Source organism: Cydia amplana, chromosome 2 (assembly GCF_948474715.1).
Source record: "Cydia amplana chromosome 2, ilCydAmpl1.1, whole genome shotgun sequence".
Lineage (NCBI taxonomy): Eukaryota > Metazoa > Arthropoda > Insecta > Lepidoptera > Tortricidae > Cydia > Cydia amplana.
In genome coordinates this window covers 8,204,310-8,348,488 of record NC_086070.1, presented here as the reverse complement: position 1 = coordinate 8,348,488, position 144,179 = coordinate 8,204,310, and the positions used below count along the sequence as shown (strand labels likewise).

The 144,179-nt window shown below is 36.3% G+C and overlaps 2 protein-coding genes and 2 long non-coding RNA genes across 7 annotated transcripts in view; 1 reads left to right on the top strand and 3 right to left on the bottom strand.

Moving 5' to 3' along the window:
* LOC134658790 (uncharacterized) overlaps positions 1–22,842 on the bottom strand; it is a 23,292-nt gene extending 450 nt beyond the window's left edge. The window contains exon 1 of the long non-coding RNA XR_010097735.1: positions 22,728–22,842. This is a non-coding gene — a long non-coding RNA (uncharacterized LOC134658790). The remainder of the gene's footprint in view (positions 1–22,727) is intronic.
* Positions 22,843–28,386: 5,544 nt separating this feature from the next.
* LOC134658283 (luciferin 4-monooxygenase-like) lies at positions 28,387–36,918 on the bottom strand. Of its 2 annotated transcripts, none has more exons than XM_063513885.1 (9): positions 36,752–36,918; positions 34,286–34,493; positions 33,575–33,890; positions 33,268–33,427; positions 32,431–32,576; positions 31,791–31,923; positions 30,654–30,875; positions 29,513–29,683; positions 28,387–28,521 (listed from the first exon to the last, which is right to left on the bottom strand). In XM_063513885.1, the coding sequence occupies exons 1-9, from the start codon at positions 36,872–36,874 to the stop codon at positions 28,405–28,407; spliced, it is 1,596 nt and encodes a 531-aa protein (XP_063369955.1). In that variant the 5' UTR covers positions 36,875–36,918; the 3' UTR covers positions 28,387–28,404. The 2 variants fall into 2 exon arrangements, with proteins under 2 accessions (XP_063369955.1, XP_063369965.1); XM_063513895.1 differs by lacking the exon at positions 36,752–36,918 and adding an exon at positions 34,938–35,123.
* LOC134658807 (uncharacterized) lies at positions 36,319–140,837 on the top strand. Its single transcript, XR_010097739.1, has 2 exons — positions 36,319–36,468; positions 140,626–140,837. It is a non-coding gene; the product is annotated as an uncharacterized LOC134658807 (long non-coding RNA).
* On the bottom strand, positions 66,599–93,820 carry LOC134657267 (lachesin-like). 3 transcript variants are annotated; one of them, XM_063512849.1, is made up of 11 exons: positions 93,503–93,819; positions 84,836–84,895; positions 81,401–81,504; positions 74,407–74,614; positions 71,389–71,544; positions 69,746–69,874; positions 69,321–69,458; positions 67,850–68,014; positions 67,696–67,770; positions 67,520–67,603; positions 66,599–66,878 (listed from the first exon to the last, which is right to left on the bottom strand). In XM_063512849.1, exons 1-11 carry the CDS (start codon positions 93,609–93,611, stop codon positions 66,763–66,765), a joined length of 1,344 nt encoding a protein of 447 aa, XP_063368919.1. In that variant the 5' UTR covers positions 93,612–93,819; the 3' UTR covers positions 66,599–66,762. The 3 variants fall into 3 exon arrangements, with proteins under 3 accessions (XP_063368919.1, XP_063368935.1, XP_063368927.1); XM_063512857.1 differs by having other exon boundaries at positions 66,601–66,878; positions 67,850–67,999; positions 93,503–93,816; XM_063512865.1 differs by lacking the exon at positions 84,836–84,895 and having other exon boundaries at positions 93,503–93,820.
* Positions 140,838–144,179: the final 3,342 nt, after the last annotated feature.

Below are 144,179 nucleotides of genomic sequence, written 5' to 3'. Positions count from 1 at the left end.
ATGCATCTTTCACTTCCACCCCTGGAGCATATAGCTCTTACGACTCCCCTCTGGACGGCCAATGAAGGCAAGCCAGAGCTGAGAGTTCTGCGGGTCCCCTTGGGGTCCACTCCGACCGAGGAAGACACGCCGGAGACGGAGACTGATCGACTCTCTGGAGCACTCGGGTCCGTGGGGTCGTCACTCCCCAACAGCTCGCCACAAGCTGCCCTGCGGATTTTAAGTAGTAATGGGCGATTCTCAGAGATGACGTTCGGTGCCTGACTTCGGTGCCGAATTTTATTTTTTACTTATTTGATACACAACTTTATTTCCTAAAATCTAGCCTTAATATAAAAAATATTGGTAGTGGAGGCCTCCATTAGAACCTTATAGTTTCTTTGATATTTGAGATTTAAAAAACACCGAAATCATGTGCAGGCACTGAAATCAATTTGCGTCACCGAATTCAAAAATGCTTACACAGAAATCACACTTCAATTTTATGTCTAAATTATATTATAATTTATTAATATTTTTAGGGTTCCGTAGCCAAATGGCAAAAAACGGAACCCTTATAGATTCGTCATGTCTGTCTGTCTGTCCGTCTGTCCGTCTGTCTGTCCGTCCGTATGTCACAGCCACTTTTCTCCGAAACTATAAGAACTATACTGTTGAAACTTGGTAAGTAGATGTATTCTGTGAACCGCATTAAGATTTTCACACAAAAATAGAAAAAAAACAATTAATTTTTGGGGTTCTCCATACTTCGAACTGAAACTCAAAAAATGTTTTTTCATCAAACCCATACGTGTGGGGTATCTATGGATAGGTCTTCAAAAATGATATTGAGGTTTCTAATATCATTTTTTCTAAACTGAATAGTTTGCGCGAGAGACACTTCCAAAGTGGTAAAATGTGTGCCCCCCCCCCTGTAACTTCTAAAATAAGAGAATGATAAAAACTAAAAAAAATATATGATGTACATTACCATGTAAACTTCCACCGAAAATTGGTTTGAACGAGATCTAGTAAGTAGTTTTTTTTTTATACGTCATAAATCGCCTAAATACGGAACCCTTCATGGGCGAGTCCGACTCGCACTTGGCCGCTTTTTATTCTTATTTGATGATAACTATGATAAGCGATGTAGCGAGGCTAATGATATAGCATAGCTTACATAAATTTAATAAATAGTACCTTTGTTTACTCAAGATTTTAAAATAATCAAGTTGCGGCTTATGAAACAACATCTCTAGAAGATATCCCACACTAATTGACTATCCTCATACAATAGGGCGATGTATGGTCCTGAAACGAGTTTCAGACATGTCGACCACAAATTCGCACATAAGTGCTATGAAGAAGAAAATGTTTGTTTCACACAATCCAACGGCACACTCATCAAAAAGAAACTTATGTTAATACCTACACCCGATAAACAAGATACTTTTGAGTGGTATTCAATGCTCAGAAATATTTAATGCACTTATAAAACATTGTAAACAATACGGAAAACAAGTATTTTGCTAGACTTATAAATAGGTATGTAGTATTTTTGAATGACAGAGGTTTAAAGTGTGAACTCCCTCAATTTAGAACTATTTGAAGTTGTTGACTAATGCTTAAAGATAAAATCACCTATTAATTATGATCTCCTGCACCCTCACACACTTGAGCTAAATTGTAACTCCGATATTTAAACATAAATACATCAGACATTGAGGATTGTTAAAACATTGGCTATGTTGAATTTGTGTTCATGGCTATGCTTTAGAAACATTGATCAGTAGGTACGTTCAGTGCCTTTGAAGCGATATCGACAATAGAAGGCCACTTTATTTGTAATCCCTTGTTTTGTGGGTGCACCTTGCATAGTATGTAAAACACAAGTTATTTTAAACGAAGTGGGATTAACTGCATTTATTTAATATGGCTGACACGTTTAAAGGTATCGTGGTGTAGGGTCTCAAGTGATACAGAGGACAAATTCACATAATATACTCAATTGGTTTGAAGATAAATCAAGACAACAGCGAAAAGAGAGAAAGAAACATTGGGTCTACGATTTTCAACATACGTCTCGTGAAGAAAAACACTACTCATTGTAAACTAGTGATTTTGTTTACTTATACTATGACTTAATTTACGTACAAGCATAGTTTTACGTTTATAAAGCGTATCTTGAACTTTTTAGGTGTGATAAGTTAGAAAATAAAGTACAACAAACTAGTTTACAAAGCAGGATTTGAATTCGGTGATCACTTTCTTGATATCGGTGGTCAAAAAATCCACCGAAACCAAGGAAATCAACACCAGTGATGTCAAAATTAATCGCTTTTTAGCAATTACAGAAATAGTATGAATGATACAGAGGAGACGTAATAATGACGGGTTTAGGTACTTTCGAGGATTTCTTAATCACTTGCATAACGATAAATGCACTAAAACTGTGGGAGAATATTGCACCACCGATCTCAAAAAAACATAGAACCAAATCCACCGAATGACAGAGAAACATTTAAAAAACTACCTTAGTATACTGTGACTGCACCTCTACTTTATTCAATGGTTAAGGCACAACTAAAGCATACTTTGTTTGAGCCACTGAGTTCCTGGTCTACAACTTTGTAAGAGTACCGACATGGTTTGTAAATTACACCGAAATCAGTCAATAGCCCGGGACACATCGTAAATTTGGTTTTATTCAATGTGTTGAGCAAACACATTACTTTGATATAAAGAATATGATCAGTTAACTAATACCTTATGCGTGAACACCGATAATAACTCCGATATAATGCCCCATCTTGAGTAATAATTTTTTGTTCCAAAAAATCTGGGCGCGGGACAGGCCCACCGAACATCATTTTTCGCATTTGGATATTTTTTTAATGTTATATATAAATAATAAATAAATAGTTTGATAGTGTCCCAGGCAGAATACATGCTGAAAATCATGCCTGAATTAATTCAGATTTATTGAACAGTAAATTCAATAACTTTTTGCTCCGGACACGTAAAAATGGCCCTCCTGAGAAATGCCCTAATATTATTTATTGTTAAATTGTTATTTTATTTTTATTATTGGTTTATTGGACATGTTTGAATGATGACTATATTTACTTAAATTATTAAATAAAAATGTAAGTAAGTATTAGGGTTTTTTCTCGGCTATAGTTGGGTCAATTTTCAAATAGGCATTTTTTGCTGTCCCACGGCTAAAGGCCGAGCCACACCGGCTGCGTGTGCAGCACGCTGCGTGGCGTGCGCTGCGTGACGTGCGCAGCACCCCTGTCACACCGGGTGACGCGCACGTCACGCAGCGCACGCCACGCAGTGTGCTGCACACGCCACGCAGGTGCACGCTGCAGCTCAGTCATGCGTGCAGTAAAATAAAATACTCCTGCGACAGTACCTACATCATGTGACTCCCGTTGCAAATGGAAGCAGCTCACCTAATGCCGCCATTGCAATTATTACACATATAACATGCCTGGTTAATACCTAACATCGATTTGTTCCCACAGGCCAAATTATTTATATAAGACGTATTTTTTTGTAATATTAGTGCTATGTTGTAAATATACATTCGTATTGACGAAAGATTTTAATTAGTTTTTCTTTTATCACTGAATCCATATTAAAAACCAGCACGCGCACCGACCGAGTTGTAAATAAATACAAGCGAGCTGCGCGTGTACACGCACAGCACCTATGCAGCACCGAGCTGTGCGTGTCCGAACCTGCTCGGTTCGCCCTCTCATAGGGATCGCAGTTAAACACAACGTCATCACTGCACGCAACGAAGCGACGTTGCCGCTCCGCTGCGTGGACGCGTGCACGCAGTACGCAGCCGGTTTGTCTCGTCGGAGCTGCGTTGCGTGCAAGTCACGCGTACGCGCACGTCACGCACACGTCACGCAAGCGGTGTGTCCTCTCTTATGTGTTTTCGTATTCTACAACGCAGCGGGACGCGTACGTGTACGTGCACGTCACGCACACGCATCCGGTGTGGCTTGGCCTTTAAACTCGAAGTCCATAGGACTTAAAGACTAGATATGTATATATTTTCTTTCAGTGTATTATAACTTTAAAAAAAATGTACAACTGTACCTTAAATATTATTTGTTTCTGAGAAAATCGTCCAAAAAAAAAATTTGATGGTCCAAAAACGGCGAAATTTGCCGTTTTTCGCGTGTCCCAGTGGCGGCATAGCCCAATAAAAAAATCATAACTGGAATTTGGATGTAGGCAACGTATACTTAACGTATACGTAAGCTTTATACTTTTATAACGAGCATTTTGTAGAGAATTTATTGAATCATTTCGATAATTTAATGCGTTATTTAATAAAACAAGGAAAGCCTTTTTATCGTTGTCCCGCGCGGCACTTGTTTTGTTATGACTTAAAGATACTCACCAAAATTTTCTTTGTCTATTGAATAACGATTAGATTAACTTTACGACGTAATAGTGCGGTTAGTTGGGCGTCTATCACCATTAAGTATGCAAGCGGAAACAGTTTTATTTATGTAAAAACAGAATAATCTCTCGATATATTTTGGTACGACTACAATGACATTTGTATGGACGCTTCATATGTTGGTACACAGTCGAAATAAAAATGTGTATTTCATAATAATAGTTGCAAATATAGTGTTAAAATATATAGCTAAATAAATAAGTGAGTCGGTTATATGGTGTATGAAATTTCGCCAACAAATATTATTGACGACATTTGTACGGCTATTTTGACCGTACAGATGTCGATTGTGGCATACAAATGGCGACATAGTGCTATACAAATGTCGAAAAGGCGTCATACAAATGTCGTCAGGGTCTTACAAATGCCACAAAATTAATAAATAGTGACATTAACATTTTGATACTGCCATACAATGACGAAAAAATGGCATAAACATGTGAAAAGCGCCTTAAATATTGCTAAATAGTTCCATACAAATGTCGATTTTTAGACGTCCATATCTAGTTAACTATAAAAAGTACAGTGGTGCCTCGTACAGTATATTTTTTGCTGTAAAGAATCCTTCCTAAATCGATGATTATAAATCCAAATTTCCAAAAATAAAAAATTGCCATACATATGTCGTAAAAACACCCTCTTCAAAAATTGACCCAGTTGCAGTGGCGTAACTAGGGGGGTGCTGGGGGGGGCACGTGCCCCGGGCGCCGTCCAAGGGGGGGCGCCAAAATGGGCCAAATACCTCCCATAGAAAATGGACCAGCCAAAATGTAGGAAACAGTCATATTTTTTTTTTCGCGACTTAGGGGTTGGTCTCAAAGTAAAAATTGGTCAGTATAATCCCAAAACCTCCCTGGCAACGGAAATGCAGTTATTTTTTAGCCACCCTGTATACAGGATGGTCCAAACCTTGACGTGAAAAAAATTTTTTTAGAATCCTAGCTCGTCGTTGGTTATCAGAATATACCCCATGTATGTTAGCCGATTTTTAGTAGTTTTCGAGTTTAACTTTTGTTAAGAAATTCCGGGGTGAAGCTTTGCGTTGCTTTTATGCCTTCTAATAATTGTTCGTGGTATTTGCACTGATAACATGAAATAGCGATGGGGAAGTGACCCCATAAAATAATAGTAGAAATAACAAAAGAGGATTTTTGTAATGAATTACTAATTTGGAAGCTTTCCACCTCAGTTCCTTTGGCGGCGACTCTGACAAAGTATGACTATTAAGTATCAGTTTTTTGACCTTTTAAAAAAACGTAGGGTCTAGCAGTTTCTAAAATAACCAAGTCTTTGAAATCGCTTGTATTTTTTATTTATTTAGGTAAGGGCAACATCTAAGCTTGACATGCTTGAACGTAAAAGTTTGTCTTTTTTTCCCAACTCAGCCAAGTGAGGATGCTGATTTTTATTTAGCAACTGCGCCGTTTGTGAAGGATTATGTTACAAAAAGAAATATTCAAAAAAGTTCAATAGTTTTTTTTAATAAATAATTGCTTCACCCCGGAATTTCTCAACAAAAGTTAAAAGTAATAACAATAAAAATCATAATTCGAAAACTACGAAAAGTCGGCTAACATACATATTCTGATAGCCCACAGCATGAGGAATCTAAAAACAAATTTTGGACGGCAAGGTTTGGACCAACCTGTATAACACATGGCGTGCCAACATCTCGTTCTGTGATACTAGAATGCCGTGAAAAACCTGTGTCAGGTATTGAGGTATCCAGAGTTTCGGTGTGGGATCGGGAGAATTTAGTCCAATTCAATCCCACCAAGGCTCAATTTTGCGCGTTTACCGCTAAGAAAACCTCATTTTTCAAGGCACAACCCATCCCATGTCAGGGAGTATTGGGAGCCTCGGTGTTGACATCTCCATCAGTCACGTCCAATAATTTCGTAGCCACCTTGCTGGGTAGGCTGCGCTCGTATCCAAAAAACTCGGTGTGCTCAATAAAGGGAGGCGATACTTTACTCTGGGGCAGACAGATCCATAGGCGTACCCACGGTGGGGCAAGGTGGGGCAGTTGTCCCACCCTGGTCTCTGACCATAAGCTAAGAATCTCTGTTTCAACCGTACTCTGTTACAACGTCCCCAGCCTCCCCTACTTCTGCCCCACCCCTTAAAAAATGCTGCGTACGACCATGGACAGATCCCATATAAAGAGTACTGCTGTCACCTTTGGGCAGGAGCAGCTAGATGCCACCTTGGTCCCTTCAAATCAGTCCAAAGGCGCGCTATGAATAGTCTACGATCCCAAACTTACAAGCGATATTGAATCTTCAAGTCTAAGGAGATCTCCAAAAAGAAGTGTATAAGTTTTAAAATGGTCGGCAACGCGCATTACCCGCCCCTGGAGTGTAGACGTCCATAGGATGCGGTGACCGCTTACCATCAGGTGAGTCGTAAGCTTGTTAGCCACCGATGGACTAAAAAAACACTTATTTGTCTAAATCAAAAGTAAACTTTAATAAGTAAAAAGTAACCCTTTCGTTAGTTCATTTCGTTTGGGGGGGGGGGGGGCGCAAATTTGGTGCCTGCCCCGGGCGCCATATCCTCTAGCTACGCCACTGCCCAGTTGTGGTACTTAGTGGCTATAGCAAAATAGATTCTCAGTAAATTTCATCTGTCTATCTATAACGGACCTTATAACGAGTTTAAGATTGGGCATAACGCGAATTCGTCATTGGCTTCCAGTTTTCCAACTTCCCATTCGCTATCGTTATCGCCCATATGTTGATGCTATCAAATTCCTTTTAACCTGAAATGTAAAAGTTGTTAGATTTATTTTCGAACATAAAAATTTGTATTTTTAACACGTTCGATAAATTATAAATACATTTAGCAGCGCACGTTTAGATCCATTTCTCTTCTTGCTCGACTAGCCCATTTGCAGATCTCCAAACGGCGCCATTACTCAGCAATAAATTGGCATTTGCGCCGTCATACATAAATTACACGAGCACACCGAAAACCAACTTCTCTCGCACTCATTTTTTCGGTATTACGGAATAATAAATAAAAGTCAAAGAGCTAGTTCTAAACTAAATGGCTGGCAATCAAATCTCTATTTTTTTTTAGTTTCAGCGGTCAAAAACTGTTGAAACTTAGTTTATTAACCGGACATTTGAATAGTTTGGTATTTCATTACCTACTTCAGAAATTGTGTTTGATTTGTTTTTTTTTTCTATAAGAAGAAAAAATTTCGTTGTCATAGTTTAGTATTAGAACTTGGTCCTAGTACCCTATGGGAATATTTCTTAATTTCTAATTTCATTTCATTTTTATTATTTGTTGTTGTAGCGACAATATAAACTCACAGTCCATGATATATTTATGTAAAGCCCGCTGAAGGACAGATAAAACAAAACTGCCCCAAAAATAACGATTTTTATATGTATCTGCTTTGATTAACAAGTAAATCGTTTTCAGGTTTTTGAGCTCGGATATAGGTCCAACAAATAAGTAGAAGCAGTTTGGAATGCTGTGATATATCATGTAGAACGCCTGCTGCAACCCATTCACGGATATATGAAATAAACCTAAATATATACCCGTAAATCGGTCTCAGACAGAACATGAGAATTAAAGTTTTTGAAACTCGTCATTGAGTAAATAAGCGTAAGTTAGATCTGTAACGATCGGTTTAAGTCTAAAGGATTTTAAAACAAACATTGAAGAGTAAATTTGTTATTTATTTTACTGCTATAAACACTATAACCTTTTCAGTAAAATAAGTAAGGCACACCTTTCCTTTATTGAGTAATTTCCAAAACAATCACGTCGCTTTTAATAAAGGCACGTTCTAACATGAATCGCTCGCGGCTTCAGTACTAATGAAACTCATAAGCATGGTTCTAATACCGGTCCATTAACACCTCCCAATTGCTCTTTGAAGGGAGAAAAACTCCCTTTCTGTAAGCTGCGACCCTTCCCTGTCTTAAGGTACCATTTAACTCGACACAGTTTAACTGAAACATAGCACCCCTACGCTTGAGGTAATTGTAACGAACAATATTGGGCCTGAATTTATCTGCACAGTATCCATTGGGCATAATAATAAATATACAGATTTAAGCATGTAGGGGGAAGTCCCGTAACCACGGATGGCATATAGTGCCGGACACACGTACACTATCTCAGCAACTAACAACGCAAGCAATTCAAGGATAAGCATAAAGCCCTTGCTACACGGTCGCCGACAAGCCTTCAGACCGCGTGGCCTTGGTCCGTCCCGGACCGTGTAGACAGTTGTTTCCAACAAAATTTGACCAAAACTGACCAAGGTCAGACGGTTAGAAGGCTTGTCGGCGACCGTGTAGCAAGGGCTTAACTGTCGCGGGAGGACGTCCATGGACGTGCACGGGACGCCTTTTATTTTATTTTATGGTTACGTAACTTACATACATACATCAGGGTTCACTTTACTATTTCCGTTTAAACGCTGCCGTATATTGAAGGAAGCCTCTGAAGAGCCACTTAAAGAAATCTCGGTGAGATGCTTGCTTCTCCAAGTTTGCTTAATACTTTAAACTGGTAATGAAGGCATTAAGGCGCGCTGAATGCATAAGGAATGAGTTGCTGCCACAAGCTTCATATAATTAGCCCTTATTAGGTCTGTTGGTATATTATTCTAAGTTATGCGTAATTTATATTTAGTTTAGCCAGCCGACTGTCTGTTGTGTCATTTAAATATGTACTGTAAAACGTTGTACGATACTCGTGCGAATATTCCTCTTTTCCGCACTTGTATGGTAAATAACTATTCTTACCTGCTTTAACGAAAAATTCAATAGAACTAACCTCACAATCGCTTTATTTCTATAGGCATACGCAATAGATAATTATTAAGTATATATCTAGGCAATTGACACTATGTTTACTTGATTTTTCGTTTTTACAACTAATCTCATAATTGTATCTCAATAAATTACAAAAATTTCAACCCGCCTATTTGTTTTGTTTTCAATAAAAAAAATATAGCCTAAGGCGTTGGGTTTCTGGGCCTACTCGTATAAACAAACTTTCTTATTTTAAAAAGGAAAGGAATGGAAGGAACGCTATTATAAATGACGGTGCGCTGAGATTGGTTGAGTGTCAACAAATCAGTGAGTGGAAAGTAAGAAGTAGTAGTTAAAACTGTTGGTTTATGTGTAAATGCTATGCGGAACTCTTTCGGCAAAATTATAGTCCATCTATTGTCACATTTTCGAGCAGTGATATAGAAATAGACTCATAAAGCCAAAAACTTTCACAAAATGTGTCACCAAATGATATTGCTACGTAACCACATTAATTTTAGTTGATGCTAAAAAGGTTTACCTACCTACCTACTTGTTACAAATACTATTTCATAAAATAAAACTTCGCCTTTGTACTAATGATGTGTGTTCTTTCATGTTTTATGTTTCTCTTTGTACTAGTGTTGAGTCGCTCACTCGTGAGGCACCTCATTTGTACCACTCATTTTGTTAATTTGTCGCAGTACTTCGTACCGCAAAAACGTCTTACTTCACTCCTCTATTCATTTTACTCATTTACTCGCGCGCATCACAAACACCTCTTGCCACACAAATCATTCACTCACTTCAAATTTCTAAAAAACTCTTATCCGTTCAAATTCACTCGCCTGCTCGCCGACACTCAAAACTCAAATGTCTCAAATGAAGAAACGAGTAATGATCCACACTGTCAACTGCCGAACTACAAACCTTATTGCAACGACAAAAGGTCCACCGAGAAATGCGTTGAGTTTGTACCACTCACCGCCTCTGTGACATGAACCCCTCAAAAATCCTTTCAAAATGAAACAATGAATTAGAAATACCCAAAGAGGGAGTGAGACCGACACGCGACGTACTTCAATATCGCTTCGCGTCACCACCGAAAATACGTTAACAATACATCTTTAAAAAATTGTCGCTGTTGGAATTAATGGAATAGTTGACGCTGCAAATATGCTAGTACCTCACCTCATTTGAAGTAAGACATTGTAACACCTTATTTTAGAAAATGAGGTACTCATACAAACTCATTTTAAATTGATGTCCTACCCATTACTACTTTGTACAATAAAGTATTTTACTACTACTACTACTACTACTTACTCCAGTAAATTTTTGAATTGGCAAACATAGGTATAACTCATTCAAATAGTGATGAACTGGCAAACCTATATATAACTCATTCAAATAACCAGTCACCAGCAAATTTATTACAGAAAACGAACAGATGATATCCATTATTGAGTCGCCTTGTTAATATGATAACCTTGTATTTAATGGGAATACCATTATTTACAAGAAAAATGGGAACAATAAAACTTATTAGACAAGTAACAGCACATGTTTTAGAATTCTTGTAGTTTCCTTTTATACCTACACGTTTTATACGATAATATGATATGTACTTTGAGGCATTTCATAATGTTGAGTATGCACACAAAAGTTAATGGATTACTTGTTAAACGCAATATCCGTAAGTATCCCCGAACATTAAGTTACCAGTTTTATTGCCTCCATACAACGCAGGTTACTTTTCATTGCTAGGAGCCTGTAATATAGCCTGGGTGGGAAGTAGTGTCATAACTGTCATAAGGTGCAAATTTTGGTATCGGATAAATTCACTTAGCACAGATGTAATATACGTTAAGCTATGCTATTTGAGCCCGGTAGCCATCCGCCACCCCCTGGCAGGTAGGCAGGGGGAGCAGTCAAAGTAATTTGTAATGGATTCAAACTTTCAACTCCGTTTTAACCCTGTTAGGGGATGAATTTTGAAAAACACTGAAATTACTTTTCTTGTATTCTAATAACATGCGCATATAAAAAGTTCAAGTCCCACACTCTTTTGATATGTTTGTCAATATTTTCCTTTTTTTCTATTAAACTAAACATTAAAATGTCTGCAAAATGAATTCCTTATGCCGGATTTATCAGAAAATTACAGCACACTCGACGTATTAGGTAAATAGAAGCTGGTATGATTTTTTTTCTGAAACGCGACGGCGTGTAACTTTGACTGCCCCCCCTGCCTTCCTGCCAGGGGGTGGCGGATTGCTACCGGGCTCAATTAGCTTAGTTTTACGTATATTACATCTGTGCCAAGTGAATTCATCCGATACCAAAATTTGCACCTCCCATACATTGGGTGACACTACTTCCCGAAGTACGTACCGTGACGTACCATGATGAGTCACTGACAGTGTCATAATCATAACTGACTATATAGGTATGCTGCGTAATTTACTTTCTAGATACATCTTGCTCGCACTAATATGCGAGTACGAGCGAGATGCATAGAAACTTAGAAAGTAAGTTACGTTCTCGATAGCGTTTATATCAGTGCCAAACTGGTGGTAGCCACCCTGAATACGTTAATAATTTCACGTGAACACTTTTACTTACATAATTATAAAAGTTTGCGTTAGCAACGTGCCGTTACGTGTGACATAAAATTTGTGCCAAGTTTGTAAGAAGAATCAGTAAAAAGCAGATTGTATAAAAGATTTTTAATAATAAATTACCCCAACCCTTTAAATTGGGAGATAAAAGATTGGCATAGGCAACTTACAAAAAGAAGTGAAATTGTAGTAATGAAACGGCCAAGCCACATCTTTTGACAGGTGTAGAGTTTGTGAAGTTAGGGCTAGAAGAGTTAGACTTGGCCTTACAAGAGATCTGATAACTTCTTAACAGTGCGAGCCCTATGGTTTCGTCTTGGCAACATTTTAAATGAAAATGTTTTTGGTGGGTTAAATATTCTCTATAGATAACTTGTATAGTACCTCCCGCCAAGTAATATCGCAACACATTCTGATTGAAAGGGTTAGAGATGTTGAGAACTAATACCATAAAGTCATTGAGGAGTTTGGCTGGTCGGCATCGGTACGTTTAATCTTCATTTATTGCCTTCCGATCTTGTTAAACGGCAATTTTGACGTGTTAATAGGTAAAGTTTATTTACGCCCATCGAACTGGAGCTATTTTATTACAATACGCTTTCGGTATAAAGCGGCTTATGAAATCGGGGGTCATGTAGCGTAACTGTACTCGTATATGATTATGTTTTATAAATGTATGGATTTTATATTATGTAGGAATGTTATTAAATAGTTATATACGATACAAGTGCGAAAAATACGAATTAAGTATAGCACCTAGTGTCGTAATGTAGTGCCATTGCCAATTGTTCTGTAAAAAATATTTTTATGATCAAACTCTAAACTAAAACGGGTAGAAATGTATATAAAGTATTAAATTCGGCATTTCGAATACGATGAATATGTCGCGACGTTTATTGAAGGGACTGACAAAGTGGGAGTGCGGATTTTACATAAGGCATAAACAGATTTCCCTCTAATCCACATGTCTGGGGCTCTATTTTTGGACGACTAAAAAGTTAATACGTCATAGAATCTCCTATTACTTTATTGTGATTGTACAACTTACCGTTGCCATGGCCGCCCACGGTAAGGTACAGTCACCAGCATAAATATATGACTGTGGGCAGCGGTGCAAAAATATCTGATGCTCCATTGGAGCCATAAGTACCCATATGACGACACTACCTCGGTAAAAATATGTGATGCTTTGTGGCCGGCAAAAATATCGTTAGTCTGTATCCGCATAAATATCGGATCGGGTCGCTTAAAAATATTTGATTACTCATAATAAACAAAATTGTCTGATTACTCTCATCTGGCACAAATATCTCTCCTTTGTGAAAGCAAATACATCGGATGGACGACGGACCGCCTATTATATATCTGACACGTTGGAAAATCACAAATATGTTATCGACCTTCAAAAACGAACCATACATATTTGGTATAGAGCCGTAAATTGTATGAAGTGATTTGACAATTCACGGAAAGAGTGCAGACTTGTCATTGTATATGTCTGTCTCACATTATATTCTATCATCGATTTGACGGAATAAAATAAATATTTTTTTTTTGTAAATTTGAACGTATTGCAATCATATCAAGAATCTAGTATATAACTGGATCTGGCATGAGGGGTGGGGGAAATGACCGAACGGGATAGTCTTATGTATCTTTCAGCAGGAGAAGCAGCGAAAGCGCTATTATTGTTTGTCCTTATCACAAGTTGACTTCTTCATCATTCTTTTTTATGTAAGAAGGAGGTTTATTACACATCTTTTATTAAAAGTCTACCTGATTTTATATTATGTCACAATTTAAAATTGCAAATGAAATACGTGAGACAGACAAATGACAAGTCTGCACTCTTTTCGTGAATTGTCAAATCACTTCATCGAATTTAAGGCTCTATGCTATCCAGGTATGGTTCGTTTTTGCCGATTGACGACTTATTTCATAATTTCGTGTCAGATAGATAGGCGGTCCGTCTGCCATCCCATGTATTTGCATTCACAGTGGAGAGATATTTATGCCAGATGAGAGTAATCACATAATTTTGATTGTTATGAATCGTAAAATATTTTTAAACCACCCGATCCGATATTTATGCGGATACAGACTAACGATATTTTTGCCGGCCACAAAGCATCACATATTTTTACCGAGGTAGTGTCGTCATATACTTATGCCTCCAATGGAGCATCAGATATTTTTGCACGGCTGCCCACAGTCATATATTTTTGCTGGTGACTGTACAAAACAAAAGTGCTCTATACCTTCGAGATATTGTTTTGCGCATACATACTTACTTTATACTGCAGAATAGCAAATGCCAAATTACTAACTTACAGGTGTACCTACATCATTAACCCTCAACGACACCAATTAATTTAAATACATTATTATTTTAGATACACATTTTAAAGTCTAGTTAAGTTCTCATTTGCATAATTCGTGAGAAATAAAATATTTCGTCATCACATTAATAAAATTAAAATTCAAAACACTCCCACTTCTACCGTCTGAAGCAAAGGAGTCTTTTAAAATCCCGCCTGAACATACTAAGTAGGTAGCTATTACGAACAAAAACAAAAAGAGATATTTACTTCCCGAGAAATTAATTACGAGAAAATCTTCACTGAAAGCATTCAAAACATGAGGAGGTTGTTCATTAAAACACTAATTGAACGCGATTCATTATTCGCCAGTAAATTAATTCAGGTAACCAGTCATTTAAATGTTGTAATGGACATCCATTTATCATTTGTTTACATATATCAGTATCGTATATGTTTTTTATATTGTTTTAAACAATATCTAAGCAGTTGGCTATATAGAAAAAGGTCTGGTAAAATAAACTTCGGGTGCAATCACAGTGGATCCTTCACCTAATGCTGTCGTCGAATCAAAGTACCTACCTATGGCGTTGCTAGCCTACTGACATTGTTTGATGCCGCGAATAGCCCGTAATTGTGTCTATAGTTCGTTTTCGTTAAGAATACAGTAAAATCATAAGTGTCCGCCAGCCTAGTGATTCTTGTAACCAATCAAATCGCTCCTGATTATGAAGTATGCCTTCAACTGGTCACTGTAAACTTGACTTTTTAATTAGGAACGATTTTATTTAGTTACGAGCAGGGGTCGGACAAAAAGTGCGGATGACGTAAAAATGACGTAATCTTGCACACAGGATGATGTTTGAGTTTGTATTTAAACTTTCGTGTGACATGTAGTAACAAAGTAGTATTAATGAAGTAACAAAATAATCGTAAATAAATCCATGGAATTAATAATACAGGTGGTAGGGTGATGTAGTGAATAAAATAAATTTCACGAAACTTGTCACAATATTCTAGTAAAGATGACATTTTAGAGCGTTTTCTTATACATTAGTAAATATAAATTTTAGCTAAATATAATCGTGAAGATACAATAGCTAAACAATAACGAAGTCAATTTATTGTTCATCTGATTGACAATGTGTCAGTCAAAAACGTACTTACTCATTTCAAGTGGCGATATCGTTTAATAAAGAGGTTGATAAATGATAAGTGATAATTGTTTATGAAAATAAAAAATACTATTTGAAATCATCCTATAAGTGGTTTGACGTCATCCGCACTTTTTGTCCGACCCCTGGTTACGAGCGTCGCTAGGCCGGGGCATATTGATGATTTTACTGCATTACCGCGAACGAAGTACGAACTATAATCGCAACCTTACGCCTAGACAACAGACTGTAGACCAGTGGTTCCTAACCTGGGGGTAATTACCCCCGTGGGGGTAAAACTGGTATTTTACGGGGGTAAATAAGCTAACCTAATATAACGATACAACAAGCGTACACGCTTTATTTTTTATCACCATTGGCAGGAGGGGTAAAATCAGGTCCCCTAATTAGTCATAGGGGTGACCGGAACCACTGCTATAGACAATGAAACTGAAGTAACTTGGCGACCCTTAGGTATATGACTTTTTTTAACGTACAATATCAGACAGGCCAATTCGAACGTACAGTAATATCAAAATGATATCTAAACGTCAGTTATCGTGCGTCTCGCTCGCGCCAATACATGTAGGGACAAGTACTACAAATAGGTACGAGACAGGGATGTTGCGAATATCCGCATCCGCATCCGCAACCGCGGAACTTCCGCATTGTTTTCAACATCCGCATCCGCATCCGCATAAAATCGATGCGGATTTAATGCGGATGCGGATGTGGAACAGGTCGGTACAGGAACGTGTTAGCATCGGCGTAAGTGCTAGACTGCTAGGTAATTTAGTAATTAGCCAAAAAAACCTATTAGAAATTAGCAGTCGAGCGTGAGTGGGACTTAATGTACGGAACCCTTGGAACGCGAGTCCGACTCGCACTTGACCGGTTTTTTGAAATAAAAATTACTAAAATGTAATATATGACGTTTTTTATATACCTATTTTGACATCCGCATCCGCATCCGCATCCGCGGATGTGAGCCTTTAAAAATCCGCATCCGCATCCGCGTCCGCGGATGTCAAAAAATCGGCATCCGCAACATCCCTGGTACGAGAGAAATGCACGACAACTAAGTGACATCATTTATTTATCATTTTGAAGTCAGTGTATACGTTCGAATTGGCCTCGTTGGCGAGTTATCAATTTTTTCACTTTATGTAAGTGCACCGTGATAGAATGTTATCATTGTGACATATTTCAAGATATGCGACTTTTTCGGGATTATTGGGATTTTTGTGATTATCGATTTTGTTTGGCGGGAACTTTGTTAGCCAATCCATAAAAAAAATATACACTTTCTTATTTATTTATAATGTTGTATCCCTGATTAAAACCAAGCAAAATACTTGAAAAGCTGAAAGCAAATGGCGTTACACGGAATGAGGTACCTCAGGCAGGCCCCTACGCGGGTTTATACAGGGATCAGCCAGAGCACGTCATGAGATCCTTCCCGTTAGCTACGCGTTAATAGGATCAAAACGGGCTTTATTGGGGACGTGTCCACGCGATTTCACCTAACTTATCGAATTTGCAAATCGGCTTACACTTCGTTAACCGTCACCGTATGTGCTTGGTCGGATATTGTCTAAGCAGCCTATGTAATCGTGTGAAAAAACAACGCCTGACATACACAACAATCAGGCCAATTCAAATGTACACTGTCATCACCATCAGTATGATATTTGAATCATGTTATTTAGTTATTATCGTACGTTTCGCCCGCGCCAAGACATAATGAAAGGCATTAAAATACTAGTTTACGAAACAAACGAAGTCAGTTTTATAAAAGGATTTAAACCGGAGTGACTAACTATATTTTGAAAATACATGTAATGAGAAATATTTTCGTGTTTTTTTTTCTACGGCCAACTTTATCATTTTAAGGTTTTGCTTGGAGTCTGCCCTCTCGCAAATATAGTAATAGTTTCAGTGTAAATCTTTTCATGGCATTTTCCCTGGATTAAAACGTGTAAAATCTATTATTTTTCGTTAGCTAACTAAAAATTGTAGTTTTTACACGTTTAAATACAATAAGTATATCAGTAAATTCATAATTCGTTTTATTTATAGTTTGACATTTATAATAATGACAAGGCTATAGGTATGTCATTATTTTAAATGTCAAACTGTAAATAAAACGAATTGGTCTAACCTAATAGTGACTAAAACTAGTCGATTGTGTCACAAGGGACCAAAATGACATATCTACATATTTACAGCGAGGGCGTACATTGAATCCTGAGCCTAGTGAGGGGTCCTGAGCTATATACTGCTTTTGACATCACCTATGAGAAAACTATTGTTTCAGAACACTATTTACTTAAGTCAAAGAAAAAATATGAAAATATAATGTCCTGGAACAGAAAAGTGCCACTTTGATCCCTCCTAGCAGGGAAAAAATGTCCTTTTCCGAATAGGTGATCTGGAAAAGTCAAGTAAGTGGAATACTAACAATAAAAAACATACACTTCGTTATAATCTGTGGACGAGAGTTATTGATTGTTATGTCTAATTATCCTGATAAGTAATGGACGGTATTTACTCTATATATTATGTATGAGGATTGCAGCGTCGGTGGAAAGAAAACAATTTTAGTTTAAGTAGTAAATAGACAGAGAGCTTCCCCCCGCTTAGTCTGCTAAATTATTAACCTTTGTAAGGGCGATACGCAGAAAGGTTCTGTCTTGTTTACGCGTTAAGGGAGACAGTGAAGGGAACTTAATACCCTATATCACTGTCGGGATAATACAAACTAGCGGGGTCGCAACCTTTTCCACTAAATTACGTATCAGCACATGGGATAATCCGAACTTAGTTGAATAACTGCACGTTAAAGCGATGAAAACTAAGTGAAAGGTTTATCTTCATCTGACCTTTAATTATCCCAAGTTTTAGTATTAACATTTAGGACGAATTGTTCTTCCTACCTTACCTGTAAATGTGCTTTTAACTCCCATAGGATTGCTAACGCGTATTAATGTTTAAGAACGAGAAAACCGATGCAAATGGTACATTGTGCGTCGTAAGACTATAGTAAATTAGACTTATTAGAATACTTCGAACCTGACGTGAATCGAATTAAGTATTCTTCTATTTTTTATCATAAGTACGCTTTGATTGTTCTCGTTTTCAGTAGAAACGATAATCGATTTATTTTTATCTGGTTTGTTACTTGACACGATAACATCGACTGGACAGTGATTACCACTAGTAGGTATAGGATATATATCACGTTACCAACGGATCACGTAATAAAGCAAATAATACATAAATAATAAGGCATCGATTGTTGCCTGGGGCGGGCCGGTGTTGCCCTACGTGAGACCTGTGACGCAAACGCGTCAATGAACGTTAATAATGGATTATATTATCCTGATAGAATCAATCTCAGTTAGAGAACAGGCGGTGTTGGTAAGTAATCACACCCTACTTCATTATTACCGCCAAATTTAAGCTATTTAACTAGTTTCTTAAAGTATAACAATAAGGATCAAAATGAGACATTATGAATTTATTGTCTTGTCTTTGTCTTTTTACTCACTCATGAGTTGTAGATTTATTTTTAATTATGTCACTTATTTATACGAACCAAGTAGGTTTAAATTAATTTTACTTTGAAAATACTGACGTTTATGAATTATTATTTTTTAATGTCGATGGGTCAGTGCCTTCGATGCCTAATACACTACCAAAATAATTCAATTAAGGCGATTGTTTGAAATGTCACCGTATTTAAGAATTATTTCGCTTAAAATTGTTTTTTTCTCGCAAGTGTGATTAAAAACATTATGTGTAACTTCGGAGGTTAGAATATTGTTACTCGAGTCTTATATTCACTCCAGTCTGCGGCTGTCGTGAATATACAGATTCTCGTACAAGATTTCACTTACTCCCCACGTTGTTCAATGTACCTACTATTTATAAGTTATGCATTGTATAACTTTAATACTGACCCTTACTTGCCTCTCACTATGCGAGTTCAAATAGTATCCTAAGTAAGGAATTAAAAATGTATGCAGTGAAATAAAATTGCTCTGTGATTTCACCCTCCAAAGTGGTGTGAGCAGGATTTCTCTTCAGCTCTCGGGGCGACCGTAACCTGGAAGTGCCACTTACCTGTTATTGAATTATTTACGAAACTATCCTGCTTATTAGATTGAAATATCTTAGCTATAGAGCTTATTCCGTAACTGAGGCCATTACAGAGACAATAGCCTTTAATATCATATGAGAAAATTTATGACTGAAATCGTGATTAGTTCTTGGCAACGCTGGCCACTATTAATTCTTCATTCGAAAAAGTTTGTAAGGGAACTGCTGGAAAGTTTAACATCGGGAACCAATTATCGCCTAAAATGGATGTTAAAACCGTTTAATTTAATAGGCCAGTAATGACGTGAACTTAATACGCGGTCCGTCGTCTACGAGTAGTTAGGGGAGTAAAGTTTTATCGGCCAATGTGTAAAGAATAAGTACTTATTTCCCGTTTATTGCTCTTCGACCAGTCAGTTCTGAGGCAGTTAAATTCGTCGGAGACGTCACATAAAACGAACGGATCGATTTCGCATAAACGAAAGACGTATAGCCGGGAAATGTATGGATACTAACCTCGAAGGCGGCAATGGCTTCAATCAAAATTTCAAGGGGATCGATATTAATAATATCATCAACCTATAGATAATATGGGCACTTTTTCTATACGGCCGAATGTGTTTTTCAATTGTATTCATATGTATGTCTAATTATTCGGCACAGCCTACACTACAGCCTAACAATATTTGACAGTTTTCAACGTATGAGACTAATTTGAAATTATTATAAAATCTAAATGGCAGATTTAGGCGTCAGAAGTTTTAATTTTTATTTTGTATAAGAAAATCACGAATAGGTACCAGCCCTAGGTGGTTACAGAAATATACACGTTACTACTGGGTAATAGCCGCACCCGTTACTTATAGGTACATTGAAATGTAATTTAAAATGAAGAATGATACGTTACGTACATTAAGTGCCCCAACTTAAGTGCCCTCGTCACCATAGTAGCTGTATAGAAAAGTGGTTACTTATGTTAGAGCATCGACTGTAGGTACAATTAATTATTAAAATTATCTCAATTCCTACTGCCGTATTCGAACTTCAAGATATTCACAAGAGACGACACGTACTAGATCCATTCAAGATACGTTATAGTTTAGATTTCAACTAGTTCTCTTTTGCAGCGCAATTCGGGCAACCAATGTCACTTTTACGATAGATCGTGTTAGATATCTATTAGATGTGAATTAGATCTCTAATTAATATCTTGTGGAAATCGTTCAAAAGTATCTCTAGAATCGCGGGGATGTCTAATTTGACAGGTTAGATCTTAAACATATCGTTATCGTATTTTGGCGATGTCTAATAGATATCTATTACAAAATCCGAATCGGGCCCCTAGTAAAGAATGCACGAAGCTTCGAGGAATGCTAATTCCTAAACACTTGACAAGACAAGATAACGTTTGGTAAATAAGTTTTGATCATAGGGAAACCCTAATTCAATTACAACTTTTGGGCGTGAGTGACCATCAGATTAGGACGGGCCTTCCTTCAGATTGAAATTAATTGGTTGATCTACGCATAATTATGCGAAGAACCCTCATCTTTGTGAATTAATGTCATTCTGAAAGTCATCGATAGGTTTCGGTTTTAACAAGTATCGAAAATGATAAGTTGACTCTGGTAACATATTTCTATCATTTTTAGTGTCGCAGATATAGAAACCACATAGCTAAGGTCGGATTTGACGATTTTTTATATTTCCTTCAGGCATAAAGCCTTAATGTAACGGAACTCTTTTTCGTAACTCTTGCCTCTCAAATCTTGCGTTTTTAGGGTTCCGTAGCCAAATGGCAAAAAACGGAACCCTTATAGATTCGTCATGTCTGTCTGTCTGTCTGTCTGTCTGTCTGTCTGTCTGTCCGTCTGTCCGTCTGTCCGTCTGTCCGTCTGTCTGTCCGTCCGTATGTCACAGCCACTTTTCTCCGAAACTATAAGAACTATACTGTTGAAACTTGGTAAGTAGATGTATTCTGTGAACCGCATTAAGATTTTCACACAAAAATAGAAAAAAAACAATAAATTTTTGGGGTTCCCCATACTTCGAACTGAAACTCAAAAATTTTTTTTTCATCAAACCCATACGTGTGGGGTATCTATGGATAGGTCTTCAAAAATGATATTGAGGTTTCTAATATCATTTTTTTCTAAACTGAATAGTTTGCGCGAGAGACACTTCCAAAGTGGTAAAATGTGTGTCCCCCCCCCCGTAACTTCTAAAATAAGAGAATGATAAAACTAAAAAAAATATATGATGTACATTACCATGTAAACTTCCACCGAAAATTGGTTTGAACGAGATCTAGTAAGTAGTTTTTTTTTATACGTCATAAATCGCCTAAATACGGAACCCTTCATGGGCGAGTCCGACTCGCACTTGGCCGCTTTTTGTAGATCTATCTTGTTAATATGTCTTAAATATTTGGAGTGAAGTGTGTAAGTATTTAAGTCAGTAAAAATACAACTTTCTGCCTCTCTTGTACTGTTCAATTAGATTAAGACACACTACTATAGATCCATTCAAATAGTTGGATCTAATAAAATCTGAATAATGCCGAAATAGGTACTAAGAGCCAATTTTTCTGTTCCCAGTTAAACAGATGGATAGAATTTATTCAATTGATTGGAATGATGAAATGAAATAATAAAAACTATGACCTATCTAGCTTGTATAATTTATGAAATATTGGGAAAAAAAAGTGTCAATTTTGTTTTGGCTCTACTGAAGTTCTCTTTCTTCACATGCGACTTTATGGAACTCGAGAGAAAATAGTTTTTGACGTTATTGATGTGAAGGTTCGATTGGAGTGATGCCTGATGTTTAAATAATTGATTATTTTACCTTATTTTCTGGCATGTTTGGAGAAAAGCACTATATACTCGTAGGTACCTCTACTTTGGCAGGAATAACTTCGTGGATTCGTCTTCAGTGGAATCTCATCCACGAATTGCCATTTCCGGGCCTCTGGAATAATGTACTCGAATAACTTATTTAAGGAAAATTATTGTTGGATATTAATTAATATTATTTGTCTCTCTTATAAATTCACGGGTATGTACATCCCGGTCATTTAATAGGCGTGCGTTGGGATACAGATCCAACACGTAGACGCCCTTTGGAGAAGTTTGCTGTTATGTAATACACCTGCTAGAACCCATTCACGGGTACAAATAGATACCCGTAAATCGGTCCCAACAGGCGTAAGAGCTATTGTAAATATGGTTATGATGTTGAAGTTTGACTGGTCTAAAGATTGGGCTATTGCTGAGAGGTCCGGACACCTGCCATAACAATGTTTTTCCACGTTATCGAGGCAGGCGGTGACTCGCCGCTAACTAGATGGGCCCCTGAAACTGTCGACGTAAAGACGACCAGGGGCAACATCGGTGTGAGCGGCTCAGGGGTGTCGAGAGGTGTGCGCCGCTTTCTACGCTAACAACCACTGTGCCAACTCGCGTCTTAATTATTATTATTAGGAGCCTATAATGTCCCACTGCTGGGAAAAGGCTTCCCTCCACTTTTTCCAGTCCTCCCGATCCCGTGCAGTCTCTGGCCATTCCCTTAAAAAGCTCGTCTCGCCATCGCCAACGTGGTTTGCCAACTGCTCGTTTTGAGCTGGGCTGCCACTCTGTGGCGATCTTGGCCCACAGCTCACTCGGCATTCGGCAGACATGACCAGCCCAGTCCCACTTTAGCTTGGCCACTTTCCGAGCTACGTCGACCACTTTTGTTCCGGAGCGCAGCGTGGTGTTCCGGATACGATCCATTAATGTGACGCCTAATATGCTGCGCTCCATAGCTCGCTGGCAAACCCATAGAATTAATATGACTAGAACAACTGTCAATCTTCAAAAGTGCGACCAAAAATGAAATGCAAGTGTGTGCGTAAATTGTCTATGTGAGATCAAAAATAGTGATGTCATGTTACAACATATTAATAATCTGTCGATGTTTGATTGCTTTATCGACTACTTCTTCAAATGTGTTATTTTAAACGTTAAAATGCTACGACATTATGACGTATAAATAACACTTGCACTGCGTGTGCTATCAAAATCGTTGCAGACTTATCTTAATGTAACTCTTACTGTGTTGGAAAGTGAAGTTTAAATTTACCGCTAAACATGAGCACCTTCAAAAAGGTATAACAATCGTTATTGTTTGAAGTCGGTTATAAAAGCTAATATCTTAATGATGTCTTGTGAAGAAATAATTATATATAGCTATTAATATACCGACAAGTTATCGATACTGTCATATGAACATTTTGTCAAGCCCTAGCGTAAAGTAACAGGTTATGTTTTTACACAAAATATTTTAAATTATAGACTAATATGATAAAATATTAGCACACAAAGGAAGAAAAACTTATAATGAACTTTATAAACCGTTTTCTTACACTTTTTACGCTGTTAATTTGACAAAATATCGTTATGAAAATTTCGCTCGGAATATCATAAATCCTCTGAAATGAGTATTTGCTTGGATTATTTGGCACTCACTGTAACACTGAAATCCGGCACACTACAAGACACCATCTTCACTGAATTACTTTATTTAATACTTTTCGTCCTAATCCGTGTATATTTTTCAATTTGAGAATTACCGTGATACGCTCTTGGCCGTCCGCGGCCGTCGTCAAACTCAAAAGTGGATACGTTTTCTCATTGGTAGTCTGACTTTTTCGCACTCATGGGATGTTCATATACGTGATGGCTTCCCTTTCGCACACTTAAGCTGTCTGTCAAGCGCGAACGCGAATTGTATGTCTGTGGGCAAACCCCTAGTTTGGACCTCTGACATTAATATACATAATATTAAGGTCCCGTAGGTTCGTGTTCTTCTATCACTCTCACTGAGCGTAAGCGTGAGCGAGATGGATGTGCGTGCTCGGCACCGCGGGTATCATGTTTTTGAATTTTAATTTGTTGTAAGTTTTAAAAAAACGTTGAGTTGTAGCTTTTGTGCATAAATAGTTATAAATTTATAAAGTGCGTTTAAGACCTATGTTTCTATCGAGCGAAAGTCAAGATTGAAAGGGATCAAACAAATATTTTCTGTTACACAAAATATATAATAGGTACCTTTTATAAATTGTATTTGTAAAAAAAGGGTAATGCGGAGCTTATTATAATTATCTTATCTTATGACACCACTTTAAAGTTTAGATAGAAGGATTTTTTGACAAAGAGCGTCGTGAAAAGACGGAGGCATGGTATTGCAGATTCACGAGTGAAATGGCACATCTGTTACCGGTTCCCTCGCTCCCCTGACTTGTAATAATGGAATTAACGAGCTGGTTATGAACAAACGGCGTCTTCATTTCCAGCAGCCCGTTTATTCGTCCTTTGCCCTATTTCACTGCCACTCCATTTCACTGAATTAAATAATGGACTAGACATTGAGTTCATTTGAAAGGTCTCCTCCACGTCTGCGAAAAGTAAGTGCCGACATTAGTGTTATAGCAATTTACCAGTACCTCTGTAATACAGCATAGGCCGACAACTTGGCTTTGAATTGCTATCGAAAAAGTTGATTCAAAATTCAGGCTCCGTACTTCATCTGCATATAGCTACATAATTTACGCATACCGCGACAAGCTATTCCGTGAAAATGACACGTAATTTGCCAAAACAATTCCGGTTTAATTATGTTTACAGAGAGATATATTAACCAGAAAACAAATCGAATTTACGCTGTCACAGGGACAAAATCCATTCACTAAATAGCCCCATCTCGTATAATGGGAGCGACCCCGTAATCCAATTAATTAGCAGAGAGATGAAACTACACGCTAGTTGCACAATATAGTTCGCCAGGCCGGCCGCCAGCAGCTCCTTGCACCTCAGCTTCTTAGATAGTGTAATGGAGGTGCTCAAAAGTAACATGACCTGTTTCAGGCCACGCTATGATTCCCTTGCGTGTAGGTACTGGCACTCAAAACAAAACTAACAAATTACAATGAAACGAAAGAGCTTGTGTGAAGATATATTAATCTTTATTAAAAAGTTTGCCCTCCTATGTGACAGTAGTATCATACATAGTGTGTACATAAATGTCAATATAAAAAAAAATAGTTGTAGTTAAAGCTGATGCGGATTTCACATATCAATTAACTACTCAGGGCTAATATTGCACCAGCTCGGAATACGTTTTTTATTTTTTGACGTCTTGTCCCACTCTAATGATTTTTTTTCAACTTTAAAATGGGGCTAGTTGAATCAATTTTCAGACTAAAATATCAATAAATCCATATATCAAACATTTTATATTTTTATTAGATAAAACGCATCTTTTCCAACATTCTATATACCTACTACACATGCTTGAATTGTTAACACAGAACGAGTAATAATAGTTTTCTTGTGGTTGGGGCTTTTTGGATCGATGGATTTTGCACTGGTTTTGACTGAATTTTGAACCTTGTGTTGTTTTAACGTGACTAATACTACTAGGTATATATAAGACGCGTTAGATACGCAAGGCATTAGAAACTGTAACCATAAGCCCGCCGGAAAGAAAAGCTAGTAATTAATTATCTTTTATATCAATTGAAACAATCAAATCAATAATATGTATTTAATAATAATGCTTTAGTATGTCTACATACGAATTAAATCAAATGATTGCTAAGGAATTTGGAATAGGAAAATTCTTTACATTAAATTGTCATATAGGCTAGCTAGTTGAGCTTAGTTTCTCTGTTGTTTGAATTATGAATATAAGCCGTCATTAAGAGGTAAAAAAACTTTTTAACCTAATAAGGAAGACTTATGTTTGAGTTGTAGAAGCTTCAGTATTTTCAGTAAGCTCAGCTGAGTTATAGATCGTTTAGCGTAAAACTGTAAATCAGTGTAATCCGGCAAGTGTTCGACAGACGTACCGCGGGCGGCTGTTTGTCGTCGATGTCCTTCAATAAATCACCGACCCTTGTCCGCGAATACACAATGGACAACGAGTCAAAATGTCAGGCAAACCCAACAGATCCTGCGGCGGGTGTATTACACAATAATGCAATGTACACTTGACAGTTCATTGTAAACCAAATTATTCTTGAAAACATGACTGCTGCCTGCATATAAATACCGATTTCTTATATTCGTCCAGCCATACATCATAACAATTTTGCAGGAGCTATCTATCATGCTTGAAAAATGTCAGAGACGTTGTACCAACATTGAATTTATTGAGTTTTGTGCCGGCGTTAAAGTTAATATGGACTATACGCTGTAAATAATTGGTTTTCAAGCGCCACGCTGATTATTTTTAGAAATCAAATCAATATACCTAATTAATCAAATTGTAAATACTTTCTTGGAAGTTAATTTTATTTAATCAATCTAATTTAGTTTTTTGAAAGATTTACTAACACAATATACGGTTTAAACTAAAAGGTATACCGCAATTTGATGGATGGCTTTTCCTAACTAAGAGTGTTTCTAAGTCTTCGGAGTTTTACTTAGTGCTGAAGTACGCGGCTAAACTTTCACTGCACTCAGCGGTTCTTGTGATACCGGATGGAGGTTAATCGATTGTCTTTGTTGAGAATTAAGTGTACCTACCAACGTTGAGAATTTATAGCGTGGTTGGTATATCCGAACTATTATAGGTAGTGCATGATTATGCACAACTTTGTTTTCTATTATTTATTGTAACAGTTTTTGCAACATTAAAACTTGGAACACTGAAAACAGTAGGTAGATATGTACTTTTATTACATAAAATTGCTTACTCATGACATCAGCCAAGCATGCAGCATAGTACAAAGCGTCCAGTATTAAATATTTATAATTTACCAGAAGTTTGAGCCGTTGTAAATTAAGTGGCAGTATTGTGAAGGGAGTTTTACGGCTGCACTAAATTCATAGTCTGCGCTTCACGCTTCATTGGCTCGGAGTGAGCAGAGGGCCTACCGCGAACCACGTTCGACGTGTTGCCTCTCTGTCGCACGTGTAAATTCGTACGTAAGTGTGACAGGGAGGCACCATTTCGAACGTGGTTCGCGGTAGGCCCTCAGACTGCAGTACACGGAATCCATCGGCTGACGTGCCCTTGCACTCCTCATTAATATTGATATCATAATATTGCCATGCACTAGGGGCGCTGTAAAAAAATACTTACCTACTCATACATTTGAATAAAACGTCTAGAATTATTAATTCCAACTGAAGCTACAGTAGCTTCAGTTACTACAGAACTCTTTTGTTAGAATGGACGTTTTACATACAAAAATACTTATTACTAACTAAAATAAAAATTGTTTTCAACTTTTATTTAACAGATGCAGGTACAGGTTAGTTGATTATCTGGCTGTGGTTTCCGAGGATTTTTGCAATAAATGACCGAGAAGACGGGCATAATATTTCAACAACAACGGTTGAATAATACAGACCGAGTAATAAAGTACCTACTGGTTTTCATATACCTAATATTCTTAATAAGACAAAAAATCTAAATAATCTGGCTAATTCCTTAAACTTCAATAAATGGATTTGCTCCAAGCTTTTTCTTTTATCTCAAGAAATAAACGTATTCTAAAATGAAGTCAATCACGATTGTTTAACTTGATTTTCTTTTAAGGGACCTATTACATGCCGCAGGGACCATTTTGGAGCTACGATCTAAATTGCTCTCAGGTAAAACGAGTCAATTTAAATGTTAAAAGATATTCATTAAAAAATTGACATTCAAACGACTGACCTACATTTTGATTTTCTAACTTTCAAATGTGGTAGCCGTGCTGATGATAGAATATGGTATACGATATAGATTTATATGTAAGATTGTGAAGGATCAATTGATAACTCTACTAAAATGTTGACGGTTAATATTGCTTGGATATCAGGTTTCCTAAATTTTATAGGACTACGTTTGCGGCCGTCCCCTTTCCACTTAACAGCAATAAAAACAAAGTAATGATAGTAAAACATTTTTTATTTATTTGTATGTCATTTTATTTTACTCATTATTATTCAGCATTTCTCGTAAACGGCGACGAAGAATTTTTCCTCTCGGGTTTCTGGGTAGTTCCGGAACAAATACAACGCCGCCCCTCAGTTGCATGTACGGCGGTACCTAAATATTAATAACATTAATTTATTAATACCTACTAAAATCACTTCAATAGTTTTAGACATTAATTACTTTGCTCTAATTTTCGTTAAGGCTTGGTAAAACGCATTATACAAACAGTGTGTAAATTCAATATGGGTGAATATTTTAACGGTGGTTAGCTACTTAGGACCTAAGAAGTATATTGAGATAGATTTTGCTTAGAAATACCATGAACATTTTAACCATACAAAATAATTCAGCCCGCAATACACAGATACGGGATACGAGTTTTTTATCTCGTATCTCGTCATGTCATGTCATCCTGTTTCTTAATGTTTGCAGTACATTGCTGCTTGGTAAATTTAAAAAATAATATCTACGGGGTCATAATTAAGTGTAACTTAAAAAAATTTCTTGATTTATGATTACTTACTTACTTGGCTGGCGCGATGATCCAAAACGAGTTTGGCCTCTGAATTTATGATTAGACGGATTAAATTCTAAATCTGGTTTAATTTATATATACAGGGTGCCCGGTAATTAGTGGATAACCTTCTAACCACCGACAGAGCACCTTAGGCTGGTCCAGAAAATGCACTTATAGGCCTAGTAAAAGTTTCGTGGTTTTCGAGATAATCGAACTTTTCTGTCTTTTTTAATTGGAGCTAGCCATTAAAAAAGACAGAAAAGTTCGATTATCTCGAAAACCACGAAACTTTTACTAGACCTACAAGTGCATTTTCTGGACCAGCCTAAGGTGCTCTGTCGGTGGTTAGAAGGTTATCCACTAATTACCGGGCACCCTGTATAGATATATAATGTCATAGCTACACTGATGTATAATTATACTTAAATACATAGAAAATGACATGAATCAGGAACAAAATATTCCTGGAATAAGTACGTAATTATCGCCATGACTCCTCCCTTGAGGCGTTCGCTTCCATGCACAGTCACATGATGAAAGCTACGGGTTCGACTACGATGTCTTCACAGGTATGTAACAGCGAACCTCTGCAGACAAGTAGTCGACGAGCTCCTGCTCGGAGACGCACGCGCCGGGTCGCCTTACTACGAAGGCCGTGGGCTCCTCGCCGATGTCGCCCGCAGGCTTGCCCACGACGCCTGCCTCGCGGACGCCGGGATGCAGCAGCAGGATTGTCTCCAACTCCAAAGGAGCCACCTGAAAGTCGGTAATCGTTGAATACTATATACTTATTTATTTTCAAGTAACTAGTGGCCCATATAGCTATATAATACCTTATAGCTAGTATTTTCTAGGCACATAGACACTATAAAATATAACTTAATACTAAATAAGTTTTTGGTAAAAATTTCATTTTTGGTACAAGCTTTTATCGCTGACTGTACTTTTCTTACGACAGATAACTCATACTCATCGAGACAATTCTAAAAACCCCTAACACAATTAGGTTGCGTTGTTTCATCACAGAGTTCCTATGGCCACCTCCTGTCTCCATCATCAGATCAGTTCAACAGTACCATGTTATTGTATTGTCATCAGAACTACATATAGCTGCCAATTTTCATGACGCTACGATCCTTGGAAGATGGTTAAATTAGTTACCTTAGATTCCACTACCTAGTTACATACAGGTCGACCTAATAAAAGCTTGTTAAAAACACTATTTAGATGAAAGAACGGCATGGATCCGTTTGAATCGTCTGCATTTGAGTCGGATTTGGCTGTTTGCCCCGGAAGATCCGGAACGGGACCGAAAACTACTGTAGGCGGAATAAGTAAAAGCATAGATGAGACTGATAGGTATATATTTTCAAGATCAATCAAGTGGTTATGGAGCTAGAACGCCCAAAAGTAATTTGATGAAGTCTTGCCAACAAGCAAAACTCTGTCTTGTCTGAAATAAAACTATTCAACCGGACTATATCGCGTATATTGAATTTATACTACATCCCGACGTTTCGAACCCTTTACAGCGTTCGTGGTTAACGGGTGACTGAGGAAAAACTACAATGTGCAAAACTACCCAATACGCGATATAATCCGTTTTAATAGTTTTATTTCATGAGTAAGTAACTATCGCTTCTGTCTTGTCTGGTCAACTCGTTTGCAAGATAGTATACGTAGCCATATCGTAGCTGTACAATGTTATCGGCGAACGAAAATATACCTTATTTCCATCATATGACATTATTTCCTTCAGCCTATCGACAATGTAAAAGTATTTGTCTTCGTCGTAGTAACCCAAGTCTCCAGTTAAGAAGAATCCTTGATCATCTAGGTACGTGGATGGATCAATCCCAATGTAACCTTTCATGAACACGGGGCCGCGCAAACATATTTCACCTAGCTGGTTTGGGCCTAAAATCTCGCGCGTTTCTGGATCTACAACCTGTAATAATAAAATATACTTAATTAAACAATAAAGCTCCACATATTATAAGTGGAAGGTACTCACTTCATTTTTGAAGAAAATATTTACGTATATGTAGTATAGGTAATATAACACCAATATTTTTTCCGACCAACTTCACGATGGGTCACCACAACTTTAGTTTCTAATTTGTAGGGGACAAGGGGATTGTCCGACTAGGTATGTATTGAGTTTGCAACCGCAAGATGTGAAGGTTCAGCTTAGTCGAATAATGGGAAGTGGGTCTAATTTAGCTTACAAGATTTTATTACAAACACACAGAAGACAACGGGAAAGGCTAAATAAAAGTTCACCAAGTTCCATTCCACTAAAGGAAGAACGTTCCACCAAGACTTCATTTCTTCATCAATTGAAATATGAATTGGGATAAGTTCGCCTTTGTACTAATGACGAATTTTATTTTTCCTGTTTGTTTCGATTTTTGTACAATAAACTGATTTACTACAACTACTGCAATTGGAAACAGTGTTATCAAATTCGGCGGTTGTAACATGTGCTTCCTGAACACATCATAGAGAGTTTATAATATATGTGTAGAACTGTATGTAAAGTAAAAGTGCATAATAGATATTATTATTAACCCTTTAGTCCGAAGCGGCAACATACTTGCCATCATACTTGAAACAAAAACGCATCTCAACAACAATAATTACGGTTCAAAATCGAATAACTAGAAAGGAATGTCAAATGGTTAAAGGGTTAATTAAAATCCTCATGTGATATTTTTATGAAACTCGCTTTTAGCTCGTATCAAAAACCCACACAATGCACAAACGTATGTACAAACGCATGCAACACTAAGTGATATACCTACATGTTACGCAGGTATGTGCATAAATCATAATTAATGAAAATAAAACAACAATTACTTACTTTCAAAGTTATTCCAGGAGATGCCATACCAACACTTCCAACTTTGGGGCCCTTGGTACCCCAACTCTCTGACGTAAGTTCGCCAGATTCGGTCATACCGTATCCTTGTAGTAAATTCCTTAGCGTCGGAAACCTATTGACAGTAAAATATTAACTTATCTTGAAAAAACATGAAAACCTGGTAGACACCTGCGTCCCTCTTAATCTTAGACACACTACTTAACTCTTTTAAAAATGCTACGCCGATTTAATTAATCAAGAGCATGTCCGACCGGCGCGGCGGTGATTAGCGAAAAATAAGTAGCGTTGAGCGATTTTTTTTCTTCGTGGGCGCGCGCGAATGTTTCCTTTTAGAAAAAGGACTTTCCAGCACCGTGAATCATTAGCGGTCAACAATGAATATACAAATCTTATATTCAGACGTTATCAACACGGACACATATAGTAAGACCTAGTACATTTCTTGCTTGAGAAAAGTACCTAGTACATTTCTTGCGTGAGAAAATGGTCGATCGCTACTTTCGCTTTCGCGCTGTCGGTTAAGGATGTAGCTTTAAAATTGGTTCTGAATTAAATGTTGGTGACATTAAGATACGTAGACATACGGAAAATAACGGTTCAGTAAACTACTCAGAATTACCTTCTTTTGATAGCTTCAATTGTTTTTCCATGCAGCGGAGATGAGCGACAGTAGATAATGTTTAATGAACTTAGATCATATTGATCTACTTGTTCGGCTTTAGACAGGTAACCAACGAGTGACGGTACTAACATGGTGATGTTTACCTAAAATTATAGATAAAATTATATTAATTTTCAATTTGGTATATGCTGCTGCGGGCGGGTACCGAAAATAGTAGTGATGTAGCCTCGGCAAGTGGTTGAACTAAAGTAAAGTCAATGTGAATAAGGGTAAAATTCCATTTCTGACCGCAGCTGCACTACTGGTACTGAACGCGTCGCCGACTGTCAATTTCCATAGTAAAATGAACAGTAGTGGCCCGGACTATCACCTTAAGTTGATTAACTTAAATAAACTGCATACCTACCTAATAATATATTCATGAAAATGAAAGATGTTACAAAGTAATAATAGTTGTAGGCCGCCCTACAACTATTATTACTTTGTAACATCTTTCAGTTTCATGAATATATTATTAGGTAGGTATGCAGTTTATTTAAATAAAATATATTATATGTGGCGTTATATGCTGGAATACTTTTTGAAATAGGTAATACCGGAGACTACGTAGGATTAGGTGTTTTCGCACCTGCATTACCTGTTATAACCCTACACTTAGGGTTTGCACGACGGATCCGAAATGTATGGGAAGATCCGCGGATCCGGATAATTTCATACATTGCGGATCCGGATTGCAAACCCTACCTACACTAAACGCTCCTAGTTACCTGTTGTGCTTATAATAGTTATAATTATTACTGTAGCCATAAGCTTATAATTATATAAATATATTACCTGACATTGCTGAATACTTTTCAAAAGGTTTTCAGGTGTAACATTGTCCACGAAAACTACTCTCCTCCCTAAAGACAGGAACTTGAAAGTCATGAACGTGTCGTAATTATGATACCATTCTCCGTATAGAAAAACAGTTTTTAGGGAATCATCTTCGAAACTGTAAAAATATAATTAAATTCGTTTTTACAACACATCACAACACACCAACCCAAATTATCCCTAAATAATTCAAATTAGAAAACTGTAACCTCATTTGATTCGTATTTACTTGTTTTATTTGTTACTTATGTAAATAATTACTTACTCTTTTGGTAAGCTGTTTAAAATACAATTTAAATGTGTTAGTTGGACTCCCTTCGGCAAGCCAGTCGTGCCAGATGAGTACAGGATTAGAGCGGTATCCGTTTGTCCTTGTACCGTAGCTGGCTCAAAAGTGGTTACATCTGTTTGTTTCGTAAGCAAAGTCTTCAAAGTTATCTCGATATCATCACACTCGTCAAAACAAATATAATGTTCTATAAAATCCAGTGTTTGCAATATGTCTCCATATGTTTTCCAAAATAAGCCAGAACAAATGAAATATTTAGGTCTGGTCAAATTTAGTTTGTGCTTTAAACCAGCTGAAAAAAAACCATTTACTCCTTTATCCAACCATAAAAATGCATTGCCTATGATCCGATGGGGAATTAGCTATTACATCCATTAAGAGGACGCTAACCCATAATTGATCAAGATTCTACATTTCGAACAACTCGCTAGGCTCGTGGTTCAATTTAGAAATGTACGAGGGTAAAACGAACCTTGTTAAATAAAATATATTGTACCTACACCTAAACCTATTGCTGAAGGCTTTTAATCTTATCCAGTTTTTATAATTATAATAAATGAATTCTTATAATATTTTAATAATTATTATTTATCACGGTGCATTATAATAATAAAAAAATGATATTGGTATAGGCCTTAATAAATAATTACCTTACATTAAGACTAGGTACTTAAATGAAATACTGACCTCTTCCACTTTGTAAATCATATGGCGTATAAGCTGCCCCGGTAAAAACAACAGCCAAGGCGGTGGGAATAAACGATACTCGTTTCTCGCTGCCGATACCAACGGTGTGCCCGCTCTTCACTCCCAAGCTTTCTAGAGAGACAGATAGGTTCACAGCATATTGAGTAAGATCCTTGTATGTTATGGCCTCCCCCGAAAGAGCGTTTTCCTAAAGAAAAAAAATAAACTCTAGTCGAAATGTGGTAGCCCAAGTCTAGGCTGCGACGCGGTCAAGTATATAATTATTGTTTTAAAAATATAGTAAAATATATTAAAGGGTTTACTCTGCTGTTTGCCTATAAGAGGATTGTACGGTGCTTTGCCGATACAACATATAACAATGTAATTATTATATTTTATATAGTGTCCCAGGGTGCTATAATTTATTTGAGAATACGTAGGTAGGGTGTCTACCTGTCTACAAAATGTAAGTAACTCTTTAAATTTAAATTAACTTTCATTAACCATTTGCCCGAGTTCTGCGTTTTTATTATTATTTTAAATAAAGTACTAATCAAGTACAAGATAAAAAAAAATGTCTCGGAAGTAAATAAGTAAGATATAGAAGATAAATAGTTGTTTTACTTATTGAGATAACACCAAAAATACTTACCACGGCTACTTCGCTACTTTTGCACGCTTTTTTTAACCGCTCCAACATGTATTTTCCGAAATTCAAGTGCGCCGGTACTTGAACATTTTGATCTCCGTAAACGTAATTGCTGTTATACATTGCGATAAAATAATTATTTTAATTAATTAATAAAACACATACACTCCCCGATTGCAACTGCAGTTGTCAGGATATTATTAAACAATGCTATCGGTGGGTCTTTTATACATTCGTATTATGTCAATATAGATAATGTTATTATGACCGCGGGGTATTTATATTCATTAACAATTTGTTATCTTCCTGTAAGTCAATAAACGTTTAATGGTATTTGTTAATTAATAAAATTATAATCCGTATTCTGTGTAAACAATATTTTGGTCGGGACCTAATTAGGTTTGTAGGAAAGTACGAGGTTACAATAACCTTCTGTTATCAGGTTTAATTTACGTGCATAATATACACAAAAGTGAAGATAATTTTGCATCAGGTGACAGCCAAAATTTTAACTAGGTATGTATTTTATGTAATAAAAATCGAATCTAATATAACGTAATTTCTCGCAGATGTTAAAGGATAGCATTTACTTTATAGCAAAGTTGAAAAATATAGTTTTAATTCTGGTGTAAGTAAATATTTAGGGAACAGGAAGGAAAAATGGGAAAAATCACCGCCTCTGGCGAGATTTAAACGCGCGGATTAAGTAGGTAATATTATACTCACTCACTCTTGTGTAAACAAAAAAAACAGACTGAGTACGTGTCTAAGTATACAGTTCCGAAATAGTTAGATTTTTTTTGAGATTTATCTTATTCTTAAAAGCCACTCTTTATAAAAATGGCACCAAAACTGCATTTCGATATACACGATAGAAGCTTAATTGATTTGACTTTCAGTATAAGACCATGTCTCCTTTTCATATCATAGGCTATGGACTCTTTCATATTCCAGCGTTAGGAAGGAAGATAGAGATTTTCGATTTTTGAGATTGACGGTAGGGTGGGGTTTTCTGATTTTACAATTTGTTAAGTTTTTGTAATTATTTGTTATGATACAAGTAATACAACCTTAACTTACGCTGATTGGTGCGTGAAATGCATAAATAAATCAATATTCTAACAAATCGTAGAATCAAAATACCGACCGAACAAACAAATTTTATTTTAAAGTGAAGAATAACTTAGAGATGTATTTAAAAAAAGCGGCCAAGTGCGAGTCGGACTCGCCCATGAAGGGTTCCGTATTTAGGCGATTTATGACGTATAAAAAAAACTACTTACTAGATCTCGTTCAAACCAATTTTCGGTGGAAGTTTACATGGTAATGTACATCATATATTTTTTTTAGTATTATCATTCTCTTATTTTAGAAGTTACAGGGGGGGGGGGGACACATTTTACCACTTTGGAAGTGTCTCTCGCGCAAACTATTCAGTTTAGAAAAAAATGATATTAGAAACCTCAATATCATTTTTGAAGACCTATCCATAGATACCCCACACGTATGGGTTTGATGAAAAAAAATTTTTTTAGTTTCAGTTCGAAGTATGGGGAACCCCAAAAATTTATTGTTTTTTTTCTATTTTTGTGTGAAAATCTTAATGCGGTTCACAGAATACATCTACTTACCAAGTTTCAACAGTATAGTTCTTATAGTTTCGGAGAAAAGTGGCTGTGACATACGGACGGACAGACAGACGGACAGACGGACAGACGGACAGACAGACAGACAGACAGACAGACAGACAGACGGACATGACGAATCTATAAGGGTTCCGTTTTTTGCCATTTGGCTACGGAACCCTAAAAACTTACCACTGCTACATGCACCCTTTTTGATGCTTCTTTGAGCAGCTCCAAGATGTATTTGCCGAAATTCAAGTGCGCCGGTACCTGAACATTTTGGTCACCGTATACGTATAGACTGTCGTTAAGCATTGTAGACCATTTAATTTAAGAACACTACAACGTTGTCAAAAGTGCAATATAGCAATTGCAGACTCATTCGTTGGACTTTATATCAGTACCATACATCGTAATCGCGAGAGCAACAACGATTTGATAGTACTGAAAGATTATGACAAATAAACAATAACAGAAGTGACACTCCTATCGAGAATCGTTTATATGTACCTATGAGTTCAAAGTGTAGCAGTAGAAAATTTTGGTCATCTATTACGAATAAGTATCAGAATAAAATACTTAAGTACTTTAAGAAGGAAATACTGATATCAAAATTAAATACATTGGTGACTTTATTATTATTCAAGTTGACACGTTGACTAATAGGTAAGCCTTTACATAGTTAAGAGCCAACAGGAGTGGTCATTTCTCCATACAAACGTACTCGACTGTTTCCTCCGTGGGTTTTGAAGCTAGAGCAATGATTTTTTCAACACAGATTATTATTGTCAATATCTGTGTCGGACCGTTTTCTTTTTTTGATATTTTTGTTTTTTAAGGCGCTAGAACCCTTCAAAAATGGCCAAAATTGCCTAATTGACTATGGCGCAATGAGAGGCGTGGTATTCAAAACTGATATCAATTAGCCCAAAAAGCAAAACGGTCCGACACAGATAATTTTATAATCATTTAGATCTCCAAATTTGGTTACGATTGGTTAAGTTTTGGAGGAGGAAACAGTCGAGTACGAAACCTCGATTTTTGAGATTTTTACGCAGGATTTTTCGCCTTGTCCTTATCACACTTGTTTACGGCTCCTGTTTCGTCTTAAGTACGAGTTTTATTGACCTTTTCCAACGAAAACTTCATACCAGATATCAAGCCATCTTAGAGGTTTAGAATGTGTAGGCAGAATATTCCGTTTTTACAAAACAGACATTCTGTTACTTGTGTTCTTTGACAGGCTTGTTTTTGCTCCCGCGATAACGATGTATGCAGTACATATACAGGGTGGATTTTCTTTTTGGGTCAGTGAGGGCAGCTACCAGATCCCGTGCTGTTACGAGAAAACGGTCTAAGAAGACCTTCCCTCGATTTCAAATTAATGAAGATTGGCTTTTACAGATTTTGGAAAAAACATACAGGATGCGACAAAAAGGTCATTTTTCACAAACTTTTTTTTTGATGCCAATCGATCCCATTCCTATTAAGGATCAAAAGCTTGTATGGAACCAAAAAAAAATTTCCGGCTAGAAAAGCCACTAATCGAGGAAAACTTTTCCCATACAATTTGTATGAAAATGAAAACTTTTATTTTTCACATGCTGTTTTTGTATGCCAATCGATTCCATTCCTATCCAGTATCAATAGTTTCCTAGGGGTCAACTTACGGTAATGTACTAAAAAGCCAGAAATTAATAAAAACTTTTTCCATACATTTACTATGGGGAAAATGTGAAATGTTATTCTCAATTTTCTATCTCGCCCATCAGTCCTACAGCAATGTCTTCATACAGTATTATGGTCCTTAAATGTAACAGGACTGATTGGCCAGATAGAAAAATGTGAATTAAATTTCACATGTTCTCCATAGTAAATGTATGGAAAAAGTTTTCTTTAATTTGTGGCTTTTTAGTACATTACCGTAAGTTGACCCCAAAGAAACTATTGATACTGGATAGGAATGGAATGGATTAATTGTAAGAGAATAGTGCCTATATTATGTATATTAAATGGATTGAAGTCTTTATTCCTAGAACTTATCATTGGTCCACGGTAGTCGTACTATCTTATTGTGATTTGATACTTAAAACGTTTTTGCACAATGCTGCCACGTATCAGATAGCATCGATTTATTTAGCCTTTTTATTAGCGCATACGGCCTTATAAAATGGTTTTTATTTTATTTTATCCTTTTTGAAGTCGGTTTATCCTTTTTTAGGGTTTAATTGGTAACTTATATACTTTTGTATGGGACATCTTTCCTATTATAATACAACAAATAACTCATTTAGAAAGTATTATAGTCACACTTGTAATGAAAATAATACGAATAATAAAAGTTGAAGCCGTAAATTGCTAAGTATCGATTGGCCGAGACAGTAAAGGGCACTGCACCGAGATTGTTCCATGTTACCTATTAATGGGAATAGCGGTCTCGGTTCTGTTCGAGTAGCTACTCGTTCACATTGCTAGACGTGAGTGGAGTTGGCAAAATAACTTGCAACGTCACTTGCAGGGTATTTTAGAAGGCCGTAATACGTTAAAGCGAATAATATTTATAAGCATGATATAAACTCATCAGTACTCTTAACTTGAAGGCGGTCGTTTACTTTCTTCTTAACTTAACTAAAGCTAAATAGTTCCAGTTATATTGCTATAAATCGTTTTCAAAGTTGACTAATGCTCCAAGGTTCTTAATTATCAAGGTCAGGAAAGTCCAATTACCACCTACATCTCTAATGTGCGACTCCCGTAGAAGTAACAACTTACATACCAAATTGATAAGTAATCAGTCATTAAACGTAATTGAAAGCTAACCGTTTCATTTCTTTTCATGTTGTACACAACGCATAAAAAATTACGTAATAAATCGTAAGGTATTTTATAACACTCCACCCTTCGTATTGCGATTGTAAATTGACTTTATGATGATAAAAGAAGCAATGCATTTTGAAAATTGCAAACATCTATAAAACCAGAAACACCTCATACTTTAGCAACACTGCAACGCCTATTTACATATGTAGGTATATACTACAGGAGTAAGAAGAAACTCGCCTTCAAAGTTACCCCCATGTACCTTAGATGTGCCTTTTAAGGTAGGGAAGAGTGAGTAAATTGCTGACACATAGGGGAAAACTCAATATAATCTAAGTGATTAGTAAGCAGTTCCATTTTATTTATTACAACATTTTGAACACTCCGAAGCGCTGGTGGCCTAGCGGTAAGAGCGTGCGACTTGCAATCCGGAGGTCGCGGGTTCGAATCCCGGCTCGTACCAATGAGTTTTTCGGAACTTATGTACGAAATATCATTTGATATTTACCAGTCGCTTTTCGGTGAAGGAAAACATCGTGAGGAAACCGGACTAGTCCCAATACGGGCCAAGTTTACCCCTCTGGGTTGGAAGGTCAGATGGCAGTCGCTTTCGTAAAAACTAGTGCCCACGCCAATTACTGGGATTTAGTTGCCAAGCGGACCCCAGGCTCCCATGAGCCGTGGCAAAATGCCGGGACAACGCGAGGAAGAAGATTTTGAACACTCCCCTACATAATCATCATTCATCATTAATTACTCATCGTTTATTACTAGGTCATATATGTAGGTATATAAGGTTGCGCTTACCACAAGATATGACGATAAAGAATTTTACAAAGAAGTTTAGATGTCTTAATTTTTTTTTAATATTAGTTTTTTATCAAGATCTTCCGACGCCGATAAATGGTAAAATGTTTGTGATATGTTTGCACTTTTGCACTCACTTTATAATGTTATGCCATTAGTTGACTACAATGATACCAAAATAGATGAGTAGTATAATATTGGGCATTTTAAACCAGTTTTACTCGCTTCGCTCGTTCACTGGTTTAAAACGCCCAATAGGGGTTTGGTAAACCAATCCTATGACCTAAAATGTCCAATTCTCACTTTGGTCTAGACTTCCCAATCGGGTTTGTTTAACCATCACTCGCTCACTGGTTTAAACTTCCCAATAGGGGTTTGGTAAACCAATCCTATGACCTAGAATGTCTCATAACATGTATGGATTGGAGCGGTTAATTCACATTTTGGTCTAGACTTCCCAATCGGGTTTGTTGAACCATCATGATTAACAGACCATCGAACGGGGAGCGTTTTATTACTTAATTTTCGAACGAGACTCCATTCCAAGTTCCTTTGGTGGATTGGGACTGCGTTTAGGCTGTTCCAGTCTTCCATTTAGATGTTATTGTAGTTCAAAATGTAATACCTCATTATAAAAAAACATTCATAAACAAAGGACGCGTTTGTCTTTAATCCAAATATGAAATTCATTAAGCAACCCCAAACCTTACAGCTCGATATAGTAGCTTCGAACAGTCAGAAACAAAATTCCTACCATGGAAAACTTTTACCAAACACAATCAGAGCCATAATTTGTGGACCTTCTAATTGTGGTAAAACTAATTTAATGATTGGTCTTCTTTTACATGAAGAAGGTTTGCGTTTTCAAAACGTTTATGTATATTCGAAAACTCTGTTTCAGTCCATGTACGTTTATTTAGACCAAGTGTTGTCATTAGTTCCTACAGTAAACTATTTCAAGTATCGTGAAAGTGATGAAGTGCTTAACCCTCAGGAGGCTGCTAATAACTCTATTATCATATTTGACGATGTTGCTTGTGAAAAACAAAACAATATTAGGGATTACTTTTCAATGGGGCGACACAAAAATATTAATAGTCTTTATCTGAATCAAACTTATAGCAAAATACCTAAGCAGTTAATAAGAGATAATGCAAATCTTATTATTTTGTTTAAACAAGACGAAATTAATTTAAAACATGTTTATGATGAACACGTTGGAACCGATATGCAATGGAATCAGTTTCGGGAGATGTGCGCCACTGTATGGGACAAACCTTACAATTACTTAGTAATAAATAAGGACTGTACGAAAGATTCAGGTTGTTATAGGATGGGATTTGATACGTTTATTACTCTAGATTAGTGTATTTAGTGTGTATGATTTTTCATTAACAGTCATTGTTTAATACAATTCCAACGAGGTTGCATTGAAATGAATCAAGAGAAAAAATTAAAGGAAAAGTTACTTCAGTCAGCTGAAGTTGTGAAGAAAAAGGTAAAGTTAATTCGTGATATGAAGACTACTAACGATATGGCATTGGAATCAGTTCTAAAGCCAATAACAGAACCTCTCAATGAAATGGCTAAAAATAATAAAAAATCTACCAAGAATCATTTTGATAAAGATTATAATGGTTATTTTAAGAATGATTACAAAATGGATGACCGTGGATGGAAAAACTCTGCAAAGCGGTTAAAATTTAGTCCTGATAGCAAAATAAGTGACAGTGATAGTAACAACCAAACTGTTATGGATAATTCTGTGGACTTAAAACGTGAAGATATATATGACGAAAGTGATAGCACTTCGAATTGTGGTATTAATAGTGATGAGTCAGATAAATCAAATGAGACCTCTTTTAAGACTTCTGATTCTTTTTCTTCTCCTGCAGACAATGTCGAGGGACAGAACATTTCCGATAATTTTGAAAACATTCCTTTTGGCGTGCGAAAAGAACGTGGTAAAATTATGCTTGGATCTCATGTGGTAACTATTAATAACAAAAGACTTGAAATTAACGGACGTAGTTATAATTTAACCCCTGGCTTGAGTGAATTGTTATTTAAAAAATTACCTGATTTAGAAAATATAACTGATGAAGATAAACGTAATTACAAGTTTCTTCTCTTAGAAACAAACGCTCATAGACGTGATTTTAAGCCTAATAAACCCATAAAGAGTAACAAAGGTAGAAAATATCTGCAAATCATAAGGCCCATGTTTAAATTTTCAAAAGAGCGCTTAACTAGTAATGAGAGCTATACTCAGGGGCAAGGACTCCCGATTATGAAAAAAGTATGCAATGATGTTTCGTATGTTTATTGGGATGATCCAAATGAACTAGTTGATAGGTTAAAATTACTGATCGCATCCCGTGATGCTGGTAATACCGGCTTGGATAACGAAATAATTTCGATAATTGAAGAATTACATGAATCAGGTATACTGAATAATATATAACACGAATTTTATTACATTGTTCAACAGTAGATTTGTAGCTCTCCATAAGAAATTAACAAAATGAATATTGATAAATTCGGCCACCATGTTCACAAACGCTTACGTGTGTCTGAATTTAATGATAAGGCTTTACTTCGCACTGAGAATGGTGATTTTGATTTACAATCCTCACGACTTAAAGGTGTGGCGTCTCCTATATCATCGAGTGATGCAGTAAATAAACAATATGTTGATTTGCTCCTTGATAACCTTTATGACAAGAAAAAACTAGATTCTTTATTAGAAATTATAAATTCACAAATCATACAACTTTCGCGTCAGTTGAAACTAAACTTTTATACAAAAAAGGAGATAGATGATATTGTAACCAGGGTCAGTAATGTCGAAAAAACAAATAGTAAATGAAATTCATAGGTCAGCACGCAAAAATTTCCCCCGTCGTTCTGTCGTTTTGAAGGGTATTGATGATTTATGGCAAGCCGATTTACTTGATTTACAGAACTTTCAAAATGTCAACAAGGGGTATAAATACATTTTGGTTGTTATCGATGCATTTTCAAAGTATGCTTGGTGTGTTCCAGTAAAGTCAAAGACGAAATTAGAAATAAGAAGTGCCTTCGAGCAAATAATTAAAACCACCAAACGAAAGCCTCATCATTTACAGACAGATATGGGGAAAGAGTTTTATAACAACGAATTTAAGCATTATGTAAATTCATTACATATAAACCACTATTCTTCCTTTTCGATTAAAAAAGCGTCCATTGTTGAAAGGCTTATAAAAACGCTGAAGAATAAACTTTATAAATATTTCAGCTTTGTAGGAAATTATAAATGGGTTGGAAAACCTCTAAATGATATAGTAAATACTTATAACCATACATTGCATAGTACAACTAGGTTTAGACCCGTTGATGTTAATTTTGACAACGAATTAGAAGTAAAAGAAATATTTAAAAAATCGCGACCTAGGCTTCAATTTAAACCGAAAAAATTCAATGTAGGAGATACTGTTCGTATAAGTAAGTACAAAGGAAATTTTCATAAGGGTTATACACCTAATTGGTCAACGGAATTATTCACTATAAAACAAGTTAATAATACTCTACCAGTTACGTATCACCTCGAAGACCAACGGAAAAATGCTATTTTAGGTACATTTTATGAACAGGAACTTCAAAAAACTAAATATCCTGATGTTTATCTTATAGAGAAAATCATTAAAAAAAAGGGCAACAAATTATATGTCAAGTGGTTAGGTCTCAGTCATAATGAAAATAGTTGGATTGGGAGGAATGATATTGTCTAGTTGTATTTAAATTATTTTTGGGTTATCGTCTTATCACTATTATATTGGCTATGAAAGGAAGAGGTCTTCTAAATAGCCTCATCAACAACCTACCGTTTGAACTACACTTGCCTGGATACAATTATTGTGGTCCTGGCACTAAATTGCAAGAACGCTTGAGAAGAGGTGACAAAGGAATCAACGGTTTGGATTCTGCATGTATGCAGCACGATATCGCATACGACCAATATTCTAATTTAGCAGATCGTCATATAGCTGACTTGGAACTTTATAAAATGGCCAAACAAAGAATGAAGGACAAAAGTGCAGGGAAAGGAGAAAAACTAGCATCGTGGTTAGTTAGCAAGGTTATGAAATCAAAAATTAAGTCTGGAGCAGGAATAAAATCATTTAAACAATTAGTGTCAAAAATAAGGACCGAAATGAAAAAGTCTAAAAAAGGGAATATTATCAACCGCGCGTATGTCGCTGCCAAAAAAATATTTCCTAATACCGGCCGCATGCGAGTCCCTCGTTTGATACCAATTCCGAAAACTGGTGGCATATTACCGCTGATACCCATATTTGCAGGGTTATCGGCATTGGGTTCATTAGCAGGAGGGGCAGCCGGAATAGCTAAAGCGGTTGGAGACTACAAGGCAGCAAGAAAAGGATTGGCAGAATCAGAACGTCATAACAAAATGATAGAATCCATAGCGCTCGGCAAAGGATTACATATAAAGCCATATAAAAACGGCAAAGGATTATGTTTGAAATCTTCAAAAAACTAAATAATAGGTTACCCAGACGAGCTCTTACTAATATAGATATTATGAACCATTCGTCGCACATACCATTCTTTAGAGGTGTTTTTATGAGAGATTCTTTACCAAAATATCCTAAAGTTAAAGAATGTGCTATAGTTAATTTAGACGAGTCTAAAAATCAAGGAACTCACTGGGTAGCCTACGCAAAAGATGGAAATTATTGTGAATATTTTAATAGCTTTGGCGATATCAAACCACCGTTAGAATTGATAACATATTTGAAAAGGTTTGATATTTCATATAATTATAGGCAGTTCCAACAATTTAATACTGAAAACTGTGGTCATTTATGCATAAAATATTTAAGAAATTTTTGGCAGAGACGTTTAAATTGATGATCTTAATAAAAAAATATCATTTACACGATGTCTTTCACTTTATCCATAACGGGAACCTCTTCTAGCCTAACAACAAATCACTCACCTGCTCTTCAATTGGAAGGTGAATACGAGTGTGGCCTATTATATTTATCTACATTTAATTCGATACCTAACATAGACAGTAGAAATTGCAAATTTTACTATGGTGACGATGACGTAATTGAGATACCCGAAGGCTCCTATGAACTGCAGGATTTAAATGACTATATAAAAAATCATGTTCAAGGATGTACTTTTAAACTGATGTGTAACAATAACACACTGAAAACATCTATATTATGTTCTAAGGAGATACAATTTGGTGGCGTTAACTCTGTAGGTAAAGTATTAGGTTTCGGCAATGAAACTGTTCCAGCGAATATATTAAAAGAGTCTCCATTTCCTGTATCCATTCTATCTACGACTATAGTTCGAGTCGAATGTGACATCATAAGTGGGTCATTTATCAATGGAAAACCTAGCCATATAATTCATGAGTTTGTACCTAATGTGCCTCCTGGGTATAGAATAATAGAAACACCTAAAAACGTTATTTATTTTCCTGTCACACAAAATAGTTTAAGCTCCCTTAAAATCAGATTACTCGATACAAACAATCATTTGGTTAATTTACGCGGAGAGGAGATCCAAATATATTTACATCTTAAGAAAAAATGATTGTCTTCAATAAAATAGCAGTGAACTGTGATAAGCCTATCAGTACTCTTGGTGCTATCAAGAAAAGAAGACCTAAAAGCAGACTCACTAGTGAAAATATATTGTTTCTCAAATCAATCGGCTTACTAAAATGAACATTTTGGATTTAGAAAACTCATTTAGTTATGATAACTCAATCGAAAGTTATGAATACCACTCATACAAACCTTATGTCACGAGTTTTAATTTGAACGATGAAATTCGCATACCAATCAACCAGCAAGACATGTACGTGTTGCCCTCAGCTAGCACACTATACATAGAGGGTACCATTAGCGTGATGAACCGAGAAACTAAAACTGCTGTGTCGAGCGTTTTGTTTACAAATAACCCTATTCTTCATTTCTTTCAAGACATTCGATACGAACTGAATGGAATTGAAATAGATAAAATAAAAAATGCAGGAATCACTACAACAATTAAATCTCTTTTATCTATGAATGAACATGAAGCGAGAATGGCTAAGTCATGGGGGTGGGACATAAAAGGTACTAAAGTTACGCAAGGATCATTTTCTGCCTCTATACCATTAAACAAAATTATGGGCTTTGCTGAGGACTACAACAAAATTATTATTAATTGCAAACACGAACTTATACTTTTACGCTCTAATACTAACCTAAATAGTGTTCAATTGAACCCAAATGAATATATAGATAATGTTACTTTAACGAAAATAGTATGGCGTATGCCTCATATTAAGGTTTCCGATCGGGAAAGATGCTGCTGAAATATGTGGAAAAGGATCGCGCAATACAGATTGCGTTCAGAAACTGGGACCTCTATGAGTACCCGCTACTGCCCAAAACTTCCAAACATTCTTGGGCTATCAAAACATCCTCTCAAATCGAAAAACCGCGCTACGTAATTGTCGGTTTGAAAACTAACAGAAAAAATTCATCAGAGAATGATATAACACGTTTCGATCATTGTAACTTGAGAGAGGTTAAAGTTTTCTTGAACTCAACATACTTTCCTTATGAAAATTTAAATGTTAGTTTTTCTGATGAGAAGTATGCCATATTATACGAGCAATATTCTAAATTCCAACAGTCATATTATAACCGTAGTCAAGCGCCTTTGTTAAGTCCACACGATTTTAAAGAAATAGCCCCTTTGTTTTTCTTGGATTGTTCAAGGCAAAGTGACACTTTAAAATCGGGTGTTGTTGACGTTAGAGTTGAATTAGAGTCTAGTGTGGATATACCTGATCTCACCTCCGCATATTGCCTTATTTTGAATGATTCAGTCATAGAGTATAAACCGCTCAGTAATATAACGAAAAAAATATCATGAGCACCGAATGTCTTATCGTAGATATACAAGGCTTCAAAACACTAAATAATGAATTTATAATTAAGGAATTTGCTCTCAGCACAAATGAATATACGCAGGTATTTTTAATAAAACCTCCTTATTCGTTTTCTTACTTAACAAGTAGTGAAAAAAGAGAAGTAATTTGGCTAGAGAAAAACTATGGTATTTTATGGAGCCAAGGCTATATCGACTACAGAGAGTTCCGAAGAATTATTGTAAATTATCTAAATGACAAGAAAATTTTCGTTAAAGGCTTAGAAAAAATTAAGTGGGTAAATGAGCTGTGTTCCAATTGTACGGTTGTTGATCTAAACGAGCAAGGAAGTCCAAATTTAAATGTTTTATCAGCAAAATATTGTAATGATATTCAAACTTATAATTGTGTTTACCATAATAAACATTGTGCATTAAGAAATGTTATATGTTTAAAAAAGTTTTGTTTAGAAAATGATATATTAAAATGATAACTACCTATGTTGTAATTAACTCAAATAAATGTATAAATAATAATACAGGCATTTTTATCAATAAACCTTTATTTATAAATCCCTAGTAGAAAATACAATTAAAAATTATCCTTTAACAACGACTTTGATATTTGATTTATTAAACTTAATGCAGAATCCATAATGTTGTCCACTTGGTCACGCACTATGTACTGAGCACTATATATCATATTCTGATCTTCTCCGTCGCTGTCGGGTGAGATTTCATATTCGCTGTTTAAATCCACAACTCTAATTTGAATTAGACGATTAGAATTTGAATTAGATGGTCTACTCTTAACAAACGAAGACGAAGGTTTTAATTTCCGTTTAGATATTGTACGCTGTTTCCGTTTGATTTTCTTTGGATCAGCAGATGATGTTGATGCTAATGGTGGAGGACTATGCTGTGGTTTGTTAGCCAATTCAGGATACGCTTGCTCGAACGTTTGAGTTGTCTCCCAGGGGTTCTGAGCATGGTCGAATGGGTCCTCGGGATCACAATGCTCACACATGATGTTATCTAATTTAAATACAAAAATTATCAATTAGAAATTTTATGCCCTTTTTACTAACAAAACTTCTAATAAATGAAAAATAAAATATTTACTTAAATATTGTAGCTATACTTACCAGTAAATATGTGTTTTCGGTCAAGTTAAAATTTTTTGAATGAATAAACGTAAAGCAAACTACAATAACATTTTGCCAGCTTCGCATTTTGCAATTAGGTTAGCATTGCTCACGTTTTATAAAACATGTCTTATGTTGTTTACCTAACATCAAGCTAAGTATTACGTTGCAAATTGCGCTTAGAACGTTGACCTATTTGTCTTACTGAACACAAGAATGTAAAATCAACCTTAATATACTTACATATAAGCTGTATCTAGTCTGGTAAAATGATTACTTGATGTATATCTTTACATGTTTATTTTAATCGTTTATGCTCTATTGTAATTAATTACTAAAATAAAATAAAGGATTAGTCGCTCTAGGAAGTAAGGTAAAAGTAGAAAAACTCAGATTTTTTGTTGTTTAAAGTTTATTGGATTAAAATCGCAAAGAATATTTCATATTGGAAACGTCTTAACTAAAATATACAAAGTCGTCATAATCGTAACATTACAATATATAAAGTTCAAATAAGGTAATGATTTCATTAGCTCTAGATAAATCTGTAATACTCGTCACAAAAAACAACTGTTTCCCCAAGCCATGGTTGAAACTTTGTCCGGTAATATGATCCTTTTGTCATCTGAATTGGATAAAGCAACTTTGTTAACCACCTGAGTAAAAACCTCATGTTTAATAGACTTAAACAGGACATTTTTTTTCCTAATTATCTTATTGTGTAAGAGCAGTACATTTTGGTAGTCGTCAAGGGTCAACTCTTTAATAGCAGCCGATTTTGTACCTTTTGCTTTTTTAATGAAATATTTTTTTTCGTGTGTACTGGTAAGGCAGTACAGCTTAGAACGTAATCCTACATACTCAGTTATAAGTTCTCCTTCTAATTCATCTTTAAATAGACCAGGAATCTTTTTGTTAAGCAACGGAATCTGGAAACCATTCGAAGGGCTATAATTACTAGTGTCAAAAAAATCTAAGAAATGATTTTTTAAATCGCTGTAAAAGTCTTGAACTTTAATTTCATAAAGAAAACTGTCAGTGTCAGTGTAGCAAAGACGAACACGTTCGCCATAGTAAGGTTTTATTACAGAGTAGTGGAAATCATACATATGTTTTTTGGAAAGTTCTAATACTGTAAATCCTACGTAAATAGGTTTATCTAAAACGACTCTTTCTGGTTTCATTTGCACGGCAACTAAGTTCTCGCTAAATACTGTGGCGCTGTGAAAATTCGGTCTAGCTATCAATTTATCTGCTGTAACAAACTTTTTCGTGGTGTTTCGCTCATCACACCACTGATTTACTAATTTAACGTCTATCCGTCGTTCACTGTCCTCGAGAGTTTTCCCGAACACCGAGTTGTTCATTAATTTAAAAAGGTCCTGTTGAAATTGTGTATGTGCATTTATTCTTAACTCAGTATTTAAGTCGATATATTCTTTTAAAAAGGGGCTTTGCCTGAAGGTGAGCACACGGTGTATTTTTGAAATAACTAAACCATGCTGCACGCACGTTTTTAAGTGTACGTAATGAATAACGTACTCATATTTATCATACAAATTAGGAATTAATTTAGTAGTTTTTCCTCCTGGGGGAACAAACTTTTCTGCGCAAAAAGGATAATCGTTGTGGGCATGATGCAAATATTGAGGATATAATAAATTAACCTCAAGTATATAGCCAAATTCTGAATTGTCTGAAACTGACATAATATCTAATTGTGAAATTTCAGAGTTATCTAGAAAGCGAAAATTTGACACGGGCAGTGGTTGAGACATTGCATATCCATACAAATTATTACAATCAATGTATATGATAAACGAATCCGGCGTTTTTGGATCATAATTTTTTAGGTATCTATTATTTGCAACAGCATGCCTATGTGAGCACATACAAATTCCTCCACGAATGCCTTTTTGAATGAAACGAATAATTTCTAATTCCGATATTAACTCTAATTTGATACCTGTCTTTAACAACATTGCGTCAAACGAAAGACTGGGAGAGGTTAAATAGAATGCAGGATCTAAGCGATAATTAATCTTGCAAGTTTTGCGAAAATTTTCAAAGATGTCTGATAGGAGCAATACGTCCGTTTTAAGATAGAGGTCGGTGTATTCACCAAGATTTTGAATATCAAATGTATTCCACACTGTTTGTGCATGATTATAATCTTCATCGCTAATTTTCTCTGCGGTTACCGAGTTAAAAAATAAATCTTGTGAAGGTAGCTTAGTCTCCGTAAACGTATCCCAGCATGTCATATAATCATAAGGATAGACCCCTTTCCGAGTTAGTAAGTTAAATTTGACTATATCATCCGGAAAAAAAGTGTTTAAGTGAAGGAAATCTGGTTTAGTTAGTCCCTTGGCTAATTTTTCTAAACCAGTGTCCAGAAATTTAAATGAATCTACAAAACGTATTCGCACATACTGGTCATCAGACATCTTTAAAAACTTAGTAAAGGATATATAGTTTTCTTTATTTTTTGGTATTATTTTCACAGGGCCTGAACATTTGCCTAACTCTTTTATAAATAAATGAGAATCATAACCTGATAAGTTATGAAAGAATACAGGAATAAATTTTGGGACGCTGTAACGTAAGTTACAATATTGATGGGCGGCCCCGCGATATAAACCCGTCAAATGACAGTGATCTCTTACTTTGTCAGCAAATAAAAGTTTGTGGCAAATGTGACAAAACTTAGCGTTCCTGTGTGCCAAAGCATTGGCTTCGGTAAAAATCAATGGTATTTCGTTATTTAAGATTTCATATATTTCCTGAACATGTCTGAACAAATACTTTAGGAATTTAGAAGTACAGTCAGATCCTCTATACTGGACAAAACGGTTTAGGCTTTTGTCATAAGAACAAACTATATGGTAAGCAAACGCTGCTGGTATATGCTTTTGCTTATTTAAAGTAAAACTCTCCGCTGATTTCTGTTCAAGCTCACATGGTGGGAAAGGTTTTAAAATTGATTCAAAATCGCTGTAAATTACGAAAGGCACGTCTTGATGGCGTTCAAAATTTTTAAATTGAAGATATGTACCATTTTCGGGTAGCACTGTTGCAATTCCACTACATGTATGACTCTCAATCGTGCCTTTAGATGGAAAAAACAAGAGACACTCTTCACAAAAATAAAGCTTACCATGATGCTTAGTTACTTGTGCACGAACAAGTCGTGACAAATTGCTTATTAAAACGTAGTGTGATTTATCACCCTTTTCAATTAAGAGTAAGTTAATTCTCTTATTTCTATTATACTCAGATCTATAAAGAGGTCCAACAACTGTGCGATTATTTTTTAAGGAATATACATTGATGCTTAGATCAACATTATTACGCTCAAAAGTACGAATACCTGAGAAAGTAATTGGAAAATTTATTTTATCAATATTCAACACATCCTTGAAGTGAGGGTATGAGGTTGTACGCTCTTTATGATTTTTAGAAGGATAGAGAGCAGCCACAACACACCACAGAAAACAAAAATCATCCTTATTCTGTATGTTAATGCAAGATCTTTTGTTCTTAATACACTTGGGTAAATCTATGTACGAAGATCCTTTTAATGGCTGATATTTATTAATATTTATTTCCAAATATTCATTGGTTAGGAAAGTCCATCCGCTGTCACGTTGTTGGAACTCTTCAATTTTTTTATTTAAGTCACATATTACTATTTGGTACATATCATCAAAATCATAATTTTGATGTATTGCGAAATTTTTCGTAGTAAAAGATTTAACTTCCTCTTTATTATCTTTGAATAATAAAAAGTTGCAGAAGTACTCAAAGTTAATTTTCAGGCAAATGTGTCTTAGCAGACGTGATTTTATAATACTCTCTAATTTTGATTTTAGTGATTCTAAAAATACTTCAGGTTTAGCAAATCTCAATTCCTCGGACCCATGTACTCTATAAGACGATATACGCCCTCTAAAAGCCGACGTAATTTCAACCACGCCATCAGTTAGTGATGTTTGAGAATTATTCTTATGATTAGTACTTCTCAAGTGCCCTACCCATTTATTTTTTGCGACTTTAAGCGAACAATTGTAGCAGAAAGGCATACCTAATTTAATTTATCTAGAGCTGATTAGTTAATTAATAGATCAAAAACCATATGAATTAAATGTAAGATAAATATCCCGTCAAGTGACATACTTCATATTATTGAGTTTGTAGATTTTCAAATTTAATTGACGTAATTGCCCGGAGCCGGTTCCGGCCACTTGAAGGGATATTTAAATACAAAACAAAATACTACATTTAAAGTAAACCCAACCCAACTCAGAAAGAAACCACGATTTAATCTTTATTGAGATAAAATTTTGCTTCGGTGTCTTTAAAAAGTGATTTTATATGTTTAGTGAACTTAATCAAACTTTCCCATGGAGGAGTATCTGAGTCAAGTTGAGTTTTAATTGACAAAAGAGCTTTTTTCCATCTATTCTCGGGTAACTCACGGCGCACGTCGTCAGTTTTGTATACGCGTAACTCCACGAAAAACGCACCGTCAAGCTCGAGGGTCCGTTTCGTCAGTCCGTTGGCCACCCGCTGAACGATAGAGGAGTCTAGCAGCGATGCCGAGGACGCTTCTAAACCTTCATCTTCCGGAAATAGCTCGAACGGGTTATCGATCTTCGAAGCCTTTTTCTTTGGTACGGCGGTGGAGGGCGTTCTGCAACCAATAGTTAGTTGTTAGGAATATGATCATACTAAATAACGAATAATTATTATCACATATTGGACATCACAATAGTTTAAGTTTCATTATTATATTCTTATTATTATTATTGAGTTGAAAAAAGTCAAGAATAAAGTTGTGACATTAGTACCTGGTTGATTTTGGTTTTGAGGTCTTTTTCCCTTTTTTCTGTTTCGTCGTTTCCTCGAACTCCCCATCCGACTCGATCCTGAAAAGTATTTATACAGTGTTATTTTATTTTCCGGGGTATAATTACGTTAAAAATACCTAATTAGCAAATGAACAATTTCAATATTTACCATGAAGCATCAGGTTTCCTTTTTTGGCTTTTTTCTTTATTCGATTTTGAGCCCGTTGCTGTGTTGCTAATGGAGGCAATGCTTTCGAATTCTGAATCGGAGGACCTAGAACAAATTAAAATGTTAATATTTTAATAGAAACAATAACAAAACACAGTTACGCCGTATGAGTTGCAATTTAGAAATCACTTACTAACAAACCTATGTATATTTTAGTAACACAATTTAAATACACCGAAAAAATTATATGAAATATTAGATAATACTTACGTACATTGTATAAAAAATGTTACAACACTGTAAAAACAACTTCGGATTGGCCCAGTGCACTGCTGTGTTCGAATCGCAAAGAAAGAAACAATTAAGCAAGCGAGTAAATTAATAGACATTTTTTGATGATTTAGCTAAAACAACTAGGGCTGCCAAGTTCCATATTTCTGCCTACTTGCAGTAAATGCTTGTAAAGTATTATTTTGTCCACAATTATAATTTGCAAGGTATAAAGCAGGGATCGGAACCGGTTTTTTTTTTTTTTTTTTTTTTTTTTTTTAAATTTCGATTTCGAATTATTTTATACTCGAAATGTTGGACTCGGTTGTGTTTTTAGGTTACGACTTCGTATTATTAGATTGCCCAATTAGAAATGAAGTAATTAGCAAAGAACGAAACAATACCGTTTCCGTTCCCATACAAAAAATACCGGTATCCGATACCTGGTATAAAGTTCTTCCTGTCTTAAGTTATAAATTGCCAACCCTACATTTATGTTGATGTTAGGTTAGTGCACGTATCATATAACTAATTATATCCGTTTTAACATTGCGAAATCAGTAAACATGTTTTTAACGATTTGCGCAACCGGTAGCAAATAAGTATTACAAAGCATATTTAAATTATAGCACTAACCCTTGCCCGTGACTTCGGTTGAGTATTCTGAGGATAAAACTTTATTGGTAAAATCTTACATTACATTAGTGACTGTCTACTTGCTTACCAGTAATTTTACAGCTGATAGTACTCAATTGCTGAAGTATATTTAAGTATGATAGATTATAGGTTTAACATTATAATGTTCACTTCTAACTGAAAGATGCGATTTTCTTAAAACTAAAAACACAAATTACTTATATTTGTTTATTCATTTGCGAGTCACAGATCTGAACAAATATACAGGCTTAGTTCGTGATAGACTTAAAATAAAATAATGACTACCTTTTGTATGTATATATATATATATATATATAATACATATATATATATATCATACAAATACTAGACACTATGTATGAAATGCAATCTAATTTGAAACCTAAAATCTGCGGGCTAGGTCTGATATGGCACTATTACGTAAGTAATTCCTTAAGACATTTAGAACTAATCATTCACTAAAGGTGCCTTGTTGAATAAATTTTAATTACCGTCTCAGATTACAAACAAAGTGCGCCTCGACATGTGTCGCTTTATTTCATTACGTATTAATATGCAACATGATCCGTTATAGCGTGAGTAACGATACAGAGGCGTCATGTGTACCAATTGTTATTGTTACGTTGAAAATATTTTTAATTCTTATTCCGATATGGAAACACAATGAACTAATATTTAGTACGATTTTTATTCACATAACTTGTTTTCGGAGATAGTTTTCCCAGTTAGGTAAATTAGTGTTAGGTATATTTTCCTCAAGGTTTCCATACATTCGATTATCACATATTTTATTAATAATAAATAACAACCAAATGGTAGAGATCATACTTTGAAATTGCAGTAAAAATTGTGAGGTTTACCTTACAAAGGTAGAAACAGTTACCAGTCCGTTTATTTTATTCTATGATGTGTAATTAGATATCAGCTCACGTTGAATCTACGGTATGCCATACTCTGTCACTTGTTTATTTATGTAATATGCTTGAAGTATGACTGGGACGAAAGCATAGACTCGATTATTGAATGCAGTTCCGTGTTTTGTCTTGTGTTTACATCTACCTATGAAACTTTATACTAAAATAAATTTGATCTTTATTTTTCAATGAGTAAGACTGATTTTGCAATAACATGACTTACAGATGTAACTGTTTTACACCATACTACTGATTTTGCATTAGTCTCATCGTAATATATTTTAAACTTTAATACGATTAAACTAAGATTCAAACAGATTCGCACATAAACAAAATTCAATTCAATCGTCATACCCACGTCACAAGTATCAACCAATGACAAGCTCAGGTCTACATCGCGCTTATGAAGTTTTTTGTTATGTTTCATATAAATAAAAATGGTGATGCCTAGGTTGCTGGATGTTGACGACCGGACATCTCAACACGTAAATCATGCTTTGGCCTGGCCAACCGAAGAATGTAGTGTTGACCACATATCTAGAGGGGACTCTGTACCTACGCGGTCGATAGGTATGGATAACCACACCCGGAGGGGTTTCACTCATGCACGTAAAATGCGACCTTACGCCGGGGTTCAGCACCTTGGAGGTTCGTTCATGTTCTGTGACGCTGACGAGCTGATCAGTCATGTTGTGTCAAACGCCATAGTCAACCGAGCAGCAGCTTGGGGCGCTATGAGGGCTTACGCCTGGGTTGAGCACCTGGGAGTCCTTGCATACATCTAAGACTGGCCACCTTGGGATGTGTGTTGCGTTAAGCTTTTGCTATTTTTGAACAACTAAATAAAATTAGTTTGTTTCTAATCCTAAGGAAACAATCCTGTCGTAAAATGCATTTCAAACTACCTGAATATTTATAACAGAATCAAAACAGGATGAGTGTTTAAAATCACACCAAGCACGATACAAAAACATATCGCTGAGAAAACGCTAATTCTGAACAATCGGAACGCAATCCCAACTGAGCATTCGTTAAACGCGATTGAGAACGGAACGGAGTCTCGTTCGAAAATTAAGTAATAAAACGCTCCCCGTTCGATGGTCTGTTAATCATGATGGTTCAACAAACCCGATTGGGAAGTCTAGACCAAAATGTGAATTAACCGCTCCAATCCATACATGTTATGAGACATTCTAGGTCATAGGATTGGTTTACCAAACCCCTATTGGGAAGTTTAAACCAGTGGGCGAGTGATGGTTAAACAAACCCGATTGGGAAGTCTAGACCAAAGTGAGAATTAGACATTTTAGGTCATAGGATTGGTTTACCAAACCCCTATTGGGCGTTTTAAACCAGTGAACGAGCGAAGCGAGTAAAACTGGTTTAAAATGCCCAATATTATACTACTTAGATGGATAACATATACTCATACTCATACTCATACTCATTTATTTGTAAAGTCATTTTACACGTCAAGGAAGAAAAATATAATAGCATCATTAAGAATACTTAGTACATAATTAATACGGTTAAAGGTCAACATTACAGTGGGTAATAATATATAATTAATACTCATAATTTATTCAATAAGAATTCCTCGTGATTGTAGAACGGGCGCTCAGCTAGCCAGTTTTTTAGGCGGTATTTAAAGCTGTATAAACTAGGCGCTTCGACTATACTTTGGGGTAATTTATTATAGATTGCGGGGCCCATCACGTGAGTTAGTTTGTTGGATTTCACTAATTTACGATCAATACCTACTAGTTTTCCGGCATTTCGTGTGTTGTAATTGGAACTCATGTTGTTCGTCTTGTATGCTGCCAGGTTCTCTCTTACGTAAATGGCTACCTGCATTACGACTATCGCAGGCAGCGTGAGGATACCTAATTTTTTGAAAAGGTCTTTCGCCGGGGTATTTGCTGGTACCTGCGCTATGATCCTGACCGCTCGTTTCTGAAAGCGAAAGACCCTCTCCCATTCGGCACAGCGTCCCCAAAGCTCTGCACCGTACTGTACCAACGAGTGTACGGTGGCGAAATAACATGTCCGGGCCACCTCTGGAGCTACAGCCTTCGCAACTCGACCCAGGGCAAAGCACGCACTTCCCAGTCTACCACACAGTTTGTCAACTTGCTTGTCCCATTTTAAGCCCTGATCGATTTCAAAACCTAAAAATGTAGTAGTGGATGTTTGTTCGAGTATTTTACCCTCAATTTGGACTGTCAACGGAGTGACAATGCGGCCCGAAAGATTACAATGCAAAAAATGTGTCTTTTTGAGGTTTAAAGCTAAGCCGTTCCATGTGAACCATTGAGCAAGCTGAGCTGCCGTTTCATTCAGGGCCCGCTCTAGACCTTCAGCGGTAGGTGCAGTTACAATGGCAGCGACGTCATCGGCGTACATTAAAATGTTGGCAGCCTGTATCACATCTGGTAGGTCATTGAGGAGTAGTGAAAAAAGTATATTGGATACTGACGATCCTTGCGCTACTCCCATCGTTGCCTCTGAGGGATCTGATCTAATATTTCCACTATCGCCTACCACAATTTGGGACCTGTTCTGAAGTAGACTTCTAAGTATGGACAGAGCTGAGCCGTGAATGCCATAGTGTCCTAACTTTGCAACCAGTACGGTGTGGTCAGCCACATCGAATGCCTTGGAAAGGTCGCAGCACAAGATGGCTACTTGCTGTTGATACTCTCTTGCGGCCATGATGCGACGGACTAGTTCTCGGGCTAACGAAGTCGTTGATCGGCCAGCACGATATGCATACTGTCGGTCAGACAATGCGTTCGTGGCGACTAAGAAATTGGTAAGGCGAGTACTCAGACCATTTTCAAAAACCTTTGACAGCGCGGGGATGATCGAGACCGGCCGATAACCATCAATTTCCCCCCTCTTGCCCTTACCCTTGAAAATCGGTGTTACTTTGCTGATTTTTAGTGCTGCTGGGACAGCTCCCTCTTCTATACAGCGGTTAAACAGCTCGGCCATGGCAAAGGCAAGGGGAGTAGGGGCTAGTCTTAACAGTCTCATGCTAATTCCATAAGCGTCCTTAGAGGCTTTTGGTGGTATACTGACAGTTAGTAGTTTGTGCACCTCACCTGCAGTGAACGGTTTGAAAGAAAGAGTATGCGTTGACGCTGGTCGAGCGGCACACAGCTCGCGCAAAGCGCAGGTGACGTCAGCCCGTGGGGCGCCGCAGGCCGTGGCAGCGCTCAGAAACCTTAAATTCATTGCGTTCATAGCGTGTTTTTTTGTAGGGAATTCCGATCCGTCATCATTTCGGATCGCATCAGTGACATCCAACATTAAACTATTGTATTTCCCGCGTTCTTTGTTAACTACGGACCATAACGCTTTCGAGACATTATTGCTTGATTTAATAATATTATTGTAGTGACGAGATTTGCTACTCTTGACTAAACTATCGTAACGGTGTTTCATGTCGCATACAACGTCATCAATTAATTCATAACTTGGGTTTTTATTTCTAAACTCAATAATGTCGAATAAAAGGGATTTGTACAGTTTAATATCTGTTGTAATCCAAGATGGGTTTTGTCTAATGGTTCGTTTTCGGAGAGGGAAGCATATTTCATATTTATTTATTATTATATTTATGATTGCGGTAGCGAGTTTATCAGCACACGTATTTTTTATAAGTATGTTAGCCCAATCTACGCTTAAGATGGCAGCGCTAAAGTGTGCCTGGTTACTCTCTGAATAGTACCTACACAATGTATGGGTGTTGTTCACTACTATTTTTTTATTGCGTAACTTTACTTCCGCTTTAATTGCTAGATGGTCGCTTAGATTGGTAGTTACTGGGTTAACACTGATGGATCCTGCCATCAAGTTTGAGTACAGATGGTCTAGAGAAGTAGCAGTGGTTTTTGTAATGCGCGTGTAAAAGTTAACTACATTTTCGAACCCATGCATACAGAGTATATCGGCCCATTTTTTAAGGTGTGCGTTATCGTCACCCAGGCAATTTATATTAAAATCCCCCAATATAATGCAATGCAGTTCTAATTCATTTATTTTTTCGAGCACCCGTTCAAAAACTACAAGGAAATCATTTACACTTATTAAGTTAGTTCTGTATATGCAAATAATTGTTACTCCATACTCAATGAGATCTATAGCAGATATCTCACAATATTTTTCTACAGATAAATGCACCAAGTCGGTATTTTCGACACATTTAACACTATCCCGCACGTAAATACATGAGCCACCGTGCAATGCATTACTCCTACAATAACACGACCCTAGCTTGTATCCATCTAATTGTATACATTTTAGTTTCGGCAGCGATAGCCAGTGTTCCGTAATCCCTAATATGTCACACGACAGGTCATCTTGAAGCAAAACCTCCAGACGTGAGGTTTTATTTTCCAGGGCAGCTATATTTTGATGGCATATTTTAATTACATGCGAGTCGCTTGCAATGGATTCATTCGTCCCGTAGATGTTGTGTTTACCGCTGCTCCTTACTACTGGCGGCCGGTGCGGGCGGGCCGGGCGAGCGCTCGCGGCGGGGATCGGTAACGGTGGTGGGAGTATCGGCAGATCGCGCGGGTCGCGCGCCGCCAGTGCGACGTCGAAACCACTCGGATATTTTTACGCCTGGTACTATACTATTCTGAAAAACTATCTCTCAGTAATGAACTAACGTATATCTATGAAACATGAGCTTTGCATTTGTGTTCCAAACACTATAAGTATCAGTAATAACGACATAACCTTAAGTAAGTAATGACTTTAATATTTTAATGAACGAAATTTTGAACAAAGGAATAACAATTTTACTACCTAATATCACTCATAATAATAGTGTCTGAACCGCATTTGAGTTCATTTGGTATTTTGTGAGTTATAGGTATGTTGTCGATCGGTGACAGAAAGTGTAGGTTGTATTGTATATGTAACTAGTATTTTTATTGCCGTGTGGTGGCCGGCTTTAGAATAGCGCCAACCCTCACATGGGATAAGGGTGTCGTACGAGGCGACTAAGTCCACTTACAAACGAAGCAAAAAGCTGTTTCGTCACAGGGGAGATGGACCTCTTAGCATTGGCTTGCAATCCATCTAGGAGAAGGATACTCCAAAATTATATCCCGGAATGGAGTTACCGTAAGGCGCGAGTAGGGTCCAACCTGAAATAAGCGGCAGATTCCTGCAGCCGACCTGCCTCCACACGTATTGGCTCGCCTTTCCTGTGGGTTAAGACAGTGAAGCCGAGAGGGTAATGCAGGTGCTGGGCATTAGGGTGGAGCGTCGTTGTATGGGAAAAAATAAAAATTTGATTATCAATGTGGAACCGGTACAAAAAGTTGCAGTTTGTCATGTAGATTATAGTGATTATATCAAGTTTCAAAATAAACACTACTTTTAGCCCTCTACCCAGCCGCTAAAGAAATTAATAAAGGTAAATTTTCATCAATTATTTAAATATACTATTTCACTAACATGTGTACATTTTATTGAAATTATATAATACTTAATAAGCATTTAATAAGTTATTACCAAAATTTTTGTGCCTTTTTCAATATTTATGAAATAATAAAATTTCAAACTTTCATATTAAACAGCAATTTCATGCAAAACAAGGAAAATGCTACAGTGTAAAAAAATTATATGAGTTATTTTTTTTGACGTTCTTGTGCCAAAGTAACGGTGTTATTGATTACGAAAAGTATCATTTTACTGCAAAAAATGGGTTACTTATATGTTTAAATGAGCGTCAAATATTGCCCTTCGGCGTCGCTTACGCCCTTTTTGGGTCATGTTCACACGTATGTTAGGCATATATTTGCTTTTACTAGTAGTATTTTAATTATCTTATCACGTTCAAAATAGTTTTCACGGTTCTGTAATAAGTTGTAAACTGCAATTTGTGCACAATATCCGGGTTAAAGGGCCTTTTCCATAAAACCTCTATTTACGTGGTTTTACCATGTCATAAAAATATACGTTATAAACAAAAATAAGTATAGGAATCGAGTATATCTGTAACAAAAAGATGTTATTTAATGAATAAAACTTGTTATAAAAAATATAAGCATAAATTAAATTTATTAAAAATATACAAATATTGCTGTATATAATCGAATAGTAGAGGGCTAAAAGTATATACCAATATTTTTTTTATTATTTTTCCCTTAAACAATAAAAAATTAGACATCCTTTTAGAGGGGTTCCATTGCTATATTCAAGAATTTTGGATTTCGCTCCACCCTACTGGGCATCCCTGCGTTTCCTTAATTCCGTCCCAGGCGGTGTTAAGTCTGGAGAGGTCATTGTCTCTCCGATTTGCACCATAAATCGCCTGCAATAGACGCAAAGGCCAATGGATTTTATTATTGACTTTACTATAAAATGTATGGTATTTTTTTTTTCGTATTAGTATCAAGCGAATAATAAGTTAAATAATATCAAGGTACCGATTCAGTATTACTTTGTAAGAGAACCTACAGTACACGTGAATTTTAAGACCTAGCTTGATCATTTCTGGGAAGGTTTGATGTAATATACATGTCTCGTAAGTATAGTAGCATTTGATTGGTTGACAAGCCATTTGTCTAAGTGGCTTCTCTTTGTGGGCAAGCGGGGAATGCTCGCGTGCAAGAAATTCTAGCTCGATAAATCTGTCTCTAAAGTAGAGGCATATTAGTGGTCTCTGTAGATACAGGCAGCTGTGGCAAGTTTCCAATGTCATCTTATCTCTCATTAGCAAATTCAATTATAAAAGTAAGCAAAAAATAAAATAAAAATATTGACATATTTACGTATTTATTTATTTATTTATTTATTTAAACTTTACCTTCAATTGGTGCAAAGAGAGAAAATATATTGAGTGAGTTAAAAAAAGCAAACTATACTTATAAATTACATAAATAAATAAAATATATATAAACTACCACATATTTATAAAATACATACTATAAATATAATAATGATGGATATTATTCGAACTCTTGCTTTAGCAAATGCTTACGTAACATCCGCTTGAAAGAAAACTTACTAGTAGCTTGTCTAATATTTAGAGGGAGTGAATTCCAAAGACGGCTAGCCTGGACGGCGAAAGAATGAGTCATGAAACCAGTACGGTGAGAAGGTATGGTCAGTTTGAGAATGCGGGAGGTATGCAGCTCACATCCTGGGCGCGGAGTGTCGAACACGAATTTACTTTTGAGATATCCTGGAGCAGAAGGCTCAAACAGGATCGAAAATAGGACACAAAGGATCCGGAAGGACCTACGACGACGGATGGAAAGCCAGTTGAGCTGCCGGCGGTAAAAGGAGACATGATCGTAGTTACGAAGACCAAATATAAATCTAATGCAGTTATTGAGAAGACGGTCTAGTTTATTAAGCGATTCCTGAGTGACATTAGTGGTGCACACATCCCCGTAATCTATTATTGGTAACACTAAGGACTGCACTAACATCTTTTTCGTGCTTACAGGTAGAAAGTTTTTAAATTTATAAAGAGTTCTAAGTGTACCTGTGACCTTCCGACTTGTCTCTGAGAGCTGACCAGACCAGGAAAGGTTGGAATCTAAAACTAATCCGAGATTCTTAACCCGACTACTCACCGGAATTAAAGTATCCTCAAAAAGGATTGGAGCAACAGGTACTGTACTCAACCTGGACATTTGCCGCTGGCTACCTAAAATTATGGCTTGGCATTTAGCTGGATTTACACAAATGCCAAAGCTAGCAGACCACTCAGCAATGTAATCCAAGTCGGCATTTATTGTTGAGATAGCCGTGTTTATATCTTCTACGTCAACTTGCGTGTACAGCTGAAGATCGTCTGCGTACAAATGGTAAGAGCATCGAATCTTAGGGGTAATAAGATTAATGAAGATTGAAAAGAGAAAAGGAGAGAGAATACCGCCTTGAGGTACTCCAGTACTCAGTTCAGACCAATCAGATAACGAGCGGCTGGCACGGACTGCCTGGGATCTATCAGAAAGATATTAGAAGAACCACTTTGTCGTATCAGAAGAAACCCGCAAATGAGTAAGAGTAGCCAAAAGTAGGTCATGGTCTACCGCATTAAAGGCATTGGAGAAATCTATCAGCACCAATACCGTAACTTTGGAAGATTCCATACCGAGTCTTATGTCCTCTGTTACTTTAAGTAGCGCGGTGGTGGTGCTGTGTCCAGACCGTAAACCAGACTGCAGCGGTGACAGGAGACTGTTGCTATGAACAAAGTGTGAGATCTGTTTGTGGGCCGCGGCCTCTAGTATTTTGGACAGAAACGGGAGAATAGATATGGGACGAAAGTGGCAAGTGAGCTCGGATTATTAATTTTGGATTTTTTTTTTAAATTATTTTACGTATGTAAATACGAGATGTTTATTTTTTCCTCGTATGTATTATGATTGATGAGTGGTGTAGGTTTTAAAGGGTTGGCAACGCGCCTATAACACGCCTGTGGAATCTGGTACCCCATCAGTACCCCATTTAAGATCTTTCAGGGTATTCGACGTTGGAACTCCTTACCCGTAGAGTCCGTAGACTTAGGTACCTTTACTCGTACTTAGGTGCTAAAAATTAAAGAAAACTGTCTCTCTCATGAGTAAAATATGTAAAAATAATGATAGTCTGATAGATATTCAAGAATTCAATGAATTACCCAAACTTAAATTATTTAAATTTCATATTTATTTTAATATATAATTAATTAATTATTCTTGTTTAAATTACGGTGTCTGTCTGTATGTCCCCAACCTACCCCATCAAGTTGACTTTAGTTGTGCTGGTTTAATATTCTAAAAAAATGCTTGGAAAGTATTATAAATTAAATCATTTTTCGGTCAGGCATAGTTTATTTAATCATTTTGGCAGTTTTCTTTTAAGTAGCGGTTATATTACAAAAGTCTAAATAAATTAACTAGGTACAGCAGTTTCTAAATATTCTAATACACATTTACATCAGAGCCAAAGATTAAACCTAATCGGAAACTGCCTTAGTAAAAACTAAAACTTGTAGGTACACAAGTCTACTAAAGCGAAGAGCGGTAGGATATGTAGGCACAGACAATACATACTTCCAGATAGGCCAATTTGAGTTTTAGTTATTTGATCTGTTTCCAATGTGATTCTGATCTATCAGTGTGAAAAGTGATAATTATTTAAAGCTCGAATTGACCTTTAAGTTCACAGTGTTGATACTACATAATATTAAAAATAGGTAAGTACTTACTAAATACCTGAAGCCCTTATGTATGTGGGTACAAATCATCGTTGTAGTTCAAAGCATTTATACCACATTTATACAAAATTGATTATTAAAATTAAACCTACAAGCTACCACACACATCAACATGTTGACTTTGATCATAGCTCACGTGGGTGTTATCATTCATTCAGGTCATGACATTTACTTAACAACTATAAGTAATGTCATCGTAACAGTATGATTTATCATTATAATATTAACACAAGAAAACAAAACGGACGCTTGATTGAATTATTAGTGTATACTCGTAGGATGAGCAAGAATAATTGGTCACAAGAAATGTGATAGTACCTAAATAACACTTAAGTGTAACTAATTCAAACATGTCATGTTCTCACTAATCCGTTTTCATCGATCTTGAGTGTATTTATATTTCACTTCAAACTTTGATACTTATACTGATCTATGTGGAAAGCTCAAACTGGACACTAGTTCCAACTACCTACGTTGTATGCTTACGTGTGTACGTCTGTATAGATAGGAGAATCACCCAACTGCACTGAGATATATCGCCGCTATACTTACTCAATCTCGGATCTGCAACACTCATTTGATGACAAAAACACCCGTATTGCGAATGAAAGAAAAGCGACATTTCCTTCAAATGATTGTTGCAGATATGAGGTTGAGTAAGTATAGCGACGATACGAGTATGAAAGTAACCATTAGGTATTAATTTATGAAAATTTCATTACCCTACCCTTATCTTGTGGTTGTACTTAATAAATAAAATTAAATAGTACAGAATGTGCCAGTTTTGAACACGCGTAGTTTGAACGCGCATTAATAAGTACCTATGTGGCTATTTAATTTACTTCTTTGGCACACTAACACATCAAGAAAGAGAGGTGAACAAGAGGTGAGGCAGGTATATTGTATTTCAAACTGCTTTAATATTGTAACTTTATGATATGTATATCTGGCAGTGTTAGTGGCTGACGTTTGGCTTGGCTTGTATCAATGTACTTTCTGCCCCGCGACGTTGATTTAAAAAAAAAGGCCTACACTGCCTACAGCCTATGTTCATCCTTAGGGTGAAAACCTTTCCGCAAACCAAATGTATCGAAATCGAATCTGTACTTTGGCCTTGAAAAGGTTACAGAGTTTTTTCTACTAGGTACATAAGCGTTCCCATGCCCACGTTCTATTCGGTCTCGATTTCGGTCTGTAACTTTGCCTCTCATTCTAATTTCTAAAAACATGCTAAATTTTGTTATTAAAACAAGGTCAGTAGTTTAGGCGAGATATAACATTGTTGTATTTATAATTATTAGTCTGTGTGGATAATGCTTGTAAGTTGTTATATCCATAGGCAGTTGGGCATTTAAAAAGCATTTTGATTTCACGCCATCAGTATATTTTTTAATAAATATTGTAATAAATAATTTTGAAATTCTCCTAACTATGCACAAAACTTAAGAAACTAAAACCTGTTCTAATAAATATGGAAATATATCCTTTCAGTAATAGTTCCACAATGGATAAATTAGGAAGGACATGAACTAGTTACATGAGATGTTTAACAGGAAGAATTGCCGTAAAAACGAAAAGGTAGGCTCCATTTACAGTCAAGAAATTTAATTACAGTACCATTTCGTACCTTGTCACAGTGACAATAGTATGAGGTCCCTAGGACTTTCATAATATTGATTGTCACTGTGGTACGAAATGGTACTAAGGTCAGGTGGGGTAAGGGAAACATATACCTACTTTATTTTTGTCGGGATAAGAGAAACCGTATGAGAAAAGTTCTTCTACGTAAATATTTTTAAGTTAATTTTATTTATGAATAGCTTTATTTTTAGTATTAGCATATATTTCGTTTTTAATATCTTTAAGTATCTCTGTAAGTATGTAACTGTTTATTTTCCCTACAAAGTGTCCACCTTCCCCCATGGGCCCTCTTAGCCCACCTGACCTTACTTATAAACAGCACAAATTTAGAATAGTTCGATAATTCGTACTAAAAATATTGCATTAATTAACTTACTAATATTTAAAGTAATAATATCTATTACTGTATTAGAATGTGCGTTTATGTAGCTAGCGGCCAGGGAAAATTATAACTGAATGCATGAGAATGCGTACCTACCTATATCTTGATTATGTAAATTTAATGTACTTATCTCTACAACAGAACCCCATGTTTACCTTATGCTGCAAATGGACATCCTGAAATATAGACATGTATGTATCCAATTTTAAGGTAGGTACATCGTAGGCATACACTGTATCACAAACATAAGTTTGATGAAATACAAAACATACAATACGTACTTATTGTCTGTTCAGCTCACGAGAAAAGAGACACAGATTTTCGCGGTTAATTGAATGTGAAAGCTATGGATGTTTATAGATGAATTATCAAGATAGTACCCAATTTCTGAATGTGTTTATCAGGTGAATGAAACAAAAGGGAATAAATACGTAGTTTATACTGCTTCTCCTGACATTTGAGGAGTTTTCTTCGTCACCAAAACCTGTCAAAAGTTAAAATGTAGTTAGCATTACGTAAAATGTAAATAGTAGTAATCTTAATAAATAAATTGTAAGTTCTCTTATTGACAACACGGTCATTATAAATGTCAAACTTATTGGCGTGCAATAAATTCAAATTTATTTTCGCAGATTAGCAATTTTACAGATTTTCGTATTTTATTTATTTACAGGTTAATAAATACTTGCAAAGAAAACAAAAAGCAAATAAATGACTAGATCAAAAAATACACATACACAATATAGCAAATAATGTAAATATTCATTTAATATGACACCTACTTAAATATCCTATAAAACATTTACGAACAGATTCTATAAATCGCAACGATGCGATTTTTGGAATTGAATTTAAAAACAAAATTACTGATTTGTAAACTGGTTAAAACAAACATACCTACTCATAAACATTCGGCCGAGTACCGAGATAAGTGGCCGAACAGGCGGAATATTTCTTACTACTATTACTACTACTACTACTACTACTATTTTTTTCATTGACTTGTAATTTAATAACCTGTTGCTAACACTGGAGCGACAAATAATGGTTTATAATTCGAATCCCTCACTGACGTAACTCAGCCTCCAATATTTGTTTTCATAAAATACTAATTAAGTAAATTACCAAACGTCCGTATTTGTTCACCGTAGACTTCTCCTTGAAAGTTTGAGCTTACTGCATCGTTGGTTACTGAGTTTTCGTGACGCCCTGTGTGATAAAATACAATTAATGTATTTTGGAATATTAATAAGGTCTACGTAGGTACATAAATTGTATAGGTAAATAATTTTGATGCCTACCTTTTTTCTTAAATGTTTGGTTATCCAAAACTGCTTTTGGTGTCGTAGAAAACGCTGACGGTGGCGCCGGTATTTCTGAACAAGAGGCAATTAATTACAATTAATTACAAAATTCCAACGTAATATCTACTTATTAACTTGAAGTTTAATTTACCATCTAGTTTAATAATGCCGTCAGTCTCTCCCAGAGAATTCTTGGCGATACACTTGTAGAAGCCAAAGTCCTCCTTGGTAATGTTTCTTATCTTGAGCATCATGAATTTGTTGTAGCCGCTGTCCATAGGGAAGGCTTCATACTTGCCACCTACAATTTCCATTTCTGCTTAAATGTAAAACCTCTGTATCTTACAATTTCAATTAAATTCTAAGAGTTTGTGTGAAAGACAGTAGATTTGAACTATAGCAATCAATTCCAAAAGATATCGGTATGTTCGTGCAACATGATTATTACAAAAACTTGAGTTTAAGTTTTTCCTGCACAGTTATGAATTTAGAACCCGGACTTTAGTCGCATTGACGTCACAATAGGGTAGTTTGGGGAGTAAATGGAACGGTTTTAATTTAAAAGGCTGTGTTAATTAAATTTTAATAATCAGGCATTCACGATATAAATTACCTATAAGTCAATAAAAATAAATCCAAGCAACCGTTATAAATGCTGCTTCGATAACCGCAAACTTTTCAAATATGCACCAATAACATCTATCGGGGTGGAAAGAAGCTTTTCCTTTTTGAAGTGGATATATTCTGATAGAAGACGTAGCCTAACCGCAAGTCATTTAGTAAAACTTTTGATCGGTTACGGAGAGTCAGTGAAAGAAAAACGTCGATATCAATTTATTAATCAATTGATAATTAAGTTATACTAAGGATGCTTGATTATTAAATTTAATTAATTAACACCGCTCCATTTACTCCCCAGACTTGCCTTTTGTGACGTGATTGCGACAAAATTCCGGGGTATAGATATGATAATCACTACATAGTATAAAACAAAGTCGCTTCCCCCTGTCTGTCTTTCTGTCTGTATGTATGATTAGATCTTTAAAACTACGCAACGGATTTAGATGCCGTGTTTTTTAATTGATTCAAGAGATAGGTTTATGTATAATTTATTAACTCGTGCGAAGGCGGGACGGGTCGCTAGTCGTAGATATAAAATTGCAATTGATAGGATAAAGCATCTGTATCTAGTTACGTCTAATAGTAACGTCTGCTTTTCACCACGTCGAAAACTGCGTCCATTATCCGTTCGCTGCTTTAACTACCTAGTTTAACATTTAATCAAATTGTTAGCTACGTAAAATATTCCAAAAAGTTCACATGTGTCGATAAAGCGCAATTCACAGTCGTATTTCATTCAGTAACTTTCTATTCAGCACGAGTGAATAAATTCGGGACGCTCTCGATTCAGCTTCCATCGATACAAGAGAAACTATTTTCATTATGAAGCCATAAATCAACAACACAATCGAGCCATACTGTATTTGATATATAGCACCATATGTTCTATAGCAGTAACGTGTGCTTAATTTAGATATATTCATGAGTTATATTGTGTGATTTGAGTTGAGAAGCGCCTGTTTAATTATGGCAGCTTGTTTTTTTAATATTGTCATAATTACCAGAAATGATCATATCTCCTCGGTCGGTGGTCCAATAATTTATTGAGGAAGGGTATGCCTCGGTGTGACACTCCAGGGTAACATCTTGACCTATATATGCGCCTTCCAACTGGTTAGGTATTGATAACATCGGTGGAACTAAAAAAATAGAAAAAAAAGACAATGGAAGATTAGTAACAGATATTACAATTATAACTTATTATACCTACTTTTGACTTAGTACGTTTACCTAAGTAACTTATTAGGCAGATGTCTGGTCAAAATTAAAATTAATTAGGTTAGGCTAGCCAATGAGGATACAATTACTGTCGTAACCCAAAAATAATCCGATCGAGTATATTTGTAAGCTTAGATATTTACAATAGCATCGTGTGACTTCAGCATTAGAATGACACAGTCAAATTGGTCTAAAAGGGTATACTCACATTGCACCATTAGCATAATGCGCTTGCTTATCGACGGCGGCACTCCGTTGGACGCTATACATAAGTACGCCCCCATGTGGAGACGAGACACCTTGCCTATGGTCAGGGTTTCTCCATCCACGACGCTTACTGTTAACAAAATCATGACTCGTTTTAAAATACATAGTAAAGCGTTCGGTCAGTGTAGGCATAGTAGTAGAAGTCCTAGAGGAATAGGTAGGTAGTTATAATTTGATCATATATTTATAATGCATAATAAACGTTACTGTTGCTTCTTTTAAAATGGACTATAAAGACTGGTGTATTTGTATGGAATTTGTAATCAAACTGACTAATTTACAATGCTCTTAATCTTCACATTACGTTCCTAAATAATCATGAAGCTTAAATATTGAAAAACTGATATTTTTATTACATATTTTCACCATAACTGTAGTGTTTATACATTTGAACAACACAATGATTTTAAATCACCACCACAATTTTGTCATACTTTTTCATTATAGATACCTACGTTTGTTGTAAATAACATTCAATATTGATTTCCTTGTGTACTTAATACCTACTCTAGGAAGAAACAATAAGTAAATATCTACGTAGCCTTTGTGCACGTTCTCCGTAGGTATGTAGTTATTTGTGTTTATTGTTTGCATTTATTAAATGTTTATTTACACATATCTCATTAACCCTCTATGATGTGTTGAAAAACCGCAAATTACGACCAGTTTAAAGATAAACTGTTTTGTTCAAAACAAATATCATATCTGTAGAAATGTTGCAGAATTTTATTATTGCGTTCAAATTTCGAATATCTGTGAAAAACAAAGCAATTTGATTTGATCTCGACTCTATCAGTAAACATGACGTTTTTCGAATTTAAGTGTCAATTGCAAACAAGTTTGACAAATCTCGCATGTTACTTGATATCGAACGATAATTATACGGTTGCGTGATATGGATAAAAAAGTTTTCGTTTACCGCCGTTTGACGTTTATACTATCTTTTAATTAGTTTGTTTTGTCCTTCATAATAAATTAACTATAGCACCTTTTTCGAGTAAAATGAGCCATCAAGATATTTCGGAGACGCTTCCTGATATCCGCGACAGAGCAATGATACCGCAATGCCGGTCGTAACACGCGGTTCCGGAATACGTCACAGAGAGCGTGTAGATAAACAGTGTACCTATGTACAGTCGACGTCAAAGATATGTTTACATTTTTCGCCTAATAACAAAGGAGTAAGATGCAAATACATAAATAATTTCGCATTAAACCACTCGTCCTATTATGAAACGAGTGAAGCGACCGAACTCGTATTTTAATGCCTTTCATTAAGTAGCCGTCACATAAACTACTATTACTTGATTTTTATTAAACTGTTGACCCTTAAATGTTATTCTTAACATAAATTGATTTGTTTTCATTTTACCTAAAGTTGTTAAAACCGACAGGTCATTAATACCAGCATTACCAGCTATTGAAAATAGTTTTGACACCGCATTTACAGCTACAACTACCGACATAAATTACATTATGATGAGCAAAATTTGACAAATCACGTGTTGCCTACGTAATGCTTTTAATCATAAAGTCGTTTCACATTTGTTTGTGTTACGAAGCAGTTTAGATGCTATAGTTTACCTGATTCTCCGTTATAATTAAAGTCCTGCCCATCCTCGCGCCGCCACATGACATAGGGCTCGGGGTAGCCGCTGGCGCGACACACCAAGGTCACGTCGGAGCCCTCACGCACCACCATGTCCGTCGACGTCATGTTGTCGATGATTGATGGCGGCACTAAACAATAACAAATTGTCTGAACCTCACATAATTACGACAGAAAAGCGATGATAAAGATAAGAAACATTGAATGTCATTTGTGTGTTTTAGTCACATTCATTAAGTTCTTTATGGTGTTTATAATTACTTTTAATATGAATGTATAGTGTCGTTACCCTGTATAAACTTTAAACAATAGTTTATTATTGTACATAATACAATGATTACTAAAGATATTCGCTTCCCGTAAGTACCAAAAAGCGGACGGGCTCTTATAGGCCATCAAACGAAGGAAAATCAGGGGAAATAATAGGTGTATAAGCGAATTTTGGCACAGTTGTAAGTAAAAGTGCCTTACACAACATACTGAAAGTACTGGTGGATGGGGGTTGTGCTAACGGGTGGAGGGGGGGGGGGGTTAAAGGTCCCTTTTTTTAGTTTTTCGTAAATAACTCGTAAACGGTGGCTCATAGCAAAAAATGTTGTTATACATAAGTACATAAAATTGCCTACAAGAAAGATTCCGTGCACTTTTTTGCTAAGGTCAATATTCAAAAAGAATCAACACGCGAACGTTAATTAAAATTAATTCAGTGATCTGTTTTCTTATATATTCGTATATAACTCGTAAAGAGTGGCCAATAGCATAAAATGTTCAGAAACGGAAATAATCTACACAAAATTTCCTACAAAAAAGATATAGTACACTTTTTGCAAGGATCAATATTTAAAAAGTTATTAAAGGGGGAACGTTAGGTAATTATATTCAATTCTATGTAGATTACTTATGTATAACAACATTTTTTGCTATGAGCCACCGTTTACGAGTTATTTACGAAAAACTAAAAAAAGGGACCTTTAAACCCCCCCCCCCCACCCCACCCGTTAGCACAACCCCCATCCACCAGTACTTTCAGTATGTTGTGTAAGGCACTTTTACCTACAACTGTGCCAAAATTCGCTTATACACCTATTATTTCCCCTGTGTGGCTGTTTTTGGTCTTCGTTTGGTGGCCTATTAAGTTAATAGCAGTTTTTTTACTAAAACTAGGACTACGATTTATTGAGTTGGTGTTGTTGATTTTAGTTCTGCTATTGACGCCACACTAATCTAGGTAAATACTTTATTGCATACTTTAATAGTTCTTCGAATACTCTATCGCAGGTAAATACTTTATTGCATACTTTAATAGTTACTTTAATTTGTGCTCGTAACCGTAAAATGAAGGATTAAAGTAGAAGAAAAATCTTCGATGACAGCAAAGGTAAGTAACTACCTCCAAGAGTGCGACTCTTTACCGCACATGAGATTTTATAAATAAAATATATGAATAATAAAAAAAGCCTTTATGTACAGGTTTTTGACATCATCATCGTCTATTTTTTTTTTCAAAAAAATTTTTTTTTTTAAATTAGCATAGCCGTGGTGGATTACGTGAGGTCTAAAGCTCACAAAGCCACTAGTACTTAATAGTTTTTTCTTATCACACCCGCTCGAAAAAGTTTTTATTTCATGCAGGTGTACCTACTAAAGCACAAGGCCTATATTATTCTCACGGGAGTTATGGATTGTGTAAAAACAAGCAACAACGGTTGCACTCCGGGAGTGCCGATAGAAGTGAAAACTCACCTCACTATGTTACCGACGCCCGGTAACACGATACATACGTTTAGTGGAGGTATTCTATTTATTTATTATATATTATTATCATTCTCAAATAAGATCACACTTTTTCATTGACGTGTTTATTTACATACTGCCATGACAACGTCAAATTATTTGAACATAGGTTAAGGTTAAGAGTCTTGAAAAGGAGTCCGCAACATAAATGTCAAATAACATTGAGTTTTTCTTTATTGATTTAAATGTCATTTAAATTATGAGTGGCCACCTTACGGGGCTAACGGTCACGTGATCGCCTTACGCCTCTTACGGTCACCTGATCGCCTTACGCTGTCTCGAGTTTATCATTTTTTCCCCACCTCAAAAAGTGCCCAGCGCCGCTAAAGAAGTTTTCACTTCAAAAAATAAGAATATTATATATTCTTCGTCACTTTTTAACTCATGTTTCGTAAAAAACTAAGTTAATCGTCTATCAATTTACACGAACCAAAAATACACTTTATTAAATACCTATAGATAAAAGACTAACAACCTACTTAAGTAACAAAAGCTATGCTAAATTAAACTACTTATCTAAATTGCCCCATTTCGTTATCACAATAACAACACACTGAACGGAAGAGATTGTGGCAAAATAATGAACTTCAATCCATGTCATGTGGACTATGACATCCGGATAGTATTAATTCAGTACTAGGTCTCCACAATATAGATAATCGTAAAAGTGGAAATATTTATTTTCGTGATAACATTTTCTCGTCAATTTTTTTTGTTGTTTGACAATAAAATACGTAAGATATTTCAGTAAGGCACGTACTTTTGGTTTGATCTCGAGACCTGCGATTTTAAAGTTTCGTTACTGCTAGGGCTAGCCACCAACGCTTCTGTAATTACTTTAGAAGCCCATCTATTATTTCGAGCTCTTTATTTTTTGGTAGGCTTAATAAAGTGTCTTGGGAACAATGCCTTGGGAAACACAAGGGTTAGATAATTATTACTTGTTCGGGGTTTATTTGAAAATGTGGATTTAGTGTTAGATTTTAATTCGTTTGTCAGGATTTAATGTCTTGATTACTTATTTTATATTTTTAAATTTGACATGGTATTCGATTCACTTAATTATTCGTAAAATTCTCTGTAGTAAGTAAATACGTGCCCTCCTTTATAGATATACAGATATACATAGATATACAGATCAACAACAGGTCTTTGCTGTGACAACAATGTATCTACTATTTGATATGCTTATTGCTTACCGACGACCTGCAGGTATCCTTTCCTGGAGCGCATGGGGTCGGTGTTGACCTGGCACATGTACCACCCGCGGTCCACCTCCTGCACGCTCTTGATGTGCAGGTACCAGGAGCGGTGGTCGTTGTATGACAGGCTGATGCGCGGGTTCTGCGTTATGATGTTGTGGTGGATGCTCAGGATCGTCTGCGTGTCCATTCGGACCCATGCCACCTACCAGGTATAAAATTAATCAGCAGATTTTACAATGGGTGATACTAACATTTTTTGTTTTAATGTGTGATTAATTTGTGTTTTAATGAAGAGTTTTTGTTAACGTTATTATTTATATTATATCACACGTTATAGTTTATCTAACTAAAAGAAAAGCAGCACCTCTTAACACAGGTAATGATTTACTTAAAAAGGGGTACTAATTACTATAGTACTCCTGCGGGATAACGTCGGGATGTATTTAAATTCACTATACGCGATTTAATCCGTTTCCATACATTATAATTTGTTAAGTTTTGTCAATTTACATGAATACGTATTATGATCGTCAAATAATAAACAACGAGTATAAAGATACAATAAAAAATAAAAGTACTTGTGCGAGAAAAAAGAATTATAAATGTTTGTAAAAGAAGCCATCAAATTTTAACTGTGTGTCACGTAAGTCACGTTGTACACCAACGTCACGTTCTTATTTATTTATAGGTGTCGAGGCTTTAATTTATGTTTGTTTTTATAAGGATAGGGTCTCCCCTATCTCGGGCAAGGGCATATTAGAGAATGTAAGGAAAAAACCGGCCAAGTGCGAGTCGGACTCGCGCACGGAGGGTTCCGCACCATCAACAAAAAATAGAGCAAAATATGCAAAACGAAAACAAGCAAATAAACGGTCACCCATCTGTTGGCAACCATGGCGCCAAGCGCTGAAAGCGCCACCTAGCGGCTTACGAAGACACTACGAGGAGCCGCTACAGCGCCACCTATCGGAGAGCTGCATCATAGGACCAGGTAGCCGCCGCCCCGCCTACCTGGAATGGCAGCAGACTTCGGCGGGGATACCGAGCCTATAAAAGGGGCTGCACGACCTTCAGAGCTCTCTTGATCCAGCGACAGTCGATAGGTTTACTTAAAGTGTAAATTATAACGTATTTTGTAATTAATTTGATTAAAATAAAGTATTTTAAAAGTCCAGTATTTTACCTTTACTTATCATAGTCAGGTCGTTTACATCAGAAGTGTTCTTACCTTCGTCCAAATGGGTAAGCGTAGTAAACGCTCTAAAGCTAAACGGAAGCGGCAACGGTCAAGTTCGAGTTCTTCGAGCGTCATTAGCGTGTCTACCGGGAGGACTCCGTCACCTCCACCACCAAAGAGAATTAAGGTATCACGTAAAGCTGATATCCAAACAGTGAGTACAAATAATGTTCCTACCTTGAATAATATGATACCAGAGTTTAATCCACTAAATGATGACGTGTCTGCTTGGCTCAATATAATCATGAACTACGCGCGAACTTTTTCATGGAAGGATGAGATGATCCGGTATCAGGCTTTAAACAAATTAAAAGGTCCCGCGAAAGTATGGTACGATTCTCTCTTGCGCACCGATTGTTCTTGGCCCTCGTGGAAATGGGAGGATTGGAATAGAAAGTTAACATCTAGTTTTCAACGGCGTCGAAACATGTTCGACTTATTAAAGGAAATTGTAGAGAATAAACCAAACGATAATCAATCTCTTTATGAGTTCTTTTTCGAACAGAAATGCAAAATTGATAGGTTATCGTTGGGTTTTTCGGAACAAGATATAATTTCTATTATTGTGGGTAATATAGGAGATTGCGGTATAGGAGCAGCTATCGAAGCTACCAATTTCGGAACTAGTGACAATTTAGCAAGTTATTTACATGGTCGCGTGTATAAACCATCTAAAAACGCGAAAAATGTAGGCGCGATTTCTCGTGACGTTCCACCAAAAAGTGAAACACAGTCGTCGACAAGTCAGAACGTTTCTTCATCTGGGTCTTCAGTTTCACCTAATGTATCTGAGCGATCCACCACCGCGCGTAATAATAACACGCAGCAACGAAAACAGATCAAATGTTATAACTGTGGCGGTAATCATACAAAAGCAAATTGTGATGTTGTTGTTAATAAGATTGCAAATAAAAAGCAATGCAGTTACTGTAACAAGCAAGGACACTCTGAATCTGAATGTTATCATAAAAAGAATGCAGTTAAAATAGAGAAACATGAAACAAAATTCGTGTCTACCTCTAATCCGCGGAACAAATTTATAAAGAATATTCGTATTAACGATTTTGAACACGAAGCTTTTGTCGACGCGGGTAGTAGTTGTTCACTCATTTCTGCATGTTTGGTTAAAAAACAGAATATAAAGATAATTAAGCTGCCCTTGCCTGTTACATTGCATGGCTATAAAATGCAAAATACAGATACAGTTACGCACAAGATAACAGTTGATCTGAAAATCGATGCGGTTTGTTTGACAGGAATAGATTTTTACATTATGGACGATTTAGCAGATTATGACATACTGATTGGCAGGAACGTGACCGAACGCGATGATTTAATGTATTCACGAGTAGGGAATTCATTGAAGTTTGATTATGCGTCTTCATTTAAGGAATTCTGTAATACAGTGACCGATCTTGAGTTAGATGCTGATTCTCACCAGAACGAATTGATAGCGCTTTTCAGAAAGTATGACGGTTGTATTGCGTCAAACATTAAAGAATTAGGTAAAGTCAACGGTCATGAAATGACAATAAATGTAACCAGTCCTCAACCAGTTCAATGCAGGCCTTTTCGAGCCTCTATTCCAGATCGAAAAATAATTCGGGAGATGGTAAATGAACTTTTGGAAAATAATATTATTCGTGAAAGTAAATCACCGTATGCAAGCCCAGCTTTGCTTGTTAACAAGAAAAGCGGAGAAAAAAGGCTCTGCATTGACTATCGGGCCTTGAATAAAATTACAGTTAAGGACAAGTATCCCATGCCACGGATTGAGGAACTGATAGACAGACTTCAAGGCCATAAATGTTTTACAAGTTTAGATCTGAAAAGCGGATATTATCAAATCGCGATGAGTGAGGAATCAATTCCTAAAAGCGCATTCGTTACAGAAGACGGGCATTATGAGTTTTTAAGGCTCCCGTTCGGGCTGGCCAATGCACCTAGCTGTTTTCAAAGCATGATGAATAAGGTTTTGGGGAATTTACGGTTCGGAAATGTTATTCTTTACTTAGATGACGTTTATTTAGTAACTGAAACAGTTGAGGAAAATTTAAAACTTCTAGAGGAGGTTCTAAAAATATTTAAAGAAAACGGACTGACTTTAAACCTAAAGAAGTGTCATTTCTTTAAAAAAGAGATTGATTTTCTCGGATATAAAATTAAACCAGATTGCGTTATGCCGAATGAGAAGAAGTTAGAAGCTGTACACAAATTTGCCGTTCCTAAAACCGTCCATCAACTGCGGCAATTTCTCGGTTTGATAAATTATTTCAGGAAATTCATTAAAGACTGTGCTTTAATTTCGGCCCCATTAACTAAATTATTGAAAAATGACACTACTTGGGAGTGGAAGTCAGTTCATGATGAGACGTTTCAGTTGCTTAAAAGTAGATTAACGTCAGATAGCGTTTTAGCAATGTTCGACCCTAACAAAGAAAACGTATTGTACACAGATGCGAGTAGAGATGGCATCGCAGGAATACTAATGCAAGTTACAAACGAAGGTGAAAAACCTGTACATTTTTATAGTAGACAGACTACTTTAGATGAAAAAAAATTCCATTCTTTCGAATTGGAACTTTTGGCGATCGTTTGTTCCTTGCAAAAATTCCGGCTATACCTATTGGGGTCAACTTTTAAAATTGTCACCGATTGCAATGCAGTTAGATTCGCCCTGTCAAAAAAAGAAATAATTCCCCGGATTGCCCGTTGGGTGCTATCCACGCAAGAATTTTCATTTGATATCGTGCATCGCGAAGGAACTCGGATGCAACACGTGGATGCATTAAGTCGCAACCCAGTGCCATCCGGAGAAAAATCGGAAACTGAGGTTATTATGTCTATAACGGAATCAGATTGGTTGCTCTCGGTACAATTACAGGATCCAGAATTACAAAAAATTAAAAGCATTATTGAATCGGGTGACTTGGCTAGCAACAAAACTATTTTTTCCCAATATGAATTGCTAGGTGGAAAAGTGTACAGAAGAACTGCCCACGGTCGTCGATGGGTTGTGCCAAAAAAATGTATTTGGCAAATAATTAAATGTAATCACGACGACCTGGGGCATTTCTCTCTAGACAAAACGGTTGAGCGAATAGGAAATCAATATTGGTTTGCAAGAATGAGACACGTTGTAAAAAAATACATAAATAATTGTTTAAACTGCATTTATTATAAAAACAAAGGCGGACCTAAAGAAGGAGAATTATATCCACTTCCCAAATACGCTCAACCGTTCCACACACTACATCTAGACCACCTAGGCCCTTTTGTGAAAACTAAAACTAAAAATGAGTATTTACTGGTAGTCGTTGACGCGTTTACAAAATTTGTTTTTATCTCTGCTGTGAAATCGACAAAATCATCTTGTGCAATTAAAGAGTTAGAAAACATTTCAAAATCGTTCGGTAACCCTAAGAGAATAATAACGGATGCTGGGTCATGTTTCACTTCGAACGAATTCGTTGAATATTGTTTAAGTAAAAACATCCATTTGCACACTATAGCAACAGGGATGCCACGTTCAAACGGACAAGTGGAACGTTTCAATAAAACAATTTTAGAGGCCTTAAAAACAATCGGCGCGGATACGTCAGATGATAGGTGGGACCAGTATATCAAAGCTTTACAGCAGGGCTTGAATACTACATTCCATAAGACAATTAAAGCGGTCCCGAGCGAGGTATTTTTCGGTTACCGATTGCGCATGGATAGTGATAGTTTAGCCCCGGATAATGACTCTCAACAATTATTAGACGTGACTAAGTTGCGCGAGAAAGTTGATGAAAATATTAGAGCTGACGCTGAAGCACAAAAGCAGAGATTCGACCGATCAAGAATCAAAGCACGAAAGTATACTGAGGGTGATTTGGTTTTAATCAAAATCCAAAGTCAAAATAATGATGGCAAAAGTAGAAAGCTGTTACCTACATTCAAAGGTCCATTTCAAGTTAAGAAAGTAGTGGGTAACGATAGATATGAGGTGACGGATGTAAAAGGTAGTGAGAGAACCGCTAAAAAGTACACTGGCATTACGTCGGCAGAGAATATAAAACCATGGATAAAAATTGATGAATGGGACCTAGCTTAATCAAATGAAAAGTATGTATTGTGGCCATTTATTGTCTAATAATTTTTATATATATTTTTAATTTTTTTTTTTAAGTTTTGTTCGGCTCCTCAGATTTACAATATTTTACAAACGCGATTATTCCAAGATACGAGAGTAACTGTAATGTGTTTTTGTTTTGATTTGCCGTGTTGGCAAGGAAAATAAAACGATTCTAATAAAATAAATAGAAACTTTATTTCTTCAGTTTAATTTAAAATTATATATTTTAGGGCGAGTCAAGATAAAATGCATTGTTTACGGGATCATTAAGACGTGCAAATATTTCTATCATAACTGCCATCCAAGTTAAGCTTGAAAATCTTAAGTGCGGCGAAATGCCCTTTAAGTGCAAGTTATTCCGATGTATAAAGGCCTAAAAACTAAGTGCGGCTACAGCCCTTTAGTCGGTGCCTGGAATTCGGGACTTGAATGGAGTAATGAGGAAAATTTGCTAGCCGAGATGTTTTCCGTCAAATAAATGTACAATATATGCTAATTATTATTTTTGTATGTTACAGCATTTCATCTTAACTCGTGAGGTGCCCGAGGCGGGCCCCGTGCAGGAGGGCCGTGTTGGCAACCATGGCGCCAAGCGCTGAAAGCGCCACCTAGCGGCTTACGAAGACACTACGAGGAGCCGCTACAGCGCCACCTATCGGAGAGCTGCATCATAGGACCAGGTAGCCGCCGCCCCGCCTACCTGGAATGGCAGCAGACTTCGGCGGGGATACCGAGCCTATAAAAGGGGCTGCACGACCTTCAGAGCTCTCTTGATCCAGCGACAGTCGATAGGTTTACTTAAAGTGTAAATTATAACGTATTTTGTAATTAATTTGATTAAAATAAAGTATTTTAAAAGTCCAGTATTTTACCTTTACTTATCATAGTCAGGTCGTTTACACATCCAAGTAGGTACTGACCCCGCCCGACGTTGCTTAACTTCGGTCAAAAATCACGTTTGTTGTATGAGAGCCCCACATAAATCTTTATTTTATTCTGTTTTTAGTATTTGTTGTTATAGCGGCAACAGAAATACATCATCTGTGAAAATTTCAACTGTCTAGCTATCACGGTTCGTGAGATACAGCCTGGTGACAGACGGACGGACGGACGGACGGACGGACGGACGGACGGACAGCGGAGTCTTAGTAATAGGGTCCCGTTTTTACCCTTTGGGTACGGAACCCTAAAAATGGAGTTCAAATTAGGAGCATTGAATTCCTAAACACTTTTACTAACTCACGGCTGGTTAAGAAGATACAATACAGCAGTTTATGCAATGTGAAGCCATTTATAACATGCGTTTCTGAAAATTACCCCAGTGAATATATGCAACAGGGGCTTTAATTTTATTTTTTACCAATTTAGGTACCTACCTGTTAATATTATAGGTTTTAAAACCATTTGCTTTTGTAACAGTATACACTACGATATAATCACTGACCGTGTCTCCTAAATGCACCTTTTCTTCTTGCCGCTATGAAGTCACAAAAGTGGTCGTGATTTTTAATTTATTGTCTTATTCATACCCATTAAAATGGTTATATTTGTGACAGCTTCCCTTTAGCATGCTTCAATTATCTTTAAGCGTAAGCGACATTCTAGATATGTTCTAGAAAAACAACAATACATACCTTAAACCCACGTAAGTTATCGACAACACAAGCTAGCAAGGCATCTCTGCCCACTGTCACCGTGACGTTCGGAATTGGTTCAGCGAACCTCGGATACATGGATTCTGAAATTAAAATTATCAAGTGAGGCCAGAATAACTAGACACTCGTAAAAATATTAAAATATATGCTCTTTGAGGTATCCTGGGGGCGGGAGGGCCTTTATGATAAGTATCTACAAGCGATTTCATGAGTCCTACCCACTACTTAAGTGCTACGAATACTTATACGTAGGAGGTCAAATTACTCATCCCCACTGGGGTGAATGATGTTTACGCCTTGATACGATCTTGGGATTAGGATAGGAAGCAGACGAACCTTGTAGTGTCGTACTGACTTATTAACAAAAGCACTGTGGCTTATTGTATATTAAGCCAAAGGCTTAGCCAATTTACTAATTCCATAGTCCATCCAGCGAGAAATAAAAACATTTTTAAATCTTCAGTTCACCTGGTCCCAATCGATCCCCTAGGTACCTAGATTTGGCTCTAATAAACGACCTGCCATTTATAGTTGATTGTAAATAAACCTTGCGTATTTCGTTTCAAGTATAGTTAGTTGTTTTTCAAGTATTCTATAAGACTTGTTTGCTTCTAAACAGTTCTCACTGCACCCACCTTGACATTTTTCTGTTTGGCCCTATGGTTGACTGGTAGAGAATGCCACAATGTATTAAGTCCGCCTTTTGTACGTTTTTTGATGTTGCAATAAAGTTTAAAAAAAATAATAAAATAATAAGTTACAAATTTGACTAGATAGTGAGATAGATAGCGCCCGCCAGAAAGTATGTTTCCTAGCGGTGTATAGTGATTTTTTTTTTACTTAGCGTATAATTTCATACATTTCTTGTAAAATTCCGTACGATACCATGTCACCGCTAGAAAGTATGACACCTTTTTCATACAGAAGATATATCAAGCTTTACTTTAGACGTAAATTATTCTTAGTACCTAAACCATCTTTTTAAGTATGTAATATCTGCGAGGTTAACAAAACTGCAATGTTAAAATATTATCAGTAGGTATTTCATGTGTTAAGTTAGTAGTATAAAATAATTGTCAAGATTAATTAGTTAATACAACCACTACAGTTTTGTATTATTTTTAATTAACTAACAGTAACAAATCGTTGTGACGTTTCATCAAAAGTAGCTGATTTAGCTATACAGGGTGCTTCGTGTAACAGGAGCAATAAATTAAACTGTAGGCGCTGTACTCCTCAAACTGACCAACATTTGTTCAGCAACTTTTGAAAATAACTCATGTTTTGATTTTTATTACACTTTAAAGTTTATTCTAAGACGCAATGTATTGCAAATTTTGTTATGTTTAAAGCGTGACAAGCAACGTCAACGTCAAACACACTGATGTCAGCGTACATTGAAGGCAATATTTATTTTGTATGAAAAAGAGGAACTCTAAAGGATTCATAATTTTCAAAAGTTGCTGAACAAATGTTGGTCAGTTTGAGGAGTACAGCCTTTAGTTTAATTTATTGCTCCTGTTACAGGAAGCACCCTGTATATTCAATTACAATTTCAAATTAATTTATTTTCCTTGAACATACACAGTTGTCATGGTTACATGTCATTATTATAAAAAAAAAACTTGACCACCCCCGAACCAATCCCGAAATCTGGAGAAAATATGGAGGCTTGCACCATTTTATTGAAAAAAGTGCCGAAATAAAAATATTTATTTTATTAGCACTCCGTTATCAGGTTTAAGTAAAAAGATGCCTATTCGGACATGACTCATTTGCTGTCCATTGAACTAGATAGAGTCTGTGCGGAAAGAGAAGAGTCGTGGATTGTATTGGGCCCCATACATTCACGACTCTTTCCGCACAGACTCTAAACTTTATTAAACCTTTACATGTAAGAACCCAATCAGCTTAGTCTAAAGTCAGAATGTAATTACGTGTAATTTAATTCATTCTTTGTATTCAATTGCACAGTAAAACGTCCTGTTACGGTTACTGTTATGTAAAGAAATTTGGTGTTTACAAAATAGGGACTATTTCAGTCCCATAAGAAAGAGTCACAAGATATCAAGCGATTCGTCCGGATGCGTGTACATTGTGAGGCGGGAGCGATTGATATTAATTTTTGGATTTTTAACGATTTCTAACCGCGCTATAATGGTACATAAATAAATAAATATGTCTACTGACTTTTACCTTCTCTGTAAATCACAATATGATATAATTAATTACAACGTCAAATTTAAAATTACATATCAACTGAGCTCATAGCAGTTTTCAGCTATTTATAACTTTTATAAGACACGTGTATCGTATTCTACAAGTTTTTGTACTTGGCATTCCAAGAGCAGTGAATTTATTAATTAAAGTTAATTTATTCACGAGAATATATGGTACCGTAGATATTATTAAGGGTACACTATTGGCCCTTGCGGTATTTTCTGGATGCCCTAATGTGAAAATTATTTGTGTTGACACAGTTCACGCATGTCATACGAAGTTACGTTACATACATGTCGTGTATACGAAAATACTATCAAAATTTAAATAATTAATTATTGAATTGACTTTAGATGAGTCCCCATGACCATCTCCTGTCTCCATCATCAGATCAGCTCGATGCTACCATAAAATTGCATTGTGACCAACTTAGATATGAATGTGATGTTACCTCAATTGAATAATGGGAAGCGGGTCTAATTTAGCTTGCAAGATTTGATATTTTAAACTGTAAACAAACATTGTAAGATATAAAAGTTTTTTAGCTCTGGTACAAAATAAATAGAAGCCTTTAAAAGTTAGTATGACGCGTCGCTCGCTGACGCTTGTCGCGAACGCTACACGCATGGCCACAGGCGGACGGAGCCGCGACGCTGGCTGCGCGTCTGCCGGCGCCGACCCGCTCGCGACGGATAGGGGTGCTTGATTTATGCTTGGCCCGCCAACGACAAATAGCGGTTTGTCGCGATATCACTCTTTCACTTCCAAAATAACGAATCAGAAAGATCACGCTAAAAAACTCACTCAATCTAAAACGTTGAGCTTAAAAATAAGTATAGGTATGAAAAAGGAACGCTGTGATATAATCTGGGATAAAAAAAAAGGAAATTCACTTCTTGACAATGTTAGCTCGGTTTGTTACGACTTAACGGATAAGTAGAGCGTATCTTAAAATGTGTCCCTCAACTGGGTGTAACAAATAGCAATGTGTGTGGGAACATACAGATGACGTATTCGCTAATACGTTGAACCGAGCTGGATTTGTGATTGAAACATTTGAATATCCGATTTTGAATTGATTGAATCCAGTTTAATATTCAATTCTTAAAAAACTTGTATCTGCTTACATATTTTTTATAAGCGATCTCTCTTAAGTGCCCTTATAACTGTTATAAATCAGGAAATTAGACTTACCGTCGGGAACTTCTATAGGCGCTACTGACACTACATTTTGCCCGGTAGGTAATTCCCGACCTGCAAATTAAACAATAATGGCACTCATAAATAACGGATAATTATGTCGTTACAGGACAATTTCAGTTTGGGAGTCACTTAGCAGTTCTCAAATTCAGTTAGTCACTTTCAATAGTTATTGGATCGATCATCCACTTAAGAAAATATAACAATTAGGATAAGTTGTGTAAGTATAACAGCGTGAAAAAGGAAATCTTTATAAGTTTCAATGTAACCAACATAATGTGTTACAGTTAGAAAGTTCAGTGCGAACATAAAGCCTGTTTTATGACTATGTGCAGTAATCAAGTTGGTACCTACTGTCATTACTTTTAATGAACTTTGTGTTTCAATGTTGTTAAAGTAAATAATTAAAATATTGTTGCTTTTCTTCGCATTGTTCTTGAGCCGGACTCGATATTTTAAAACAATCTATTTCTAGTATATCATACCTAGTTTTCATTACCTTAACTTAAACACAGGAGGACTTTTAACAAACAACCAACCTAGAAGTAAGTATGTAAGTAAATATTTTTTTAGTATCACAAAATATCATCACATATATATTTTATATAAGTACCTAAATAAAGCCACGCAGTTGGTACGCTATAAGGTAAGCCATACCAAGCACTTAATATTTATTATCTTTGTATATCAAATATACAAAAAAACAACAAGTCAATCACCAAGCGTGTTCAGTTTTTAATGGTGTACTATGTTGAAAATACGTTAATTGACGCACACGTAATTGTTTCTGTCATCCCCCGCTATTTTAGTTAGCTGAGATGGTATTCGTGGGGGAGTAGGTACCTATAGCGTAATATCGGTACATTACGGGTAGCGTTGACAGGCTCACTCAGCGCCGACGACAGGATTGTTCCATTATCGTGGAACGGATGAATAATTGACACTTGTAACTGTGCTTTCTGGAGATGATACATGTTCCGAAGTGGGATATTTTATATTTATACTGATATTAACTAGGTACTTAAAACATTTCATATATATTATGTATTATATTTTCTTAACCAGGAATAAAAACGTGTAAAAGTAATTAAGTTAAAGAAATTTTAGGAATATATTTCATTTAAATTTTATGTAACGTTTTCACTACTTACATTCAATTTGTGATCGGCATATTACTATAAATAAGTCAAATGTACTTGTGAGGTTTGTGTGGTTGGTGCCTACACTCATGTATGGTAGCGAAAGTTGGGTATGGCAGAAGAGGCATCAGAGCCAAGTGAATGCAGTGGAAATGAGAGCGTTGAGAAGTGTGTGTGGTGTGAGATTACAAGATAGAATTAGGAACAGTGTGATAAGGGAAAAGTGTGGACTGAACGAAGATGTAGTGACAAAAATTGAGAAAGGTATATTGAGATGGTTTGGACACATGAAAATAATGAGTGAAAGAAGGCTGACAAAGAGAGTGTATAAGGGAGAAGTAGAAGAGGGAGTTGGAAGGAGCAGACCTCGGCGGACTTTCTTCGATCAGATCGGGGAAATCCTGAAGAAAGGCCAGGTCAAGAGCACCCTAAACCGGCGAGTGAGTATGAGGAATATAATGAAAGTAACGGAAGCGAAAGAGGTATGTCAGGATCGTAGCAAGTGGAAATCCGTGGTCTCTGCCTACCCCTCCGGCAAATAGGCGTGATTATATGTATGTGTGTATGTATGTGTATGTACTTGTGAGATGGTCTAATAGGTAGAAAAATTGTATCAAGAACTTATCAATTCTGAGTTCACAGGAAATAGATTTATACTTCTACTATTTTATTAGAAAAGCGCATTGTAAAATTTGCCCACCGTAAAACCGCTTAGCACCATCAATATTAACGATTATGCTTCAAGTCAGTAACGAGTAACGAGTGAGAATTAATAACTCACCACAAATGATGTCGGAAAGTTAAATGAGGGGTCCGTTCCATTACATCAAGTTCGGGTGCAATTATTCGTGGTGCTCTATGGTCGGCAATTAATAGGCCACAATTTGGCTTCAAGCAGTTAAATTTTATTGGTACACAATTTAATGTATGAGTTTGGTTTATTATATTGCACTTCGGTTTATGGAGAGTAACAAACCCGACGCGTCTTAATAACATTAGATGGACTATTAGGAATTACTATATAAATACGTTGTTCCCTTTCCACTGGATAACAAATATTGCCTCTGCGGGTTTTTTCTACAGAGTGCAGCATTTTATGTTCAAGTATGTAATTTTATATGGATAATAAAATTAAAATAAATGTATACTTACAACATTGTATCATCAGAAATACATTGTGTTTATAGATCAGCACCTACCAATAGTGTCATTACAGAGGTATCTAACTTTTTGGGTACCTACTTGTCGGTATATAATTTGGAGTTTTAAAATTAAATGATCTTTAACAAACAAAAAAATGGAGGTGTGCAATGAACTTACTTTTTGCTGTTGTTCTGTTCCGTGATCCAGGTGATAAAACTACAGCGATTTTAAGAAAAAAAAATCTGTAACACATACTTCTTACAGTAGTAACTATCGATTCCAAAAGGAATAAAGTGTCCGAAAAAAATGGCGCGTTTTCTCACACATTTTGTATTGACCGGTACACAACTGACACCTAAAATGTGTATGAAAAACTGGGCCCACATCTTGTTTTATTCAATAGTCCTCGTGGTTCTAAGTCGAAATAGGTACCCCAAAAGGTGCTGAAGATTTTCGAAATAAAGTACCCAGTTGCTACACTTGTTTCAGAAAACCCCGAGATAGCATATTAATAAGGTCTAAAAATATATTTATTCAGAGACCATACTTTTATATCCGCAACGCCTTTGCAACGCTTTTATAAGGTCTTAATATTATTCGTATAAAAGATAGCCTCTTTGATGCTATACATTGCCATACAGCGACTTCTTTAAAATGTGATCCAGGTGACGTAATCATCACAAAATCGTTGTTTCACACAGGTGCATTGCGTCCCCTTAATTTATTTAATGTTTTGGGTGACTCTGTGTAGTATTCTTAATGTGAGAAAGTCAAATTGATAGTTCTGTTCGAATTGCAGGTCGCAAATCGAAGGGCAGCCCTTCGGCCCGACCGGGTCATCGAGAGGGTAAACAAGCGTTTTCACTTCAATTTCCAACTTATCCATAGGTAGGTATATTATGTTTGCCGAACTTCCATAATCACGAGTGGATAGTTTACTTCTGTATTTGAATATTACCTACTTTTTTAGATTAAACGTAAAATTTAATATATTTAATTCAGATAACTAATTATATGTCAATACAAATCTTACAATCTACGATACAATACAATACAAATCTAAAAATTACAAATGTCTTAACCTAGCAACTAGCAACTAACAGAACAAAAACTATTCACAAAATTCGCGAGTCCCTCCAGATGCAAAGGAGCCCATTACGCTCGCCGCGTTGCCACGCTGAACCGCGATGGACAACGTAAAATTGATTTTTGCAATCTATACTCAATTGTAAATAAATACATCTGCTTTTTTAATAAAATCATTTTTTTCAGTTGACCAGCAACAATTACGAAAAGCTTTATGACTGTGATTTTAGTTCAATGTCGCAAACCTTATAATTTGTGAGCGTTATAAAACATAACATAGTGGAATTTAAGCTGCCAAATTATGGTCCGTTTGAATAATTTTACAGTTTGGACTCACTTGTTTTTAGTCACTCGCGCGACATGTTCGAGTGACTAAAAACAAGTGAGTCCAAACCGTAAAATTATTCAATGTTAGTATGTCTCACAACAGTTTAAGTTCTATTATGGTCCGTTTATTAAATGTCCGTACTGGTTTATTGCATCCACCGTAACTTTCTTACCCCCGTGTGTTATCAGTAGGTATGTTAATTCGATTTTAAATCGTATGCAAGCATTTTTATGAAAAGGATCTTTTAGAAAAAATATTACAATATAATTATGTAAAAGGTGCTCATTAGCCTACACGCCAAAAAAAAGATAAATATGAGTACGTAATATTAATGTAACTAGTAGCATGTGGCTGTACGGCTTGTGGTGACAATGACTTTGCACTTCTATCTTAGGAAACGCTGCCTGGCACGGTTTGCCACTTCGCTTGGATTATTTCTTGCGTCAAAACTAAGTTGATCTAGCGCCCTACATATTCCAACAATCCCGCGCTTTCTTACAAAATTTAAACCATCGTATGTACAGTCAGCAGCAATAGTTGCTAAGTGAGCGAGGTGTTCAAATTGTTCAAAATGATCTTGACGCGACTTTATTGTTAAGACAAAAAGAGCGCGTCAAGGCAATTTTGAACACCTCGCCCGCTTAGTAAATTCTTCTGCTGACTGTACTTAGTTACCTAGTACATTTTGAACTGTGATTTTCTAACATTTTTCTAACATGTAATTGTTGTTTATTTGGTACCAGTTAGTTATTTTAGTATTCAGTATTATAATGACTAATAATGAGGTTAATAATTAATTAAAATCAACATTATTTTTTAAATGTTGAAATGACCACATGCTGGGCGCTATTCATTTGTAATATACAATATATTATACTTAGGTTGTGTATTTTTTGACCTGTTTTGATATAAACTTTCTTGAACCTTTCTAAAAATCATTATTATATAAATATATGCAGTTAATCCAAAATAATTTAATTAACATAATGAATACTGATTTTCACTTATGAAAAAATATAGGCTATTAAGTTAGGAAAGCTTTATTTAAATAATTTAAAGACCGCTGCTATTACAGCGAACTGATTTATGAAAAAAGTTTTACAATCTTCAAACCAATTTATGAAAAGTTTCTTTTTTGTTTTACGTGCCGAGAAAGAAAGCCGGACAAACTGACTTCATTAGGACGGACGATACACTCTTTGGAGTAATTAAGGAGTCATTGATTAAGTTCCGACAACAATTTAGCAGATTAAGAATAACATATCGCACTTCCTAACTTCTTACCACTTTTACTTACGGGTTATATGTACAGTCGACGTCAAAGATATGTTTACATATTTCGCCTTATTACAAAGGAGCAAGGTGCAAAAGTCTAAACATATCTTTCACGTCGACTGTACCTACCTAAGTTATATATGATATTATAACATCCTATCTGACATCGGGTACTTATCGTATTTTAATTTTGGTTTGTTAGGATAAGGTATAGGTAAGATTTAAAATTAAAGTGCACTGAACTTTCGAACATTTTAAATAAATATGAATTAAGGTATATTTTTAAAATGTTACGTGTTAAAAAAATTGTTATGGTATTTTATTTTGTTTCCTATACGTAAACCAACTCTGATACTTTACATATACAATCTGCATGTATGGAATGTGGGCGTAGTATTACGAGTTTAGAGTACTTTAGAGAATGGGACTGGAATCGTTCGCTGCTCTGCTCAAACTTCCGCCTCGTAAACACTGTTGCTTAGAGTTTTTACTTGAACTCGCTAAGTCTGTTTAAGTACAAGCAGATAGTTCCAACTCACCTATTAGTCATCCAGAGCAAAGTTTACACTCCTTAAATAAAATTGATGATTCATGCTTGTATATGTCGACGACTGGACTGGCCTAGTGGGTAGTGACCCTGCCTGTGAAGCCGCGGTCCTGGGTTCGAATCCCAGTAAGGGCATTTATTTGTGTGATGAGCACAGATATTTGTTCCTGAGTCTTGGGTGTTTTCTATGTATTTATGTATTTGTATATTATATATATCGTGTCTGAGTACCCACAACACAAGCCTTCTTAAGCTTACTGTGGGACTTAGTCAATCTGTGTAAGAATGTCCTATAATATTTATTTATTTATTTATTTATTTATTATATGTCACCGTAAAATTGTAAACACTCGTCATATTATAATCTCGCTAGTTACATTATAAACTGACGGTAGGGAGATTATAATCTAACCTAACTTAACCTACGTTAGATTATAAACTAACGGGTTCACAATCTTACGGTGTCATATACATAGAAAACATCCATAACTCAGGAACAAATATTTGTGATAAGTACACAAATGAATGCCCTTACCAGGATTCTAACCCGTGACCTCCTGCTTCGTAGGCATTGTCACTACCGACTAGGCTATTAAGCCTCTACAATACTAATATAATTCTGATATCAATGCAAGTTAATTCCAGACATCGAATGATCGCTCATAAATCCATTCAAATTATATTTACTCATAGTTCTCTAAAGGCCGTAGAAGGATAAGGAAAGAAAAAAATGCCCTTTATGATTAAAAGCTGTTTTTTTTCTATACTTGCTTACATCTAGTAGTACAATTGTGCAAAGTTTTGTTGAAAAATTCCCAGTAGTTCAGCTGGAAAAAAATAAAATCCGAATTCATGAAATATGACTTTTCACAAAAAGTATTGAACTTTATCTGATAAAGTACCCCGAATTTTTCAACAAAACTTTGCACAATTGTACTACTAGATGTGGGTATTAATGAATCCCATTTGTATTATCTAGTAATCTTTACGTACTGTAACTAGTAAACCATTTATAAACTCAAGGAAAGTTTTATAGAATTTATACAAATCTGTTATTCCGAGTAAAGAATATTAATTTCACGATTAAGTAAAACCGTTTTGTATTTCCTATACTATGAAATTAATAAAACTTACTTGAAATTATATTATTTTCTATCGCCTAGAAAAAAAATGTAAAAATTAATAAAGTTTGATAATCCCGTCTTTTAGAAAGCAGGTTTTTAATTCGAACAATATTTTTTCTCTCCGTGTATAGAAAAAAAAACAGCTCTTAATCATAAAAGGGCATTTTTTCTTCCCTTATCCTGCTACGGCCTTTATTTTGTTTGCATTATTACTATTGAAGCTTAATAATTAATTCCTCAAGTCATAATAAAACCTATAATCAAATTATTGTACATAGTGACTATTATTTTAAATTTTAATTACTTAGGTACTCTTTCTAGGAGCGTGGGTGTTATTTTATAAATGCTTTGTCAATGATTAATTGCTTTATGAAGTTCAGTAGGTCTCTAGCAGCTCCCATCATAAAGCATGTGTTAGTTAAAATATTCATATTTTTAATTTGGTTATATTGCTTTGGATAGCCCGTGAGTATCTCCTTTAAAACATAGGAATCCGTAATCAGTGTTACAAGCGTTGTGATTTGCCTTAATTGTAGTAAGATCAAACAATGAAGTTTAATAAATAATTGATATCAAGTTAAGGTTGTACGAAGTGGTAAGCATAACCATATGATATATAATTACGAAGCAGGCCATAAATAAACTTATTTAATATATGCCTGATCACATAAAAGTATGTGTCAGGTAAAAAACAGGTCGTACTAGAAGTAGCAATAGCTATGTGGATATGGTGCTGAATATAACTAAAACAAGCTCTTATTCTCTTAATGATGAATTTATTTATCTATTCTATTTGGAACAGTTCGCCGCTATGAGTATGAAAATTATTGTGCAAAGAATAGAAAGAAATCATAATTATATGAACTTCATGCCTGAAGATACATATACCTGTTTAATTTTAAAATTGTGAGTATCTACGAACAACTCAGCTATATCAAAAGTCCCCTTCGCGAAAACCCTAAGATTTTGTCAGACTTGATGCGTCAAACGAAATCAATCCCCAAGCATATCTGTACCCATCGCTAATGTTTATTGCAAAGATAAAATACATCCATAACTGTCATGGCCGCTGGGGATGACTCCGGATATCCGTCGATGCGTCACGGCTAAGCCGGCCCCTGTACATTCTGTTTGTGATTCTGCCCCTTGTTAACTGAGTTATGTTATAGAACACAAGTGCTTCTTGTCTGCGACCCTCTGAATAAATCTTATACTTGAAGGAGCGCGGAATTTATTTCCCTGAAATTTTTTTGTTGAACCAAGAGCAATTTGTCTTGATTGCTTAACTTAAATATACAATGCAGATCAGATACTATCCATAATTATGAATAATATTTTTTAATTTTGTTGTGACATTGCTATTTATTGAATTGAAATGAAAATGGAACGAAAGAATGACAATACGATAATTCTTACCATAATTTCATGTTCTAACACTTATTAATTTACATACAGAATAAAGATCCAACATACAAAGAGGAAACAAAGAAAAGAAACAGTAAGAGTATCAGTACCAGTTGGAAGATTGCCCATACAACTAATAGCACATCGATGCGGCGCCAGAAAGGCTATAGATTTTTGTAAACATTTTTGTCTCTGTTATCTTTTGAACAAACATAACAAACGTTACAACTAATTGATTTTATCGTTCATTATTTACTTTAATCAACTAATAAAACGTCGCCTTATTATACGTCTATATGTATATGTTTAGACATACATAGGTATATAGGTTTTTAGTGTTGGTAGTGTGGCTACTAGGCATGTTCACTTTTCGATGAGTTTATTATAAATTGCCTGTAGATCGTGTATTTAGGCATTCTTTAATTGAACTTTGATTTTTTTTTATAATTTAACAGGTTGCAAAAAAAAAATGTTTTTTTATTATTTATTCGTTTAGCATTTTTGCATAACTGATAACTAATCTGATACCTATCTTCTATTACCTTTTAAAACATTTCCATTTAAACTTTTCACAAGTTGTCGGAAAACTCAATAAAAATGCTAATTGCAACTCACCTGTCGTGCTGCTGCATGAAGTCAATAGCGCTATCCATATTACACAATATAAACGTATAAAAAGAGTCATTTTTGCATTCACGTGAATGGAAGTTCTCATCGAATTCATCTATGTGTTTGGGTGTAAGCGCGTGTCGTGGTCGTGGTAGACGCTAGGGCGGCGAGCGGGCGTCCCATCTCTGGGAGGGTTCCGGAGGCACTACCGCGGGGTGCCGTGCCGTGCCGTCGCTCCCACTGCCACCCGGCGCCGGGTCCCGGCACCCCCAGATAAACAAGGGCGCGAGAACCGGGAACAAGCAGACAAGCCGTCTCGGTAGCCATCCGACGGAGATTTGCCGTGGACCGAATATTATTATAAGACATTGCGATTAATGTGATTTCAAACATTAAATTCTGCTGAATCCTCTGACGTTCCTTCATAAAATTTGCATAAAAAAGTTAAGATAAACAAACTTCATGCGTATCAAAGAAACCCTTACGAAAAACGAGTTGAAGGGTCGGATGCACCAAACCGTCTGTCACTGTCACCGTTAAAGAGTTCGCAATTTTTTTTGTTGTATGGGACATCTCGTAGTCCACTGCTGTGTTTGTGTGTTTATTCAGTCCGTCAACTATGGTTGGTGCAACCGGCCCTAAGACTGCATAAAATGTAAGTAGGTTGTTCTTAGAGGAAAAATCGGAAATATATCTAAAATCACTTCATTTATTTCCTCAAGGCTTTTGACACTGTGTATACGTATCTATTGGAGTTGATAAAGATTATTTTAAAGACTTAGAATTTTGAGAAAACGAACAATAATAACGGGATCTGGATCCGATACTATACGATGTTTCAAAATTTAAGCTAAATAGAAATTTGTACTCGCAGGTGACTTACCCGTTGGTTCGTAGTCCTCGTCTATATTTTACAAATTTAATTATTCCTCCGATATGCGGCGGGCGGCGATGTGATAACTTAGCGGGGCGGCGATATATTATATTATATGTATATTAGCTTCAATGGGCGGAATCAATAACAAGAAATAATAAAGTTTCGAAGCTAAACTTGCGGTGATTCATTTTCAAGTGAAGTCAGTCGTCAGTAAGATAAGATAAGATAAAATAAGATAAGCTAAGATAAGATATTATTTATTGTATAACTGTATACAAAGATGTTAACATAATACAATTAGGAACCAACAGTCTATCCATCACGGACGTACAATATCTTTCAATATGTCAGCGTCCTGTCTCGGTGGTCAGTAGTCACTTGAGTTTTCATGTACATGTTGATGTAGCGCCACCAGGAGTAGTACATTATGTATGTACTTGATGTCGGAATAAGGGAAACTCCCTTGGAAGGACAGATCGCCACTAGCACTGGGCCTTCAAAAACAATTTAAGAATATGAAATTTTTATAATTGAAACAGATAGAACATAAATGCTTGTGCTAAAAGGACCTCACTCAGCTTGATGTCCCGAAGTGAATCCTAGGACACACAACGTGACGCTGATTTTCAGTGAGGCCTGGTAAAAACTAAAACTAAAACTAAATCTAACTAAGTAGGTGACACAAATATCCAAGAAAACATAACAATAATATACTCGTAAAGTGGGCACAGCATTAAGTTGTCAAAAATAAAACATAAGAATTGATTAATGAACAAGTGAGAAAAAAGAAATCTAAAGAACAGCATAAATTATAAGGCTATTAGTTTTATATATAGGGGAAACTGGGGAGGGTTGATCACCCCTTTTGTTTTTAGCATACATTTTCTTAACTATTTGTAGTATTGAAAAACTTTATAGACCATACGACTCAGAATTTATCTCTTCATTAATAGTTTGAATTAGAACAGATTTGTGCAATAAATTAGATCATTATTTAATGAAAACCCATACTGTTGACTTTTACCATGTGTCCCCTATGTAAGGGAGACTTGTTTACCCCTGGTCGGGAGCCTTGATCCTAGGGGGATCAAGTGACCCTGGTTCTTGGGACACATGGTAAACATATTTTTACCATGTCTCCCCATTCCAGATTTTCATTGATTATATAACTCGGATCGCTATTAGCAATGCATCTATAATTTGTAAAATACACAGCAAACATATATATATTGCATCTTCCATGCTTTGAAGTTGTATTTCCGGTAATCAGATGTCTAAGCCGAAGGGATCAAGTCTTCCAGATTTGGGGACACTTGGTAAAAAGATTTTAAGTGGTAATGTCATATTTCGAGGGTAGTATCTACATTAATTTATTCACTTTATCTACAGAAAATTAATATATGAAGATATCAAACACATATTAATCCATAATCTTATACTTTTAAAAAACAATGTAATCGTATTATCCATAAAACAACATAAAATAGGGAATCAATTTTTGTACCAAAAAAAAAAACAAAAATCTAAGTTATTAACATAAAATTTCTTGTAACAAGCAAATTTTTTTAAAGTTCTTATGAAGGTATTTTTAGCGTCAGATACCTAAAGCAATTTTAGTTTTTTTACCCATCACTGGTCGTTATTGTTTACTATAATAAATAAGTTTAGAAATTTACTGCTCACGTTTCGAGGACGGTGTTTGAGCTGCATAATCCTAAAATCCTTTCTATGGACCGTCGGTTCTATAGTACATAAGGTCGGAAAGCCATTGAAATAGCATTTCATCCATAAAAACAAATATCGCCGGTTGAAAACCAAATATCGTTATAAGTGTTTTTGTCAACCGAGTAACATCCCCTGTGTGTAAAACGTTTAACTTGATAAAAAAGACCAAGTACGGGTAGTTCGTAAAATGTTGATGTCAACTTTAGTCAGTCTTCAAAGGCCACGGGGATAATTCCGTTTTCGGAGTCGGTTGTATAATTAAAAACTGAATTATACGCCATTAAATTCCGTTTTAATAAACAATAATGAGTCAAAAACCTTGAAAGTTTAAATCAGTGTTTCTCTGGTCGTACTTTCGCGGCATGATTTACTAAAGAAAAGAAAATATTTATGATAGCTCTATGAATCATTTTGTAAGTAAATTTATTACAATTTATACTTGATCGCTTTGGGGGTGACATGATCCCGGAATCATATCTCCCCTGAAGAAAAAGACAAAGTCTCCCCATACATAGTAAGATTATAAAACGTGCCGTACTCGAAACATGTGTTCGCGTATATCAATGTAATCCAAGTTAATCATCACTTCAATAAACAACAAATAAAATAAGCACACTCACTAACATCATTTCCATCTCATATTATAAAATAAATCCAGTTAAAGCTTACCGAAAATTGAATATAGTACGCAGAAAATCTTTCCCCGTCCGCCATTTTTGAACCACTGACTTTTCCGATACAGTGCCATGACAGAACGTGAAGTTAGGAAAGAATGAATGAGTGTTACCAGCGCAAAAAATTGTATCTCGTTTGGTTTGATTAAAAATGAAGTTTACCAAGTGTCCCCTAGGGATCGACCCTCCCCACCCTCACCTACCATATTGTATGTGCTTTAGGCGCGCGCGTACGAGTATGTATGTGTGTGCTAATTTCTATTACCCTGTAACCCAGTGCTTCATGTCAGCTTCATGTGTATACCTAAAGCTAATTTCCTGCAAATCCTAGGTACTGTTTTAGTTTCGTTAAAGCTCCGTGTTGCGGATTTCAAAAATTATTACCATTTTAGATTCCAAGATGGGCATACATGTACTTTTTACCAGCCCAGTAACACAATAACAATAACAGTAACACGATAAACACTACGGATTGTTTCTGGAAATAAATACATTCATTTAACATTACATATGCGAATAACTATAAGCATTGCACTGCATAACGAGTGTCTGTGGAGTGGATGTTGAGTGTTATTGCGATATCATACAACGGTCGCGACACCGCTCTCGGACGCTAGACACTGCTGTTGTGAGACCACTGCATCGGAATAATGCTCTTCTTAAGTACAGTTCCCTTACTAGATGGCTTTTGTGTAAGCATCTTGTTGCTGAGCTACCCATATTATTTCGTAGGTCTACTTTAATTAGTGTAAATAATATTAATTTCAGGGTTAAAATTCTTAAAATTATAATGAAAGACGGCAGTCGTACTACTCGAATTTTTAGATATGTTTGAATACTTTTTCATTATAATTAATATTTTTTTATTAGGTTGAATGGTTTGATTGCCTTCTTTCGTCACCAGAAAGTAATAAAAATATTTGAAAGTGAGTTAAAGAAATATCATAAAAGTACCTACTTAATAATGCAACCAGCATTATCAAAGGTATTTAACAGGACTATTACAGGACTTATTAAGGACAAACGTACTTAGTCGCTGTTCGCGAGCCTTCAATAGGCTCATCAGCCTAGGATAGGATCCCAGGATGAGTGGATTAACTCAAGCATATTTCATCTAGGTACACGAGAGTAGGGCACGCGACTAAAAATCTTGGCAATCTTTATGAATACGCTTTATTCTCTGATCAAATAGCGGTTGGGGGGTCATCCGGCTGCCAAGCAGCCACTGAGTCGCCGCCGTCGCCGCGAAGTCGCGTCGCGAAGCGGTTTGTTCACCCCGAAATGTAGGATAACGACGTTTGTTACGAGTGTTACTACCACTCTGCGTCAGCCTTTTAACGTTGTTTTGCAGCAGATAATGTCATTGTGTTTAAAGCAATTGCACGTTTGTGACTAGTTACATTTATGTACAGTCACCTGCAGTAATATGGTACCTACTCTTCAAAGGCCGCAAAAATCTGACACAATCTTATTTGTAGAGCGATAAGAGCGTTGTGGCACGCCCTTATGTTACTCTTCGAAGGCCGCAAAATATGTGTATTTTGCGGCCTTCGAAGAGTAACATATATAATTGCAGGTGACTGTACAATGAAAAACGAGCTGTAGGTAAAAAGCGGTGCCTACTTCTCGGCGGTTACAAACACAGTTTAATAAAATAAATAATAAATAATGTGAGCCTATATAACGTCCCACTGCTGGGCACAGGCCTCCTCTCATGTTGCACGTGGTCGAATGCTGATAGCGACCCTGCGGCACCCCATCTAAAGCGGAGTCGGCACTCGTTGGTGGTTTTAGACGGTAGTCCTCCACTGGTTAGTCCGTCATCCCCCCTGGTTCCCCCGGACCAGGTGGCATGCGTAAACGCATTTCCCCAACGTAAAAAAAAAAAAAAAAAAAAAAAAAAAAAAAAAAAAAAAAAAAAAAAAAGGCCTCCTCTCATGCGCGAGAGGGAGTTTAATAAAATAAAATAAAAAACTATTTATATTAAGTTTAGCTTAGAGGTACTTCGGCATTAATGATTAGCTATTTTAGTATTAGTTTAGCGTTTGTATATTAAAATATGTATAACACCTATAAAATATTTCTATGTTGGTGACCTTGTTGTAGTTATTATTTTACGTTATTATTTTGGTCTTGAAGAAAAATGATTAATTAGTACCCTACAGTTGCTGGTGCTAATAAATATTGATACCTGTTGAATATAGCCGCGGAGTACATCATTTGGCTGCTCAGAGTTCATTTACATAGCAGCTTTTATCCTAAAACAGATTCCCGTCACGTTCACTCCATTAGCTGATTTACAATCGGAAATGGCTAGAGAATAAATGCCGTATTTAAGAGAAAAATTTGATTCCTTCCTTCCATTTCAAGGAACAACAATTTTCTATTATTCATTTTCATTGCAGAGTACATTTATGTTTGTGGGATGATGACAAGGTGCCAGGTGGAATTATGTTTACGTAATAATCCGACAGTATTTTTACATCAAACATAACCTTTAACAGGAGAAATGCCTTTAAAATTATTTAAGACCATACTACATCTTCTAAAAAATACAGTGATGTAGTCCAAAGATGGAAAATACGACTATTCAGCAGTTCAATTTCCCTACCAAACAACCGATTTGAGAACCTCCTTCTATTGAAATTAGCATACGACTGCTAAATGTATTGGAACGGCGAGTCCCACACACCGTGCATAAACGCATTCCCACTCCGTCAAAAAAAAAAGAATTATCTGACTATTGGTAATACATACACTTCCTATTAACCGTACGCCAGTAACGTATTTTTGTGACCAAATTCTCTATATTTTATATGACTCGTATAAGAAGTGTTTTGCAAACATAAATCAAGTAAAGCGATGCTGTATTAGGTATCACAGTACCATTCAACTAAGACTTTCTTTTATATTATCCTTGACATCTTGCGCATAATTCTGAACCTCCGTTCGTAGATACGTTGATTAGCTTTTCATTCGACATTAAATGCCAATATAGCAACTGGTTAGTTTACTATTCAAAGACATGTCTTTACTGAAACTATTGCACCTACCGACACTATAATTAGATCCTTTCAAAATGCAAAACGAACTATGTTGTCCCAAACATTCTAGTCACGTGAAACAGGGCCCACTCAGTTGTTAATTTTCCTGAATGCGTCTCACTTGTGCCGGTAATCGAACTCGAAACTTTATGAGTGTGCTATCAAATACACGTGTCTATGGACGACGGGAGTGGATAGTTCTACAACGAAGTTACCTATACGAGACAATACACATTCTTGATTATGTAGCTTTCACATCGTATATTGAAAGATACAGTCGACACGACTAGTGAAAATGGCGTTGCTTAACCTTTTCGACGCCGTGTCAAACACAAAAGCTGTCACGCGGACGCCACGTCACCCAAGTGTCAAAACTGAAATTGAACTTTATGCATATGCACGTAGGTCTATGTTGCTCTGTGGTCTGTGACCGATTAATCGGTCTTTGGCGTTGAACCTGCGGTGCCGATATATTCGTCATTGGCGTCCAAAAGGTTAACTGATTTAGACCTTCGTTTGACAAAACACATTTCTATTTAAGTTTTAAAAGTTTCAGGACAATCTGTGTAAAAATTTCCTATATTATTTATTTATTTTATTACTATTTTATTTACTTTACATTTATATTTTTAATAATTTTAAGTTAAATGCACACAAAGGTAATTAAAACCCTGAATTAACAATTAGGGTGAAACGCAACCTAGAAACTGTCATAAGATTTTCGGTCATTTGATTACGTTTAGATAAAATGTCATTCAATAGAACTTGCTAACTATGTAAACAAACCGCCATACTAAAATTGACACTAAATGTCAATTTACTAGTAACTTTTGTTTACATTGTTAGCAAGTTCTATTGAATGACACTTTACATACTAACATGATAAGTACAAATACGAATACGAAATGCGAATGTGTCTTGCGTTCAGCCAGCCTATTATGGATAGCTTTATCCATCTTTATCCACGTGATAAAATAACTGTCACTGTTTAACACCGTGGGAAAGAAAGTGACGGACACCGTTTTATCACGCTGTCACGTAGACAAGAACGACCATCATATCCGTACAGGTGCTTAGAATAAATAGAAGAATTGTATTCGCATAAAGTTAGATGGGTCAAGGAGGACAAGTGCCGTTACCCTTACTTGCTTCTTGTAATTCTAGCTAACAAATAAAGTGCCCTTACACCTAATCAAACTCAGAATTTATACACCAATAAATTATTAGTAAAAATAAATAAACTCACACTAGGTACATAATTATTATATATATGTTATGTATGTTCATATATATATATATTGAATTTGTATACAGGGTGACATTTGAGTCGTGATCAGTAATATGTTTTTCTAACTCCATAAACAACGAGCAATGTAATGCCCCTACTCTTACTAAAATCAGACAAGATTTTTTTTTATTTTTGTTTATTTTTTGTCATTTATTTTACTTTTATAAGTGGATTTAGGATATTACAACGGCTTATTAAGATATTTAAATTAGTAAATTGAATCGCCTCTTTGAATCGGAACTGTCATTGACATGAATTTTGTCATTTGTCCCAGTTAGAAATAAAATTTACTTAATTTTTCATTTGAAATATCTTACAAAGCTGTTTAAATACCACGTTGCCACTTGTAAAAGTAAAATAAATGACAAAAATAAACAAAAAAAAAAATCTTGTCTGATTTTAATAAGAGTAGGGGCATTAAAATGCTCGTTGTTTATGGAGTTAGAAAAACATATTACTGATCACCACTCAAATGTCACCCTGTATATGTAGGTAATAGGCACATATTTAAAATGTATACATATTTGTGTAAGTATAGTATCATAGTAATCTCGTGTCTGTTTTCATATCCACTATTTACAATCCTGCACCAAACAAACTGTCTCTGTTTAGCCCAATGGTTGACTGGTAGAGAATGCCTCAAGGCATTAAGTCCGCCATTTGTACTCTTTTTGTGTAAATTTGTGCAATAAAGTTTAAATAAATAAATTTAAAAAAATAACATTAATTAGATGACGGCAGTTTAATGTCATCTAATTACGTTCTTCATTTTGTACCATCAGCCGTAAAATTTCATGACAAATTTATCAATGAATTGATTTATAATTTCTCCATGCGATTTCGCAGCTCACTGTACATGCGTAGTGGGTATTCATATCACAAATTTAATTAGCGAGGGTTTATTTGTGGTTAATTATTTTAGCATTTTAAAGGCTAAAATAGGAAACCGGCAATAACGCAGGGTTTCGCACCTTTATACAATATCATGAGATACTTCTCGCTGACAAACCCCCAGAAAAAAGTGTTTGTTGTATGGGAGGCAGAGGGCCCTTATTAACCTTCACCTTAGCAGTAGTGTCTTCTAAACACACCGGGACTTTTGAGGTCAAAGTATCAATTTCTGTAATCAAATGAATACCTAACCAGGCTTACTCTGCGCATACTTTAACGTAACAAAGCGTGGGAGTGGAATAATAAACGTCATTGTTTCATAGAAATTTGACATTTATGTCCACTTTTCCACTCTATCTACTCGTAGTACTAGTCTTTACCAGGTTTCGTTCTAGGCTGGATGTGAGGGTTTTTTGAAAATCTGATACCGGTCTAGCGTAGTGAGAAGTTATAAAAACTTTTTCCATCGTGATTTGAATTTATCACACTTTAATTATAAGCACCGATTCGTCCCGATAAAATATCATGAATTGTCTGCTTCGGCAACCGTATTGTGATTTTCGAAACTATTTCATGAAATCCTGAAATGGATCGAAATGAGACGAGACGGCTTAGTAATAAGTAATTCTACGTATAGTTGCTGGAACTTTCGTCTACTTAGTTTCCATGATGGAAACTGGAAATTCCATCCTGTATGAAAGTTGGTAAATCAGCAAGAAAATGCAGATTGAAGGAAAGCTATTTCCAACAAAACGCTCCGCATCGGCTCAGAAATTGGTTCCTCTTTTCGCTTCACTGCCCGAAGAAAGTTGCTGCGCTACAACCTATTTTTATTATTTCGTTCCTGTTTCTGTTGTCTGATAGATGTTTGATTTTAATCTCCGGTACAATTTTATTGAGATATGCCACGAGGAAAAACGGCTTGTTCTAGAAGTATGGGCAGCTTTCCGGGTCTTCTACATAATAAGTATATGGATGAAACATTTGTGATTTGTCTATTCTATAGTTCAAGATTACTACATTAGTATAATATTACACATACCTAGACCTGCAATGGTGTAGTTCTTGTGTCATTTATTTAACTACTTAGTTACAATATTAAAAACCGGCCAAGTGCGAGTCGAACTCGCCACCGAGGGTTCCGTAAAAATTGAACTTTTTTAAATTTAAATTTTTGTTTTTTACAAATTTATAGATTTCAAATTTTTCCTTGTACTTGTAGTGTAAGACCATATTACTTCCCAAATTTCATAGTTCTAGGTCAACGGGAAATACCTTATACATTTTGATTCTCGAAGAGTGTCCAAATAAACGTTTTTTGCGGCTTAAACGGCCGTATATTTTTTTACGTTACCTTAGAAGTTTTATTTTTTCACGGATTCAAGGGGCTGTAGACTCAGGTCTACAGCCCCTTGAATCCGGGTTTTATACTCAGGTATATGGTTTTAATTTCAACTCTGTACCTCCACGAGTTTCCGAGATAAAGGGTCGTCAGACGCACGGACAATAGAAGTGATTGTAGGGTTCAATTTTTTCCTTTTGAGGTACGGAACCCTAAAAACAGAAGGAAAACAGGTTTTCTCCTTCTTGGAATCTACGTGAATAAACATCTCAGTCCCCAACCATCAAATATCGTGTTGTGCGAAGTCAAAGTAACAACCCTAGCGGAAAAGTTAATAAGAAAAAACCGGGTCGTTCGAAAGACTTCCGCGGCTTTAAAAGTATATGACAAAAAACGGAATGACCCGTTCGAAACGTCAAAATTGATTTCGATTTATTTTATTTAATTTAGTGGGTATGATTTCTGTTTTTATATTTTTATGTTTGTAAATATGTACTTAATAAATATAGTGTGTCAAAGGACTGTCTACATAGACAGAGAGGGTCATACTATCTTTGTCTTACACTAGTACTAGCACCCAAAGGAAAAGGATGAGTATAGTTTTTTTGTTCCTATTTACTGCCAAATTGGTTTGACCATCTATACGTCCGCATAAAAGTAAACTAAGTGCACGCGATAAAATCCCGTTTTCGAATAAATCTTATTACTTAAGTAAACTAACTTGTTGGCTTTAATTTAGACCTTCTTTCGGTAAAATTGTGAAGTGAATAATGAGTAGGTAGATATCTATTTAACTATTATATTGCATAAAGTAAAAAAAGAAAACTTGAGCTGTTTCCTCTTATATAATATAGAAAACTTTGCTTCCGCTGATCCTAATCTATATAATATATGTACTAGCTCTTTTTCATCGAAGTTAAAGTGTGTTTAAATGAGTCAATTTCTTAACCAACTTATCGGTGTCAGGTCACCAAATCACAATCTGACGGTCTAGCATGAGTTGCGTTCTCGCGTGCGACTCCATACTAATACTATTGCTTATTCTGTGTCCATACATCAAGCGCGACTTCAAGTATGGACTCGCGCGCGAGAACGCAATTTATGCTAGACCACCTGCTAGCCTCACTTAAGGAGAAGTTACAATTATATGCTCTTTGATTCGTACGAGTAGGTATGATATTGATAAGATATTTACCATGTATACGCATACCTTTATGGATATAAGTACATATTATACAATACATGTATGGATTTTATGCGATTGAACAGGGAAACGCTAGTAAAATATTAAGCAGCCCGAATTTATTCATGTGTTTTGCTTAAAAGGAGAATGAAAAATAAAATTGTCCCAACTCAATTTCGTTGTCCTCTTGAACAGACGAAAACCTTATCTCTCTGCCTTTATTATTTTCCAAGTCCGTCCGCAATATTATGCGAGACGGCACGGCAGATGGATCAGAAAACATAAATCTGACGTCTAAACATGTTTGCGATGAAAACGCTTACTCTTAGAGGATTTTTCTGGGTCTCCCCGCATTAATATTACCGGTTTTCCTGTCGTTTTAGCACTCATTACACTAAGTGATATCGACTGTAATCTGTCGTGTAATTAATGTCTACGTCTCGTCTAACAAAGTGATAATGGAATTAAACGAAAAGCAAAATTTCTGTGATTTCCTAATATTATTGACTAGGTATACCATAACAATTTTAGTAAGCAGGTACATAAAAAGCTCAAATGAATATAATATACGGGTATAACATCCCACGATTTGCCAGTACAGTATGCGATCTCACCCAGGCAGCTCTTCGGATCGTAGAACGCTGGTGTAGAGAATTTGACCTATCAGTTAACCCCACCAAAACAGAAATGGTAATGTTCACCAATAAAAGGGCACTCGGCAACTTTACCAGACCAACACTCTTCCAGACTGAGCTACAGCTGACCGATGAAGTTAAGTACTTAGGGCTAACTCTCGACAGTAAACTCAACTGGAACAATCACATCAACAGACGCATAGACAAGGCGGGAGTAGTCTTTTGGCAGTGCAGAAGGATGATTGGTAAGAGGTGGGGACTCAACCCGAAAATTACCCTTTGGCTCTATAAGACTATAATCCGCCCCCTACTCTGCTACGGTGCTTTGGTTTGGTGGCCAAGAACAAACCTAGGCAACGTACGTGACAAGCTACAAAGACTCCAGAGGCTCGCATGCGCGGCCACCACTGGCTGCACGAGGTCCACTCCGACTGCAGCCATGGAGGTCATGCTAAACCTTCCACCGCTGCACCTACACATACAACAAGAGGCCAGTCTCTCAGCGGTAAGGTTGCGAACCCTCAATATATGGTCTAACATCACAGGAGCTCTTCACACAACATGCCTGGAAAAGGTATACAACGAATTTCCAGTGCTCACGGCAGGCACGGATCGAATTCACAAACAAGCCATCTTCGACAAAAGGTACAAAATACAATTATATGAGGACGACAACTACGAAGGACTCAATCCCCGGGAGCTGAGAATCTTCACTGATGGGTCCAAAACAGACAGCGGATCGGGCTCTGGAACCTTTTCAGAAGACCTGAACATGTCAATCACCACTCCGCTAGGATCCCATAGCTCGGTATTCCAAGCTGAGTGCATGGGTATCATAAACGCGGCGGCTGCCATCACTGCAAGGAAGGTAGTAGGATCCTCCATCCGCATACTCTCCGACAGTAGAGCAGTCTTAATGGCCCTAAAAAGCCATATAGTTACATCCAAACTCATACACGAATGCCACGAACGACTAATGGAGGTATGTCAGAACAACAAGATCACCTTACAATGGATCAAGGGACACAGTGGATCCCGAGGTAACGATGCTGCGGACGAGCTTGCCAGACAAGGATCGGGTGCGGGGGCGATTGGCCCGGAACCGACTCTCCCGATACCGTTTAGCAAGGTACGCTCAATGCTGCTGGCACGCACAGGGAAACTACACACAGAACACTGGCTAAACCAGACTGGATGCAGACAGGCCAAACAAGCCATGCCTAGCATCAACGGTAAGCTCACAAGGGCACTCCTTCAACTAGGAAAAGTCCGTCTGAGTATGGTAACCAGTGTCATAACAGGTCATGGACTTTTTAACAAACATCTTTTTATAACAGGTGTCACAGACAGTCCCCTATGCCGTGGATGCATGGAGAAGGAAGAAACAGCCTCTCACGTGGTGCTGGAATGCAGCGGAGTGGCCCCATACAGGGCAAAACATCTCGGATCCCCGAGAGATCTCCCCGAGGTCCTACTCAACATCAAAGGTTTGATAGGATTCCTCGAGGAGCTGGGCTGGCAGGACTAGCCCCTATCACGCAAAATAGGCGCAGGACGTCGAGTTGCGGAAAATCGCCCGTACTACAATACAATACAATACAACATCCCACGACTGTAAAGGGTATTTTGCACTTTGTCAAACGGTGCGTATCGTTACTTAACCTCCCCCAGAACCCATTTCGGGCGCATTTTATTTTGCTCCGAAAAACTTTAAAAAGGAACTGAACAACTCATGCATTCATTTTATCACCTCCCCTTACGTATTTATTAGCTCTCATGCTCATAACGGCAGTTCTCACTCTGGGGGCTCTGTCAAACTGTCAGCATTCCTTACGTGCACCGCGCATAGTTCGCCCATGTCCGCCGCGCCGCGCATCGCGCCGCGTCGCCGGCGTTCGACCAATCCTACGATATAATTTGCAAAAAATATTTACCTCCAACATTAAGCATAGAGATATTGTCCTTAAACTCTAGATTGTTGTTAGATTCCCGAGTTTTTTGCTCAGGGTTAATATGGGACAACCCACTGTATCTTTAAATAGACACCTACTGATTTTATACCATAAAATGTACTGTGATAATTGATTGACTGATTTTCATTGATGGTATCAATCGATCAGGTTTGTTTTTTGTATCAAATGTCTATATGGGACCCATTGCAATAAAGGAACACAAAAGGCAGAAATTATACTAGTCGAAGTCTGACAGTCGCACTTCACTCGCGAAACGCCCCTCACAAAAGGATAAGTGCACGTGACGTCAAGGTCACTGGGATCTCAGTCTTGTAGTATGGACAAAACAAGAAAATTGCGTTTTTGTCCGTAAAATATTGCGTTTATGTATAGAGTTGCTATACACTATTTTATTGGATAAAATGTAAGGAATCGAATGGTACCCTTACTTTTATCGTTTTTGGAAGTTAAAAAAAACTTAAATTTTGTAACTTTCAGGTCCTATATTTTTGTAAAATTTCCGTATTTTATTTTAATATCCACATTATTGTGATAAATTGCTCATTTGCTATCTATTTTACTAGATTTTGTTATAAAATTCAACACGTGTCATCATCCCTATTCGTAGAAAAATATAATAAACTCAATATGATTATTAACTTGCATATTATGTATATCATTGTTATTACTTCTTTCCGATCGAAAATTTGGATAACCAGTCTGTTAGAAGGCCAATGTATATAGGGTGCCATTTGAGTCGTGATCAGTAATATGTTTTTCTAACTCCATAAACAACGAGCAATTTAATGCCCCTACTGTTACTAAAATCAGACAAGATTTTTTTTTATTTTTTTGTTTATTTTTTGTCATTTATTTTACTTTTACAAGTGGCAATGTGGTATTTAAACAGCTTTGTAAGATATATCAAATGAAAAATTAAGTAAATTTTATTTCTAACTGGGACAAATGACAAAATTGATGTCAATGACAGTTCCGATTCAAAGAGGCGATTCAATTTACTAATTTAAATATCTTAATAAGCCGTTGTAATATCCTAAATCCACTTATAAAAGTAAAATAAATGACAAAAAATAAAAAAAATCTTGTCTGATTTTAGTAAGAGTGGGGGCATTAAATTGCTCGTTGTTTATGGAGTTAGAAAAACATATTACTGATCACGACTCAAATGGCACCCTGTATAATATAACTAATATAAGACTGAAATTCTCCATTAGTCTAAATACATAACAATACTCGTACCAATTTAATTTCTTCAAGAGCAGTAATGCAAATCAGCGGGTAAAGATACGAAGCACTGGGGGAGAATCGCATTTTTTGCACTAAATCCAAACAACGCAGAACACGCAGTTAGTGTCCGTGACGAGCGGGAATGAATGACGTCGCATTTTTCTCGCTAACTCCCGTCGCGTCGCCTCCGCAATAAACAATTCACGAAGCCAGAATGCTCACCGCTAGTTGAAAGTGGGTTTGCCTAAAATTGTCTAGGATGGTATATTTTTGAATGCTTTTTACGTGGAAATTTATTCAAATATAAATGATTATTTTGAATAGTATCAGCATTCAAATCATAATACTCGTCTACCTATATGCAAAAATTTATAAATATTATGGCAACAGTCCTACACAAATTGACCTTAGTACCCACAGTAAGGCTTGAATTAAGATATTTTACATTATGCTTTTTTGGGGGCCGTTTCTGATTTAACAATTTGATAAGGTTTTCACCTTGTTGTAATACGACATTGAGTCGCACTAATATAAAAATCGTCGCTACTTTTAAACGACAAAATTGCAGCAGAAATTTTAATTTTCTTAATAGATACGAGAATAGACATTATTCGGTTTCAACTTGAACAACTTCATGTCAAACACAAACTTTTTTCTACTGACGACGTACTCGTATACACTTATGGACAAATTTAGAAGATAGCAAAAAAAATAGACTAATTTTGAAATTACTTTAGGTGCTGTAATTCAGTAACTAAACCTTGCGTTTCTCTAAATTAGTCCATGAGAATATTATGTGAATAAACACTTAATAAAATACCTTAATTCTAAAAAAACTTCATAACCTGTTATTTATTACAATTAGAATAAGCCTTTAGTTTTACTACGTGCGAAATGCATCAGGCGGAGAGGACGGTGTGATACCATAATTGTAAAAATTATAAGCATTTTGGGTCTATCCCCCAGAAAAATGGCATTTTTTGCGCGCAAGATTGGTTCGGTTCGTTTCGAGGGCCGAAGAAATAGGAAGGGAGTCGGCATTCCCTTTCACAGCTCGCGGCGAGATTTAAGGGGTTATTTTCGTTTCCTCGTGCCTCGGCATGAGCTTCGCAATGTGTAAAATCATCCAAAATTGCTATTTAATTCAAAATAAAATAGATATAAAAGTATTCCCTCTTATCTATTTTCAATAATATTATTTTACTTAGAATAAATACGCGTTAGTAAATTATAAATTTACTCAAAAAAAAAATAACTATTATAACATACGGAATTCAATGGTTTAAAACAAACAGCTTCATCCTAGTTATTTAGCCGTTTTTCTGCTGCTTTCGGATCGGACCGGTGCGGTTGCCGGAAGCGGTGAACATTTCCATTTTTCCTTTAATATAAAAATTTGTTATCAGTCACAGACGTTTCTGCTTGATAAGAATTTGTTTAGTGGGTTCTTTAATATAAATATTTCCACGGATGTCGTGCTCGAGCTGTACGTATGAATGTCTTATTCCTATGGGTAGTCAGTCATTTACGAAGGTTGCGTTTTGAATATGTATTAATTCAGTGTTTTGAATAGTAAAAGCAGTGCATTCAATCAAGTTAATGGCAGTCAGACATAGTTCATCCAGAGTATGCTCTTTGAGTATGAGACCGCGCTTCAAGCGTTTTCCACCGCTTATCTAAATTCACAAACATTTACGGTCCTAAACAACGAGTTGTATATATCTATTTAGCTTATCTACAGTTGTGTGTAGGTATATGAGGCCACTTTACTTCTATTTTGTATATCCCATTAACATAATATTATACCTAAAGACGGGCCTTACAGGCACTAAGAATGGTGCTAGTTCAGCGGTGTAACTCACGAATGCGAGCCAATCGTGCAGTCTAAAGCAACTAGTTGCGACCATCGCGCGCGTGATGCGAACTCTGCAACCAATCGCGTTGTGGCGTTAGACTGCAGGATTGGCTCAAAGTCGTATGCGTGACACCACTGTACTGGCCTATTCTTATCGCCCGAAAGGCCCTACTTTAGATATATGTCAATGGTACACCCGTATTTCAAAGATTTCGATTAAACATGTTTCACAAATGTATACATTTTTCAAAGAAGATGTAGACCTACCTATATAAAACCGTAAAAGACTAAAAGAAATGAATAATTTATAAAAAAAAAGGTTTGTAAATTTGCGATTCCTCTCACAAAGTAGCTTGTTTGCTCGTGAAAACGAGTAAAGTGTATCAAATGAAGGCGGTCAGTGCTCGCTGCCGTTGGCCGCCATCCAGTACATTGATTTAAATTTGTAAAAGTAGGTACCCTGAGTACACTCTCCGAATTATCAACTAAATTTTGATACAGGTTTGTCGTACATACATTTATTAGGTATTTAAAAACCTGCAATTAATAATTAGAATAGCAAGATTATATTTATGAATTTTTGTAGGTAAGTAAATATAACGATGTGTTCATTACTTAATGTGCAAGCTACGTTTGGTGTACGTACCACGTCATAAATGAAGCCAGGTATTCACACCTCTTCTTTCTCTAATGATGTTGAACGATGCGACGCTGTCTGCATAGATAGTAAAGGCCATCATGTCCGTTATTAAAAAAAAGCCGGCTTCCTATTCATGGCTCACCGTGGTGTAAAAGCATCCTCTTAGTTATTCAAACAGTTTTGTATAGGCGGTTCGACTTGGCGTCATTGAAGCGGCCTGGGTAAATTGTCAACAGTAATAGCAACTCATAAGTGTTCACGTCAGGCCTTGTTTAATTGTGCAAGAATTGCTTTATTCTATAAATTATCACAAATGAGTACCTATTTACCAGAAAAAAATTGCAAACCTCTTGTAACCGATCTTAACTTTTTCTAGTTTCCACAACGTTATGCGTACGAGTTTACAAATTAAAAAGTTCATCCTAAAACGTGACGAAATTAAACAAATAAAGCGAAGATTCGTTTTTTTATGATAGGATCCAAAATTGTAACTATTCTGAGGGAGATAAACCAAAAATTAATGCACATCTAAACATTTAGATTTACATATTTATTTCATAATATGAAATTACAATATAAATTATATTTAAATAATCAATTAATATATTAACGTTTTGATCTTTATGCCCAGTGATAAATATTGCACTTCGGTTATTTCGGGGCTTTCGCAGAGCGTTGTCGCACAATACCTCTGTGACGGTTGTCATATGATGTCATATTGACATTTTATATATCATCGATTTAACGTCAACTAATCAAGTCAGTCAGTCCAAGTGCAGTATTCATTTGATATGAAAGGACACTTAACAAATACGTATATTACGTACGCGGCACAGCATATTATACGATGATTGATGGCTGAACGGTCTCCAGTGTTCGGCAATCGTCCTAAATAAGTAATTGTCTCTTTCATGACCGATGTGCAATATTTATCGCCCGGTACTATCCATAGTATCCATTAGTATGATAAGTAATAATGTCTCGGATGCATGTTAGCTAGTTACTGTTTGTTTGTATATTCAAACTTGTATTTGCAAAAAACACATTGGTAAATCGTTAATTTTTTTTTGACTGCTTAAAGAATTTATGCGTGAATTTAAATTAAACAGAAATGAATCGATAGTAAATATGAATGTGAAAATTCCAGATTAAATACGTTTCTCTTACTCTTAATATCCGTGCATCAATTTAATAAAAGCGGAATGCATATCGAAGTGAGTCGCGGAATGGATAGGATTGTGACTTCCTGCTTCCGATGGTTGTTTTTTTCGAGCGGCAGCAATAAGCCCTCTACTACTTTCTCGTACTAAAAATATTCATAAAACAGCTTCTTTGCGCTTTGTTTGTCTCATTGTTTGGTATAAAACGCAATTGTTAAAAAAAGCGACCAAGAGCATGTCGGACCATGCTCAGTGTAAGGGTTCCGTAATTACCCGTCCGTCCTTTTTGCAGAAACTCAAAAACGGCTCAAACGATCATGTTCGCTCTAGTTTTCCTTGAAATGTTCGCCATAGTTTTCCTTGAACGTCTGTACTAAGTTTTACTTTAATGGTTTTTAGGGTTCCGTAGCCAAATGGCAAAAAACGGAACCCTTATAGATTCGTCATGTCTGTCTGTCCGTCTGTCTGTCCGTCTGTCTGTCCGTCCGTATGTCACAGCCACTTTTCTCCGAAACTATAAGAACTATACTGTTGAAACTTGGTAAGTAGATGTATTCTGTGAACCGCATTAAGATTTTCACACAAAAATAGAAAAAAAAAACAATACATTTTTGGGGTTCCCCATACTTCGAACTGAAACTCAAAAATTTTTTTTTCATTAAACCCATACGTGTGGGGTATCTATGGATAGGTCTTCAAAAATGATATTGAGGTTTCTAATATCATTTTTTTCTAAACTGAATAGTTTGCGCGAGAGACACTTCCAAAGTGGTAAAATGTGTGTCCCCCCCCCCCCGTAACTTCTAAAATAAGAGAATGATAAAACTAAAAAAAATATATGATGTACCATGTAAACTTCCACCGAAAATTGGTTTGAACGAGATCTAGTAAGTAGTTTTTTTTTTATACGTCTTAAATCGCCTAAATACGGAACCCTTCATGGGCGAGTCCGACTCGCACTTGGCCGCTTTTTTTTTTATATTTTTGGATCCAATTATGGTTATTTTCCCGTTTCAGGTCGGTTATTTTCTAAAATTTTTAATTTACCAATATATTGTCCGTCAAAACCTCTATTCATTCTGAAAGATCTATGCAACGACACCCGACACTATTAGGTAGAACCAAAAAAAACGCACTTTACGGGGTACCTTTAATTTACCAAAAAATGATACCTGGAAACCCTTTTCATTCTGAAAAACCTATCCGATCCGTCCTATAGACCGAAACACTATAGGGTAGAAGCGAAAAAAAATTACCGATTTGCAAGACCGAAGTGAACCGAAGTGTTCCGTGAACAACGGTTTGTACGGAACACTAAAAATCATCCCTACCTTACGTGTAGTTACGTGGAAATATTCACTGTCCTCGAGTGAAGTCTCGGCAGCTTAGTTGGAAGGGCGATGGGCTTGTGATCCAGATTCGCAAATTCAAGCCTCGCCCGAGACCGTGAATTTATCCACTTTTAATTTATTTCTAAGCGGCAACGTTTGCAGACGTGTCTGCTTAATATGAAATGAATGAATGATAATGCTGTACCTAATCTAAGTTAACACCTGTAATACCATGGATTGCGATTAAATGATTATGATTATGATTAGACTATAAGAACTGGAAAACCAGAACGCCAATCAATACTGCCCAAGCAGCCTTCACAAACAATCTTCCGATAATAATAACTAATATCACGGGAATGGATACACTTAATCGCTTCGCTCATGCCTGCGTCCGGTCGAGGAAAATAATTGGACTTCCGAGAGTATATAAACAAAAAAACGATTTTTTATCTCATTAATGTATTGTACTATGTACATATTATGACACGTATTATATTTTGTGGCAGTACTGAAACTATATGCACATATGTTTGTTTGGGCCTTTTACCCCGAGCGAAAAAAACGGCAGAATATTCACCAGTAAAAACTTATTTCTTACAAAAATTGGCAACATCAAGAAAGGTCATGTACTTTAAATATACACATAGTACTTGGTTTTGATATATAAAAAATATATTTTTTATAACAGGCCTTTGATACCGTCTGCACTCCTTCAACTAGAAATGTCACTTTTGACACTGACAGATAAGATCCATAACTAATCCAATCTATAACCTGTTATTAAAATCAGAATACGCCTGTAGGTCTGCTACGAGTTACCTTACTTCTAATGAATGCTTACAGTAATAAGGTATTTCTAGTTGTTGTTGTGTTGTAGTGTGTTGGTTTCTCATGCAAAATTCTACAACATGCCACTGAACAGTGTGAGCTGTAGATAACTAAACGTCATGTATGCACATTAGTGCGATTTCTCAGCTATGACAGCGATTTAAAACTGAGAGCTTGTTTATAAAACCCGTTTATTATAGAAGCAAACAATGAAATCAAGTGGCCGGCTGGCTGGATATCTGACACGGAACTAATTCCCACTATATTTTAATCCGGAAAATACAAAGGAGCCCAATTTGCATAAACCTCGACTGTTTGTTTCATGCCAGAGCTATATCCGCTTTACTGGGGACTGAATTCTGTACGCAATTTATCTGTTTGCAACACGCGGTAGAGCACTCTTTTGATAGCACTTTTTGCTATCACGAAACGGTAGGCTTAACAGAGTTCTATTCAGGCCAACCATCGTAGAACCGTTATTGCCTCATTTTTTTTTGATAGAAATATTATAAACATTTATATAAATAGATAAAACTGATAAACATTTTTTTACAGTTACATATTTAATTTATGTTATAATACTTAATAACTTATACTTTAATCAAGAAACTCCAATGAGATACTCGTTACAGGTACTCGTACCTACTACGCCTACCTACCTAATCACTAGTGGCAGGATTAAAAAAAACCGGCCAAGTGCGAGTCTGACTCGCGCACGGAGGGTTCCGCACCATCAACAAAAAATAGAGCAAAACAAGCAAAAAAAAACATTTTTATTCAGTTTTAGTATTTTTTGTTATAGCGGCAACAGAAATACATCATCTGTGAAAATTTCAACTGTAGCTAGCTATCTTTGTTCGTGAGATACAGCCTGGTGACAGTGGTGACAGACGGACAGACGGACGGACGGACGGACGGACGGACGGACGGACGGACGGACAGCGGAGTCTTAGTAATAGGGTCCCGTTTTTACCCTTTGGGTACGGAACCCTAAAAAGCATAAATAAATACATTAAATAAAACAAAATCATGATAAAAATAGCTTCAGTAGGTACAAACAAAATGAGTACGAATAAAAATGGTAGGATTCAAATCAAAAACTTCTACAATATTTTAGAACATGTATCGTTGTCATTTAACACGCGATATAAGAGTTGTTTGGACGTGAGGAATCCCGAGGCGTTTGTGAATATTCATGTTCCTCGACAAACTTCGTGAAACTTGAACGAAAACTTTTCATACCTACTTGTTTTGTTGTGTCATCTGCAACTACGGCTATGATAACCATTTCAAAAATACAAGGAGTTTTTTTTAAGTTATGTATGTTTGATTTTTGTTGTTGATATATTTAATGAGTACTAATAATATACCTATATTAATAAATTTTAAAAATTCGGAGACTGACACTTTGTAACGGAAACGATTTGAGGAAGAAACTTGAAACTTTGTAAAAATAGACTAATAACATGCCTATTCGAACGTACACTGATATCAGAATGATATAGGTATGAAAGATGTTAGTTATCGTGCGTCCCGCTCGCGCCAATACATGTACTAACGAAATTCACGATATCTCAATGACATGATTTAGATGTCATTCTAATATCAATGTACGTGCGAATATTGGCCTGAATAATATTGGTAAAGCAGATTTTTTTTAAAGATAATAAATAATTTTATCGTTTTTGACATGTACCTACGCTTACACCGTATTAAACAATCTTACCTACTTACTTAAAATACGGGATGTATAATATAATAGGTATTAAAGGATAGAATATCTGGGTGACCGAGCTTCGCTCGGAAAACATATAAAAACTCGAAAATGCGCGTTTTCCCAGAGATAAGACCTAGCTAAATCGATTTCTCGCCCCCGAAAACCCCCATATACCAAATTTCATCGAAATTGTTAGAGCCGTTTCCGAGATCCCCGAAATATATATATATATATAAATAAACAAGAATTGCTCGTTTAAAGGTATTAGATAGATTAGATATATAGATATAAAAAGGGGTTGAAAGTTTCTATCGAGTTCGAAAAAAAACAATTTAAGGACATGAACGAATGAAAGTTATTTTAGCTTATTTGACAATTGTTGAAATTTGCAGAAAAATATTGTGACAAACAGATGTCTAATTGTTAACCCCTTGAACGCCACGCCACGACTATTGTATATACCCAACATCATCATCATCAACATCATACCCAACATCCATAGTACACTTTATTTGAAGGTTAATACTAAACAGTAGGTGACCATGCATGTATATGTACGTCTGTGGACATCTTTGACGGTCATTGGGCGGATTTTTGGGTCAGTAGGGGACATTGGGTGGCCGCATTGCTGTCGCGATTATAGAACGTTAAATCCGTCACTCATTCTATCATGGAAATTGACATTGATATCGATACCCTTTCCCAATACTATAGCTTTATTTGCATTTGTGTAATTTGTTAAATTAATTTAACTTTACCACAACTAGTGCTTTATTAATGAACAAAAGTGATTTTCAATCAATTATGTCCTTCTTTTTTTAATAACGCCGTAAGTATCACTTGATTATTCAAACGTTTGCAAATGTTACCAACAGTACTTGTTAAGATTTGACGCTATTTTATTCGTGTTCCGCACACTTGCAGCACTTTTAAAATAATCTTCCTAACCGTAGGTAAACCGTAAATCCTAATAAATTGTCTAGATGTGGTAACAAGCTCGCGGTGCAGTCTCTGCGGATACCTATTTTATTAGATTTACTGAAGCGTTTGTCTGCTAAAGGATTATTTACGACCATTTGCTTGTTCAGTGTTAGCGTATCTAACGCATTAAAAATCACACAAAACTAAAATTGCTGGGCGGGTAGGTACTGTTAGTTAATAGTTAGTAGAAAATAGTAGGTACATTATTGCAGAGGACGCGAAACGGCTTCTCGTCGATGAGCGATTTTGTATGGCGAAAAGAAGATAACGCCGCCGCGAACTCTTATTCCCGTCGAGACTTTCTCTCGTGGTTTTCTCCAACAATCATACTCATACTCATTTATTTATAATATAATTACATATTACACGTCAAAATTGAAATTAAATTAGATAAATTAAGGTACAATTATTATTATTAAGTACAATCTGAGGAAAAAAGCTTTAAAAATAAATTATTTATAAATTAATTACTTTAAAAGGTTTTTTACCAATTAAATATCACCGGGCTCGACAAAACAAAAGCAAATACTTGTATGCAGGGATGCTAAGCCAATATTAGTTTTTCTGACTGATCATTTTATACATATGTAATTTTTTATTTAACTAGGTAGCTGGAGTCCTAGTCGGATAGAGTCGGTGCTTAAATCTGACTGCAGTTGATATCGTTGCACCGACAGCACAGCCCGCTGGCTCGTGTCAGTCGCCATCAAGTGGTAGCCTGCAATTATTCAAGCCAAATGCCTTCCTCCCTAACTGACCTAAGTTTCGTTCTCCAACTAGGAGCGCAAAGCAAATGTGTTTGTATATATAGCATGCTGAGACTTTTTTTACAATATTTATCTAATACTGTAAGTTGCTGTTTTTTGCAGTATTTCATAACAATATATTTTGAATGACGATTTGAATGTCGGAACAAGGGATATTTTAATATGAGAGGTGTATACCAGGGATGTTGCGAACATCCGCATCCGCATCCGCAACCGCGGAACTTCCGCATTATTTTCAACATCCGCATCCGCATCCGCATCCGCATAAAATCGATGCGGATTTAATGCGGATGCGGATGTGGAACAGTTCGGTACAGGAACGTCTTAGCATCGGCGTAAGTGCTAGATTGCTAGGTAATTTAGTCATTAGCCAAAAAAACCTATTAGAAATTAGCAGTCAAGCGTGAGTGGGACTTAATATAGGGAACCCTTGGAACGCGAGTCCGACTCGCACTTGGCCGGTTTTTTGAAATAAAAATGACTAAAATGTAATATTTGACGTTTTTAGGGTTCCGTAGCCAAATGGCAAAAAACGGAACTCTTATAGATTCGTCATGTCTGTCTGTCTGTCTGTCCGTCTGTCTGTCCGTCCGTATGTCACAGCCACTTTTCTCCGAAACTATAAGAACTATACTGTTGAAACTTGGTAAGTAGATGTATTCTGTGAACCGCATTAAGATTTTCACACAAAAATAGAAAAAAAAACAATAAATTTTTGGGGTTCCCCATACTTCGAACTGAAACTCAAAAATTTTTTTTTCATCAAACCCATACGTGTGGGGTATCTATGGATAGGTCTTCAAAAATGATATTGAGGTTTCTAATATCTTTTTTTTCTAAACTGAATAGTTTGCGCGAGAGACACTTCCAAAGTGGTAAAATGTGTCCCCCCCCCCCCCGTAACTTCTAAAATAAGAGAATGATAAAACTAAAAAAATATATGATGTACATTACCATGTAAACTTCCACCGAAAATTGGTTTGAACGAGATCTAGTAAGTAGTTTTTTTTTATACGTCATATATCGCCTAAATACGGAACCCTTCATGGGCGAGTCCGACTCGCACTTGGCCGCTTTTTATGTACCTATCTTGACATCCGCATCCGCATCCGCATCCGCGGATGTGAGCCGTTAAAAATCCGCATCCGCATCCGCATCCGCGGATGTCAAAAAATCGGCATCCGCAACATCCCTGGTGTATACATACAAACACAAGTGTACAAACTACATGAGGCGTAAATAAATAAATAAATAAATACCGACTGAATTCTAGTACTTTATGTGCTTGCATATTTGGATGGATTTTATTTATTATCACTTATATTATAAAATTGATATTACATTAAAGTTTCGTTTAATATTTTTCAGATTGCTGTGACCGCAACCGACGGCTAACAAGATTTAAAGTGAACTCGGCGGGAGTAACGCGTACCTATAGGATAATTAGTATCGCTACCTCGCGGCATCTCATTTATCGTGCTCCGCAGGGAGGTGGGTCAGCCAGCAGTAAATCTACCAACCTGAGCGCTCTTGTCTTTGTAAACTTGAAAATCTAATTACATTTACAGCTCCGCTTTAGTTCGCCTTTCCTGCTAAATTTGCATTCTCCCTTGATTTTTGTCCGCTTTTTCAGAGATAAGATTTCTTTCTCTAGTTGTTTTACAATTACTGTATTAAATGTCTTCTCAAGTAATTAAAACTTTGATTCGACCGGTTTCTTCTCCCGGAGAGGCGTACATGCTTTAGGCGGGTGCGTGGCAGGTGAGTGTTTGCCGAACCGTCGGTTTATCTGCTCGAACAGGCTCAATAAAGAGCGCCTCTATGTAGTAAAGGCGTTCCAATGCTTATTTGCATTCAAGAAGGCTCCCTGAACGGGCCAGCAAGTGTACGGGAACGGCTATGAAACGTTGGTACCCGGTTCGAAACGCTAGACGGAGAGCTCCCCTGATAGTGATTAGACGATGCTAATACCATTTACTTTCCAACTTCCCTGACTCACCGACCGTTACGTGAATACCAGCTATTTATTTTAGTGCGCTGTTCAAATCATCTTAAACGTTCGATTTTACGGTCCATTCTTTGGAAAAATGTTATTATGGACTTTGGTTATTACAATATTAATATTCGAAAAAAAAAACTGTTATGAATTCATGAATTTAATTTTCAATGTTCAACTTTAATATCTTTGCAGGTAGGTATATATTTGTCAAGTGCCAAGTTGTTTTCGAGTATGTCTGTTTCGAACGATCGCTAGACACTAAAATACTAAAGCCATAAGTTACATATCTCTACGTTAGGACTTGAGCCAAAAATCGCTACAAGTACCTATCTGGCCCCTATGTAGGAAAAGAAAAAAATCACGTTAGGTTAAGCCCGCTTGCTCACCTAGAATACCGACGAATTTAAACACGGTAGCAAAAACCCGCCATGAATGCATGTAGAGAAATTTCCACAGGCAAAAACTGAATTTTTCACAAAAAAAATGAAGGTGTAATTTGATGTGCGCCACGCTAGCGTGTAGTGGCCCTCACCGGAGCTTCGACCACGTTAAAACTGCAACCATAAAACTTTAGGCTGCCGGAGTTGGTCCGCTGCCGACCGCGCCGCAGAACTTCCACTGCATTACGAGACGTAAACCTGCAGTTAAGTGTTTACTTCGCACATTCCAAGGCATTCTGCTACCAACTTGAACCATAAAAACAGCCTGACTCCTACTTCCTTGTTGTGATAGTTTAGTGCAACACAAATGGTTAGTCTCATTAACAAACTAAAGGATACATAAACCTTGAATAACGTCGGGAAAATAAGCCTTAAGAAATATATTTAATTATTTGAAACATTTTGCGACAGTGAAGGTATTAAGATATGCTACAGAAATGTACAGCTCACGTGCTCTAAAAACTAACATCGTTGTGACCATTCTCTACAAATAGTGTTAAAAATAAACGAACAAAGTTACATACATGCCACTAACAGAGAGTCTATTGTGTAACTTTAACTGTAATTCTCGCCACAAAAATGGCACAGGAAACCCGTCGTGGCTGCTGGTAATAAAAATGACATATAGGTATTTATTAAAATTTAAAAGTGCAATAAATAATTGGTTAAAAGTTTGATTTAATATTTAAAAAATATATAGAAAAATAAGTATTACCCATACGATTTATTTTTGAAAAACTTTCCTGATATAAAAACTCTGAAGCGAAGTAATTCACAATTCGTGCCGAAGTTGAAGCTTTATATAAAATGCCGCCGCCAATTAACCGTTAACAAGTTCATTAACTCACTTCATAAGCCAATATCTGAAACTTGAGATCGGAAATACTAAAAAGGGGTGGCAAAGGTTTAGTAATTCACTCCCTGATCATCGCTCAGTTGGCTTGGCAGTGATTGCAGCAATTATTCAGTTCGCCGCTTCCCCCTTGGCAGCCGCCGCGCCTCGCGCCGCAGGTAGCACCACAGATCGCCTAACGCAGATGTTTCGTGCACCAAACGCGATCATGAATCCAGATTTATTGACGCCGTTTGGTGGTCAATGGGATTGAGTTCATGGGTGAAACCTTGTATGTCATTTAAAAAAAATACACGATTGAATATAATGGGAATGGAAAGATTTTCTTTATTATCATCGTCATCACCCCTATATATATATTCTACTAATACTAACAGTAGCCTACTGAATCTTAGCCTAAAAAAAGAAAATTAATGTAATTATTGCACTTCCGTCATTTATAACCATAATGGTTGGTGGAATAGGTTAGTGCATAATTTTAAAACACAGCCCTATGCGAGGCGAACTCGTGCCCATGCCCTAAGGGTTCCGTATGGTCACACATTTTTTACAATGTTTTATTATAGGTAGGTAATCTTTAAGACTGAATTACACTTGAGTGGTTCGCTTACCATTATAAAATACTATAAAAATTAAAATAAATTCTTGTTAACGGTTTATGAAATACCACTGAGAGACGGACAGATAGAAAAAATGGAGGCTTAGTAATTAGGCTCCGATTGCCATTCGGGTACATGACCTTTCTAATAGGTAACTTGCAACAACAGTATAATGATGTAATTCGATCGCATGAATAGAGGTACATAGCAGTTAGGTTATCTGTAAATTACTGGAAATCGAAGCGAGATTAGAAGGGACGGTGCCAGCCAGCGATTGATGTCTGGGCCGGAGGCCGGCTCCTAACACGGCTAGACCCTGTAGCCACATTGTGACGTATGTCTGTTCAATATTATAGTGGGTATAATTACTTATACACATATTGAAGAGAGTATAATTAACTCCGTATAATCTCCGCCTTCCCCTTCTTCCATTCGTCCCGGTTTTGAGCTAAATCGTATAGTATTATTATTATTGTAAAACGTTTGCTGTGTAGATTATAAGACTAAAATACTATAACATTTAAATAACAAATATATAAACCGTGTGTTTTATGATTTTTACCAGTTTACATTTTCACTGGCGGTGGCGGGCGACAGAATGAGCGCGGAGGATAAAAATGATTTGAAATATTGATATACGTCGATACTATCTTCCAACTACGACTTCAACCACTTACAGTCGTTAGAAACTTTACACATAACTTCTAAATCGGTTGAAACCACTTCAACTTTTTTCTTTAGGCTATCAAAACACCAGATATTTACAGCATACAAAAAACTAAAAAACATACTTACCATGAAAGCCACAGGTGATCATAGACTCTTTCCTTGGCCAAATAATTGGCATTACCAGGGAGAGAATCCCATATCCTAACCTACCCAGCCTTATGGGTTTCCATAAAGAATAGATCTATGGGATTTCGGTTAATAGTTTTTATTTTTGCATAATTATTCTGTGTCATTCAGTTCGAATTTAATATATATTTAATTATACTACTTTTGTGTCTGTCGTTATAAATATTTTATACAAAGGTTTTTTGAAAATTATGGTATAAGCTCACTAATGTAATCCTTTGTACACTCTGTTCACCACACCCACTTTGTCAATATTAACAATCTAAAGAATATCCCTATTCTCCAATAACGCTTTCAAAGCGAAACGCCAACAAAAAGCTTGCACGAAAAAATGGCCGTACTAAGTTTGTGTCTCATCAACAAAATGCTTTTTCGGAGGAATACAAAAGGGAAACGAATACCAATCCATAAAGTGTAATAGCGATTTCCGGCAAAGTGAACAACGTAACGAAGGCAACAAAGTTTGCGAAGTAGGAAACAAAGCAGACCACCTCCATGGTAACAAATGTACGCCCGGATATAATACTTAACTTTTCTTTATTTAGTCAGTAAAATGATATAGGTAAAATGAGAAATAACATCGTTCAATTTATTCAAATAGTAACTCATGTTAACAATACGTACCAAATTATAAGTAATTATTACAAGATATAAGAGTATATTGATCCAAGATTTATATTCGGGTTTGATGATAAGAACCCAATGAAACTTTGCTAAAATGCACAAAGGGCAAAATAGTTTTCTGGCTGGGTGGGTGAAACACAATTTACTCCCCGAGATTGTTGTAGCCACCGTTATGGTGGTCAGATATGTTGACATACAAACACTTCATTCAAAACAAGGACGCATTTTTAAGAGTTCATGGACGTTTCAGTGGATATGAAATGTAGTACCTACCTAAATAACTCTGTACAACATTATTCTTCTACTCCACGTATTTCAACTAAGTACGAATATTGGCGAAACTTACTTAAATAAAATTACAGATATTGCTCACAAAATTTCACCTGCAGGTGAGAGTAATCGTACGTTTAGTAATTCCATTTTTAGTTCATATAATAAAACGAAGAAATCTTAATTTTTACTATAATACTTACATGTGTAAATTATGTTTTTGTACTATCTATTAAATGTATCTACACACATTAAATAAATGTCATATACTAAGAAAAAGTGACCAAGGCCTCCAGTGCCCCAGGCTGGAATCGAACCAGAAACATATCGAAATATTTTCTGAAAATAATTTAATTTGTTCTAATATAATGTATCTACACGTTTAAGAAATATGTAAAGTTCACAATACAAGTTAGCAAACCTCAAACTGGGCTCCTAAGTACCTATTTTGTAGCTGTAGTTTTGTATCTAAACTAAATTCCCGAGACCATCGTTATTACGAATACCTGCAACAAAAGTAAATGCGTCACCTGAAATCCTAAAACTAAAGAGGCAACTCCAACAGTCAGAGCTATACTATACTCTGTAAAACACAGAAATTCAATTAAAAGTTGTCGTTAACTAACTCTGTACAACGGTTGTACCGAGCACGCACAACAGAACGACGAGATTGTATGCAGGTCAAAGCTCTCAAGAACAAGCGGGCCATCAAGTATATATCGATGTTGTTGCGATGTAGGTAAAACAGTGCGATTTAGAAAAAAACAAAGCACATATTTTACACTGCGGTTAAAATATGTGCTTTGTTTTTTTCTAAATCGCATTGTTTTACCTGTGATAAAAAATTTAGCTGAGTCACTGAATTTTAAACGTTTTTAACACAAGTCACCTGTATGTATGTTATAATATAATTCTATTTTATTTTTAATTAAATTTTTAATATTCTACATACCTATTTCTCTTACGTTCGTGATAAATCAGGAACAGTTGTTCTCTTAAAGTGTCATTCAATAGAACTTGCTAACTATGTAGACAAACCGCCATACTAAAATTGACACTGAATGTCAATTTACTAGTAATATGTTTACATAGTTAGCAAGTTCTATTGAATGACACTTTAGATGAGAGTTCACTAGGTACCTGAATTCGGAAGATTTGAAATCGTTCATTAAATACGTAATTCGAGTACTTGCAGCACATGAAATCTATGACAATTTTACATTCGTAATTGGGTAAAATGACGCAAAATTGATAGTAAACCAACATATTTGGTGTAGGGAGGGTAAAAGCTGAAACAGATATAAAATGAGCAAGAAACGACTCATACATACGTTACCTACAATAAATTTATATTATTCCTTAAATATTTCCTTAATTCATCCAATAGTTTTATTAAAATAGACGTCAGAACCAAACAATGAAAAAAAAAGCAACAACGGTTGCACTCCGGGAGTGCCGATAGAAGTGAAAACTCACCTCATTCTGTTACCGACGCCCGATAACACGATACATACGTTTAGCGGAGGTATTCTATTTATTTATTATATATTATTATCATTCTCAAATAAAATCACACTTTTTCATTGACATGTTTATTTACACACTGCCATGACAACGTCAAATTATTTGAACATAGGTAAAGAGTCTTGAAAAGGAGTCCGCAACATAAATGTCGAATAACATTTAGTTTTTCTTTATTGATTTAAATGCCATTTAAATTATGAGTGGCCACCTTACCTTACGGCCACGTGATCGCCTTACGCCCCTTACGGTCACGTGATCGCCTTACGCTGTCTCGAGTTTATCATTTTTTTCCCCACCTCAAAAAGTGCCCAGCGCTGCTAAAGAAGTTTTCACTTCAAAAATTTGTAAGGTGTGTATAGTTGTAGTCGAGTAATTCCGAAAGGATAAAATACTACAAAAGTGGAGGATAATTCGGAAAAGGGCCTCTTATTACAACGGAATACGAGTGATTTTCGGGATTACCCAATTTCCGAAAGAGCCCGAATACAGCTTACCTAAACTTAAAATCAGTATGTAGTTATAGTTATACAGAATTAGCTACGTGCGCCAAATATACTAGTTTGGCAAGCCGGAACTGGTTTAGTTTGCTCTTTCTTAAATGTGCTCCGTTGTTTAGACATAGGTCGCATAGGCAAGCCGGTGGACATCGATTTTTGTAAACGCGTTGCCACTGTTAGCTACACTTTAAGGACATTCTTTGTCAAAAACGTATATAAGTAGGCTAAGCAGATAGCCCTGTACAAAAGCTATCTATGATTTTTTTATAACATATGGGGCATTATCTATGAAAAGGGACCTTATTGTCGATGGCACTTACTCCGCAGTGTCGCGCGGCATTGTATTTATATCGGAGCATCGTTAATAATGGCTTAAGCACCATCGACAATAAGGTCCGTCTTCATAGATAACGTCACATATAAAAGGCAAATACGCAACACTCTTGAATAGTAGAATGTGTTAATATATTCAGTGAAAACATTTCAGGTCGTACGGTCGCGCAGTCTCATTTGACGTCTCTAAATACTGCTACTAGCACCCACAACCCGCAGCCCACCCACCAGCCACTTCCAGCGGCGCGGCGGCGGTGTCACGGCGCGAACAGGTGAGCCCGCGGGAATCGCTATTTCGCTCACGTTCGACATCCGATAAAAGTTTCCGCCACAATCACCTAAGAGCTCAGCTGTCAGGGAATAACCGTATATCGGTTTTGTTTCCCGCTGCATCCCTGAGCGCCCAGATCCGTACATTACAACAAAATTTCATTTCATGTTCTTACAGCGCTTCGCGAGTGATTCGCCACTCGCAGCTGTATTCAATTTTAGCGTGCAGTGCTTACTGAGTAGCTACAATCAATACTAATACAATGTAGCTAAGAAACTGTTCGGGCAGTTCAGCTTTACAAAGTTTAAAAGTTGCCTTTTAAAAGTTCGAAAGGCAACTCTTATTATATACTTAATACTCGTACATGCTAAAAATCTCATAAAAATATTTGTAAAAAAATATGGAATGCTCAGTATCTGACTCCTTTGATAACTCTTTCAAGAAAGCAGGGTCATTTAGCTAATGAGCTCGTTCCAAAGCAAATAATTTGAACAAAGTCTGCGTCAGTTGGATCCAACATCCAACCAACATTATTTTCTACTTCTCTCTGATACTGATTCTCTGAGTTACGGTAGGTAACATTTAAATCAGATATATTTACAAATATTTCTTCGCCGCGATGCTTACAAATCTACCTGTTCAAAGTTTTGAAATATGTTTTAGCTTCTTCCGGATTTTTAGGTATTTTAAGTAAAAATAAGTAACTAGGTCAGTATCGTTATGTTTACACATATTAATGAGATGAACCTGCCCAGCTCCGTACCCGTAGGGTGACAAAACTGACAAAAGGAATCCTATTACTAAGCCTCCGCTATCTGTTTGTCTAAGAAAGTTATATAAGTATATACATATGTATAAGTGTTGCTGCAATAAAAATCACTACATAGTATAAAACAAAGTCGCTTCCCGCCGTCTGTTTAGATCTTTAAAACTACGCAACGGATTTTGATACGGTTTTTTTAATAGATAGAGTGATTAGAGTCAAGTGTAAAATATGGGTGCACACATCATACTCAAAAATATGTCCTTTAGCTCTTATGTCAGCGAATTAAGAACTATGGGAAATATTTTTGTAAAGTTGTATGCACCCATAATTTTACACTTAACTGTACAATTGTACAATATGTATATAACAACCAATATACAAATCTAGTTGTATATATTCCTAGAATTCAAAACACAGATATATTCAATTTTACTTCTTAACTAAATAAATCATTTTTTATTTTATTACATGATTTATCTTAAAAATGATTTGATTTTAAAAGTGTTGAAAAGTGTGCTTAAAATTTGCACTAGAGCTAAGGGATGGTTTAGCATTCCGCTCACGTTTGCACCCTGAGATAAGTTTCAGCCACAATTACCTGAGCGTTCAACCGTCAGGAAATATATTGGCACCTTCTGCAACCTCACCGGCCCGGCTCGTCGCGCCGCGCCGCGCTCGGTTCAAACCAACTATCTACAATCAGATCAGTCGACAGCCACAAAAATATTCATAAATGAATTGCAAATATAGCCTAATTTATTTTGATAAGTTCTGTTTTAAATTCTACGTCACGCCTGACAATCACTAGGATGGTGCCTATATTAAATAAACAGATATTATATATATGAAAACAAAACACTTGCATGATTAATGATTATTTATTTATCAACGAACCAGAAAGTTCTTTATTTCAAACTTTGTAATTATTGTTGAAGTATAAAATGGAATCAAAGGGCAACTTTTAAAAGGTCCCTAATGGACAAAAGGTCATCGATCAATATGACAAAGAAAGTTTTTCTCAATACAAAAATCGATGGCTTTGGAATTTATTATGGCCTCTTTTTTTCTCCGCTCTTTTGTGTCACTTACGTGGATTGATGTCTGGGCTGAAGGCATTCGAAATCGTCTTGTTTAATTTGCATAAATGTCGGTTGGGAGCTTTTCATTTCAGACTAAATAAAGTAAATCAAAAGGCGTCCTAGTGCCGTAACGAAATGTTAGTAAAAGCAGAAAGGGCTGTTTCGGGTGGCCGCAATATCGGGACCCCTCGATATCGGGATGGAATACTTTGGGCGGCATTCATTCGATCGCAATCTCTATGCTAACAGCTTGCGATTCTGATCTTCGTTTAGCGGAATGACCGCAGTCACCCCGGTTCGTGTGCGCTTATTCCTTACACGTTCACTCCCTGAAGTTTTTATGGACACACCGAACACACGCCCTTCCATTAGGCATGATTTTCCTTGGCGACATAAATATGGAATCCGAACATTCAATTTCAAATGTTCACGCCTCTTGTCTTTCCTGACAATTATTTAAAATGCATTTAAAATAACATAACTGTAAGGTAACAATGATGCCGCAATGATGAAATGACGATCTGTGTCTTATATCTCCATTAACATATTTATTTAACGCTCATCCAATACCTACCCGAATAGTCACCTAAAAAGATTGAAATTGGTATTTTATTCAATCTCACATTGTGTGAATTGGATTGCTGCTTCCACCTCATAAATACTGCCTTTATATAGTGTTTTGGAACTTAATTTCATGCATAGCAATAAAATGCAAATTGTTACAATTAGGTTACGCTCCCTTCCCGGCAATGGAAGCTTTTCGAACAAAAATATTGAAACTACCGTACGGACGGGCAGCTAACTCAATAGCATTGACAAAACGAGCGCCATATAAGTATTTATATGCAGTGGGTTTCTGAGACCGAAGCTGGGTCAGTAAAATGTAAGATTTGTGCAAATCTCCCATTCAAAACAAGGTTTTAGAGACCTATCTCTAGCATTTCTACACAAAACTGTTCAAATACCCGGAGACAATGCACTACAAATCTTCTTTCTATCCATATAAGCATACATAGTAGCAATATATATATTATGTATAACATCACAACTTTACATTACTGCATGGCAATATACTTAAACTTTTCCGGAAAATGCTGCGGACTTATGTATCAAGAGAAGGCTAATATTTTACTTAAACAGAAATAATTCCGGAGACAAAAAGAATGAGGGGTCAAAAGCAGATGGTCCGCTTTTATAAAATTGTTGGAGGGTTGTGAAATATGACACAGTGTTATTTCTTCGCACACCCGGTCAAGAGTTATTGCATTCCATTACACGTTTTCTCTATCTGGAGGAAGCAGTTTTCACTAAAGAACTACCAAACTGTCTAATCTATCGTAAAATTACTCACCAAGCCTCTACGCTATTTACTATCCACTAGATAAAATTGATAGCTAAGTATTTGCTTTTAGGGAGAATTAGTGTAATTTCAATGCTACATCAGTGGTATTTTAATAACAGAGAAATCCTCACGGTCAGTATAAATGCAAAGCAAAAAGTGCTACTGCCTATATGTCTCTTCCACGTCTTAATTACCTACCGAAATTATTTTAATGAAGGGAAGGGAGAGCTAATGAACAATCTGGGGGCACGGCAGTGCCCCCGCCAAGTCAAGCGCGAAGCAAACACTGCCGTACCATCCTTTACTGGAACCATTTCGCCGCATTTTCAGGCCCCTATTTGAGAACCTTTGGATAAGACCAGAACGCAGAAATTTTCGTCATCCAGTAAGCTATAATCACATACTTAAAATCCAAAATTTCAAGTCTGTAGTGGTCATTTAGTTCCAAAGTATGGCGAAAGCAAAGTTTCGCATTTATGACACTCATTCACTCATGATCATCAGCATGGAACTAGTACTTCCCATAAACTCAGAGAGCTGAAATTTGGTACAGAGTTATGGTTTAATGGCCACATAAAGCGAAAACCTAAAAATATTGCAATATCAGTCACGTTTTAAAGATCTATGAACTGCATACGTAAGTTTGTAATCCCATATAAATATATGATATTACAAAGTTACTGTTGCAGTTCCTACAAATAGTAGGTAAAGTAAAGGTACACTACGATGTACGATGTGAGTATGAATGAAGATATGTTTAGTTATGATATGTGTATACATAGTATGGGTATGAGTACCCGAAAAGAAGGACTGCCTACAAAAAGAGATGAGATCCCATCAAAAACATTACATGTAAAAAGGCGCAAGTCTCGCAACGCTTTTACTACAAAAAAGTTTTGAGATGTAATGTGAAACCAAGTCGGTTATTTTAATCAGTGCCAGGGGGTGTTAAAACAGTATCAATAAGATATCTTTAATTTGTAATACATATAATGACTTGGCAATCGCACATAATGCTTTACTCGTACCGTACTCGTAAATATGTGTAATGCTCAAACTGCAATTAGCGCTAGCGTTATGTTCAATTCGAATTATTTTTAATAGGTGACGATGATCCTTTTGTCATTATGCAGCCGTGCGATGGCCAAGTCATTATACGTATTACAAATTAAAGATATCTTATTAATACGGTTTTAACACCCCCTGGCACTGATTAAAATAACCGACTTGGTTTCACATTACATCTCAAAACTTTTTTGTAGTAAAAGCGTTGCGAGACTTGCGCCTTTTTACATGTAATGTTTTTGATGGGACTGAACATACTTACCCTGCTGGTTTCCACACTGCTCCTGTGGGTTTCCACACGAGCAGAGCTACAAGCACAGCTACCTAGTAAATAGTAGGTACAGTCAGCATCAAAAGTAAGGGATCAGACTACGGGTCAAGAGTACTCAAAAGGACCATTTACTAATAACTTAACAAAAATATACATGACTGTGTTTATATAGGTACCTTCGTAGAATAGTTAATTTATAGCAGTTACGACTGCGCACTATGGAGATATGTATATTTTTATTTGTAAGCCAAGGTCGCAGATACCTAATTTTTGTGCGTTGTTTCATCCGCTAACATTGATGCTGACTGGGCTTATTAGCTGATTACACAATCTATATTATTTAGAATATTTCAATTAGGTAATAATTTTTCCTAACTTATTTATTTTCAAGGAAACGTATTTTTAGGGTCCCGTTGCCGAAGTACACAGACAAGACATCCTCTAGACTGAGCATAGTAACGCTACCCCCTCTGCCACTTATACGGTAGTTCTACTCCATCTTCGTGTCAATCTCGTGCCGTGATTGGTCCGTGTCTTTGAACGGACCAATCACGGCACGGGATTCGCTCACCTCGTCCCCCCGCACCCCCGTATTTTTGGCAGCATCGGTTTCATGAAATAATTGCTATAAACTCAGTTTAGAGGATTCCTAGTCTATGCCGAAGTATGACAATGGCTTACGTTGTTCGTTCGTCCCTCCGTCCATCCGTCTTGCTATCTATCAGCGAGTGTCTATGTTTATAGTGTATATCTCAAGAACCAACAGACATTTTAAATTTTCTTAGGGTAGGTCTGTTTTTCTATTGCTGCTATAAAAACAACTATTAAACATTTAAATAATTTAAAAATGAAGAAGATACTCGTACAAAAAACGTGATGATTTTTGCATGATTTAAGATTTGTGATTCAGCGAGCTGAAAAATTAAATTAAATTTACACAGAAGTATTATTAACAGTACCTAGTATACTAGAATTAAGTAATACATTTTTTTTTATTAATTTAAGCATTAGTAATCAAAAGCTGTTTTTTAACTAAATTGTATTTATCATTCTTTTTTTAGTGCAGTAAAGTAATAAGTAAACGTGCGAATTGGCTGAAATTTATACAACTCGCGTAATCCACGCGGGATGCTTTGTAGAAGCCTGGGCGGCTCGGCTCCTTTTCACCATGCCGCGCAAGATTGACAATGGACCCAGTGGCTTGGAAGGGAACACCTTATCTTTACTACATTGTGCCCCGTGTCACGTGGATGCGAGTGCCCCCGGCTATGAACGTTTCATATAATGAATCTAAACGGGTTTCAGCAACACTTCCTTAGAGAACGATGTTATTAACGAAGGTACTGATCTCTCTTACTACAGATTGGTCTCTCTAATATCGATGTAACAAATATCACAATTAGTATTCATAAATACAACCATCCCTATCGTGGTTAAATAATGGGTTATCATTTTATCAATCTAAGATGTTTGTTCTGTTCACCTAGATATAATTAAACATGTTAAAATGCCTTAACTTACTTTTGCAGCCTTTTTTTAAAGCTATTTACGTACTTCGACGCTGAGCTTTGATCTGAAAAACAAATGGTTTTTTCCCAATCAGTATGGGAAACGTATTCAGGAATCGACCAATCTAGTTCTTATCATGTTGCACTCTAGCTTTTGCAGCTGCACTTGTGCTATGGTGGTATTTAAAAAAAAGTTAAAAAGCTGTTGATTTAGAAACAGATAAAGTAATAACAAAAAAATACTTTAAATGAATGATTCAAGGGCAATTTTTGTAAATTTATTCGTATTTTTTACTTAAAAATTAAGATTCTTCCAGGCTATCGTTTGTGAAAACCTGGTAAGTATATATTTTGCATATTTTATAGCAAACGTGAAATTTAAAGATGCTATTTTTCAGCTTTATCATTATCATAAAATTCATAAAGCCTCTCACACCTTGGTACCGGTAAGCTACCGAAGCTACCCTAAAATGTGCTTTATGTTTTATTAGACTTCGCTCTGATGCGGAACACTATAAATATAAAGAATCCTTATATCGTTCACCAAAGTGCCCACGGAAACAAATTTACGTGGCGTTCGCCTCCTTATCGAGGTAACTGTAGTTTGGCAGTCGTTAAGTTGTCAAATTAGAACAACTCGTCTTCGCTGTCATTGGAGGAAGAAAAAGTGCAATTTTCTTTTATAGCGTGACCTGGAAGTTTTGATGTTATGGTGACTTTCCGTCGTTTCCTATTGTAACTTTTTTTCTATATTTACGTACCTACTCTTTACCGTTACGGTCGTATTCAAGAACTACGTCGTTAGTTTTTTGCGAACGTTATCATCAGACTACACGAAGCTTGGGAGTAAAACTTGGTAGTATAACTTACCCAGCTTTCGGTTTAATACAGAGAGTAAAGCACTTAAATTAATGATTAAACGAACTTACCTGTACGTGAAGTTCAATCATAATTACTCGAAGGGTTTCGTTCGAAGATATTAGCATATATTACACATGTAGTTTCACAATAGACTCGCCATTTCGCACTGAATTTTGGAGAAATAAAACACAAATTAAAAATGAAAAATTAGGGTAGAAGAATATATCGCCTCGATATTCCACCCGCACCAACCAGGCGCCATCATTCTGTTTGGAGAGATGCTGAGCTGTTTCCAACATTTATTTCACGACCTGGGGTTAGGCTAGTCCTAAGGAAGGGAGGGAGGGTTGCTAATATCTTCGAACGAAACCCTTCGAGTAATTATGATTGAACTTCACGTACAGGTAAGTTCGTTTAATCATTAATTACTTTCGGGTTTCGTTCTCGATATTAGCATATATTACACATGTAGATGTTTAGAGAAAGTGTAGGTCGTGAAATATCTTAAATATAACTCATAATTAAACTCTGAATGCAATGATGTACCTATACAGTGTATATTTCTTACACATATGAAAATTAATTATAATAACAATTTTTATCTTAACATAACATTAATTATGAAGTATACTATTACAAGTATATAAATCAATGTTACTAATAGACTGCTCAGATATTATTTTATTACTACTTAAAGTTTGGGATGTAACATGTAACCTTATTATGAGGTTATCTAAATTAAATAAATAAAGAATCAATATAGCTTCAAATATTATTAGTTTTGTCCAAATGTGTTCGTTCGTAGGGTACTAATGGCAGTATTTTTTATGTTTTTTTTAACGTTTTGGTCACCAATCAGCTAAATTATTTAATAATTTATCAACGTTCCAAGTCAAATTACATTTGGGTAATGCCGTCTGTAAACAAAATACACCTTTAAGGTATCGCTTGATTAAATAATTTCTAGTTACATTGATTAAACAACTTTTTCTTTTTTTAGCGTAATTAGCAAAAACTTTAAGCCCTAGAAAGCTGCTAGGATCTGGAAGTAATTTCTAGGTATATAAGGAGCTCTCATGTTTATCCCATAAACCAGCGGTCGGCAACCTTTTAGCAGCCAAGGGTCACATAGTAGCTAACGTAGGTGACGCGGGGCGCACTTAGTTAATTTTTATAATTTTGTCAGACATTGTCGTTTGTCAATATTACATACAAAATAGCCAGGGAGGCTCGCGGGCCGCAAGTGATAGGTTCACGGGCCGCATGCGGCCCGCGGGCCGCGGGTTGCCGACCGCTGCCATAAACCAGTAGCAGTACTCGTATCGTCGCCACAAGCTGCTCCCCACCCCACTGTTGAGACATCTGTGTAAATCACCAAGGAATACCTAATTATATGATATTTATCATCAAGAGTGTTACGGAATTAAAATACTCTTTTCTCTGTTGATTATAAATAGTGACGTGAAAGATATTTCATAACCCAAAATTATATTTATCAAAGTGAGTATAACTGTGTTGTTGATCGTATACGTATCGTATACTATAGTCCACTCGACGTGGTCTAACGTCTATGACGTGAATATTGATGACGCGGCGAAGTCCTCGAGTTGCTGCGGTGCCTCGTCGTCGTCTGCCTCGAAGTCGGAGCTGGATTCGTCGACCGCCAGTTCCGAGTCCCCGATTCTGCGATCTGCGGTCTGCGATTTGCAGGAGAGCCTCGTGCATTTTCGTGCTCGTACTTGTTTGTCGGATTAGGCGCGTCAGCCTTAGTAGACCTTATATCTGCCCCGGTTTTACTTATAGTCTTTGCTGACTTTGAAAGTTTCTACCAAATTGCTGCCGAAAAGTAGATCTTCGATCTTGGTCGTCTCTAGTTGATCTTTCAGCTCTTTTTTCACCGTTGACAGAATAAAAAATCTGCGTAACATCGAATCACTATGTTCAATGTCACTTAAAATTCGCGCTGCATCCATTAATAATCTAAGGACCTCCTGATTTTTTCTGTCAGATACCATAAGAAGTGTGACAAAGCGCAGGAGTTTAAAATCTGTTTATTTTCTATCCCTTTGTCACGTTTGGCCTGGCTTTCAATCAAGGATGCTCGTATCTCTGGATTGAGCGTTGGAGCCTTAATCATTTTACAATTACCAGGGATCAGATATTTATCTTTAATCTCTGCGCGGCTCTCTTTAGTAAGACCTGAAGTGGCTAAGTGATTTAATCTGATTGCTAGGTCACTTTGTATGTCGTCACCGTATTCTTTTATGACAGTTAATTGGGTCTTCGCCTAGTATTGCTAACAAATCCGGGTCATGAATCTCATTTGGTATATTTATTGGTGCTTGTGCCGGCTGCAGTACCTCTGAAGGCGCGGCAATACTTGCATCAGCACGGGTTGGTGTAGCGACGGTGGTGAGCGCCGGCACTGAAGTAGGGGCAGGCGACTGTCTGGCGACGACGACAGAGGACGGCAAGGTTGCGGCGGCGGCGGCGGTGGGTGAAGGCGCGGTAGCGGCGGCAGGCAGCGGCTCGGACGCGGCGGCCGCGGGGGGCGCGGGGGGTTCGCAATCATCGACGTCGCTCGGATCCGGTGCCGGCCAGTAATCGTTCCAATAGGAACACCCAGGCTCGGGTTCGATGACGTCATTGTCAACTTTGGCGATTGATTCGCATTCTATGTAGAAATATAAAAGAATATATTTTAAGGGGTAGTGAGACTCCTTGAATATGAGAAACACGCAAACCCACTAAAATGACCAGTATTTTAAACTTTGTCAGTTTTACAGTATGTCACGGTGGGAACACCCCAAGAAGGAGAACCCGATTGTGTACATATTTTCAGTTTGGATTTGGAAAGCCCCATATGGACAGTCCGATTATCCAGCGGTTTAATACATTTAGTACACTCCTTGATTATATTAATATTTATTTAGTTGCAATAAATAATGTTAAAAAAGAAATATATTACATGGATTTGGAAAGCCCCATGTGGACAGCCCGAATATCCAGCGTTTTAATCAACCGACATTACACTTTTGAAACTAATTATCATTCATAACGTCGAAAAATAAACGATTTACGTAATCTAGATAGGTAACTACTCACCCTGCGGGTTATGAAGCGAAGCACCGTCACCACACGAAGACAAAGAACTATCGCGACGGCGGTTACGCCGACTATTAATCCTACGTTTTAATTTTTCGGCATGGTTTAAAACCGATGATATACCTATTGTACTTTTAACACACAAAAGAAACGCTAATTTAATTTTAATACTAAAAGCAACGTGCGAAACAGCGAAGCACTAAATCGTGAATGATGGCGCCTGGTTGGTGCGGGTGGAATATCGAGGCGATATATTCTTCTACCCTAATTTTTCATTTTTAATTTGTGTTTTATTTCTCCAAAATTCAGTGCGAAATGGCGAGTCTATTGTGAAACTACATGTGTAATATATGCTAATATCGAGAACGAAACCCGAAAGTAATACAGAATGTGTATACATGTAATATTTATAACACAATGGCATTAACAAGTCTAAGCAAACCGGTCTTAAATATGCACTCTTCATCTACTTGTTTAACTTTGAAATCGATCCTTTGCCCTGCCTCTCGACATACAGGCGAATTGACACTGAAATATTGGGGGCTTCCGCATCACGCCTCATTCTAACGGTTTATTGCTTGCCTTTTGTGCATACATAATACACTTATACATACCTAACGTATGTTTTCAATATTGGGCGATAACGATGTCAAGGGTCCAGACTCGAGACTAATAAAAAATAAGAGTTACTTTGGTAAAAGACATGGTTTTTTTTTTGTCCAAATTGGAATTGAGGTCTACAAGTTTTTAGAAAGTACTTTTAAAATATTTTTGAAGTAGATAGTTACCCAACAAGTACTTAACTAATAAGTGCCCTTTAATAGTATTTTATGCAACCGTTGTTTAAGAGGGGTCAAAAAAGGCGAGTGGCGTGAGTAACAATTTGAGGCGAAGCCGAAAATTGTTAATAAAGACGCCACGAGTATTTTTTGACTCAGTTAAACAACGTTGCATACAATACTTTTTCTACGACCAAGCACTTTGAAAAAAAAATTGTAAAAACAAATATTTTTCATTCAACAAAAATAATACTTATCAAGTGGAATCATATAGGACATATATGTAGGTAAACAAACCAAACCCGGCCACCGCGCCCCGCGCCCCACGGCCGGTTGGTCCGCGACACCTTCTATTCTTGTAACTCATGAGGCCCTGGTACTTGCTCTTAGTTATAGTGTGTGTCAAAGGACTGTCTTATTTCAAACATAGACTGAGATAATCATACTATCTTTGTCTTACACTAGTACTAGCAGCCAAAAGAAAAGGATAAAAATAGTTTTTTTTTGTTCCTATTTACTGACAAATTGGTTTGACCAACTATAAATTACAATTTTGGATAGTTTTTTTTCTCGATTTTGGCCAACCGCGCCCCGCGTCCCACGGCCGGTTGGTCAGCGACACCTTCTTGTAACTCATGAGGCCCTGGTACTTGCTCTTAGTTAAATTACAATTTTGGATAGATTTTTTTCTCGATTTTGGCCACAGTAGCCTATGGAGACTAACAAGCAACGCTAAGCGGTGTTCGTAGTCTATGGATCTTGCTATATTACGGGTGTGACATGCGCGTTTCTGACTTCTGAAGCAATTTTATTGTTTCTACTACAGAACCTAATGAATATTTTGTAAATTGGCAGCAATGCACTTAGTACTCATCTGTCAGAGATGACAATTAAAATTAGGTTGGCAACAATGTATTTCATACAATATTTTTTAAGTGGTGATTACACGAAGTATCGTAAAAGTACCAAAAAAATACTGCGTGTATGCACAAATACTTTTTTGGGGAATAGACTAAAGACTTGTCTTGACAACTATAACATAGGGGTTTAAAGGTGTGCGTACGACCTTTTAAATGACAAATAAAGGTACGGGAGTAGAAAATAATTACTTAATTATTACCTACTGTATTAAATTTTGTATAAAAATATCGTATCTTTTATACATTTGTTAAAAGATTTCTATTTCATTTATCTAATTATAGTTTCGCCATGTCCATCTGTCTGTCCGTCTGTTTTGCTCGGTGACTGTTTGTGATATAAAGCTGCAATTTGGCATGGATACATAAATTATGCATGGCGAGAGAACGAAAAAGATGCTAGAATAAAATTAGGATACAAAATTATTATTTTGGAGTTTTTTTTTTCGCTGTAACCCAGTGGTGTGGGATATCATTGGATAGATCTTTCAAAATGAATAAGGGTCTTGAAAAAACATTTTTGCTCCGAAGGAAAAAAATGGGTACTTCCCCTGTTTTCTTGATGCTGGTTTAGCTGCTGATTTATACATGCAAATATTGTATATTTGCATATATTTTTTAATGTGAAGGCATATTTATGTATAAAAAGTTATATATTTCATAAAAGAATTTTAAAACGGAACACCTACAATATTTCAGCGTTCAAATCTCAATAAATCGTCTAGGCGTGGTAACGAGCTCGCTGCGGCGCAGTCTCTGCGGATACGTATTTTATTGGATTCACTGAAACGTTTTTCAGGTCCAAAGGATTATTTACGAGCATCTGCTCCAACTGCAGAAATGATGCAGATGGACACTAAATGTATCCTCTCTAGCTCCGGTCTCGACTTTCAGAAGCTTTGGTTACGTTTACAACGTAACTGGAATATTATTTAGTAGCTTTGCATCGGTGCGGTTAATTTTTTTGTAAAAAGAATTGAGTACGTACCAACATTGAATAGGTTTTTCATGTGGACCTTTTTGTATGCCACTAATAGGGTAGGTATTAAATGTTTTCTTTTAAGATTTTATTTAGAAATAAAAATTGTTTGTAAAATACCTTTGCATATATAATAATACTAGTAGGAAGTATAGTATGTCTGCTTTTCTAAGACTACGTAGGCCATAGTAAATCAACGAACTTGATCTTAGAAATCGGACAGGCTATACCTAGGTTATAACTGCCACAAAATACATATAGTTCCTAAAAAGTTAAACAAACTAAATCAATACGTAGTTATAGATTATTACCTACTTAAACTGCGTTATCTACTTCTTAATGGTGCTCTTAGCTTAGTGCAATTCACAATTAATAGTTAGCGAACGGAACCCAATTGGTGAAATTTCACACGCAAATGGCTGGCACTGATTGACTTTGTACCCCTGAGTCATTTGCTTTTCAGTGCAGCATCGACGGAGGTTGCGTTTACTTGGGAAATGCCAATTGCAAAATACATACATAGAGGAACGAGTACATTTTGTAGTTTAGAGTGCAGTTTTTCGTAGTGAGCTAGGTCCGTTAAATTGGCATCTTAAGCGTGTCTTAAGCTACTAAGATTAAGACTAAGATTTATAACAGAGAATTAAATGACTTTAATAGGTGTAGGATATAATTTCATGCAACAATACTGTCTAAAGTAATGCTGCGGCAGCAACGCTAGTAAAGTCTGAACCCGAATGTTACCTTAGAATGTTTATTCTTTCAGAACTAGTTTTTAATTTTCAAGGAGTACTACAATGGCATAGCACGCGTCTAGGCTGTTGTAATCGCTATCTGAATTAGTATATTTGTACTTGTTTGGGGAGTACAATCTTAATACTTCTCATTTTCAATATTGGTTAGCAGAAATCGTCAAATAAGTACGTAAAAGAAAACAAATGAATGACGTAGCAAAAGCACAGTAACGTATAATATGAATGCCTTCAAAAAGCAATTTCTCATTGTGACAAAGAATCTGATATGTCCGAAGTATAATTGGTGTATTTGTAGTGGCGGCGATATTAGAGTGCAGTCGCAGGTGTGCCGCGTGATTAATTGGTCCAGGGAGCCGAAACGATGCGCTCAATCTATTTATTGGACTCGCTAACCACCGTTATGATAAAAGTATGTAATAAGAGCAGTTTTCGTTTTGTACCTAGTCATCTTGGTTGAATCAAATATTCGTAGTTACATATTTTGTTTCTGTTATCTTTACTTAAATGTACACCTATGAACACAAGTCTACTAATTACTCGTTCCTTACGAAAATAGAGAGGTATAGTGGGCGTTAGTTCATTTCCTTGTTCATATGGCATATCATATATGCATGGCGAGAATCTCCTAGGTTATCCAAGATTCTAGGATATCAAAGGCAAGCAAATTCAGAGAGATACCAATGCATCGATTTGGTGTAAACCAGCGATGTGTACCTATATTCCATTAGTTAATTACTTCCCGGAGGCTACCAAATGTGATGTCATCGCCAACTGTGGTTCTCTTTACATGCGCTCAAGATGTTTGTTAGAGCCTGCATAACTTTGTCCAACTAAACTAAATCTAATCGTACAGAAACATATATCAGTAACTTGATTATCGGGCTTAATTCAAATCGTACATATGCTATGTAGCATAAACGGAATAGATTATACTCTATTAAATAATACAAAAAAACAGGCTTTAAATTTTCAAATTTTCTTGTTAAAACGTAGTATTCAATTCGAGATACATTTTACACGTGAAAGCCCTTATGGTGGGAGCCCTATGCAGAGTTTTGCGTAATATTCCCAGGGATACTGTCGCGTGGCTTGTAAGCTGTAGCACTTGTGAGCTGTTACGATCTGTGTTAAGCCTACTGGCCAAATGACAATCGTTTGTAGAAAACGAAACGCTGATCGAAAGTTAAATAATGTATTCAAACGATAACGGGACTGTTTGACGCATATGTCATAACAATACATAAAAAAAGCGGCCAAGTGCGAGTCGGACTCGCCCATGAAGGGTTCCGTATTTAGGGGATTTATGACGTATTAAAAAAAACTACTTACTAGATCTCGTTTAAACCAATTTTCGGTGGAAGTTTGCATGGTAATGTATATCATATATTTTTTTTAGTTTTATCATTCTCTTATTTTAGAAGTTACAGGGGGGGGGGACACATTTTACCACTTTGGAAGTGTCTCTCGCGCAAACCATTCAGTTTAGAAAAAAATGATATTAGAAACCTCAATATCATTTTTGAAGACCTATCCATAAATACCCCACACGTATGGGTTTAATGAAAAAAAAATTTTTTGAGTTTCAGTTCTAAGTATGGGGAACCCCAAAAATTTATTGTTTTTTTTTTTCTATTTTTGTGTAAAAATCTTAATGCGGTTCACAGAATACATCTACTTACCAAGTTTCAACAGTATAGTTCTTATAGTTTCGGAATAAAGTGGCTGTGACATACGGACGGACAGACAGACGGACGGACGGACAGACAGACAGACATGACGAATCCATAAGGGTTCCGTTTTTTGCCATTTGGCTACGGAACCCTAAAAAAAAGAATATCATACCATGAACCGAAATAAACTCTAAAATGAAAAACACCCCACAACCACCAAACATCAGCCCCCGGTGGGGCGGACAGCGGATGGGGCGTGATGTTTAGCCCGGCATTATTACGGCGCCGTGATTTAGGTTTCTTCCATGCGTTCCAGTTGCAGGTGCAACGCGAGAGCAGGTGGCCGTGATTAATCGCCTGAGACCACCGCTATTTATAGCGCGTCGGAGCCGGACCGCCCTTCGCCTAATAATATATACATACATATTTAATATTTATTAATGTCTCCTGAAGTTTTCGGACAGGCTTTCTATAGGTGGGAGTAGTTTCAAATAGTATTTGACGTAAATATATACAGAGTGTGGTAAAATTTTAGAAAGCTTACTGAATGTAAAGTGAAAGTACTGTGGAGCCAACTTTTTATTGCTTATGCCATCAATACAATATTAATTATGTGATTTTTTTGTATCTCTATCACGGTTTTAAGTTTACAAAACTCGGCATAACGATAAAGAAAACTATACCGCTTAACTAGGACATAAATAATAAAAAGTGGTCAAGAGTAAGTCGGATTTAAGGAAAGATATTGCATTTTTTTTGTGATTTAATGCGGAGTTGTATAGTTTGTCAAAGGACTGTCTCATTTTAAACAAGAGAGAATCATACTATCTTTGTCTTACACTAGTACTAGCACCCAAAAGAAAAGGATGGGTATAGTTTTTTTTGTTCTTATTTACTGACAAATTTGATTTGACCAACTATATTTAATTTTTTTGGCGTATGGTGAGGCTTTATGTGGAAGCAACGCTAGAGGTTTGGAATAGGTATTATAATATTATCATATTACTAGCTGTTGCCCGCGACTTCGTACCCGTGGATTAGTATATTTTCTCCAAACAAACTTTGGACCCCCATTTCACCCCTTTAGGGGATGAATTTTGAAAAATCCTTTCTTAGTGGATCCCTAGACCTTATAAGGAACCTACTTGCCAAATTTGGACTAGAAAGTCCCAGCGGTTTGGGCTGTGCTTTGATTTAAGTCAGTCAGTCAGGTCTTTCACGTTTATACAACTGAGCACAACCCTCTTATTGTAAGATTTCAGGTTTTGGACTCTGATACTCGTAATATTTATAGATAAAGTAGTAGTAGATAAATACCTGCATTTAAATCCGTGCTCATAAAAGACGGTAGGTATGTTTAATTCCAAACCCCATTTTATTTCGGTGGATTAAGTGTTGTAGCAATTAGTTTGTTGCCTGGATATTTGGGCAGCCGAGCCTTATTTATCGTCGGCAGTAAAACCCAGGCAATGCCACAAGTTTTTTACTTGAGCAAGCAGTTTAAGCCTTAAAGTTTTCATCATTTGATATTAGTATAAAGTTTAACTGTTTAGACGACAATGGTTTCACTCACTTGAATTTTTAGTCGCTATTGGCGACATGTTTAGAATATGTCTCACGAAAGTTTAATATCGAGTATAAAGTTTCTTGCCACCGTTTTCCCAGAGATTAGACCTCGCTACATCGATTTTTCGCCCCCGAAATCCCCCAAGCAAATTTCATCGAAATCATTAGAGCCGTTTCCGAGATCCCCGAAATATATATTTATATATACCTACAAGAATTGCACGTTTAAAGGCATAAGATTATATATGTATTTACAATTGTATTGTTTGTGTTTAAATAGCATTTCTGATTCAGCTGATTATTTTATGTACATATTCTTTACATAACTAAACACAACACAGCCAGGTGAAGACAAGTCGTGAAAGAAAAGAACAAGTTTAAATGACATTATTTTTCATTCGGAAACAAAGTTTGTATACACAGATGTGAAAATCCAATATTAGTAGGGGAACGACAGAGGACTACCCCTAAAGGGGACGAATTTCCCTAAAGTATTAAAACTCGACACTAAAGTCACGCAATACAAAATTCATCGATATTGCCGATTTCAAATAACAAACCGAGGGACATTTTCAGGCGTAGCTATTCATATTTCGACGGAACGTGCCTCGGAGGGAGGTTTTATAGAAGCTTTAAAGTTTAGAATTAGGGGTCGTATTCGAACTCATGTATATGCTCATTTCGTTTACATTTATACACTATTATACGTCTTTGGCAACTGTATAGACTTAAGGGGCTCTTAACATGTAATAAATGTTTCCTTAGTCGAATAAAGTAGGCCAACTGCAGTACCTAAGCACCGTCGAGCATCGTGCCGGCGATGCGGCGATCTCATTGCCTTCATTTAAAACAGAGTTGGCCAAAAATTAGTTTCACTGAAACTAAGATTGAAAATGGTTATACTTATAATTCTTAACCTTTTCGAGGCCAACGACGACGGATATATATATCTGAACCGCAGGTCACAACCACAGAGCAACATAGACCTACGTGCATATGCATAAAGTTCAATTTCAGTTTTGACACTTCGGTAGCGTGGCGTCTGAGTGTGACATCTTCTTGTGTTTGACACGAGAAAAGGTTAACCACAGCAACTTGATTGCGAATTCAATCATGAGTTTACCAATCAGATCAAAAAATGATTAAATTATTCGGACAGATGGTTATTTAAACCTACGTTTTAGTTGATCAAATCATATATTATTTAAAACAATATTAGTTTTACCGTAACTACTTCATTTACAGTAGGTACAGTCACATGTGTTTACCTAGTAATACCTATTTTATTTATTATAAAACACGTTTAGTGGTCGATTTGCATTAAATTTTGATAAACTGATGAACATTCTAGGTTAATACGAAAATTAATAACATGTAATAACATTTACTTAAAAGAATTTTTTTAATGAGTTGAAATAATATATATTCAACCAAATTACAAATAATCATGATTAAATTTCAGTTATATTTAATCAGGGATGATTTAATCATGAGGATTTTAAATTAAATCATGATTTTAACACCATAAGTTTTTATTACAAAATATCTTCCAAATCATGTTTCTGAAAGCGTTGCGTGAAATTCAGTTGCTGAAACTTATTTTAGGCTATCAAA

Bases quoted from the DNA above. Each gene is read 5' to 3' on its own strand.
- LOC134658283 (XM_063513885.1), bottom strand. From the start codon at position 36,874: ATGCTTAACGACAGTCTATACGTATACGGTGACCAAAATGTTCAGGTA. The intron at 31,924-32,430 runs GTAATTCTGAGT...TACTGTCAATAG, and splicing joins ATTGAAGCTATCAAAAGAAG to GTTTCCGACGCTAAGGAATT. The intron at 29,684-30,653 runs GTATATTTTCGT...ACCGACTTTCAG, and splicing joins TGTCATATGATGGAAATAAG to GTGGCTCCTTTGGAGTTGGA.
- LOC134657267 (XM_063512849.1), bottom strand. From the start codon at position 93,611: ATGAATTCGATGAGAACTTCCATTCACGTGAATGCAAAAATGACTCTT. The intron at 84,896-93,502 runs GTGAGTTGCAAT...TTTAATTTGCAG, and splicing joins TTCATGCAGCAGCACGACAG to GTCGGGAATTACCTACCGGG. The intron at 68,015-69,320 runs GTAATTATGACA...ACATTTAAGCAG, and splicing joins AGGAGATATGATCATTTCTG to AAATGGAAATTGTAGGTGGC.